Raw genomic sequence first — 116,870 nt, forward strand, 5'->3', positions numbered from 1 at the left:
TGGTATGTACTCACTTAAAGTAGATACTAGATATAAAGCAAAGAACAATCAGACTGCAACCCACAGATCCAGGGAGGCTACCTAGCAGAGAGGACCCTAGGATGACTGTGGCTTATAATAAGTTTTGGTTTTACTCAATCACTGGACAAGCATCAGTGAAACATTTCACTATTAGGATAAGAATTTGTACTGTATCAAGCTGATGATAGAAAAAGAAAAAGATCTGGACCACAGTGTGCCCTCCATTTCTGGATTGTAGTTCATTCCAGATATAGTCAAGTTGACAACCAAAGACAGCCATCACAGGCACTGAACTAAAGTTAAAGACTGAGTGCCAGGAATGCCACACTCTGGGCCATCAGTTTTTGTCTGGGAGCTGCAGCTTGCTGCTGCCCAGCATCATGATACCATTACACCATGCTAACCTGGAAAATATATTAAAATTCAAAAACCAAGAGACAGTTTCTATTGATTGCACATTGCTTTGACCCTATCATAGAGTGAAAAACTCTGAACTCAACTGTGGCAACTTGAAAACTGACTGCATTGGCAAGAATTTGTAGTCAGTGGGGAGGACTCTCCAGGCACAAGACAAAAGGGCCTAGAATGTGTTTAGCATCTTCCATGTCCTTGGAATTCCATCCACACTGACCTCTCAGCAAGCAGTAAGCAGGTGTGCCTCTCACCTCTCACTGCCCTATGCCTTGTCTGTCCCTAGGGAGCAGTAGGTGGAGCCCAATTGCAATTATTCCAGTGTGTTCTGTGCTGGGGTGGGGAACAACACTGTTCTTCCCTGTCCTGATTTCTCCTCTCTCTCCAAGACAGAAGCTCTCAATAGCCCAGGCTGACCTTAGACTGATGGAAATCCTCCTGCTTCAACCTCCCAAGTTCTGGTACTATAGGCAGTGTGTGCCACCACACTCAAGTTTCAGGAGGTCTAGGTGCGGGGTATGGGAATGGAGAGGGAAGAAGAATTGAGCAAGGTGCCATGTAGCTCAGGCTGGCCTCAAACTTGAGGGTAACCTTGAACCTCCTGCACCCACTTCCTGAATGTTGGAATTGCAAGCATGCCCCTGGTTTATGCAGGGCTGAGAATCAAACCCGGGGCTTGGTGCAAGGTAGGCAAGTGCTCTCCCAACTGAATCTCTTCCCACCATGGTGTCTTTCTCAAGCTGGCAGCTCTGAAAAGTCCCAGTCACCACAGTGACAACAGAGCAAAGCTATGACAGGTTTGTGCCATGTCACAGGCCCAGCAGTTTCTACAAGGTACAGCTCAATTATAAAACACTGTCAGGTCTTACTGGGTCTCTCAGATGAGGAAAGAAGAGGCAGCCTGGGTCTCCTAGGACCGCAGCGCAGAGGCAAGATGCATGGGAATGGAAGGGAAAACCCACGAAAGGCTCTCTCTTCATACTCAGGCCTCAGCCAAAATACCACACTGTTCCAGATGACCCCTGACCAGCATGACTGAAGTGCTGCCCCAACCCTGAGTAAATCCTCTTATTGTTTCTTCCTCCTGAGCACTTTTTTTTTTTTAATGTGGGCTTAGTTTTTCTCAAGATAGAGTCTGACTCTGTAGCCCAGGCTGGCCTAGAACTTAACACACAGCTCAAACTTGAGGCAATCCTCCTGCCTCCTGAATGCCAGGATTGCAAGAGTGCACCACCATAGCCAGCTCTCCTTCTGAGCACTCACTGGAAACGAACTCCCTTAGGTACTAGATTCTATCTTTTCATACACTGTAGCCCAACTCCAGATGGAGGCTCCTGGGCAGCGCCTCAAATCCCCAGGTTAGCACCTAAACAGAATAGTTACTAAATGCATTCATTGTTGAATGGGCTAATGAGTGGATGAAAAATAATAATCGGGGTGCAGAGAGATGACTCAGTGATAAAGAGTGCTTACTGCTTCTTGGAGGACTCTTGGTTCCCAGCACCACCATTAAGGGTTTACAACTGCCTGTGATCCCAGCCTCAAGCACCCACTTCTTGCCTCTGTGGGCACACATATAACTGTAGACACACATGCAAATAAATTAAGATAATTATAATAAGTGAATGCAGTGGTTTGAATGAGAATGGCCCCCATAGGCTCATATGCTTGAATACTTGGTCCCCAGTTGGTGGAACTGTTTGGAAAGGAATAGGAGGTGTGGACTGGTTGGAGGAGGTGTGTGGGTGAGGTTTTAAAAGCCCTATCATTCCTGGTTAGGGCTCTCATTGCCTCATGGTTGTGTCTCAGGATGTGAGCTCTCAGCCACTGCTCCATTGCCATGCCTGCCTGCATGCCAAGGGCCTGCCTGCTACCATGCTCCCTGACATGATGGTCATGAACTCTAACTAACCCCCTTAAACAGTAAACCCCAAAATATGTCCTTCTTTATGTTGCCTTGGCCATGATGTCTTATCACAAAGATAGAAAAGTAACTAAGACAATGAATGAATTAATGAACTCTAGCCATCCTTCCCAATCAAGGAGGCAACTTGGTAGAGCTATGAAAACAAAGGCTGCACCGTGGGAAGCCAGAGAGGGTAGCTGTCTTAGACAGCGTTTTTATTGCTGTGAAGAGACACCATGACCATAGCAACTCCTATAAAAGAAAACATTCCATTGGGTGGCTTAGTCCATTATCATCATGGCAGGACATGGCAGCGTGCAGGCAGACACAGCCATGGTGCTGGAGAAGGAGCTGAGAATGCTACACCTTGATCTGCAGGCAGCAGAAACAACTGTGTTTCACACTGAACATAGCTTGACCATGGGAGACCTCAAAGCCTACCCCCATAGTGACACACTTCCTCCAACAAGGCCACACCTATTCCAACAAAGCCACACCTCCTAATAGTGCCACTCCCTATGGGGGCCATTTTTTTTCAAACCACCACAGTGGAGGCAGAGGCAAAAGGATCTTCCCAGCAAGATCAAGGCCAGCCTGGGCTACATAGTATCCTCTAGGCCAGCTAGGACTACATAGAGAGACCCTGTCTCAAAAAAAAAAAAAAAAAAAAATTACAATATGTGTGTGCCCACTAGGGGCTAGGAGCACATGTTTCTCTTTTATGCAGTGACACACTACATTAGATACATTTTATTGTGACTAAACGAGCAACAATATTAACCATTTTAGTCATTTTCAGATATACAGAGGAGCTCTGAAAGCATATCCTCGATGTTGTAAACTGAGCCATCACTATCCATTACTCACCACACCCACCCCCTGGAAAACACTCACACACACACACACACACACACACACACACACACACACACGGAAATTAGTGTGGTGGTACACACTTTTAGTTCCAGTACTCAGGAGGCAGAGGCAGGATTTTGAGTTCCATACCGACCTGGGCTATATACCAAGACTCCATTAAAAAAAAAATGGGGTGAGGGTAGAAGGGCTGGAGGGATGGCTCAGTGGTTAAGAGCACTGGCTGCTCTTCCAGAGGACCTAAGTCCAGCACCCACATGAAGGCTCACAACCACCGATAACTCTAATACTAGGGAATTCAATACCGTCTTCTGGTTTCCATGGTTACCAAGCATACACGTGGCACACAGATGTACATGCAGGCAAATCAATCCAACCAAACATATCATACACATACATCTTTTTAGTTGGACCATGGCTGTAGCTTAGTTAATGGAGAGATCGAGCTTGCTTTGAATGCTGAGGCTGTGTTCCATCCCCAGCACCACATTAAACCAGTGAGGTAGCACATGCCGGTCGCTCCAGCACTCGGGTGGCAGAGGCAGCAGAATTAGACGTTGAAAGGGTTTTGTCCTTGTTGTTTATGTTTGGTTGGTTGGTTTTTGGTTTTTCGAGACAGGGTTTCTCTGTGTTGTTGCCCTGGCTGTCCTGGATCTCGCTCTGTAGACCAGGCTGGCCTCAAACTCACAGAGATCCACCAGCCTCTGCCTCCCGAGTGTTGGGATTAAAGGTGTATGCCACCAACCCTCTAGCTAAATTGAAGGTTTTTATTTTGTTGTTGGTTTGTTTATGGGCTTGACAAAAGTTTGCGTTTGCTGGGAAAAAAATTTCAACCGAGAAAAATCCTTCTATCAGACTGGCCTGTAGGCAAGTCTATGGGGCATTTTCTTGATTAATGATGGCTGTGGGAGGGCCCAGATCACAGCAGGCGGTGCCAACTCTGGACAGATGGCCTTGAGTGGTGTAAGAAAGCAGGCTCAAGAAGCAAGTCACGGGGAACAAGCCTCTAAGCAGAGTTCTTCCCTGACTTCTGCTTCAATTCCTGCCTCCAGGTTCCAGCCTTGACTTCCCTTCATGACTGCCTATGATGTAAGCCGAAATAAACCCTTTCCTCCCCAGGTTGCTTTTGGCCATGGTGTTTATCACCGCAACAGAACCGTAACCAGGAGACCGTCAAAGGCTCCGGGGTAGAGTGCCTGTCTAGCACTCACAATGCATTGCCGTTAGTTTGAGTCACAGTACTGACGAGGAAAAAAGGAGGCCGAGAAAAGAAGTCGTTGCAAATTCAAATTGCAGTTTTGAAGATTTGGACCTATGTTTTTGTCTTCCTTAACAATTTTACAATTTTAGATCTTCCACCGGTTGTCTGCCTTCCCAGCACTGGAATTACAAGCATGCACTAGCACTACCACGCCTGGACCTTTGTTGTTTGCCTGCTTTGTTTTTTGAGTCATGGTCTCACTGTGGTAGCCTCAGCTGGCCTGAACTCGCTATGTAGTCCAGGCTGGCTTTGAATACACAGAGATGCACTGGCCTCTGCCTCTAAAGAGCTGGGATTAACCTTACATGCCGCCGCCACCCCACCCACCCCGCACCCCACCCGGCTGTGCCTGGTTCTTTCTTTGTTTGTGTTTTTTAAACCTGGGTTTTAGGGGTTGAACTCGGGCCCTTCTGTTTCTGAGACCAACACTTTACTGACTGAGCCATCTCCCCTAACCCCTGACCTGCTGTGCAAAGCACAGACCTGGAAAACAGGTATATCTGGACCCCAGACAAGTTCTTCCGGGTTTCTGGGCCTCATTTTCTTCTTCTTGGGGTGGGGTGGGGGAATGGGGAAATGGGGGAGGGGCATGCTAGCTCTGATCGGAACCCAGGCTCTCTTTAAGCTTTGCACTCTCCACGGTCTTCATCGGTATCTCGGCAGTGGTGCCCCCTACCCTACCCTCAGCCAGAGCGGCCCATCTGGACAGACACTGAAATTGGGGAGTCCTCGGTGTCCCCTGGGAAACCTTCTCGGTACCCCACCCCACCCCCGCCCCGAAGACAACCACCGTCCCAGCCCTAGGAAAACTGCAGGACTGTGGAAGTCAATGTGCCAAGGGCTGCCTCCTGCGGCCGACAGCTTTCTTCACAGGTGGCGGAGTGAAACGATTTGAGAATCAGCTTGCAAAGCACCTGCTCCTAAACACCCCTTTCCTACTCCTTCCCGCTTAGCCAGAGAGAAAGCGGCAGCATGGCTCCCTTGGGAGCCCTGAGGTGGGGCCCCACAGTGCGTTCAGACATAGCTGAACGAAGGCTAAACAGATGAGCCATGGGCCCTTTCTTCTGAAGGCCTCCGCTCAGGATGAAGCAAACTTTTCCACCAAGAGCACATTGCAGCTGCTCAGCTCTGCCATGACACTGCCACTGACCACGCAGAAATGACTCTGGGTGGCCGTGTCCCAATAAACTTTACTCGTGCTCATTGAAAAGTTCTTTTTGTATTGTTTTCATGGGCCTTTTTTTTTTTTCTCCAGATTTTTTCTCCAGTCATTTAAAATATAAAACATAGGTTTAGTTCAATTTCATACAAAAACAGATGAGTCCTGGGCCTTTAATTCCAGCACTAGGCAATCTGAAACAAGAGGAACAGGTCAAGGCCAACCTGGACAACATGGTGAGACCCTGTCTAAAATGAATATATCTCTACGCATTTGGCCCATGAGCTGGTTGGACAATCTAGGCTTAGAAGTTTGCTTTTCTGTTTCTGTTTTTAAATTTCAACTATCGTTTTCTTAGTAGAGGAAGGTGTGTGTGTGTGTGTGTGTGTGTGTGTGTGTGTGTGTGTGTGTGACATTATAGAATAATTAGGGATTATTAAAGGGAGGCCTGGTAGCACATCCTCATAATCCCAGCACTGAAGAAGTTGAATCAGAAATACACAAACAGGTGTGGTGGCGCATGCCTTTAATCCCAGGACTGGGGAGGCAGAGGCAGGCAGATCTCTGAGTTCAAGGCCAGCCTGGTTTACAGAGTGAGTTCCAGGACATCAGGGCTATATAGAAAGACCCTGTATCAAAACAACAATAAAGGGATTGTCAGATATTTGAAGTTAAATTGGGCTATATTGTTAACAAACAACAGCAAAATAGCAACTTGAAAAACAAATAAAATTAGAATAATTCATAATTTCAATATGCAGAGACATCTATTTCTGTTAATGAGTATTATTTACCCATTCTGCCTCTCTATTAGTATTCCTTCTGTTCAATGTGATAGCTACTCATTTTGAGTTTGTTGTTTGTTTTTTAAGTGGGCAGCAGGGGGTGAAGGTTGAGACAGTCTCAGGGTCTCACATGATAGCCCATGCTGACCTAGAATTTGATAAATAGCCCAAGCTGGCCTCAGTCTCATGGCAATCCTCCTGCCTCAGGCTCCTGAGTGCTGGGATTATAGGAATTATTCATCTCAGGTATCTCAGGAAGGCCTCAAATTTGCTTTTAGCCAACAAAGGCCTTGGATTCTGATCCTCTGCCTCTGTTTTGTGAATGCTGAGATTATAGGCATGAACTGTAGATTTTATTTATTTTTATTTTTTGATATAGGGCCTCACTATGTAGCCCTGACTGTCCTGGAACTCACTATGAAAACCATTCTGGCCTTGAACTCACAGAGATCCCCCTGCCTCCACCTGGGATTAAATGTGTGTGTCACCACACCCATAAGATTTTTTAAAATAGAAATATCCAATTTCTCTGAAGAATGGCTGAGATGAGGCTGAATCAGTGATCCATGAAACTGTGCAGTTCTTTGAAAGCTCACGGTCAGTAATGAGGGCAGAGCCATCTTGGTGGATGAAAAACATTTCCATCATTTTGCTTTAACCTGCCTTCTTTGGGAAGTACTCGTTGACCATTTGCTTTCTTTGGGTAGCTGTGAGCAATAAAGGGATTATCAGCAGGTTAGTAAGGAAAACTCGATAGATTTACAACACAGCCTCCAGAAAATTCCTCAGGCAAAGTGACAGGATTAACATCCAGCACAATGGGCAGCGCCTTCTGGGTTCCCACAGGACCGAGGATCTGGACTTTCTTTCATATGCTCCTTTCAATTATTCTAGATCCTTTGGGTTCTGTTAGGGATTGCAGTAGATTGCTAATTTGGAGAAATTTTATTTATTGTTTACTTCATATCTGTCTTCATCCCTTTATTTCTAGGTTTATAATCCATGACTAATATGAAGCTGCTTAGGTTCATGGACTCAAGTTAACAGGGACCTCTAGGCTTTGCAAGAGTCGACAAGATCAGGACACAGTTGCCTGAGATAAGCTTAGAGATGGTTAAATGTTTATGTCTTTGATTTACTGCCTGGGTGTACTCTCTGTCCAATTAACTTTAGAAAGTTGTGGGACCATAAGAAATGAGCAAGCAACTGTCCTCCAAACACACATCATCCCATCAAACTCCGAAGGAAAAGAAATTCTCTCGCCCTTAGAAAGGGGGAGGGGCAGGCATGGCGACACACCCTCTTTAATCCTAGCACTCCCTGGAAGTAGAGGCAGGAGAATCTCCGTGAGTTTCTGTTCTACCTAGCAAATTCCAGGGGGAGGGGGGAGAGTAGGAGGGCTAGGTGGAGCCAGCTAGGTATGGTGTCACATGCCTTTAATCTCAGCACTCAGGAGACAGAGGAAGACAGATCTCTGTTAGTTGGAGGCCAGACTGGTCTACATAGTGGGTTCCAGGACAGACAGGGCTATGTAGAGAGACCCTGTCTAATAAATAAATAAATGAAACAAGAAAGAAAGAAAAGAAGGGGGAAAGAGATGGCCCGGCAGTTAAGAGCGCGCGCATACTGCTTCTGCGAGAACCCTGAGTTCCATTCCCAGCGCCCAATTCTGTCAGCTCACAACCACCTGTAACTCCAGCTCCAGGGAATCCCAGGACCTCCAATGGCCTCCTCATACATAGACATACACAGACAGACAGATAGACAAATGATTAAAATAAAACAATCTTATTTTTAATGAGAGAAAAGGTATGGGACTATCATTTACTTCTTCGTTTTAACTAGTTTTTAGACTGAATTTTCAGTTTTCTGAACGCGTACTCATAAAAGAGAAACAACCAATCCTGTCTCCCTTTATCATTAAGGATACTGAGGAAGGGAGCGGGAAGAGACCTGCCCTGGGTCTGACTCCCACTTTAGCGTTCTTCTCATTGCCTGCTGTGCATTACTGATGAACCAGAGGTGGCGTGGAGGGCTGAAGGCACCGCTGACAGGTGCTTCAGCCTTGTTTCGGGGCCCGGAATTCTCAGGTTCCAGAGACCAGCAGCAAGCACCGGGAGGAGCGGGCGGGGCAGCTTCGTTCACCAGCAGCCCCCAGGATCTTAGTGGGCACAATGAAGATTCACGTTAAATTAGTCTGCAAAGCCGCCCCCGCCCGTAAGGAAACGACCCCTAATCTCCATCAGACGTGGCTGGGGACCCTCAGGCTGCCTCTCCTCCAGCCCCTTGCTCCGGCCCTCGCGACCCTCCTCCGAGACCCCCGGGCGCATCCTACCCGCGGAGGTCGGACTGTGCCCCCGCCCCGCCTTCTCCCTCCCCCCGGGGGCGGTGGCCCGTGGCGGCCGCTTTCATTGGTTGTGGCGCAAGCAAGGGCTGGAGACGGCGGTGCTGATTGGCCGGGACGGCTTGGCGAAGCTTGGGAGCCTGGCGAGTCGCTGGGGGAGCCGAGCAGACGCTAGGAGCAGCCTGGAGCATCGGAAGGTGATCGCGCTAGTCCGACCCGCGGATCGCAGCCTGTAGATCGCGGCCGGGGCCTGGAGGTAAGAGTGACGCGTCCGAGCGCGCGTGGCCGATCCTTCCGAGGGAAGCCCTGCACCCGGGAAGCCAGAGCCCAGGATCTTACCCTAGAATCTGGGCCCTCCATCCAATCAGGACGCCTGCTCCTGCCCCGAAGGGAAAGGGTCTCCCACTCCCCAGGCCCCAGGAGCAAGAGAGCTTCGTGTAACCTTCAGAAATGGGGTCGTTCGTCCTGGCCGCTGACTGGAGGAGGAAATCCTTCCCTTGTTTAACCCTTGGAATAGAAGCCGCTCCCCCAAGTGGAGTCCTGCCTCCCCAGATATCTAGACCCTCTACCATCTCCTCCCATTCCTAATAAACTAAGTTAGGGTCTTTTGCTTCTCTCTCATTCCTGTCTCCTTGGCATGTTGAGGTCATAGCTCGTATAGAAGGGTCCTGTCCCTCCCCGACTGTCAAAGTCCTAGAGAATAGGACCCTCCCTTCAACAAGGACATCCCAGGCCAAATCACCTACCTGCATACCTACCCCAGAAACTAGGTTCTGGATTCTGAAGACAAGTGAATTCTCTTCTATCCCTATGAAGACCCTTCCCCAACCATAGGAGAGGCCACACGTCCCCCTTCCCCCAAAAAAGGTTCTTAGGGACCTCTCCTTCCAGTGGAAAGGGGAGGGGCTTTTACACCCAAATCAGGCACTCATTCCTGGCCAAGTGCTCTATCCTCCACGGTCTTTTCACATAAATCCCACCCTATTAACACTACTGCCCTCCCATCCTTTCCCAGCCCACTCCAACTCCACTCCAAACCACCCGAACCCTCCGGATCATCCCTTCAACCTTCCTCAGCCCAATGGCAAAGACTGGAAGAGGCTTCCTAAAACTGAGGCCCTTGAAACCATGCCAGGCCTAGAGCCCCTTTCAGGAGCCTCCAAAGTCTAAGAATACAGATGGCCCCGCACTGCAGGACCAGCAGGCACCCTCTTCCACCCCCACGCAACCCCACCAACACAAATAGAAAGGGCTGCTACTCAGTGTTACCCTCCAGAGGCAGGTCTCTGCACTCCTGGACAAAACGGAGTCAACACAGAGAAGGGCTGTTAGCCCACTTCCAAGGGTTCACTGTGTGCTTCCTGGGCCTCCCCCATCAACTCCTGTGGCTGTTGCCTGATGGAATTCCCTGGGCCTAAGGCCAAGAGAAGGATGCTGCTGGGCTTGTCCGTTGGTCTGAGGACAGTGTTGGCTTAGCCGCATGGCTCCCTCACAATAGCCTAGTTTGGTGGGGGGCAGTTCAGGAGACAGGAAAGCAATGAATCTTGGCTGGTTCTCTGGATCTGGGCATGGTGCTACAGGATAGGCCAGAGGTCAGCTTTGGGTCCAAGAGACCAGAGGTCAGCTCTGGGAGAGACAAATGACCCTGTCTGCAACCCTAAAATATAAAAGAGCATCTAGATTAAGACTGGCCGTTTGTTTGGCAGCTGAACAAACTGAGGCACAAGGAGAGAAAGGGACTTGCTCAAGGTCACCCAGCCGATCATTGACAAATCCTGCAGAGCTCCTACAGGGTCCCTGGGGCTCCCCAACACTAGCTCCAGTCTTCACATGTACAGTGGCACTTCCAGCATCATGTCCCCACTCTTCATAGGAAGCAGGAACACTGAGAAAGTCAGCTGAGAAGGAACAGAGCTTTTAGAATGTCTGTCACCACTCCACGGGCTCCCAGTGGAACCCATTCCTGGGGTCTGATAGGTTTCTGTTTTGAACCTGCTGTCAAGCCAAGCCAAAATCCCAGCAGACCCAGCAGAGCAGATATGATCAGTTACAATATTCTAGAGCCGAGGCCACGGTGGGGACCTCAGCTGCATCGCTGGCTTTGCTCCAGGAAGGATGCCTGAGGAAGTTGCACCCCTTTCCTCTCCATCTCTGCTTGTTCTCTCTGGTTCCTGTTCTCTGCAGTAATGGCTTGTCCCTACTCAGAGTCCTGCACCCTTTCCTGGCACATGGGTGATTCTCCAGGACCTTCAGATAGATAAGCGCTGGTAGATGGGAGACTCTGAGATACCAACTCTCCGGCCTTCTCTCAGCTGGAGGGTAGCTATCAGACTTCAAAGGAGAGAGGGCCAAGAGCTCAAGGTGGAAGCGCAGAGATGGGAGGGGGGTTTACCACCTGCTACTTGGTGTGCAATCTTGGGAAGGTCTTCTTCCTTCCTTCCTTCCTTCCTTCCTTCCTTCCTTCCTTCCTTCCTCCCTCTCTCCCTCCCTCCCTCCCTCCCTCCCTCCCTCCCTCTCTCTCTCTCTCTCTCCCTTTCTTTCTTTCTTTCTTTCTTTCTTTCTTTCTTTCTTTCTTTCTTTCTTTCTTTCTTTCTTTCTTTCTGGCAGTCTCACGTAGGACAGGCTAGCCTTCACCTCCCTGCACAGTAGAAGATGACCTTGAACTTCTGATCCTTCTCCTTCACCTCCTGAATGCTGGGATCACACTCAGTTTCCTTGCCGTGCTGAAACAGGAGTGAGGGGCTTGGTACCTGCTAGGCAAGCACTCTACCAACCACCTGAGCTATGGCCCTTGACCTTTGGAAAAGTCCTTCTTTCTCTGTTACTTATCCTTAGGACGAAATAAGTTAATCCTCAAAGGAAATAGCCCAGCTAGTAAGTAGAAACAGTGCTCACAATTTCTACTGCAAAGTCAGCTCAGACTGGCCGACCGTGGCAGCAAGACTTCTAGATGTGCCTAAGCACCTCTGTTGTAGACAGGCCACCAGGACAGAGGCAACAGATGAATGTGGGCCACTGGAGACAAGTGAGGTTTTAGGGAAACGGAGCAGTGTGTGGAATGGACCACAGACCTTAAAGCCAGTCGGAACTTAGGGTCAGACATCCACCGGCTGCTTCTGGGGGACATGAGCAAGTCATTGATTTCTCTGAGCCTCAGTTCTTTGTCTTTAGCCTGTGGCGGTGGGCATCAGGTAAGAGACAGCCTGGAGAGAGGTTTTCTGTTCTTAGCGCCACTGGCATTTTGAGTTGGGTGATTCTCAGTGGTGAGTTTTATCTTCTTTATTGTGCTTTATACACTAGATGCCAGTAACACTACTTCAGTTGATAGCAAATTTCTTTTGGTAGGATCGGGGGTAGTGGGTATAATGTCTGGTATGCAAGCATGAGTTTGAATCCCCAGAACCACCTAAAAGCCAGGCTAAACAGCTAAGGGATGGAGACCAGTAAATACCTAGTCAGCCAGTCTTGCAAAAAGGATGGGCACCAGGTTCAATGAGAGACCCTGTCACCAGAGAATAAGGTGAGCCGCAGTAAGACATCTGGCCTCCACACATGTGTGCAAGGGTGAGCACAACCACACACACAAGAGCACATATACACACCACACACACATACACACATGCATGCACACAAGCACACATCTCCCGATAATTAAACGTCTGATAGAGGACAAAGTCCTCCTCCTCCATGGAGAACAATTGCCCTAGTGTGGCTTCGGACATGGCTGATGTGTGAGCTAAGCTGCCTCCTGTTGCACCAGCCTCTTGCTGCGGTGTCTTCCTGATGGAAGGGTGAGATTTTAGTTTCTCTCCTTTCAGCAGAACTTTGCCATTCACAGAGCATGGTTAGGGTTCCCATTTTACAGACGATGGAGAGGAAAAGTCTTGTCTGGCAGCATCACCCCTTTCCCCATAAACACCAAAGACATGCTCAAGGAGAAGGCGCTTGAAATTTATTACCTTTATTTCTTTATGTGCGAGGGGGTTTGCGTGTGCCACAGTGTGCATATCTGGGTCAGAGGACAGCTATCTTAGGGTTGTTCTTTCCTCCTAATTGGTGGGATGGAAAGCCGGTCTTCAGTCTTGACAGCAAGTACCTTCACCTGCTTGCTGAGCCCTGACCGAAGTTTTAGGACCCATTTTGTTCTAGAGACTTTCTCAGAAGGACATGAGGCACTCTCTCATACAATTTAAACTCCAGGGAGACCCAACATCCCAGCACTCAGGAATCTGCTCCAGCAATGTCCCCACTTGTGTGCAGGTGACATAGAAACACCCACTTTTTCATGCCCCTGGGAAGGGGCAGCATTCCCGTGTGCTCCAATGGAGAAAGGAACAGCGTTTTTAGAAGAATGAGGTAGATTTAGGCTCCAAGCCTGGAAAGGTCTTGGAGGCATATAATTCAGTGAAACAGAGTCACTGAATCCGCATAGAGAGGATGGTCCTATTTTAAAAAGGCGGTGGTGGCGCACATCTTTAATCCCAACACTGGGGAGGCAGAGGCAGGCGGATCTCTGTGAGTTCGAGGCCAGCCTGGTCTGCAAAGCAAGTTCTAGGAAAGCCAGGGCTACACAGAGAAACCCTGTCTCGGAAGAAAACAAACAAACAAACAAAATTGTAAAAAAAAAAAAAGAATCACCATCTTAGCACATTAGGCAACTCATCGGAATGAGAAAAATGATAGGGAGTGATTCCCAAAAGAGGACACACAGGGTGTGTTCTGGGGGAAGAGGAGAAGGGGCCCCACCCAGCTTCTCTTGCTTGAAAAACAAAGCCCAGAGGCTGAGCCCAATGCATACCTGAAGTTGCCAGTGGCAGAAACTCAGACCTCCTGAGCTTCCGGAGCATTCTGGGGCTCAGAAACAGGACTCAGGGACTTCCTGTGTGCTGACTGTGTGGAGGGATGTCTCCAATGCCTGCTTGTGGAACTGGGCTTCTCTTGGCAGCCACTCTGGTCTCTCAGAGCCTTGTTACCCTATCCTTCCATAGGGTGTTGGTAAAAGGCAAAAGAAAAGAAACAGAGAAAACAACGATAGAATTAAGAACTGGGGCAGCAGTTGAAGCGACCTGACTGGGTTTGTGTGAGGCTTCGCGGGGACCTTGTGTTCCACCCCTCGGTTAACAGTCAGTACTTGGTCTACGTGACCGCTGCCTCTCGTCTCTTCTCCCCTCTGCTTGCCTGTCCCCTGGCTGGGGACAGACGACAAAAGCCTCGTAAGTGACAGCTGGGGAGCCTGGGGGCTGCAAAAATGCTCAGCAGACTGGATTGATAGCCCCTGCACCACCATGCCTGACGGAGTTCTCAGCTGAAAGTCAGGGGAGGCCTCTGAGGGGCTCCGTCCTCCAGTCCCTCCTCCTGGGCCTGACTCACCAGCTTCCTCTGACACTGCATGCTAAGGGTTCAAAGAGTGGCCTCTAATTACATATCCCCTCCGTAATTCCACTTTCCAAGGGCAGATTGTCCTTCAAAAGCTGCTTCAAGATCCATCTTATTTCTTTTCCTTTTTTTCCCTCCCCTCCCCTCCCCTCCCATCCCATCCAATCCCCACCCCTCTCCTTTCTCCTCCCCTGTTCTCTCCTTTCCTCCCCTCACTTTCTTCCCTCAGCCCCTTAACATTTTGAGACAGAGCTTTACTATTAGCTCTGGCTAGACTAGTCCTCTCTATGTAGCCCAGGCTGGCCTTTCATTTGAGATGTAGCTCAGGCTGGTCTCAAACTCAGGACAGTCCTCCGGCCTCCGCTTCCATGTGCTCAGTTAGAGACTCTGGCATCTTTTATGGGACATTTTCCTTTGGCCCTCCTCTACCCTAAGCCAGAAAACCATTTCTCCCTCCACCCACATCCCAGCCTCCTTTGGTATCTTCACTGTGGCTGGGTTTTCTCCTCTGTTAATTCCCTAGCAGGTGGGGCTTGCAGCCGCCTTGCTTGTGCCCCTGTCCCAAATGCACTGCCCAGTTTCTAGCAGCAAGAGACATTTATTGAATGTATCTTTGCATTAGAAAATTTATTTGTATTTTATGTGTTTGAGAGTTTTTGCCCGCATGTATATATGTATACAATATGTGTGCCTGGTGCCTGAGCAGGGCAAAAGAAGGCCCTGGATGCCTTGGATGGACAGTTGTAAGTTGCCACATAGGTGCTGAGACTCAAAAGCAGGTCCTCAGCAAGAGCAGCAAGTGCTGTTAACCACGGAGCCATCTCTCTGGCCACTAGATGCTAGCGTGAATCTGTGCATTTTTGACGTTGAGAAAACAGACATCACATAAAATTGAATGTTTAAACCACTTTAAAGGTACAGTCCTGTGACGTTAAGTACATTAACAGTGCTGTACTTCTACCATCACTACCTAGTTTTAAGATATGTTTATCACCCTATAAGGAAGATTAAGAGATCAGACCTTATGCGTTGGCTCTGCGTCCCTGTGGATTTGTGTCTTGGTGAGGGTTTCTGTTGCTGTGAAGAGACACCATGACCACAGCAACTCTTGTACAGGAAAACATTTCACTGAGGTGGCAGCTTACAGTTTCAGATGTTCAGTCCATTATCATCATGGTGGGGAGCAGGGTGGCATGCAGGCAGACGTGGTGCTGGAGGAATAGCTGAGAGTCCTACATCTTGCAGGCCACAGGAAATCAACTGAGACACTGGGCGGTATCCTGAGCATAGAAAACCCAAAGCCCACCCCTACAGTGACACACTACCTCCACCAAGGCCACACCTCCTAAGAGTGTCACTCCATATGAGATTATGGGGGCCAGTGAAATTCAGACTACCACAACTTGCCTTTCCCAAATACTCCATGACCTGTTGGTTTTAGCTTCTCCTGTATTTTGCATACGACAGACTTCTTCCATTTTTAAGAGTGAAGTATATTCCATTATATAGGTTGATCATGATTCGCTCCTCCATTTACCAGTCAATACATGTGAGTTGTTTTTATCTTGCATACAGTGAACATGCATGTGCATGCATGATGGCTTAAAGACCTGGTTTTGAGCTGTGGATGTCGCTCATTTGGTACAGTGCTTGCCTAGCACGAAGCTCTGGCTTTACAGTCAGCTTCAGCTATAAATGAGTTTGAACCCTACCTGGGATTTGTGGAGACCCTATCTTTAAAAAGGGGTAGGCATTTGCTGGGGAGCAGTTTAGTGGGCAAATGGCTTTTCTGGAAAGCGTGAGGACTGGAATTTGAATCTCCAGAACCTATATAAAAGCCAAGCAGACTTGCTGGCCACTTGCAACTCCAGACTCTGGAGACAGAGATGGGGTTAACAAACTAGTGGGCAAAAAGAACCCATCCTCTTCGAGCTCATATATGCAAACACACACACACACACACACACACACACACACACACACACACACACACACACGCACACACTGACAATGGTGCTGATCCTCATTTAACCTTCTGAGGAACTACCAGCCTGTCTCACAGCAACACTGTTTACATTCCCGCCCGCAGTATGTGAGGGTTCCAGTGTCCACACATCCTGAGAAGTTACTATCTTCTGCGTTGTTTTGTAGCCTTTCTAGGGAGGTGATGTTGCTACATTGTTATTTTGGCCTATATTTCGACAACCACTCACAGCGTGACCATGAGTGTCCATTCAGGTGCTTGCTGCTCATCTGTGTCTCTTCAAGCCCTTTTCCACTAAAAAAAAAAAAAAAAAAAAAAAAAAAAAAAAAAAAATAGAGGCTTGATGTGGTGACACACACCTTTAATCCCAGCATTCGGGAGGAAGAGGCTGGTGGATCTGAGTCCAAGACCAGCCTGGTCCAATAGAGAGCTCCGAGCCAGCCTGGGCTACTTTGTGAGTAGTCTCATTAAACCAAAGTCTCAACAAAACAAAAAGAACAAATTCTATTGCATTTATTTATTAGGGGGGCACACATGTTCTGTGGTGTCGTTGTAGAGGTCAGAGGATAGTTTTCAGTAACCGGTTCGCTCCTTCCTCCATGTGGGTTATGGGGATCAAACTTAGGTTGTGCGCGTGTATCTAAAGCACTTAGGGCTGAGGAAGCCTCGACTCTGCTGGCTTCCTAGGAGCGGGCAGCCAGCCACCCACTTAACGCAGCGGCGTCACTGGCCTCTTGCTGTATGCTTTTGTCAGTAGCAACCTCCACTCAAGCTGTGATGACCAAAAAACGTCTCCATCGCTGAATGTCCTGTGGGGAGCAAAACTGCTCCTGGTTGAGGATCATTAATTTAGCGGGGTCGTGTAACTGTTCCTTGGCTACATGAGGAAACGGTAAACACATGGTGGAACACCCAACAACAGACCAAAGAGAGCATTCCATCCAAGTCAATCTTGGTGAACTAACGCGTTTTCCAGAGTTGTCGACACAGTGGTGAGTGGCTCAAAAGCAGCCTGATCACTGAAAAAGCCCCACCCCAGCGTGGGTGACAACTCACGGAAGCTGCACCCAGGAGCTCCCTGCCCAGCTTGCAGGCAGCTTTACCAGAAACTCTTTTCTCCTCAGCACTGTTTATCTCTTTTATAACCTTGGGAACAGTCCTCAGGAACCTTGAAGTTTTCATGGGCTTGTAAGTTTCCTTGGCTTCTGAGTCACACTTCTCCCTTCCCTTCCTTGCTCCAGGGGAAGAAAAAAACTACAAGGCTGAAACAAGCATAGAGAGCTAAAATTTCTGTATTTGCGGCGTATTTGTTGGATGTTGGACAGGTGGGTGGGTAGATTTGTGGATGGGTGAATGTATGCTTGTGTGCATGGCTATGTGGATCAGTGGATGAATAGGTGGATGGATGGATTCAACCCCTTTCTCTGTTAGACAGACTGATGATAAATGGTTATGTGAATGAATGGATGAATGCACTGTATGATGTACGTACTCCATGAATGAATGGATGAATGTACTGTATGATGTGTACACTCCATGAATGAATGAATGGATAATGCACTGTATGATGTATGCACTCCATGAATGAATGAATGGATGCACTGTATGATGTGTACACTCCATGAATGAATGAATGAATGAATGGATGGATGGATGGATGCACTGTATGATGTAAGAACTCCATGAATGAATGAATGGATGAATGCACTGTATGATGTATGCACTCCATGAATGAATGGGTGAATGCACTGTATGATGTGTACACTCCATGAATGAATGAATGAATGCACTATATGATATATGCACTCCATGAATGAATGAATGGATGAATGCACTGTATGATGTGTACACTCCATGAATGAAGGGGAGAATGCATTGTATGATGTGTGCACTCCATGAATGAATGAATGGATGAATGCACTCTATGATGCATGCATTCCATGAATGAATGGATGTACACACTGTATAATGTATGCACTCAATGAATGAATGAATGGATGAATGCACTGTATAATGTATGCACTCCATAAATGAATGAATGGATGAATGCACTGTATGATGTGTGCACTCCATGAATGAATGAATGGATGAATGCACTGTATGATGTGTGCACTCCATGAATGAATGAATGGATGAATGCACTGTATGATGTGTGCACTCCATGAATGAATGGATGGATGAATGCACTGTATGATGTGTGCACTCCATGAATGAATGAATGGATGAATGCACTGTATGATGTGTGCATTCCATGAATGAATGGATGAATGCACTGTATGATGTGTGCACTCCATGAATGAATGAATGGATGAATGCACTGTATGATGTGTGCATTCCATGAATGAATGGATGAATGCACTGTATGATGTGTGCACTCCATGAATGAATGGATGACTAACTGACTGCACTTTGTAAGATTTGGACATGTTCCTAGGCTATGCTGGAGCTCCACTCTTCCCGCTGGAGTATGCTGCTTTCACTCCTGAGCATGGTAGTCCTCACACTTTTAACATAGGCACCCGGTCGAAAGCTTTGTAAGATAGACAGATGAGCTCACCCATCAGAATTCAAGCTTTAACAGAATCACCAGGTGATAGACCACTCTCAAACCAGTTTCCTTGCCCTCTGCAAACCCTGACCAGTCCCGACCTCATCAGTCGGTCAGTTCCCAGAAGTCCCACCACCTTCTGCCAGCATCTGTTCTTTGGCAAGCTGGGATCCACTGTGCTTTAGAACCTCATTATTTGGACTGAGGAGATGGCTCAGTGGACAAAAGCACAAGCACTTGTCATGCAAGATGAGGACCTGAGTTCAAGTCCCTAGAATGCATGTAAATGTCAGATGCGTGACTCTGGCATTTGCAATCCCAGAGCTTCCCTGAGGAGATGGGAGATGGAGTCAGGGGAATCCCAGAAGCCCACTAGCCGCTAGCCAGCTAGCTGGGTGAGCATGTCAAAAAACAAAAAGAAGCCCTGTCCCAAAAGAAGTTGGAAGGCAAGGACTGACATCTGAGGTTGTCCTCTGACCCCATACCACCACTCAGGTTCATATGAGAGGCCCTGGGTAATTCCAGCACTTTCTTCAGTACAAAAAAGAAAAAAAAAGGAAATGGAGTGAGAGAGGGAGGAGAGGGAGGGGAAGAAGAGAGAGAGAGAGAGAGAGAGAGAGAGAGGGAGAGAGAGAGAGAGAGAGAGAGTCAGTCTTTAAGATCTGGGGAGACCACAGAATAGGTGTTTGCCACAAAGCCATGAAGATCTGAATTTGGTCTCCAGCACCTTTGTAAAAAGCCAGACATGAAGCCAGGCGTTGGTGGCACACGACTTTAATCTCAGCACTCAGAAGGCAGAGGCAGATCTCTGAGTTCGAGGCCAGCCTGGTCTACAGATTGAGTTCCAGAACAGCCAGGGCTACACAGAAAAACAAAACAAAACAAAAGCAAGGCATGGTTGGGGCACTGGCCATCCCTGCACCGGGAAGGTAGAGCCAGATCCCAGCAAGCCCCAAATTCCCGTAAGAGAACGGATCTCAAAAAACAAGGCACGGAGCTCCTAAGTAGTGCTACTCAAAGTTGACCTTTGGCCCACACTCATATGTTACACTCTCACGTGTGTGTGTACACATATCTGCACACAACAGAAAATAAGTCTTAAGTGGGAGAAGGGTGAAAAAGCATGGCTCTTGTGAAATGGAAAAAACAAATACTTGTTACTGGATTTATTAAGCAGATTTTACACGTTCAAAGGAAAAGCCAGATACAGCATGGCCATGGATGCAGAAAAATGATGGCATGAGTCACGAATGGAGGCAGAAGTGGTCTGACAAAGCAGAGTTTGCTTATCTATCAGTTTCCTGCAACTTACAAGGAGTTTAAAAAAAGAAAAAAAAAAAAAAGCTGGCTCGAATGTAATGAACAAGACTGGAATTAGATAACCCAAAGGCTGGTGTTTATGTAGACGGCGTACAGTTTGCCATTGATGAGCAAGTTCTCGATATAAAACCAAGATTTCCCGAATGAGAGGCCCTTGATGGGACAGAGGCAGAGGGTGCAGGAAGGGGCAGATTACTACCAGCCAGGTGACTTTTTGGGCTGGACCCAGAGATCCACCGGGGACCATAGTAGGGGTTCTGAGCAAGGCAATGATGTGATTTCAGTAGCACTTGAAGAAGCTGGGCAGTGAATGGCAACTCGTCCCCCACCTTTGAGCCCCGGTTCCACATGGGAGCCAGCCAATCATGCAGGCGGATTTCTGGCCTTGTACCCAAGGCTTCTAAGACCGGAAAGCTCCTTGGGGGCAAGGTTGGCCGAATGCCAGTCAAAAGAGCCAGGCACCACCTTACAGGCAGGGCTGTTCCCAAGCAGGAACAAAGGCTGCCTTCCCTCTCCTTGTCCACAGCTGTAAATAGCTCTCCGCTGGCTTTGCAGTCTGAGCGCCTTTGTGGGGACAGGCTGGAAATGAGCATACTAAGAAGTGTTTGTGCAAATTACTGCCTGAATGCACAGTGTACACCTGGCATTCTGCCCTGACCCTGAGTGTACCACCCTCCCAGGGGCTGCAAGCCAGGCTCGAAGAACACACACACAAGAGCATAGACAGTGTGACCTAGGGACAGGCTTGCTTGCAGAAGGCTTCCAAGCTGACCCAGTAAAGTCATGTTAAGAAGAGGAATCCTTCAAAGGATCCTGACCCACTACCATTATCATGATGACTCATGAATGACAAAGGGGCAGACATCCTAAGAGTTAGCCAGAACCTATGCATCTCACAAGGCAGGAATGACCAGATTTCAAACGTAAGAAACAGGTTCAGAAAGTAGACCCCACAGAGGGCTGTGCATAAGAGCAGCATCCAGTGTGTCCTGGGCACATGGACACATCTGGGGAATCCTCAGCTCCCTGGTTTCAGTGGATTCATCTCTCTGTGTGAGCAAGAATGTTCCTAGTCACTGAGAACTGGGATGAGGGGGACCAGCTACCACAACAAATAGAAAAGAGGGTCAAAACGTTAAGGAAAACGGGGCTGGTGAGACGGCTAAGCAAGTGAAAGTCTCACGCCTGAGTTGGGTCCCCAGGACCCACAATGGAGGCAGAGAACCAGCTCTGCATGTTGCCCTCCAACTTCCACATGTTTGCCATGATGTCATGTGCATCCCCAAATCAATAGAGTGATTTTAAAATGTAGTTCAAAATTCTGCTGAGTGTGATGATGAATGACTATTCCAGAAGCTGAAGCGGGAGGATTGTTGAGTTTAAAGGCAGCATGGTATATGGTTCCAGCCAGCCTGGGCTGTATCACAAGACAGAGAAAGGGAGCACCGAGGGCGTGTCTAGCATACACACATCTCTGTGTTCCATCATTAACACCACATAAACCAGGCATGGTGATGCACGAGTGTAATCCTAGCACTAAGGAGCAGAGGCAGCGGGATGAGAAGTTCAAGGTCATCCTCAGCTACTTAGCAAGTTTGAGGTTAAGATAGGTGAGACCCTATCCAGAGAGAGAGACATGACTAAGTGCTATGTATGACTGCTCACATCTATAATATTAGTATTCAAGAGACTGAGGCAGGGGGATTACCTTTAGTCCCAGACAAGCCTGGACTACAACTAAGACCCTACCTGAAAAAAAGAACAGCCAGGCTTGGTGGTGTATGCCTTTAATCCCAGCACTCAGGAGGCAGAGGCAGGTGGATCTTGTGAGTTCAAGGCCAGACTGATCTACAGAATGAGCCCCAGGTCAGCCAGAACTATATAATGAGACTATGTCTCAACACACACACACACACACACACACACACACACACACACACACACACACACACACACGCACGCAAACACGCAAACAAAAACTCAGAGGAAGCAGGTGGGCTGTTGAGGCTTGGCTCCTTAGGCTGCTTCCTGGAACCTTTGCACCAATTCGTAGCTGCATTTGTTGGTGGCTGAGAGGAACATCCTCCCCACAGGGACTGGAAACTCTTAGCAGCCACCATGTTCTAACACTACTTCTTGGAATGGAGCAGGTTCCAAAGGTTCCATGGTTGCTGTTTGTCATGATTCAAAAAGGTCACTGCCTTTATCCAGGTCAGCTCCCTGCACATCTGCCCTGAGGGACCAAGCAAGCACATGTATTTTGTATTCCAATTTTCTGGTCGGTGTTTTGCTACCTGCTCTGTGAATGAACGCCTCCAATGCATGGGAAGAGGGAATTGCTCCGCCAAAGGCTGTTTCACCCCAGGCCAAAGACACTTTATCCCAAGTGACTGCAGGTTACAACTGGGGTTACAAGTCTGCTAACCTTTAACTTGGGAAAGCATACGGTTGGGGCACATAGTCCTTTTCCCCTGGACTGACAATCAAGTCCTTGCAGAGACTCAGCTGAGAGCTGAAGCTGCCCCTCTGTCCTCCAGCTTAGGGGAGCAAGGAAGGACAACTGCAGAAGCCAGGAGGCTCCTCACACGGGGGCCTTATCACAAACAGGCTGACCCTGGGAGCTACACCCAGGATCTGTAGGTAGTGCCAGGCTGTGCTTTTAATAGGGAGCAAAAGGGCACTCAAGGCCTCACACCTGTTAATCATTGAACCCCGCAGCAACTCTCTTAGTTCTCATCAGTATTTTACAAGCAAGGAAGGGGAGGCACGTAGAGAAGACAATGGGCCTTGAGATTGTCCACATCTGAAATTCCCGTGCCGTTGATTAGAGCTGTACCAAGGGCAGGGTGGGCCTGCCGCTCAGTCGCAGAGACCTAAACTATCGTGCGTGAGGCTCTGGGCTGATTGATCCTCCAGCACGAGGGGTTGGGAAGAGACTAGGCAGAAATGTTACAGGACATCAATCCAGAGAGCAGCCACCCTGGTGCAGGGCTGGTCCCTGTCATTCACAGAAAAAGCCATTCTGATGCACAGGCTAGGTGCTCTTTGGGAAAGTCATTTCCCCAGTTCCCCTTTCCCACGGGTCCACCACTCTGTTGTAGTTCTTCATTTTTCTGTCCCTAGAACTGGACCACAAGTCTCTTGAATCAAGATTCTAGATGCCTGAGTCCTCTGTGTCTTTAGCATCTGCTTAATCATGGGCTCCAGCTATAGGTGGGGTGGTCACAGGTCTCCTGTGTTTGTTTGCTTGCTTCCTTGTTGTGGGATATTTGATTGCACTGTGAAACTCCAAGACCCTGTTAGTAAAACTAACTTTGGATCAAGGGACAGAGCCAGCGACTAGTTGGCAGGAATTAGCCATAGAGCAGACAGAGGAGCCAGGAAGATGGAGAGATGCTCAGGAAAGAGTGGGGAGGGACTTAGAGATTTGAGGTCTTTTTTTGATTTGGGATGGGTGGAGAGATGCTCTCTTGCTGGGTCTCCAGACAAAAAGGAAGGTCAGTTGGTTGCTTCTCAGCTTCTGTGATCTAGTAGGTTTTCACCCCAACATCTGACTCCCGAGTCTTTATTGGTAAATAGAACAACTTAGTTAAAAACAACCCTTCTTTCCTTCTTTCCTTCCTTCCTTCTTTCCTTCCTCCCTTCCTCCCTTCCTTCCTTCCTTCCTTTCTCTCCTTCTTTGAGACAGGGTCTCATATAGCCTGGGCCTTGAACTCTTAGTCCTCCTGCTTCTACCTCCCAAGTGCTGGGATTATAGGTTTGTGCCATCACCATGCCTAGTTCTCTCTGTCTGTCTGTCATCTGTCTCTCTCTCTCTCTCTGCCTGTGTGTGTGTGTGTGTGTGTGTGTGTGTGTGTGTGTGAATGTGGGAGTCAGAGGTTGATATGGGGTGTCTTCCTCAGTCACTCTCCACCTCATTTTTTGAGACAGGGTCTCTCACTGAGCCTGGAGCTCACTGATTCAGCTAGATTATCTGATCAATGAGCTCCAGGGATCCCCCTGCCTCTGCCTTCCCTACCCTAAGACTACAGGTGCATGCCACTGGGTCTAGCTTTTTAAGTAGATACTAGAGATCCAAACTCAGATCCTCATGTTTACACAGCAGGCACTTTGCCGGCTGAGTCATCTGCACAGCACCTGCCTCTCCTTTTTTGTTAATGCATATTAAACTGAAAATGTCACCATTAAGATAAATGGCATCTGTTGTTGTCATTTGGAGATGGGAAAATGCATTTCAAGACTCTGGGGTCCTGAGAAGTCTGCTGGATGCTTTCTAGCATGTGTGGGTCCAGTCATGTGACACTGAGCTTCAGTTTCTTCATGTAGAAAGTGTGATCTGCCTTGCAGAATGAATCAGGAGATTTTAGTTGATTGGCACCTCATAGGCTCTCCAAAAATGTCCCTACTTCCTGGCACATGTATCCTGAGACATCCCATTGTCTTCTTTGGACCTCAGAAACTGAAACATTAGACAAGATCTCATTAAAGTTTTCTGTAGATGAACGATCTTATTAAGTAAGAAACACAGAGCCAAATGCAGAGTTAATAGCCCAAGAAGTCAGAGCAATAGCTAAAAGCTAAAAACCTTACCCTTCACTGCCACTGCTGTTCTTCCTCTCCACAAGAGACCTACTTCCTGTGTGTTTGTCCTTTTTATTGACTTTCCGTTCTGCCTTCTCATTGGTTGTAAACCCAACCACATGACCTCCTCGTCACTGCCTGTCTATACAGACCTCCAGGTCTTCTAAGGTTGGTATTGAGATTAAAGGTGTGTGTCTCCATGCTGGCTGTATCCTTGAACACACAGAGATCTGCCTAGCTCTGCCTCCCAAGTGCTGAGATTAAAGGTGTGCACCACCCCCACCTGGCTTCTGCTATAGCTTGCTAATAGCTCTGACCCCCAGGCAACTTTATTTAGTAACATACAAATAAAATCACATTTCAGGACAAATAAAATATCACCATAGTTTTCCATTTATATTATTTAATGCATACTACTACTATTCCTTCTTCTTCCTCTCTCTCTCTCTCTCTCTCTCTCTCTCTGTGTGTGTGTGTGTGTGTGTGTGTGTGTGTGTGTGTGTGTGTGTGTATGTTCATTCCATGACACATATGTGGAGGTCAGAGATGGGAATCATTTTTCTCCTTCCATGATGTGGGCCCTATGGTTCAAACAGGTTGTCAGTCTTGTTGGCCAATGCCTTTGCCTGCTAAGCCCTCTTGCCAGCCCCACATTGAGGTTTTTGTTTTGTTTGTTTTGTTTTGTTTTGTTTTGAGACAGGGTTTCTCTGTGTAGCTTTGGAGCCTTTCCTGGAACTCACTCTGTAGCCCAGGCTGGCCTTGAACTCACAGAGATCCGCCTGCCTCTGCCTCCCTAGTGCTGGGATTAAAGATGTGTGCCACCACCACCCGGCTCATTGAGGATTTTATCCAGTACCAAAAGTGTTTGATTCTAAGTTATCAATTGTTACAACCACTAGGGCAGGAGTGGGGAGGCTTGCATTTGGTGCAGTCATGGTGTGACTGTGAGAGGCACATTTGCAAAGCTGAGACACCCTTCAATAAGTTCCAGTTAGCGTCCTAAGCTAGGTTGGGCCAGGAGTTGATGAACAAAGAAAGAAATGCAGAAAAAGGAAAATCCAACAGGCTGCCACATCCCATTAACTTCATTCCAATATGGAGCCCTGGGTCTTGGCGCTTGGGGACATGGAGTCTATCCTTGTCTGACCAGTGCCCATGTCTGTGTAAGTCTTTGCTGGGTCTCCTTGAGTCTGAAATGGCAAGTCCCAGTCTTGGGACTTGTCTTGGGATGTCCTCTGGGAATAAGAGTGTCTCGCTGACACCACATGGCTTTTGGGGAAAGTTGCCGAGTTGACAGGACATAGTTGAGCTGGCGTTGTGACAGAGAAGAGCTCTCCTCCAAGGCTTCTGTTCAAAGACTGGAGTGAGAAGCAGATGGCTCCCAGGGCTCCAGATAAGAGGCTGGAACTCACTGTGGTTTTAATTTCCTGCAGGAGCCAAATGATTGTGAAGATTGCCTTTCCTGGCCTCTGCAGAGCACCCCTAAGCTCTGGCTTATGACGCTGCAGAAAGCAAGAACAGACACAGGGTCTCTGGACTCAGTTTCTCCCCTTACAAAATGGCACTATCCTGTGTCACAGATGCTTAAGATTGTCACTAGTGGTCAGTGGGTAAAGGGCTTGCTGTGAAAGCATGACCTGAATTCAGATCCACAGCAACCATGTAAATGCCAGGTAAGGCAGCATGCACCTGTAACCCTGGTGCTGAGGACAGACAGACAGATCCCAGGAGCTTGCTAGTCAGCTAGTCTAGTCAAAACAGCAAACTACTGGTTCAGTAAGAGACTGTCTCTTAATTAGAATAAGATGGAGAAGTGATTGAGGAAGGCAGTTCAGTGTCAACCTCTGGGCTGCATATGTTGCCTACGCAGACAAGCATACCTGAGTGTGAGTGCGCGTGTGCGCGCAAGCGTGTGCGTGCAAGCACACACACAGACACACACAGGCGTGCACACACACACACACACACACACACACACACACACACGGGTGCACGGGCGCGCACACACACAACATATAAATAAAAGAGTTAGCCATATCTGAGCTTTAGTTGCCACAGGGTGAGTGCAGGAGAAGCTTGTCCCACAGAAGCATTTGCAGCTCCCTCATTTCTTCTCATCTGCCAAAGGAGGAGAGTGTCCCTGTGGTGGGAGATGCTGAGTCAAGTCTCAACACAAACAGTACTGAAGGTTCAGAGACAGACAAGGAAGCTTCCAGTGGAAACTGGAGTGCTCTGCTCCTGGGGCTCCAGGGCAAGTACCTGCCATTGGACCAGAGAGTTTGCCTGAGGGAGTGAATTACCAACAGGGAATGGAAGTAGGTGTGGTGATGTAGGCCTGCCACCCCAGCTACTGTGGAGGCCAAAGGAGAATCACAAGTTCAAGGCCAGCATGGACAAGTTAGCAAAACCTTGTTGTGTGTGTAGTGTGTGTGTGTGTATGTATGTATGTATGTAGTGTGTGTGTAGTGTGTGTGTGTGTGTGTGTGTGTGTGTGTGTGGTGCGGGGGTGTGGAGTGTGTGTTGGGGGTGCTTGTGCCAATGTGTGCACATGTAAAGGAAAGAGATCAATGTCAGGTATCTTTCTGCTGTTTATCCACCTTAGTATTTTGAGACTGAACACAGAGCTCACCAGTTGGCCAGCTAGCTGGTTATCAAGCTACAGGGACCTCCTGTCTCCACCTCCCATCCCGCTAGAGGATTACAAGTACCACTGACGTGCCGGGCTTCTTACATCACTGTGAGGATCAGTGCAAGTGTCCTCATGGTTGTGTGGCAAGCCTTTACCCACTGTGCCATCTCCACAGCCTCTGCACTTGGTTTTTGGAGACAGGTTCTCTCTGTGTATGCCTGGCTGGCCTAGAACTCACCCTTTAGAACCGAGTGACCTTGAACTGGCAGTGACAGCCTGCTGTGAGTGATTTCAGTGTGTGTCACCATATCCGATTTTTAAAATAATTTTCCAAGTCTCAGGAAATATAATAAAATAAATGAAAAGGGCTGGGATGTAGCAAGACCCTGGGTTCCATCTCCAATAGCAAAAGAGGGAGAGATGAAGAGTAAACAGAGTCTCGGAACCCTCTGAACTGACTGAGTAAACTAATGTTTGAAGCTTTTCTCCAGCAGTCCAGACCAGAAGGTGCTCACCCCCAGGACCCAATCCCATGCCATGCAGGGAGCTTGCTTTCTTGCTGAGGTGAATCTACCTTCTGGTTGTTTCTTTCCCATTTTGAAACTTACAAAACCTTGCAGCCATGGTATCAGGCACATCTAGGACTTGAACCCGGGTCAGAGTACACAAGTCACACCTGTAACCCCTGCACCCTGTGTCCTCTGTAACCCTGCTTTCTCCTGCTGCGTTGCTTTCTACCCAGGACTTCGCACAGAACGCACAGCAGGACTGAGGGGCCTGGCTGTGCGGGAAGACTCGTAGTGAAAGGCAGGCCCTGGACCCGGGAGTTCTCTGCAAGTTTGGAGGTCAGCAGTCCATCCACGGTGCTAGAGCACTAGTCAGTTCTTGTCCGTCCGTCCGTGGGTGCTTATGGGATTATGGGAACATTACAGGAGGAATCAGGGAGTGTTTCTGGCAGCCAGGTGCTTAAGGGACAGAGTGAAGAAGGCTGATCTTGTACAAACCTGTCTCAGCTGACCAAAAGCAATCTGTGTTCCTTGTGGAGGAAGCATCTCGAGTTGAGTTACTGTCTTAGTTAGGGTTTTTATTGCTGTAACAAGACACCATGACCATGGCATGTTTCTTATAAAGAAAACATTTAATTGGAGGGAGGTTCACTTACAGTTTCAGAGGTTCAGTCCATTATCATCTGATGGGGAGCACAGCTGTGTGCAGGCAGACGTGGTGCTGGAGCTGAGAGTGCTACATCTTGCAGGCAACAGGAAGTCGACTGAGACACTGGGTGGTATCCTGAGCATAGAAAACCCAAAGCCCGCCCCCACAGCGACACACTTCTTCCAACACTGCCACACCTCCTAATAGTGCCACTTCCTTTGGGGGCCATTTTCTTTCAAACTACCACAGTTATCATCTGTTGACTTTAATTTTTCCTGTTGGCAAGTCGGCCTGCTTTTCCCATCTGCAGGAGTTCCTGCATGGCAGTGGCAGAGGTGAAGGGAGATGAGGAGCTTGCATGCCTCTGGAGAAGATCAATGCGTTAGTCACAGATAAACGAAGATGAATGTGGTGCCCCAGAGAGGTGGGGCTGCTTTGATCAAGTTATGGGTCAAGCGAGGCCTCTCTGAAGGGCGACGTTAGCATCGGGTGGGGGACCAGCAGGTGTGCGGCAGGGCCCACTCGGGGGGAGCACATCAACCTCCAGTTTAGACAGCTGTCCTTGACTCTGCAGGCAGAGCCCTGTGGCAGACTCATCGCTTCCTCTCGAATCGCCACAACAAAATACCCGACACAAACCAGGAAGCAAGGTCTTATTTGGCTCATGGCTTCTGAAGGCTCCGTCTGTGGTTGCTTGGCTGTATGTGGAGGGAAATATCACAACAATAGAACATGTAGGAACAAAAGCTGTCCACCTCCTAGTGGGCAGGAAGCAGAGAAAGGAAGAGATGGGAAGTTTGTTTGTTTGGTTGGTTGGTTGGTTTTTGGTTTTTCGAGACAGGGTTTCTCTGTGTAGTTTCGGAGCCTGTCCTGGATCTCACTCTGTAGACCAGGCTGGTCTCAAACTCACAGAGATCTGCCTGGCTCTGCCTCCCGAGTGCTGGGATTAAAGGCGTGCGCCGCCACCGCCCGGCTGAGATGGGAACTTTTAAAGGCACACTCTCAGTGGTCTACTCACAAACCAGGTCCCATCATCTAAAGGTTTCACAGCCTCTCTCAGTAGCAACACCTGGAGAGCCGCCTTCAACACATGAGCCAGTGGGGGTGGGGGGCGTATCTGGCTCAATCCATAACAGTTTTATAGGAAGCACCAGACATGATATCCTTCACTAAAGTCCCTCTGGCTTTTCTATGAAAGTGGATTGAGTGGAGAGACCTCAAAGGAGGCTGCTGTGGCTACCTGAGTACAGGAGGAGGCGGCAGTTAGGATTCAAATGGAGACAAGAGGAGTGAGTGACCTGAGGACGTCCATAGTGAAGTCTGAGCACAATGTGCAGGTGACTCCTGGGTACAGGTGCCCCTGGCATACTGGATACACAAGCTTGTGGACCTCCTGCATCCAGCCTGGTCTACAGAGCGAGATCCAGGACAGGCACCAAAACTACACAGAGAAACCCTGTCTGGGGAGTCGGGGGGAGTTAAGGTGTAGGGCTGGAGAGATGGCTCAGGGGTTAAGAGCACTGGCTGCCCTTCCAGAGGACTGCCTTCAGGTCCCAGCACCCACATGGCAGTTCACAACATCAGTAACTCCAGTTCTCGGGGGTAGGGGTGACTGATGCCCTCCGCTGTCTTCCACAGGCATCTGACATGCGTGAGATTCATAGAGACAAAGCACTCACATATGTCAAATAAAAACAAAGTTTTAAAGTTATTTTACTCTGCGAAGAAACTTAGGATGATTTCAAGGAGGCACCTTTGGTTCCCTCCCCTTTCATTTTTAGAATTGTGTGTTTTGTTTTGTGTGTATGTGGTGTGGTAGTGTCACAGTGTCCATGGGAAAGTCAGAGGACTACGTATTGGAGTCACTTTTCTCCTTCCATTTTGTGAGTTCCAGGGATCGAACTCAGGTCCTCAGGCTTGGCGGAAGAGCTATCTCTCCAGCCTTCCGTTCTCCACCCCCAATCTTTCTCTGACCTACATTCTCAGTCCAAGGAGAAATGTTACAAACAATGTAAGTACACTAATGTGGACTTGGAAAGAGATGTGCTTTGTGTCCCGCTGCTACATCAGCAAAAAAAAAAGGGGGGGGGCGGGGGAGAATGACTTCTGATGCCAAAGGGACCCTATCAAACCAGAGTCTGGGAGTGTTCCCTAAACTTGAGCTCCTGGTAACCCAGTGCAGAGGGCCACCACTTCTTACAGGGAGCAGACAGACCGTTTGTGACTATACAGCTAAGCCTGGACTACCTAGGCCAGTGGCCATTTTCCCAGCTGCTAAACTCTGCTCTATAGTGCAAAGGCAACCATAGATAAGTGGGTAGAGCTGTGTTGCAATGAAAGTCCATTTTTAAAGGCCATGGCCCTGTGTTTCAGGTTCCTAGTCCAGAATTGAATAAGCCAGAGTAAGCTGGGCCCGAGAACACCTTCATTCCTCCAGGAATTCAGCGCATCTTTCTCCAAGCTTCCCTGCTCTCCATTGAAGTGAGATGATAAAGTTTCACTTTATGCTGTGAACGTGCTAAACTCCCTGATTGTGCTGACCTACTTTCAACTTTTAAGCATTTCCCCCTGGGGATTGGAAGCCATTTTGACCTGGTTCAATGCCAGAACACTAATGTCCTTTTATATCTGTTTGGAAGCTCATCTCTTTTCACGCTTCTCAAAACCAAACTGAATTCAGATCAATGTCCAAGTGCCTCTGGGCTTCCTGCTAATATCGTGTCATGTAACTCGATCGTGTTTTCCATAATTAAATGTCTAGACCCCTTCGGCTGCCATCTATTCGTGTCCCCTCCTTCCCGTGACAGTTTTCCGGTTTACGGAGGAAGCTGGAAGTGCTCTTTTCCCCTCTTGGTAAAATTAACTGTATAGACCATTAACAAGCAATCAGAATGTAGACTGGGGTGGAGCTATCAGTAAGTACCGCGCTTGCCTGGCATGCCCGAGTTGTTGGGTTCCATCCTCAGTACCACATAAAGCGGGTATAGGGGCACATGCCTGTAACCGCAGCACTTAAGACACAAAGATCCGAAGTTCAACGTCACCTTTAGCTATATAGTCCAGTCTGGGATACAGAAGACCCGGTCTCAAAAACAAAACTGAGCAAACATGGAAAAGAAGAGGGGGAGTGAGGAAGGAGGAGAAGGGAGAAAAAAGTAGCTTGCTACCCAGAACCTTCTATCCGAGATCAAGCTGTTAGACGGGCACCCCTCTTTAGGCCAGCCTTCCTTCGTCATAGTCTTGATTCATGCCTCCACAAATTATACTCAGACTTATGTGAGATTCCATGGGTTTCCAGGCTTGGTGTGGTGGCATATGCCTTGAATTTGAGCACGCAGGAGGCAGGCGCAAGTGGATTTCTGAGTTCGAGGCCAGCCTGGTTTACATAGCAAGTTCCAGGCCAGCCAGGGCTACGCAGTGAGACACTGTCTCAAAAACAATTTATTTTCCCCCACGGGTTTCTTATTTCTCTCATTGCATGGCTTCAAAAATCGTATTCCTATCTTTTTGCATAGTTTCTGGAAACTGTCCAGAGTACCAAGCCTTCACGCTGCTGTCTGCACTGAGCAAGCCCCTGCTCGGGCTGCTGCCAGTGTTCTCTCGGCTGTCCGCTCTTCATCAGATATGTTCTAGAACTCTTGCCCCACTGACAGCTACCTGGATTAGCTAAATGTCTGAAGCTGAGATTATTTAAGGTAAAAATATTTAAGATCTTGGAGTGGGGAGATGGCTCAGTGGCTAAGAGTGTTTGCTTTGCAAGCCCGAGGATCTGAGTTCTGATCCCAGCACCCACAGAAAAACAAACAGCAAAAACAGGCGAGCAACAGAGTCCTTGGGGCTCACTGGCCAGTCTAATTGAAAAAAGTCAAATCTCATGTTCAGCAAGAAATCGAGTCTCAAGGGGATAAGCTGGAAATTGATAAAGGACACCTGACGTCTCCAGCCTCTGCATGCACTTACATGTATGTGCATTCACAATTAAAAAAACAAAAACGACCTCTCTTTAGTCCTTGTGGCTATATTCTTCTCCAAAGGGGTTAGACCCAGGCGGTCCTAGGAGTGTCCTGACTCTCAGTCATGAGATGAGCAGAGAGCATTAATGCCTGGGAGGTTCCTTCACTGACTCCACACACTGAATGCACACAGTTTTTTGTTTGTTCATTTTTGCTTTCTAAGCAGTTGAGAGAGGACAGATTTCACAGTCCCTGAAGCCAATGATGCCATCACTGAGTTTAGGCACTAGCCATTTCCCCACGACCCTCAGTAGAGCCTCTGTGTTCTCAGGATAGGACCTGTACACAGGAAACTTCTAGAACAGTTCCTCCATTTGCAGAAGCTGCATTTCCTCCGAGTCCTCGTCTTCATCTGTAACACCGAATAGCTACTCATGCAACAGAGGCCGGTGTGATGCCTCAGTAGGTCAAGGCACTTGTTGTCAAGCCCACGTTCAGTCTCTGGGGGTCCACATAGTAGAAGGAGAAAACCAACTTCCCACAAGTTGACCTCTGACCTCCATGAGAGCACCACAGCCCATGTGTATGAGTAAGCACACACGATAAACTAATATGTTAATTAAAATTTAATAAAAGTTTAAAAATTTTTTCAATGAATACTGAATGTTATCATGTGAACTGGGTATATGTAGCAGGAAAGACGTCTGTGCACCTAACTAACCATGGTGCCTGAAAAATAATTATATGGGGAGCTGGAAGAATGTAGTTTCAGAACTAGGAAAATCGTTTCCACGAGAAACTTAAACATGCTTCTTTGAGGAAATATTTTGGGATATGTGAAATTTGGGAGATGAACAGAAGTTAACCAAGGAGGAGTGAGGAAAGAAATGCAGAGAGCAAGAATGACATGTGCAAAAGCCCCGACCGAGGCTGTCGCTCCGTGCACCTCCCAGGGGCTGTGTGACCTGGCGGAGTTAGAAGACATGGGTAGGGATGGCTGAAGAGCAGCAGGCTAAGGCTGAAAGGCAGGAAGATGACTATCTCTACATTTGTTCCTGGTTGTCTGGGGCGTGGAAATGAAGTAAGTGAATTTAAGACACTCTGGAGTCAGGGCAGAGTCTCCTCCCTCTTCCCTGGGTTTCTTCCTCAAGCTCATGACCAGGTCAGTCTAATCCTGTTGGAAACATCAGAGCAAAGCTGTCTGCAAGAAGCAAGAGAGTTGCTGACATTTCTAAGGCAATAGCCACACTGTAGAACCAATAAATAGATAGATAGACAGACAGACAGATAGACAGACAGACAGATAGACCACCTAACTGGACTTCACCCCTGATTATGCCAGCCAGGATTAAGGATGGTGGCTGCCCAGGTCACATTTGGTACAAGATCATGCCAAGCCCCGGACATAAAGTCATTCTCAGGAGCACACAGTCAGTATATGGATAGCATCATTAAAATGAGGGTCTAGACCAGACCAAGTAAGGGAGAGCTAGAGCCTCAACCTTCCTGGGATGGGAGCCCATAAAGGGCTCTGAGCAAGTGGAAGCCTGACCTTCCACCCAATTCACAGCCCACTGAGACAAAGGCACACTAGTGGGGGGAGCCTATTAAATCTTAATTAATCTTTAAATTAATCAGGTTTATTCTTAAGATTTCTCAGTGGTAAGAAGTTCAGAGTTCACTGCATATTCTTGTTTATTGCCTGATTGACTTTTGAGGTCTTGGGTAGCCAGGCTGGCCTAGAATTCACTATGTAACCAAGGATGACTTTGAACTTCTGATCCTCCTGGCTCCATGTCTTGGGTAGTGGGATTACAGGTATGTGCCACTACACATATTTTATGTGGTGCTGGAGATGAACCACCAGGACTTGGTGCATGCCAGGCTAGCACTCTCCCAACACCCCTGCACACTTTAACAAAGATTTGTTTATGTGTATGTGTCTGTGTGTGTATATGTGCGCGTGAGTGTGCGTGTGAGCGTGCGTGTGCGTGCGTGCGTGTGTGTGTGTGTGTGTGTGTGTGTGCGCGCAGGTGCCCATGGAGGCCAGAAAGGATGTCAGGTCCCCTGGAGCTGGATTTGCTGGGGGTTGTGAGCTGCCTAATGTAGATGCTGGGAACCAAATTCCGGTCCTCTGCAGGAGCAGCAAGAGCTCCTTTTCTTTTCTTTTCTTTTCTTTTTTTTTTAATTCAAACCAATATATTTTGATTATATTCTTCCCTTCCCATCTTCTTCCAGATCCTCTTCCCCTCCATACCCACCCAACTTTAAGTTCTTTCTCAAAAAACAAACAAAAATCTAACACAACAAAACCCCTCAAAAACAAGATAAAACCACATCCAAAAGGAAAAGAACAAAACACCAACAAAACCCCACCAAACTGTAACCGAATAAAAGCACCCAAATAAACCTGTGGAGTCCGTCTTATACTAGTCTGCTACTCCTGACCATGAGGCCTGTCCTGGAGTGGTTGAGACCCAGTGTGACTCTGCTGTCAGGAGCTGACTTTCTCTCTCATGGCGGGCATGAGTGGCAGTTCAGTTGTTAACCAGGGTGGCTAGGTTTCCATCCATTCATTCACGTTTAAAAAATATAACAAAATAAGATGCAACAAGATAAAACAAAAAAGATCACCTCAAAGCTGAACAAGACAAACCAGCAGAAGGAAGAGAGCCCAAGAGAAGGCAAAAGAATCAGAGACATCCATTTGCACACTCAGGAATCCCGTCAAAACACGAAACTGGGAGCCGCAGTACATGCAGAGGAGTGGGTGCATGCCGGGGCAGGCCCTGGGCATGCTGCTTCGGTCTATGAGGTCATATGAGCACTCAGGGCTCTTAACCACTGAGCCGTCTCTCCAGCCCCATTTCATACTTTTTAAATGAATGCTTAAGCAATCAGTTTCCTGTATACATGTGTGATTGATAGTAATAAAGTATTTGTCATCAACTGATAACAGCATGAGAGGTCAAGTTTTTGGCGAACTCTGCTTTAAGCAGCAGGTCCTATGATTACTGCTAATATGCTGGGCAGATTCCTAAATTAGCTGAGATTCTCTCCCTATCGCTCACAAGAGCACCTATTCCACAGGCTCATGAGAATAAACAGTAGGTACTCTGTGGACACTAGTGAGCATCCTCACTTAAAGGTGGGGATAGTCTAGCCCCAGCTAAACTACATTCTCCAAGGAGATGCCTAGCTCCGAGCACCTGGACTGTGTCTGGTCTGAATTGAGACTCTGTAAGCATGAATACATCCCTAATTCTGAAGGTGGTTTGCCAAGAGGAATATGAATTACATTAATTAGCTTTTGCGCCGATTACATGTTGATATGATGAGGTTTTGGACACAGGTTAAATAGAATTTACACCTCACATTAACTTACCAATTTCTTGTCTTTTTATTGTGAACTATTAGAAGATTTGAAGTCACACAATTTACTTTGTGTGTGTGTTGCTAGGAACTGAAGTCAGCGCCTTCCGCCTGCCAGGCCAACATTCTACCACTGAGCTACATCTCCATTTCTATATTTGTCTTCAACAGCACTTTTCCAAACATACCATCTAAGAAGTAGAGATGATTACTCAATGGAAAAAGCATAAACTTTGTAATCTGAAAGATTTAGGGGCTGAAATAGGATGGCCAAGAAATAGAGGGATGTAAGAGCAGATGGATGGGGGAAAACAGAAAATCCTAACAGGCTTCATTCTGTTTATGTTGAACCACAAGTAATTGTTTTTTTTAATGATCAAACACTTCATTTTATTCAGGCCAAAGTATTTTAGGGAAGTGCACAATATCTTCAATTTAGTTTAAAATGTCATTTTAGTTTAAAATGCATTTAAAAATGAATCAGGCCAAGAAAGCACTCATGGTAACATTGTTAATGCCTGGAATTGTGTGGTGGGCACACATGCGTTCATTGTAGACTTTGTTTGAACTTTGCTGTGCATTGGAAATTCCCATGATGAATTCACAGGAAACATTTCAGGGACAGTTATTGGCAATCTCATGTAGCTTCACCTAATGTTTATTTGTCCCCTGGCTAAGCAATCCTTTTAAGTTTGACATCTGTAACATCAGTACTTCTACCACGTGGGGTCTCTTTAACCTGTTCTCTCCAGATTTGGGGGCCAGAGGTTGGCGTTTCTTCTTCCTGGGGTTCAGATTGAATTGTCCTGACATGCTGATTACTGTGCTGAACACACCAGTATCTGGCTTGTAATAATTATAGATTTCCTCTGCGATTTGATCCCATTGGTTGTCCCGGCAACGGCGTAATAGCTCAACTGAAGTGCTGTCACCGTGATTTAGAACCAACGAATCTCTCAGCCTCCCGTCTGGGGTGCCTCCGCCCTCTTGCTGTCGTTGTCATGGCAACTGATGAGCAGCACATGACCAAGTGCTCTGTATCACACCCCTCACTGCTCGCCCATCCTGTGATCAGCCCCTCTTCCTCTTCCCGACCCCACGGGCAATGACCCCGGTTTGGGCTACAGGAGGAAGTGCTTGATTCCCAAGGTCACCTCTCACCCTGAGAAGGGAGAGCAGGTGGACCACAAAGCCAGAGAAGCTCCTGCACTCTGGAGGTCTTTGTGTGACTACACATACTCCTGAGTGGCAGGGGCTGCATCTGCTGAGCATCAGCCACAGCCACCTGAGTCCAGGGGAGCCATTTAGGGATCTGAGGCTCTGCCTGTCGGCACATTCCTCAGGGATGCCTGAGCCTTCCAAGGAAACATCTGAGGAGAGGCCCCTGGAATGAGGAAGGGGAAGAATCCCATTCCGGGAAGTCCCAGGTGCTGTTTTCCTCTTTCTGGATTGAAGCAACTTGGCTTCACACATCTTTTTTCAACAGCTGTGTTCTAGCCCCCTTCCCTGCTCATCTTTCCCTCTGTCTGTTTTTCTTTGTTTCCTTCTGATTACTTCACCTTCTCTCCATCCTTTTACTTCATGCATGGGCTGGGTACCAACTCAGTACATCCTTCCTCAGGACTGCTTTGCTTCCAGAGGGCTCCTTGTGCCCTGAGTCTGTGTTTTGGGGCCTCCCTGGACATTCAGAGGATGAGCCGGCTGGCTGTCTCTGGGTCCTACAGAATGGCATAGAGGAAATGTTTTAAAGCAGGAAAGCTGAGCTGGTTCTGGGACGCTGACCACCAAGCAACGTGAGTGCAAGTTTGGGTGTGCGTGTGTCTCACATTCATATCTTTCTCCTGGTGCATGGAGGTGTGTCTCAGTGAAATGTCAAGAGCATGTAATTGTGTGCATGCAGCCTTATATTTGTGAATGCGCACTTGTGTGTGGCTTTGTGTGTAAAGAGCACAGAGATCTACATAAATTTTTTGACAGGTGCTTTATAGGGGACAACACAGCAGGCTGAGCCCCATTAAAGTGGGAACAAAATAAAGATGGTCATAATAACGATAAGGAATGTCCTTTCACGGAGATGGAGAAATGCTATAGGTGTTTGTTCTCTGGAAGTCAAGTACGGGTCACCTTGAAAAGGCATCTTACTCAAGCCCCAAAATAAATCATTCCCTCCCCTACTGGGGACTGGCACTGCACCTGCACCCCTTTGTTTTGAAGCCACACTGAATGAGGGGCCCAGGGACACAACCTGCAGCACGTTGCTTGCTTCCACAGGACAGAAAATTTGCATTGAGAGCTGCCATGCAGTCTGGAAAGCTGGGGCCGAGAGCAGGCACGGGGCAGCTTCGGAGCCCGGCTCCTTGCATGTTTCATACTCAATTAGAAGTTCATTTTTAATTTTTCTCAGAAGCGGCCCATGCCCCAAGAGGCAGCCAGAGGAAGTGATTTCAGAAAATGATATTTCATTTGCAGGGTGAGATGTGGGAATCCTGGCAGCTTGTAGGTTAAGATCCCGCGGCCAGTGTGTGGGAGCTGGCAGCCAAGTCACCCCGGCAGGGAAGCCTTTGTGCTTAACCTGGCCCTGAATACTTGGGAGACTTGGCAAGCAGTGGGCAGACAGCAGCCTGGGTGAATGCTGACTGACGTGGAAAGTGTCCCAGGTACCCTGGGAGAGAGGGGAGCCAGACCTTAACCTCTGGAAGTTTGTACTCCAAATGGATCAGAGGCCTGCATGGAGGGCGCCCCCCTCCTCCCCGCTCAGAGCTCTGCAGCCATTTTCCTCCTCCCTCGACCTCTCTCCCTGCACTCCCCTCGACCTCTCCCTGCACTTCCCCTTTGCCTCTTAGTCTCTCCAGCCTGGGCCATGGCTGCCTCTGTCATCTTGTGGAGATATAGCCATCTGTAAACTTCCCTGTTCACTGCTGGCAGGAAAGTGTTTGTCTGTTTGTGACAGGGCTTCATGTAGCCCAGGCTATCCTTGAGCTGTTGCAGAGTCTAGCCCTGAATTCTTTTTTTCCCAGTTTAAAAGAGGATTTGATTTCTCCAGTGATCTCATCTATTAGTTGCTGATTGACTTTAAAATATATTTGACAATTTTGTACACACATCTAATGTATCTTATCATATTTACCCCCACCGTTCCCTCCCTTCATATCTCTCGTGGCTCACTGGGTTAGTGTAGTGTTACTTGCACGATAATGGATGAGGAGTTATTTAGAGGAACACGAACAACTTACTAATGGCTACACCTCTGAAGAAAATGGTTCCCTCTCCTCTTTTTTTTTTTTTTTTTTTTTTTTTTGTTTGTTTGTTTTGTTTTTTGAGACATATATTCCACATATATTCCAGTAAGGCCACACCTCCCAATAGTGCCACTCCTTAAAGGGCTATGGGGGCCATTTTCATTCAGACTGCCACAAAACCCCTTTTCCAGTAGAGGAAGGAGAGGCAGATGTGATGCCTGCTGATTACTGTGGAATTACTGAGATCAGCCCAGCGGGATTTTAACTATAAGAAGTTAAAGAGTCTGAGTGGCTGTTACTCCTTCCTGTGCTGCCAGGTGAAGGATACTGCAGCCAATGTGCCGTGATGGTTCATACCTGTGATCCCAGCCCTGGGAAGCAGGGCAGGAAGATCAAGAGTTCAAAGTCAGCCATACCTACACAGCAAGTTCTAGGCCATCTTGGGCTACCAGGGCCCCTGTCTCAAAACAAAGAACACAGCCGGGCGGTGGTGGCGCACGCCTTTAATCCCAGCACTCGGGAGGCAGAGCCAGGCGGATCTCTGTGAGTTCGAGGCTAGCCTGGGCTACCAAGTGAGTTCCAGGAAAGGCACAAAGCTACACAGAGAAACCAAAAAAAAAAAAAAACAAAAACAAAGAACACTGGACAGAGAGCCAGCCTGGGCTCATGTCCTGGTTAGCAACCTACTGCCGTGTGAGCTATCCACTGATCCTCTCTCCCATCCTTCTTTTCCTTTTGTGAGTAGGTAAGAGTAGTATCTACTTTTGGAACTGTTATGAACTTTAGAGATTGTTTTTATATGTCCAAAACTTAGGACAAGGCTTGGTCCAGGGGCAGTGATTAGGAAGCGTACACTGTCACCGACTCTGCCTTTACTGTTGTGTTGCGATCACAGTACCCCGGAGTTGGCCAGAGGACCCTCTCCTGGTACATATAGGGCCTGCTTGTGGGTTTTTGACCATCATAGCTCTGGACACAGTGTGCAATTTCAACACAAATGGTTGGTTTCTGATTCTGCTGTCAGTACCTTGAAACCCTTGGTATTTTTTTTAGCGGAGAATCTGACTATTGTCTTTGCACATGTCTGACATGTCATACGCTCCACCTGGCCCGTCACATTTCCTCTTCAGTCAGGAAGCAGAGAGAGATGAATGCAGGTGCCTCCTCCTCCTTTCTCCTTTTTATTCAGCCTTGGATGCCAGTTCAGGGCACGGTGCTATTCACGCTGAGGCTGAATCATCATCCCCCTTTAGTTAGCTAAACCTCTCTGAAAATGTCCTTACAGACTCCAGAGGTGTGCCTTTTAGGTGATCTAAATACAAATTGACAGTCAAGATTATGTATCATAGAGGGCAAGTCCCAAATGATGCCTCTTGGGTCTCATTCACAGCACCGTGTTAGGAGTTTTCCACACGTTTACACTGAAGAGCAAGACCAGTATCTAGGACTTACCTGCAAACTAGAAAGATGTTCAGCCTCTGGATAGGACTCTCTGGAGTTCTATAAAGAACTGCAGAGTATACACATCTGTTCAGTAGGAATTTATAGACAGGCAACACCTACCAGAGCCTCTAAAGTTGTGCCCTGGAGAGATGAAATGAGGCTCTTTCATTTTGTTTGTTTTGTGTTATTTCCCTTTTTAAATATGATGGTTCCTCAGAGGAATCAGAAATTTGAGTGTTTGTAAATGTACTCCTTCCTGGCTCTTTTAGTTCTTTCAAGAATCCACCCTGAAACTGGCATGAAGGAGGAGCAGCCATTTTGAGCAGGCTCGGGTAGAGTCCTGTCAGTTATCTGGGCCCCTCCAAGGAGCTGGAGAGCAAAGAATGTCCCTCTGTGAAGTCAGATGATGTGTTTACTTGTTTATGGCCTGCCTTTTCTGATGGAATGCAGAGATTTTCCTGTTTCCACACCCTACACTCGGGTCCTTAAACTTAGTGTTGTGTATCCTGACAGTAGATAGTCAGGAAATACCAGAATCTAACAATGGATGGATGGATGAATGAGTGAATTAATGAATGAATGAAGAGGCTAACAGGAAAGGCAGATACAAAAATATTGCAGGTAATCAGGGAAATAACCCATATTACACTGAGCTGAGGCTGTACCTCGGTGGGTAAGTGCTTGCCTGGCATGCACAAAGCCCTGGGTTTGGTGCCCAGGACCACATAAACTGGGTGTAGTGATGCACATCTGTAATCTGAGCACTCAGGACATAGAGGCCAGAGGATCAGAAGTTCAAGGTCATACTCAGTGACATAACAACCTCAAGGCCAAGTTAGCTACATGAGACAGTGTCTCAAAAAATAAAGAACATGTCATTTAAGTTTGTATGTAACTTGAGCATGGTAGATATTAGCAACTGTTAAAACTGGATAGTGGAGGTTGAGCACACCAAGTCTATTCAGACACCCTGTGGACTTGAAATTGTTTGTAACAAAGTCAGGCATGCTGGCCTGTGCCTATAGTTATAGCACCTGGGAGGCTGAGGCAGAGAGGGTCACCATGAACTTAAAGGTTAGCCTGGTGAATTTTAGGCCAGCTTGGGATACATATACATAGTGAGACTGTCTTTAAAAAAACAAACAAACAAAAAAAAAAACACACAATAGAGAGACAGTAGGTGAGGAGGGAGGGAGAGAGAGAAAGAGGGAGAAGGAAGGCAGGAAATGTAGATAAATGGCGTCTAACTCGGTACAGGTCAAAAGCTTCCTAGAGGAGGTGACCTGAGGTACACCACAAAAAGATGCACAAGGAATCTGGGAAGATGGCTCAGCCAGTAAAACTGAAGGTATGAGTTCAGACACCTGGCAACCAAGAAAAAACTGCTGTGTGTAACCCCGGGGCTTGGGAGCAGAGGCCAGAGGACCCCTGGAGCTCTATGGACAGCCAACCCAGCTGATCAGTGAGCTCCAGGTTCTGTGATCGACCAACTGTCTCAAAACAGTAAGGTTGAGTGATGGAGGAAGATACTCTCCATCAGTTTCTGGCTCCACATGCACACAAATGCACGGGACACTTACATGCACACACCCACACAAACATATTCCACACACACATACACACAAAAGAAAAGAGAAAAAAATGCCGGGCAGTGGTGGTGCACACCTTTACTCCCAGCACTCAGGAGACAGACCCAGGTGGATCTCTGTGAGTTCGAGGCCAGCCTGGTCTACAGAGCAAGATCCAGGACAGGCACCAAAAATACACAGAGAAACTCTGTCTCAAAAAACCAAGAGAGAGAGAGAGAGAGAGAGAGAGAGAGAGAGAGAGAGAGAGAGAGAGAATGCCCAAGACTGAGGAATGTCGGCAGGGGGTGGGGTAGGAAAGACACCACAGCTAATGATACTGATTGACCAACAGAAGAGCAGTGTACACTCAGCTCCAATGAGACAGATAGCTAGGGGAGATGGGGAGTACACTGTGCCCCCTCCCCCAAGACTGTAGCTTTATCCTGTACCTGGGAGCCAGGTCATGTCCAGGAAAGAAAGTGACTGTGTTAGTTTTGCTATGCAAGAAAACGAAGAGGTTAATGGAAGCCCCGAGGTGGCCCTGCAGCCCTTCCCCCTCCACCTGGAGGACTGGTACGGATTTCCAACGTTTCCCATACCTGGTTAAAGGGCTGCTTTACTTTAATTGCAAGTTGCTTTTCCCATATAAGGGTCAATCAGAAACAAGGAAGGGGCACTTCTCTCAAAGTTGGGAACTAGGCACCTCAGGAACTCTGGGAGCTGTGGGCACATTGATGGCCTCCCCGATCCTGGAAAGAATGCCACAAAGCATAAATTCCCAGTTCTACTTGTCTAGATACTTAGCTCAGTATGGATAAAGTGTTATAGCAAAGTTGATTCCTTTTAAGAGAGACAAAAGTAACAGTTGCTGGCCTTGAGCCTTGATAACCAGGAGCGGCCCATGGCCGCCTCCTCCTCCCCCTCATCCCCTCACCACCCCCCACGCCCCCACCTCCCTCACCCCCCCGCAGAAACCTCTTCATGGCTCAGCCCTCAATTCTCCCCTTCATCAATTCCCATTCTCTTGTCTAAGCAAACCTGAGCTAAACAACTCAAAAGACATCGTGGGTGGCACCGTTAATCCTTTAACGGCTCTGGCCATCTGCTCCCTGATAGCTCCAAGCACCCCCTAAACGGATGGATTGAATTTCTCATGCAGACAAGCCACCAGGGAGGTGGATGCAGGCAGAGGACTTTCTAAAGAAAGACTGGAGCACCATTCAGGAGACCGGTGTTCGGCCAGTGTCGGTGGCTGTGACGGCCACACTGAAGAGAAAGGCAGGCACAGCAACAAGGCCACAGATTCACACCCTTGAGCTGTCATTCTGGGGCCAGTTGATGGAGAGCTTGCCTAGATCCCCAGCAACACATCAAACCAGGAGTGGTGGCTCACACCTGTACCTCCCAGGCTAGGGAGGTGAAGACAGGAAGGTCAGAGAAGTTAAAGGTCACCCTAGATACATAGTGAGTTCATAGTGCACTAGCCTGAGATAATTGAGACCTTGTCCAAAAATAAAAATTTTGAAAAAGATTGGGGAACCTCTGAACAGTTATTCATACACGGAACTACTTTCTCAAGAACTAAGGAAATCATTGTAGTAAGAAAAGCTATGCCAGCTAGGTGGTAGTGGCGAATGCCTTTAATCCCAGCACTTGGGAGGCAGAGGCAGGCCAGCCTGGTCTACATAGTTCCAGGACAGCCAGGGCTACACAGAGAAACCCTGTCTTAAAGAAGAAAGAGAGAGAGTGTGTGTGAGGGAGAGAGAGAAGGAGAGAAAGGGGGAGAGAGGGAGAGAGAGGAGAGAGAGGGGGGAGAGAGAGGAGACGAAAAGACATGCCTGGGAAATTGGTACTTACTGTGTAAGCATGAGGACCCAGGTTTGACTCCCCAAAACTCGGGGTAAAGGACTAGACATAGTGCCTTCGACTTGTAGTCCCAACACTTGGAAGGACCTCTGGGGTTCACTGGTCGGCCAGTCTAGCTGAATTGATTAGTTCCAGGCTCAAGGAGAAACCATTTCAAGACAAGTGGAGAGTGATTGAAAACCTGACATGAACCTCTGGCATGCAATATGGACTCATGTGCACCCTCCTACACACATACACACACACACACACGTGCGCGTTCACACACTGAAGAAGACAGAAAGGAAAGAGGTGGTCCCATCACTCTTTCCCAGCTCTGAGGTGCGCAGCACGGAAGTCCACACTCTCACTTTCAAGAGAAGGAATTAAATCTAGGTCTTAGATTCAGACCATTACCAGGCCAAGGATGGTGAGTCTCAGTGTTGAGTAGAACCCCGAAGTCCCTTCTGCCAAAGACTGAGCCTGTGTCAGCCAGACAGATAAGGGACTGTGGGTACCATCTCCAGCCTCCAGTAGCACAGTTTGGAGAAAGACTGCATCCCCTGATGTAGGGCAGGACAGTAAGCATAGGACTTTATACTGGAACTTAGGCTTGTCAATCAGAAATCAAACCCAGCACTGAGCAGAACCCAACAGACCCATGTGTAGCAGGAATCTTAAAAGTTCTTATTAATAAAATCAAACCTGAGGCAAGTTATTGGGGTCCATGCTGGTAGATCAGAGAGACAGAACAAACCACAGCTATCTCACCTCGCCGCATCCTCAGCTGGTCTTGTCTCCTCAGACTGGAGGCCTCTAAGTCCTCATCCCAATGGCTCTCAGCTGAACTGCTGCTCGAAAGCCTGAAGCTTAACCAGCCAAATTCTTAACCAGCCAAATGCCTAGCCAGCCAAATGCCCTAGTTTCTGGTCCTCAACCGCCTTATATATCTTTCTACTTTCTACCACCACTCCCTGGGATTAAAGGCTGGCTTTCTGGGATTAAAGGCGTGTCACCATGCTTGGCTGTTTCCAATGTGGCCTTGAACTCACAGAGATCCAGAGGGATTTCTATCTCTGGAATGCTAGGATTAAAGGTGTGAGTGCCACCATTTTCTAGCCTTTGTATCTAGTGGCTGTCTGTTCTCTGACCCCAGGTAAATTTATTAAGGTACACAATATTTTGGAGAACACAATACCACCACATCTCCTCTCTTTTTGTCTAAAATTAAAAAAGCTTATAACTAATACAAGAAAAACTATCCAATAAGTATATACAATATATACAGCCAAAAATTACATTAATGATATCTAGTCCATTAACATTTGACAGATTCAGATAAAAAACTCCATTATATATATTAACAATGTCCAGTCCAGTAACATCTGATAAACTCAGACCAAAAAATTTTCATTACTTATCTTATTTAAAACAAGTAGTTCCTTTCTAAAAGTAAATTCCATAATCTCCCTTTTTATCTTATCATATCCATAGTCTCTTTTTTCTTTTCATAATAGATTCAGTAGTCTACCTTTTGTCATTTTTATATCTTCCCCTTTTTCTTCACTGTAGATTCAATGATCTACCTATTTATCCTATTATTTCTTTATCTTTTTTCTCAGAGTAGATTCGATGATCTATCTCATATCTATATTCTCTTTTTCTTTTTCCTTTCTAGGGGTGAAGATATCTTTAGGGAATCTTGAAAAGAAAATTTTTGGGTTAATCATCAAGTCCTGTATCATTTGTCCAGTCTCTGCATAATAGGAAAGTTCAGGGCTTGTTTCAAGTCCTTGTTCAAGTAGTCTGTCAGGCTGGATCATCTCAAAATTGGCCTAAGCAGTTTGTAGTCCAAAGCAGATCTTTCCGTGGTGTTAATCAGCTTAATGGCTTTACCATAGTCCTTTTGAAGATTTCAAAGTTGCTGTTAGGTGTGGTCATAGTTCCATGCAGACTTTTTTTTTTTTTTTTTTTTTTTTTTTTGCCTCCTCTGTGGTTTGGAGCAATCACAGTCTGATAAATGTCTGTCTCTCGGAACCATGAACATTCTTCCCTAGAACAGAAAAACTTCACAGCAATTTTTTCCCATTTGTCTTGCCAAACTTTTCCAAACTGACCTTTGCCGATGCTTTCTTGTAACACGATGGTCCTGGCAATTCTTCTCTGAACCAGCAGCAGTAAACCCTTTGTTCCAGGTAGCAGCATCACCGCAGTCACCAACATGATGAGAAGGAGCTGAAAAAGTGGAGCAGTAGCCACTGCTTCCATGGTCCCACCACTGTTTGTGGCTCTGTCTGGGCCGAAACTTCTCCCAAGCCTCCTAGGCCGGCCTCAAACTCAGGATCCTCCTGCCTCTGTCTCCTTCAGCAAATCCTACCGGTGTGCGCCACCACAACCGGCTGAGTGTAGCTTGGGCCTGAGCTGGGGCTCACAAGGCCACAGGCAAACAGCTTTTTCATGAATTCGTAACACGAACGTTGGGCGCCAGATGTAGCAGGAATCTTAAAAGCTCTTATTAATAAAATCAAACCCGAGCCGAGTTATTGGGGTCCATGCTGGTAGATCAGAGAGACAGGACAAGCCACAGCTATCTCACCTCACCGGATCCTCAGCTGGTCTTGTCTCCTCAGACTGGAGGCTTCTGAGTCCTCATCCCAATGGCTTTCAGCTAAATTGCTGCTCCAAAGCTTGAATGCTTAACCAGCCAAAATCTTAACCAGCCAAATGCCGCTAGTTTCTGGTCCTCACGCCTTATATATCTTCCTGTTTTCTACCACCACTCCCTGGGATTAAAGGCTGGCTTTCTGGGATTAAAGGCGTGTCACCATGCTTGGCTGTTTCCAATGTGGCCTTGAACTCACAGAGATCCAGAGGGATTTCTATCTCTGGAATGCTAGGATTAAAGGTGTGAGTGCCACCATTTTCTAGCCTTTGTATCTAGTGGCTGTCTGTTCTCTGACCCCAGGTAAATTTATTAAGGTACACAATATTTTGGAGAACACAATACCACCACACCCATGACTATTGACAGAGCATCCAGACTCTCCCTAGGTCTACTGAGATGGAGTTGAACTTCAATGAGCATTCCCTTCAGCCAGCTGAGGTGGCCTCAGGCCATGAAAACACAATGGCAGGCAGGCTGCCTTCATCCTGTCCCTCCCGGGCACTGGTTTTGTCAGGCTGTCCACTCTGGGTACAGTGAAGCGTTGTTGTATTGCTGGCCACAGGACTGCCCACCCGTCTCTCTCCAGACTCCAGCATCACACGGAGAGCACAGTATCTGCCTGGGCAAAGAAGAGGGAGGTGGACACCAAGCCTTTGTACCAGCTGAGCCAGCTCCTCTGTGGTGATGCTCGGAGCCTAAGCACTGGCCGATGACGGCTAAGGCACGGAGCCCACCCTGGCCTCAAATGGATGTCTGAAGTTAGAAAACCATTTTTAGAAACACCCCAGTCTGTCTTTAATAACACTCCAACTATGATTTGGGGTACACTTGGACTTGGAGCCTCTTAACGCTGAAACAGTAACATCACAGCAACTCCACTACACACTGGACTTGGGAGTACCATCTAACCCGGGTGTGTGTGTGTGTGTGTGTGTGTGTGTGTGTGTGTGTGTGTGTATGCACATACACATGCATGCACATGCACACAAAAATAAAAATAAATTTTAAGAAATCATTAAGTTTAAAAAGAAATTGAGCAAAATTTAAAGAAACATGACAGAATGTATCAATAGCAGAAAAGATCAAACAGGGAAACCGGTGAGCTCCGTGACAGACGATTTGAAAATACACGATTTGAGGGGAGAAGAGTAAATATGAATAAAGAAGGCATCCAGGGCTTTGGTACAGCATTAAAAGTGCATATATTCAGCCGGGCGGTGGTGGCACTCGCCTTTAATCCCAGCACTCAGGAGGCAGAGCCAGGTGGATCTCTGTGAGTTCGAGGCCAGCCTGGTCTACAGAGCGAGATCCACGACAGGTACCAAAGCTACACAGAGAAACCCTGTCAAAACAAAACAAAACAAACAAAACTAAGTACATATATTCAATGTTGAGGTTCAAAGGGGACCGGGAATGCCAAAAGATAGCTATTTAAAGTGATAATAACAACAACAACAAAACTCCCCAAATTTAGAGAGAGTGTAGATACCTAGGCATAGGACAGTCAACAGTGACATGCACATAATTAAGTCTGCTGCTCTATTTCATTCTGTTGCTGTGGCAAAACACTGTGAGCAGAAACGACTTAGATGAGGCAAGGGTTTACTGGACTCATGCTTCAGGTCACAGTTTATCTCTGAGAGAAGTCAGGGCAGGAACTGAAGCAGAAACCACGGGAGAATGCTGCCAGGCTCACTCAGGCTTATGCTTAGCTAGCTTCCTGTACAGCCAGGAGAACCTGACCAGGTGTGGTGCCACCCAGAGGTGGCTGAGCCCTCCTACAACAGTTACCAACCCCAACAGTCCTCCAGAGGCATGCTCACACACCAGTCCTTTCTCTCAGATGATTCTAAGCCATGCTGACAATGGACGCTAACCAGGACATCCACCTCAAGACATAATTGAGCTCTCAAAGGCTAAAGCTAAAGACAGGACCATCAAAGCAAGAGGAGGAAAGAAACAGTACACAAGGATGTTTCATTTAACCCAGCTGCAGAGGTCTCAACAGAAACTTTGCAGGCTGGAGAAAAGATGAGATGTTTACAATGTTGACAGAAAACAAACAAACAAAAAGAAACCTGCCAACTGAGATCACAATATTCTGCAGAGCTATCCTTTAGAAATGAAGGAGGAAGGGCTGGAGAGATGGCTCAGTGGTTAAGAAATGAAGGAGGAATTACAAAAACACGCTGCCAGGCCTTTAATCCCAGCATTGGGGGAGGGGGACTCGGAGGGGAGCAAAGACAGGCAGCCTGGTCTACAGAATGAGTTCCAGGACAACCAGAGCTGTTACACGGAGAAACCCTGTCTCGAAAAACCATTAAAATAAAATAAATAAATAAATAAACTGGCATGGCCACCTGACCTGTCATATAGGAAATGCTAGAGAGATGTCGCAGTGGTTTAGAACACTTGCTGCTGCTCTTGCAGAGGACTTGGGTTTGGTTTCCAGCCCCCACACAGTGTCCCACACCATACTGCAACTCCATGTCCAGGGATCCAGTGCTTTTCCTCCCTTAGTTGCTTTTTGTTGGGTACTTGGTCACAGCAATAAGAAAAGCAACCAATATAACAAACTAGTAGTAAAGGGCCAACTTGTGCATATACACTTTCCCAGAACTGATTCGCAAAGAAACAGAAAACTCGAAGATAAAAATAACAAATAATATTAAACCTGCAATGAAATGTCACCTTTCAGAGAAAAGCCTGGGACCAGATGGCTTCCCTCTTGAATTCTACAAAACATTTAAAGAACAACTACTAATTATTCTTCAACAGCACAAAAAACTGAAGAAGAAACAGTTCTCCCAAACCTGTTCTATAAGGTCAGCATTAGTTACTCTGGTACCCAGATTAAACAAGGACACAAGGAAACTAAAAAAGCCACGGGCCACTCTTCCAAAAACTTTCAACGAAATACTGCCAGACTGAGTCCGATAAATAGTACACTGCAGACTTGATAAGTAGATAGGAATCATGCCTGGAATGCAAGCGTGGTTCAACATACACAAACCAAAAAATACGGTATACCAGACCGAAAAAGACAAACTGTATGTTTGTCTCGGGAGACCCAGGGGAAAACTAATTATGAAATTCTGAGTTAATTAGGAATACAAGGAACATATCACGATATGACACAGGCTATGTGTAGCAAACCGGAAGCCAACGTGCAGAATCAGGGAAGGATGGAAGCTTTTCTGTAAGACCGGAACAAGTTCAACCCTTTCCTTCAACAGACTTCTGAAAATTCTAGGACACAACAAGACACACTAAGTAGGAACTGTGTAGGGATGGAAACCTATACTGAAAAGGGCAAAAGGTCATGTGAGCTAGGTATCATTGCACCTCGAGGAGCTAGGAAAAAGCAATTGGGCAGAAAAAAAATTAAGGCTATCCAAATTTAAAAGTTACAAGTCACATGCCGGGCGGTGGTGGCACACGCCTTTAATCCCAGCACTTGGGAGGCAGAGCCAGGTGGATCTCTGTGAGTTTGAGGCCAGCCTGGACTACCAAGTGAGTTTCAGGAGAGGCGCGAAGCTACACAGAGAAACCCTGTCTCGAAAAACCAAAAAAAAAAAAAATGAAAATAAAAAGTTACAAGTCACATGGTCACTGCTTGTAGACAGCAGGATCTTACATACAGAAAACACTAAAGATTACCAAAAATTATTGCAACCAATGTATCAAAGTTGTTTCTTTCATCCCGTACCTTAGCATTTCCTTCATCTTTGCCCTTTAAAATATCTGTGTTGTTTTCTAAGTTACATGTTTATTTATTCTGTGCGCCTGCATGTATGTGGGTTTGCATGTGGAGGTCAAAGGACAACTTTCAGGAGCTGGCTCTCTCCTTCTGCCGTATCGACGCAGGTCACCAGGCTGGGTGGCCAGTGCCTTCGCTGAGCCACCTCGGCGGCCCCATTCTTACATAAGCCTTTTTATTAGTGTGTATTAAGTGCAAATAGGGATGAGCTTATGAAGACAATCTTTTAAACATATGTACATCAGCCATTTCAGATGGAGATTACATTGAATGCACACCCGTGTTTATACACATACATATACATGTATTTATATTTATGTATGTATCTATATTGAAGGAGACACCACCTCGCCTACACAGCATGGACCCTGGATTAGGCACAAACCATATCCAAGCACCTGTTTTTACAGAGATCCTTTATTAAGCAGGGAAGAAAATTTAAAGTGGTTGGTTTCTTTTTCTATAGCAGAAAAACAGCAGCAAATGACCTTGCAGGTGTAATTTTTTTCAGAATTTCAAGAAAGGGGGGAGGCCTGTGTTAGGATGGGCTAGGATGCAGTGGTATATTTTGATTGGGCATGTTAATTAGGGCAGCCAAAGGGGTCTTTAGATTGCTGGACTTCAATACTTTGATAGCTGGACCTTGGTGGTCAGCCACAGGAGGAGGAAGTGGCCAAGTGAGGGAACAGACCTTGGTGGCTAGCTTTAGGGATGTCTTCTAACGGGTTTAGCTCAGCTCGGCAGAGGGAATGGGGAGAAGAAGGGCAAGGGCCACCAGAGCATGCTCGCCACACTCGAGCTGGTCAGAGCCCTTTGTGTATAAAATCTGGAATTCACAAATGAGAGCAAACACGTCATATTTCTGTGTCTGACTTACTTTGCTTAACATGATGATCTCTAGCTCCATTCATTTTCCTGAAAAGGGTACCATTTCATTCTGGTGCGTGTGTACCACGTTTTCTTTACCCGTTCCTCTCTTGACAGGCTGATAACCTGGCTATTGTGAAGAGTGCTGCAGTCAACATGGATGTCTAAGCGTTTGTGTGATATGTTGACTTAGCCTCCATCGGGGAAACACCCAGAAGTGCTGTGCTGAGCCTAGTGGTGGCTCTGTTCCTAGTTCTTTGAGGAACCGGTTTCTATTCCGACCAGCAGGGTGAGCAGGCTCCCTCTCCCCCGCGCTTGCCCTGTTTGCTGTTGTTTTCTCAGTGGTAGCCATTCTGATCAGAGTGAGGGGAAATTCGCATTTCTGGGGGCTAAAGGATGCTGACAGTTTATTCCACCGTAGTACTCTCCTTTAGATATTAACCCTCCGCCAGATGCATAACTGGCCCGTTTCTCCCGTGTGAGCTCCCTTCACTCGGAGGATTGTTTCCTTTGATGCGGAGAAGCTTTTCAATTTCCTGCTCTCTTACTTGTCAGTTCTTGGTTTTGTTTCTTGAGCTCTGGGCGGCCTTTGGAAAGTCCTTTTATGGGCCAGCATCTGGAAGTTTCTCAGCACTTTCCTTTCCCAGCTTCAAAGTTTGATGTTTACCAAGAAAGAAGATCTGTTTTTAATTCCTTTTCACCCAGGGCAGGAGGGAGGGATAGAGCTTCATTCTCTGTGCGGATCTTCACTACGCCTGGCACTGTGTGTGGAACAGGATTTTCTCCAGTAGATTCTTTTGGCACTTTTGAAAATTCAGGCAACAGTGTGGGTTCAGTTCTAGGTCCTGTGTTCTATTCCAACACCCAGGTTCCTGTTTCTGTGCTAATAACTGCATTTGTTACTGTGTCTCTGCCGATTAACTGAAGTCTGGAAGTAGAATGCCTCCAGCGTTTTTCTTTGTGCTCAGGATCAATTTGCTATCTGGGGTCTTTTGTGCTTTTGTGTAAAACTTAGGATTGTTTTTTTCTAGTTCTGTGAGAATGTCATTGGAATAGATATGGGGATTGTATTGACTCCTTTGTACACCCTTTTTGTTGGTATAGCCATTTTCTCTGTATCAATTTCAGATAATTCCAAATTATCTAAAAAACAAATCAAGGAAGCAGTCCCTGTCATGGGAGCTACAAAAACAGAATGCCTGTGAGTAAATTTAATCAAAAGTCAGATGATCTCAACGGAGTGGCGCACGCCTTTAACCCCAGCACTAAGAGGGCAAAGGCAGGCAGATCTCTGTGAGTTTAAGGCCAGTCTGGGCTACAAAGCGAGTTTCAGGATAGCCAGGGATGTTACACAGAGAAACCCTGTCTTGAAAAACCAAGAAGAAAAGAAAGAAAGAAAGAAAAAGAAAAGTCAGATGATCTCTAATGCAGACTTGAAACATTGATGAAAGAGACTGAAGAGGACACAAAATAGGAAGAGTCCATGTTCATGAGTTAGAAAAAAAACCAATATTGTAGAAATAGCCTTTCTTCCTGAAGAAGTCTACAGATGAAATGCAATCCCTATCAAGATTTGAATGGTGTTTCCATCAAATTAGAAACAAATACAAGCCTGAAATTTACATGCATACAGAGAGAGAGAGAGAGAGAGAGAGAGAGAGCGCAACCCTGAAATAAAGAACAAAGTAGGAGTTAATACACTACCTGACTTCCAAATACACTGCAGGGCAGGGTGTGGTTCAGGGATAGACCTTGCACTTGGTATTCACAAAGCCTTGAGTTCAGGGGCTGGAGAGACAGCACAGAGGTCGAGAGCACATACTGCTCTTGCAGAGAACCCATGTTTGGTTCCCAGCACCCATGCCAAGCAGCTCACAACTGCCTGTGACTCCTGCTCCAGGGGAATCCAGTGACACTCCTGGGTGCACTGTACTCGTACACATACCCACATACAGATGCACATATATACACATAGTTAAAAATAATAATGATAATAATAATAGACCTATTTCTCCTGCAGTTGTACATAAAATGTTTTTACATTAAAAAAGGACAAATACTATAGAATTTTATTACTTGAAATATATAGAATATACAAATTCATAGAGACAGAAAGATTAGACGTTATCTCAAGATGGAGAAGAAAGGAATATAGAGCAATGATTTCCTAAGTACAGAATCTCTGTTTTGTGTGATGGAAAAGTCTCACACATGGACAGTAGTATCAGGACATAATATCATTAATGTAATAAATCAATAAATTAAGGTAATTAATGACTATCATAAATATAATTATTGAGTGAATACTGCAAATGTAATCAATGAACACCACACATGTAATTAATATCATGAGTGTAATTAATATCATTAATATAATTAAATAAATAATTATAATAATAGACCTTTTTCAAAACCCTATGTTCAAAACCCAGCACCCCCCCCCCAGACACACACACACAAAACAAATTATATACAAATAATAAAGGAGCATGAGTCTGCTTGCTTAGTGTTCTGTTATGGAAGGCAGGATGGCAAGACTTGGGATGGTTTTCATTACTCCACCCTTGGGTCTCCCCTTTATTACCTCTCTGTACTTAGATACCTAGATGTTTAAAGGATTGATGAGAAAGAAAATGGAGAAAAGGTAAGAAATCACATTCTTTTATTTTGTTTTGAGACAAGTTCTCACCATGCTACTATGGGCTGGCCTAGAACTAACTATGTAGACGAAAGCTGACCTTGAACTCACAGAAATCTGCCTGCCTCTGCCTCACAAGCGCTAGGATTAAAGGTGTGCGCCACCACACCTGGCTCATTTTTTAAAAAAAAACACTTCATTTACTTTTATTTTATGTGCGTTGGTATGAAAGTGTCAGATCAGCTGCCATGTGAGTGCTGGGAATTGAACCTGGGTCCTCTGGAAGAGCAGCCAGTGCTCTTAACCGCTGAGCCATCTCTTCAGCCCCAACCTGGCTCATTTTTTAAAATGAGCCATGAGAACATTTGTTGCCTGGAACTGCTCTAGTACCACAGAGCTGTAAATGTCATTCCAGTTAGACTGGCTAATGATCAGGTGTGCTACCACACCCCTGAAATCCCAGCTCTGGGAGCAGAAGCAAGAAGATTACTGTGAACTTAAGGCCAGCTCGGTATACCTACTGTGCTTCATGCCAGCTAGAGCTACATAGCAAGAAACAGTCTCAGAAAACAAAAACAAATGGACTGTCTTCGTACCTTCAAGTTGCTATAACAAAATGCCATTGACTTGAATGCTTTATAGACAACTGAAAGTTATTCCTCATAGTTTTGGAGGCTAGAGTTCCAAGATTTAGACTGGGGTACCAATAGGTCTGGTGTCTCTAGAGGGCCCAATTTCTGACTCATGGATGACCAACTTTCCTCAGTGTCCTCACAAGAAGGGAAGGTTGAAGGATCTCTCTGAGGCATCTTGATCTCATTTATGTGGCAGATTCACCCTCCTGACCTAATACACTCCCAAAGCCTCCATCTCCAAATAAGATCACCCCAGGTGTGGTGATATTTTGTTTGTGATCTAACAAATAAGGCTTGCCTGAAGATCAGGGTATGGATCTAAGCCACTAGTTAGCCATAGAGGCCCGGAAGTGGTGGCACACACATTTAATCCCAGCACTCGGGAGGCAGAGGCAGGTGGATCTCTGTGGCTTCAAGGCCACCCTGAGCAACACAAGATTGATCCAGTCTAAAACAGAAAGAGAGCCAGGCAGTGATGGTACACATCTTTGATCCAAGCACTTGGGATCTCATGCCTCTAATCCCAGCACTAGGGAGGTGGAGAAAGGAAGTGATGTGGCCGGGCGGAGAGAGGAATGTAAGGCAAGAGGAGACAGGAGGTCAGTCTCTTTCAGGCTGAGGAGTTCGTGAGGTAAGAATTGGTAGCTGTGACTTGCTCTTTTGTCTCTCTGATCTTTCAGCATTTACCCCTATATCTGACTCCAGGTTTTTCTTATGAAGACCAGTTAGAATTCAGGCTACGCTCCAGGCATAGCCTGCAACATGTGGATTTCAAGGGTGGAGGTGGGCGTGCCGAGGTGGGTAGGGGGGCACCCAATCAGACCTTGGATGGGAGAGAGGCCTTCATGGAATTTGGAACTTTGCCCTCAGAAGGGACAGAGGGGCAAGAAATTGCAGTGTAGGGAAAGAGCCAAACGTGGGTTGAGGTTTCGTTGCTCAGTTGGGATTGAGCCAGGAAGGATAAGTGTGTGACCAGAACACGGGTCTCTAGGAAGCTGTAACATTGCTAATAGTGAGGGTCCTTTTTCTGTGAGAATGGATACATGTTGGTCCAAGTTGTCTGGTGACATTTTTGGGCTAGGTATTGACGCCACCAAGCTGGTGATGTGATAAGGGTCATTATAGTTACATCTAACTCGAGTCCCTTCTACCATAACCCGCTGTCTGTCGCTGGGCGGTCTTGTGTGAGAAGCAAAACCATTTTCCCTCCTGGTAAACAGACAGTGTGAGTGCAGCCTAGATGCATCGGTGTTGCTCTGGATTCACTTCTGTTGCTGCAATGAAACTCTTGTCTGGAGTCGCCATGCTCTTTCACCTGCCCGACTGTGATGTGTTGCTCACCCGGCTCCGATTACCCTCCTTCTGCACCCCTCTGTTTTCCTTCGGTGCCAGCCCTTGCTCATTTCTAGAACACTGTGGTGATATATTATTTTAAATCTAAGAAATAAAGCTTGCCTGAGGATCAGAGGATAGCGCCGGCCACAGAGTTAGCCATAGAGGTCAGGCAGTGGTGGCACACACCTTTAATCCTAGCACTCAGGAGACAGAGGCAGAGATCCGCTGGATTTCTGTGAGTTCAAGGCCACTCTGGGCTACATGAGATTAATCCAGTCTAAAAGAGAAAGAGAGCCAGGCAGTGGTGACACATACCTTTAATTCTAGCACTGGGAACATTGAGACAGGAAGTGATATGGCTGGGCAGAGAAATATAAGGTAGAAGGAGACAGAAACTCACCCTCTTGCAGGCTGAGGAGCTGGTGAGGTAAGAGGTGGTGGCTGTGGCTTGCTCTGCTTCTCTGATCTTTCAGCTTTCACCCTGATATCTGGCTCTGGGTTTTTATTATAAGACCACCATTTAGAATTTGTGCAACAGAACACTCTTCCTCCTTCTTTACACAAGTCACCAATGAGATTATAGAACCCCATAGGGCAGGCTGAGGAAAGGCACTCATATGGAGGAGTAGTGTCCCTGCTCTAGCAAACTTAAGGGGCCGCTTCCAGACCTAGCCTGGAGAACTGAAACCCGTGTTGCAAGCCACCCATCACTACTCTGTGAATGAGGCCCTGCTGACCATCTGCAAAGATCCAGGGCTCTGGCTTTATTGGTTGCTGTGGCAACCCCTGGCCTTTGGGACACTTGGCCATTGTGTGCCATTGTGTCCCATTAAGTCTGTGAAAGCTGCCAGCTGCAAGTGAAGAAAAGAATGTCCTGAGACCCTGCCAGTACTTTGTCTTAAGCTGAGTGAGATAGGGGAATGAAAAAGCATTCTGAAGCCCCCGAGAGGCTGCGGGGGAGGTGTGTTGCTTTCTAACCATACAAACGGTCCATGCAAAGTTTTCCTGTGTAAAGGGCCTGAGCAGTGCAGTGAAGACATGCCAGATGCCATCGTCAAGGTTTTTGTCAAGCATTTAGTGTTTAGTCAATGACTGCAAGTAGGCATTGCTCCTGAGGCAGACAAATAGCAGTGACGTGTGTGTGTGTGTGTGTGTGTGTGTGTGTGTGTGTGTGTGTGTGTGTGCTCATGGGCATGTGACAGGGGTTAGCATCTGTCACTCTCCACCTTATTTTATTTTTTTGAGACAAGGTTTCTTTGTGTAGCCCTGGCTGTGGTGATATGTTGTGTACCCTAATAAATTTGCCTGAGGATCAGAAGGCAGAGCCAGCCACTGGATTAGACACAGAGCACAGGCAGAGGTAGCACACACCTTTAATCCCAGCACTTGAGATCTCATGCCTTTGCTTGGGAAGCACACACGCCTTTAATCCCAGGAAGTAATATGGCAGGGTAGAGAAAGGTATGCAAGGCGTGAGGAAACAGGAACTCATTCTCTTTAGGCTGAGGATTTTGTAGAGGTAAGAGCTAGGGGCTGGTTGTTCAGCTTCTTTGATCTTTCAGCTTTCACCTTGATATCTGGCTCTGGGTTTTTTACTAAAAGACCATCTAAGATTCAAACAACACCCGGCTGTCCTAGAACTCACTGGGTAGACCAGGCTGGCCTTGAACTCAAAGAAACCCACCTGCCTCTGCCTCCTGAATACTAGGATCAAAGGTGTGCTCACCAGCCTGGCCTCATATCTTTTTTGAGATGGACTCTCACAGAATCTGCAGTTCTCAGATTGAGCTAGACTAGCTAGCCAGTGAGTCCCAGGGATCCTTCTGTCTCTACTTCCCAGTGCTGGGATTACAGGCGTGCTCATAAGTGTGTGCCTTGTAATGTGTGTGCTGTGGCTTAGAGTCAGGTCCTCAGGCTTATGTGCAAGCACTTTACAGACTGACCCATCTCCCCAGCCTCAGAGGTGGCATCCCTCTGAGGGTTGCAAACAGTTGGGAGACATGGGTAATCAATGGGAAAGAATCTGTTTATATATAAATAAAATTTATTTTTATTTTATATTCATTGGTGTTTTGCCCATGTGTGTGTTATGTGAAACTTTGAAACTGTGGTTCAGACAGATATGAGTTGCCATGTGGGTGCTGGGAATTGAACCTGCGTCCTTTGGAAGGGTGGCCAGTGCTCTTAACGGCTGAGCCATCTCTCCAGCCCCAAGAATCTGGTTTTCTGCACCATACCACACACCTCCTCTGCAGGTGACCACTGCAGTGTTTGCTCTCTTGCATCCCTGTGTTTGAGCTTCAGGGTCAGCGACCCTGTGTCCAGGACCTGTGGTCATGGCTACCCTCCGGTAGTTAGCAGAAGCTGTGCACGCGTGTCCAGAGCTCTTTCCTGCCCAGGTGGCACAAGTGAGACACAAGTGTATCGGTGTGAGCGGGACCTTGACACAACCTGGTACAACCAGGGCCACCAGTCTCTGGCCTGGCATCTCTGGGAACTACAAGCCCATTCAACTTCTGAGTCTGTCAGCCAAATTAAGTTAGATATAATATACACCAAAGGCTGAGGATATGGTTTGCCTAGTGTCCCTGGAGCCTTGGGCTGGAGATCCAGCACAAAACCAGGCATGGTGGTGGTGCCTGCAAGCCCAGCACTCAGGGGTGTGGGGGAGGGTGGCTTCAGGAGGATCAGAAGTTCAAGGTTGACTTTGGCTACATAGTACCCTGTTTTTAAAGGAGGGGGGAGGCTTTGAATGTCGTCTGTAAGCAATAAATGTGAGTGAATGCCCTTGTCCCTGCCGCTCTCCCTGCTGAGTAAATGCCCTCCCTGGGAGGGTTTTTGTTTGGGTTCCTGTAATGTGCTTACCAGGCCAGCAGTTAGCGGGCAAACCCCGAAGCGGTGGTTCAGGTCCTCTTCCTGCCGGTTTACCTGAATTTTTCTCACCTTGTGGATCACAACATTGAACTCTCCTCTTCAGCCATCCTGCTCCAGCCCACTGTCCCATTGCACCGGGCAGATAAGAGGAAGCACAGGAGCTAATTAGCATTTTAATTAAAGCTAGTGGGATGGGAGAGGTGGGCAGGACTGAGGCATTAGCTATCTGGATAGAGCAGAATTTTCAACTTGGCTTGGTGGAGGTAGACCAGAATTACTGCGGGGCCACCACTCGGCTGAAGCAAAAGTTCTCTTTGCTTGCCTTGCGGTCTGACAACCACCGTGCTGTTTAATTGATTTAAAATTTCTCTTTGGTTTCTGATCACACCGAAGGAAAAGGCACACCACTCAGTATTAGCCTACTTTTTTTTCCCTCCGGGAGACAGGCTTTCTCTGTGTAGCCCTGGCTGTCCTGGAACTCACTCTGTAGCCCAGGCTGGCCTTGAACTCACAGAGATCCACCTGCCTTTGCCTCCTGAGTTCTGGGACTAAAGGTGTGTGCCACCACTGCCTAGCAACTCACCATTAAAACTGTCTATTCTCAGCTAGTTTCCCAGTCTATTTCTTTTTGCTTAGTTGATTGGTTGGAGAAGGTGTGTGTGTGTGTGTGTTTTGTTTTGTGACAAGGTCTCATATAAAGCAGGCTGTCCTAGAACTCAACATATATCTAAGAATGACCTTGAACTTCTTCCCCCTACATCCACCTCAGAGTGCTAGGATAGCCGACCACCATGCCTGTGCTGGGCATAGAACCCAGGGCTTCGTGCATGCTGAGCAAGCTCTCTACTCACTGAGCCACCTCGACAGCCCTGCATTTCCTGTTCTGGAAGTTTCACATCAATGGAGTCATCTAACATGCGGCTTTTTCTGTGACATAGCCCGTGTCAGCCCTTTGTTCATCTCTGTGATTATCTATTCATCCGTTGATGGACGCATGGATTATGCCAGCCCCCAGGCTATTGTGAACAGTGGTGCAGTAAGCGAATGTTTACTTAAGTTAGATATAAAATACACCAAAGGCTGAGGTGTGTTTAAGTCCCAGGCTATTGTGAACAATGGTGCAGTGAGCATATGGAATGGTGTGTTTAAGTCCCAGGCTATTGTGAACAATGGTGCAGTGAGCATATGGAATGGTGTGTTTAAGTCCCAGGCTATTGTGAACAATGGTGCAGTGAGCATATGGAATGGTCCATTTTCATGTTACATTAGCATCTGAGTGGAATCTGCCGTATGGCAATTCTGTTTAACTTTTTTGGTTTTTTGAGACGGGGCTTCTCTGTGTAGCCCTGGCTGTCCTGGAACTCATTCTGTAGACCAGGCTGGCCTCAAACTAAGAGATCCTCCTGCCTCTGCCTCCAGAGTGCTCCACCTCCCAGCTCCCCTTAACTTCTTGAGGAACTCACAGATTCTGTTATTTTTAATTAGCCTCCCTCTATAGCTCAAGCTGAACTTGGTCTTAGTGCTAGGATTACAGGACTGTACCACTACACTCTGTTTAGGAACCTGTAAATCTCGGCTATAAAATGGCTTAGCCAGTAAAGGCACTAGCAACAAAAGCTGAGAATCTGAACTCAGTTGCTGAGACCCATATGGTGGAAGGAGAGAACTGACTTCTAGAATTTGTCCCCTAACTCTGCATTTCTACATATACATCACATACACACACACACACACACACACACACACACACACAGGTAACTGTTAAAAAGAAGCCATAGTTCTTTTATTCACTTATTTATTGAGATGGGGTCTTGCTATATAGTAGCCCTCACTGGCCCCAAACTCCATAATCCTGCCACAGTGTATTATTTAGTTTTCTATTGCTGTGATAAAACACCATGACCAAGGCATCTCACAGAAGGAAGGGTTTGTTGGAGCCTACGATTCCAGAGGGGTAAGAGTCCATCACCGTCAAGGTGGGGAGGCATGGGAGCAGCAGGCATGATGGCTGGCAAGCTGAGAGCTCGTATCTTGAACCACAAGCATGAAACAGAGCGACTGGAAATGGTGTGTGTTGTTTTTAGTCTAAATCTCAGTCTTACAATTCACCGATAAAGACTAGGGAGTCAAATACTGGGGTGAAAACCTGCTAGCTCAGAGAGGCCAAGGAGCAACCAGCTGACCTTCCTTCCTAGCTGGTGTCTCAAAAGAAGAGCTTCTCTTCCATGGTTCTAAACCGAAAACGCCGCCAGACTTGAAGTCCCTCTCTACTACTTCCTGTGCATTTCTCTATCCATCTTCCTGACTCTCTCTTGCTCTCAATGGCTGCTTCCAGTCAACTAGTTGCTGGCTCTGCCTCTTGCACCAAGGTTGATTTTATTTAATTAACACAATCTCAGGATTCACAGTGTGATCAAATATCCCACAACAAGTCTGGGCCTTAAATTCTCAAAGCCCGCCACCAGTGACATACTTCTCCCAATAAGCCCAAACTTCCCTAAACTGTGCCACCAACTGGGAACTAAGTATTCAAATACATGAACCTGTTGGGGACATTCTCATTTAAAGCATCACACATGGGCTTTCTCCAGTTCTGGAATTACATATGTTTGCCATCACATAAAAGCAGAACCCAAATATCCGAACATCCACACCAACTTCAAGACTAAGGATTGTGGAGTTACTCCACAGCCTCCTCTGTCCTCTCTCCCATATCGGTATCATGGCGACCCTGGTGTCCAATAGATTGGCTGAATGCATGTCCTCTGCTCCTCTCAGGAAACCTGACAGCATGACTAGGTCACCTCTTCTGGAGATGTCTCTCCACAGAAGTCAGAATAGACACTGTGCTTGGAGTGAGCTCCAGCAAATCCCACCCCTCCGCTCTGATCATGTCCGGCTCTGCCGTTATCAGGATCCTCCCTTCACTGTCCCCACATCTGACACCACTGAGCACTGCTCATCTCAGCTCTCCTTCTTTGGCTTTGGAATCTACTTAACTTTGCAGACACACACACACACACACACACACACACACACACACACGCACGCACGCACGCACGCACGCACGCACCTGCCTAGTCCAGAAGGAAGCTCCTCATCTTCCCATAGCACCTTGCACATACCAGCCAGTCAGTCACAATTCTATCCTGGAGTTGTTTGGTTGCTTGGTTTTGTTCTTGAGGCAAGTGCAGTCTTACAGAGCATCACTGGCTGACCTTGACCTCGCTCTGTAGCCTAGACTGGCCTTGAACTCACAGTCCTCCTGCATCAACCTCCCAAATGCTGGGACTACAGGTGCACCACCATGCCTAGCTTTTCGTTTTGTGCTCTGTGAAGTTCACTGTTGACAGTGAACTGGGAATTCTTTTTATATGCATACCTTGCCAGGTTATTTTAGGAAGTTAATGACAGGTTGAATAAAGCAGCCTAGTACATTGAATTCTCCCACCCTTCTGATCATAGCCCTCTGCCAGAGAATTAGGAACGTGTTTTATCTGATTTCTTCCTCCTATGCCTAAGTGACTCAGTGCCTTGCCTGTAACAGCTACTTAATTAACTCTTGTTGATTGAATTAGTGGGCAAGAAAGTGAATGAACAACATGAATTCTTCTGAGAATGTCTGACAGAGATTGTGTTTTGTGATAAGCTTAGTTTCAGTTGCAGGGCACTGAAATGTCACACGTCACTAGGATACATTTTCCAAAATGACTTGTCATTGAAAGTGCATGAGTGTGGCTCATTTTGATGGGCTATTCAAACTTTCATGCTCAAGTCCTTTAAGATTCTTTAAGATTCTCAAAAACATAGTTATTAAAATAAAATGTATTCATTTTATTTTGTGTGTGAGTGTGTTTGCCTGCATCTGTGTATGTGTGCCACATATGTGCTTGGTGCCTGAGGAGGTCAGAAGAGGCCAGCGGATCTCCTGGAACTGGAGTGAACAATGGTTGTGAACCATCATGTTGGTGCTGGGAATTGAACCCAGGTCCTCTGCAGGAGGGTCTTGTTGAGTCATCTCTCCAGCCCTTCAAAGACATATTTAATGGAAGAAGCTTGAATTCTGTGAAGTTTCAGTGCTGTTTGAGACAAATGGCCTTAAGTGAGAGGTGGTGACTGCTTTTTCTATATAGTTACTCTGCTGCTGAATTAGTAGGCTTTCTAGAGTTGGACATATTAGAATCAACTTTTTAAAAACTCATTAAATTGTCAAAAGAAGAATATGGTTTCTAAGTTAATTTATGGTCACAGTTTTTGTGTTTGAATTTTCGAGACAGGGTTTCTCCATATAGTTTTGGTCCCTGTCCTGGATCTCACTATGTAGACCAGGCTGGTCTTGAACTCACAGAGATCTGCCTGGCTTTGCCTCCTGAGTGCTGGGATTAAAGGCATGTGCCACCACCACCTGGCTTATGGTCACAGTTTTAAAGCCTGCTGTTTTCTCCCTAATTTCTCTCTTATGAAAAGAAATGAAATGGATTCTCTGAATGACTTCCTTTTGAGACAGGATCTCACCATGCAGCTTCTGGCTGGAACTCACTGTGGAGAGCAGGTTCCGTCTCACAAAGGTCTGCTTGCCCCTTCTTCCTAAGCACTGGGATTAAAGTCATGAGGTGCCATGCCCAGCCTTGAACTACATCTGCCCCCTCCTCCACCCCCGCCACCTTTGAACCTTCTATCTACTGTGGCTAGGGTAACTTAATTAATTAGTTTATTACAAGTACAGCAGTGTTTGGGGTCAGGCAGTCCAATAACCAATGTGGTCACCCCTGAGAGTACCCTCCCTCAGATCTGAAATGGGGGGAGCCTTGTTTGCTAGACAACTGGCCAGATATCTGGAGCCAGACAGTGTGCCCTTTGGAGCATTTCAATCCATACTCACGTGACAGCCTTTCCACCCAGGAAGAGTTAAGATCTCCAGAACACAGCACAGCTGGCTGAGGTGGATCCTCCCAGAGACAAAAAAGTTGAACAGAATCTACTACTGTCCAGGGTCCATCATTCTGTCCATGAAAACAGAAACTGCTCCAGCTAGTACTGGCAGGTTAAAACAGGCTGTGAAGGGATTTCTACACTTATTTACAAAGGCATTGTTCAGGTAGGAACTCCTAACTCTTATTCCTCATGTTTCCTTTTGATTCAGGGGACATCCATGAGGGGAACACCACTGGCCCTCTTCATTTATGGGAGGAAGGAACTTGGATTTGCCCTAACAGTGGTAGATGTAGACGAATTTCTAAATGGTCTTATTAAATAAAAAACACGGAGCCAAATATAGGGGTAAAAACCTTAGATCAGGGAAATAGTGAGAGCCACCAGCCAACCTTACCTCACCAACTCTGCAGCTTCCAAATGCCATGACTTCCTGTCTGCCCAGGCTTTTGTTGCCTTGCTGTTCTGCCCTCTCATTGGCTCTCTCTGCCCAGCTACCTCACTTCCTCTTCCTAGCAGCTCTTTCACTTTCTGATTGTCTGTACAGACCTCCAGGCCTCTATGATTAGTACTGGGATTAAAGGTGTGTGTCACCCGGCTTGGCTCTGTTCCCTAGTGTGGCCTTGAACACACAGAGACCCTGCCTGCTAAGGGATAGGATTAAGGGAGTGTGCTACCACTGCCTGACTTTTGTGTTTTCTTAAAATGGCTTGCTATTTCCTCTGATCTCTAGGCAAACTTCATTTATTAACATACAAATAAAATATCACCACATTTCAGCACAAATGAAATATCACCATAGTTAGCAGGTGGTGCTCTAACTATTCACAGCCCAGATGAGCCTCAGGCACGAGACCCTAGACAGGGTGACAGTGCAGGAACCCAGGACTGCCTTGGTTTCAAAATGGAAAGTTTCATGTGCTAGGAATCTCTCCATTCCAAGCACATTGGGACAGTTTGTCACTCTAAGACAGTGTGTCCTATGAAATGGACACCAGTTGTCCCCACACACACACTGGATACCCAGGCTCCCTGGACAGCCCATACAGGAACAGGTTTGAGAGCCGAGCACCCAGCACTGAGTCATCAGAGATGTTTACTCTGAAGATTCCTGTCTGAATTTCCTTCCCCGGAGCACACACTTGTCCTCACTTAAGGGGGTTCTTAATCCAACTCTGAGTTGTTAGGGGTGTGTGTGTGTGTGTGTGTGTGTGTGTGTGTGTGTGCAGGTATACACATGGCAGGGGTGTGTGGAAACCAGAGGTCAGCCTTGGATGTCTTCTTCAGTCACTTTCCACATTGTGTTTTGAGACGGGGTCCCTCCTTCTCCTGGAGCTCACTGATTTGGTTAGACTGGCTAACCAGCAAGCCCTAGGGACTCCACCTGTCTCCACCTCCCCTGGCACTGGGGTTGTAAGCACATACCACCACACTCAGCTCTTTCTCAGGGTTCTAGGGATCAAACTCAGACCCTTGTGCCTGCAGAGCAAGCACTTTACTAGGACCATTTCTCTAGGCCTCTATTTTTCCATCTAGAGAGTGGGCATGCTCATCCTGTCTGCAGTGTGAAAGATGAAAGGAAAAGGTATGTAAACTAAAGTGTACATTCAGCACAAAATGTGCTTGATTGAAGAGTATTTGGCATACAGCAAAGGAATTTGTATCCTAAGAGCCTTCGCTACAAAGTGGGCAACCGTGAGTTTAGATGCCTGTTACGGTGCTGGGTCCCCGTGGGCCTAAGTCTGTTTATGGTCTCTTTCAGGACAGCCAAGAGTGAAAGGATCCTCTTCCTGAAGGAGGGGGTCATGGCCTTCTTGTTGATCGCCCGGCGGGTGGCCTGCAGCTCCCAGAAAAACCTCTGCCTCTTCACACGTGGTAAGCCCCCAAGGCCTTGGCATGACCTACTCCCCAAGAGACACAGTGATGACTAGGGGTCTCTGGTCAGAGTCCTCGAGGACAGAAGGATCCGGCTGCTTCTGGAGCTTTCCCAGTGTTCTTCAGTGAGACTATCACCATTACTGCCATTGTGGACAACACACCTGTCCACAGGTGGACAGTTCTCGAGTAGGAGTTGATGTGGCTGAGTGCCACTCTGCTCAGGGGTGGTGGCCTCTAAGGCAGAAGGACCCAGAAAGGAAGACACAGGGCTGGGGTTGATGCCAAGGAGTAAAGAAAGCCACAAAAATGAGGCGGGGGGGGGGGGGCATGTCACTCAGTGGCAGAGTGCTTTCCTAGCACACAAAGCTGAGGGTTTACTCCCCAGCTCTGTATAAACCGGCATTTGGGCTGAGGAGATGGCTCATTAGAAAACAGATTTACTGTGAGTGAGAACTGGAATTCAGATCTTCTCACAAAAGCTGATGGGGGTGGCAGCCTGCTTATAATTCCAGCCTTTAGGAATTGGAGACAGGAAGTCCCAGGGTAGGACGTCGAGTTAGACCAGTCTGATCAGGCCAGGGTTCATCAGGATGCCTCAGGAGAACAACTGAAGAAGACATCTGACATCAGCTTCTAGTGTCCCAGCACACAACATTCACACGCACAAATACACCAAAGGGTGATGTGGGAACCACTCATAATACCAGAACTCAGAGTTCAGGTCAGGAGGATCAGGAATTCCGGGTCATCCTCAGCTATATAGAAAGTCCAAGGCTAGCCTGGGTACATGAGACATGTTAAAAAAAAAAAAAAAAAAAAAAAAAAAAGCTGAAGTCACAGGTACGCTGCCAATGGCCATATAATTCCAGCGTCCAGGAGGTTGAGTTGGGGAGGGTCAGGAGTTCCTCAAGTACAGGCTTGGCTAGGAAGGAAAGAAGGAAGAGGGTGGGGAGGAAAGAAGGGAAGGGAAAAGGGAAAGTGATGGAGGGAAGAGCCCCCGGCTGATGACTGTCTGGCTTGAGTGTCTGGGCACTGAATCCCGCTGTGAACTCCGACCCACTCCGTCTAATCATGCGCAGCATGGGGCTGTCTCCAAGTGCTGACCTGCAGCGAGTCGGGATCTGTCACCAAGTCACTAATTATACTTATTTATTTTTGAAACAAGGTCTCTTTAGCCTCTTAGCTCCATAATCCCAGCACCCAGGATGCTGGGGCAGAAGGATCATGAGTTTAAGGCCAGTCTGGGAGTTCTAGGCCAACAAACAGAAAAGGGCTGAGGCAATGGTTCAGTCTTTTTAACCTGGGTTGCAGGAATCGAACTCACGTAGTCAGACTTGAGTGGCAAGTGCTTTTACCAGCTGAGCCTACTCTCCGGTCTTAATAAAAAGGGCTTGCCACACAAGCGTGAGAATCAGCAGCCACATAAAATCTGGGTGTGTGCAGTGGTACACACCTGTAATTCCAGCATGGTAAAAAGAGGCAAGAGGGGCCCTAGGGTTTCTGACTAGCTAGTCTAGCCAGCTCATTGAGTTCCATGGTAACGGAGAGACCCTGCTGCAAAAAGTGAGGTTGGAGAGAGAGAAGAGTCACCACCTTACTTCAACACATGCACCTTACACACACACACACACACACACACACACACACACACACACACACGTCCCATACACAAGTGCACACACACACATCTCATACACATGCGCACACACAAACACATACACACATCCCATACACACACACACACACAAACACATACACACATCCCATACACACACACACACACACACACACACACACACACACACCAAATGAATGAATGAATGAATGAGAGGAAGGACAGTGCAGGGCTCTAGCTGGATTTTACCTTGACATTGTTTAGGTTCACATACAGAACAATTGTTTTCTGGGAACGATATTTTCATTTATTAAGACCAGAGAGTTGGCTCAGCTCGTAAAAGCATTTGCTACTTGTGCTGGCTAGTTTTATATCAACTTGACACAAGCTAGGGTTGTCTGAGAGGAGAGACCTCAATTGAGAAAATGTCTCCGTAAGATCTGAATGTAAGATCTTAATTAGTGATTGATGGGGGAGGGCCCAGCGCATTGTGGTTGGCTCCATCCCTGAGATGGTGGTCCTGGCTTCTATAAGAAAGCAGGCTGAGCAAGCCATGAGGAGCAAGCCAGTCTGCAGCACCCCTCCATGGCCTCTGCATAAGCTTCTGTTTCTTCCCTTCTTGGGTTCCTGACTTCCTTCAGTGATGAACTATGATATGGAAGTGTGACTCAAGTAAGCCCTTTCCTCCCCAACTTGTTTTTGGTCATAGTGTTTACCACAGCAATAGAAACCCTAATTAGGACACCGCTCAAGCCTGACAACCTGAGTTCAAAACCCAGGTTGAAAGCCGGATTTGGGGAGAGGAGCTTTTAGCTATAATGCCAGCACTCCTGTGACAGAAGCAAGAGAGCTGGCTAGAAACGTGAGGGCCAGCTAGCCTGGGGTCTGCAGCACAGCAGCAGATGTGAGGGCCAGCTAGCCTGGGGTCTGCAGTGCAGTGGCAGAAATAACAAGAGACCCTGCCTCAACAGGGGGTGGGAGGAGTGGGGGGGGGGACAAGAAAGGAAAGGACTCCTAAAAGTTGCCCTCTGACTTCCACACAGTCCCTGAGGCACATGGTGCATGAGTGTGCATGCATACACACTCTAAACTAACTAATAGTTATTTTTAAAGATCAAGAGAACATAAAGGGTGGGGTGGTGGGTGATGCACGCCTATAATCCCAGCACTTGGGAGGCAGAGGCAGGTGAATCTCTGAGCTCGAGGCCAGCCTGGTCTATAGAGCTATTTTCAGGACAGCCAGGGCTACTCAGAGAAACCCTGTCTCAAAAAGAAAAAAAAGGGAGGCCGTTAAGGACTTTTGGCGACTGTTCCCTGTGGTGTAAAGAACTGACCTTGAACCGTGACCTAATGCCATGAACACCATCGTCACCACAGAGGGCGGGATCCATGAACCTCTGTAACCCCAGTCTTGTGTGCCCACGACATACTCCTACTTTCTACAGACCTTTTTCTTCTCTGTGATTCTGATAAGAATTCGAATCTGGGAGAAGTGTTGTTTTTGCTGAGGCACCAGATGAGGCGGCAGGGTATGCTCAGGGTCTGAGGAGTCGGAAGCATGCCCTAGCTTCCTTCCCTCCCTGGCCGGCTCTGGAATTAGTCACCATGCCCATTTGTTTTTATTGTTTTTAATGTGGATACTGGGGATGGAGCTCAGGTCCTCACGCTTGTGTGTCAAGCACATAACCATCTGAGCTATCTCCCCCCACCCCCTGCCCCATTATGGTTAATATTGATTGCCAACTTGACAGGGCCTAGAATCACGCAGACCAGTGGCTCTCAACCTTCCTAACGCTGCCACCCTTTAATACCGTTCCTCATGTTGTAGTGACCTCCAGCCATAAGATTATTTCATTGCTATTTCATAACTGTAATTTTGCTACTGTTATGAATCGAAATGTAAATATCTAATATGTAGGATATCTGATATATGACCCCCAAAGGGGTTATACCCACCGGTTGATAACAACTGATGCCAGGCGGTCGTGGTGCACGCCTTTAATCCCAGCACTGGGGAGGCAGAGGCAGGAGGATCTCTGTGAGTTTGAGGCCAGCATGGACTACAGAGCAAGTTCCAGGACAGGCACCAAAGCTACAGAGAAAAATCCTGTCTCGAAAACTAAAAAAAAAAAACAAACCCAAAACCCAAAAAGAGAACAACTGACCTAACAAACCCCAGACATGTCTGTGAGGGAGTTCTAGATTAGGCTGAGGTAGGTCTTCCACAGGACCCACTTCGACTGTGGGCAGGACCATTCTAAGCACTGAGATTCCAAACTGAATTAAAGAGACCTCAAATCCGGGCATGGTGGTGCACCCCTTTAGTCCCAGCACTTGGGAGGCAGAGGCAGGCAGATCTCTGAGTTCAAAGCCAGCCTTGTCTACAGAGTGAATTCTAGGACAGCCAGGACTACACAGAGAGAAACGCCATCTTGAAAAACCAAAACCAAAACCAACCAAACAAACAAACAAAAAACCCAGGAGAAACCAAGCTGAGCACCAGTGTCCAGCTCTTACTGGCTATGGACACTGTGACCTCACAGTCCTGGCATACGCCTTCCCTGCCACAAAGACTGCAGCCCTCACACTGTGAGCCAAAGGAAACCCACCTTCCTTGAGTTCCTTTTCCAGGAACTTCATCACAGCCGTGAAAAAAGTGACTGATGTGGACAGGGCCTCATGATGTTCCCCAAACTGGCCTGGAATTTCTGGGCTCAAGGGATGTCCTGCCTCAACTTCCCTAGTATCTGCAATCAGACACATGCCCTTGCACCCAGCTCCCCTCTTAGAGCTTAACCGGGATGGGTGTACATTGTATCTCCCTGTCAGGTGGCAAGGATGCCTCTGAGCAGCAAAGGATGACCAGCCAACATGTCACCAGTGCCGAGGCTGAGAGACTCCGCTCTGCAGATACACAACTGCATTTAATTTGGACTGGGTTTCTTTCTTTTTTTTAATTTATTTATGTATTTTATGTATTTGGGTGATTTGTCTGCATGTATGTCTACACACCAGAAGAGGACATCAGATCCTATTGTAGACGTTCTGAGCCAACACGTGGGTGCTGGAAACTGAACTCAAGACTTCTGGAAGATCAGCCAGTGGCCTCAGCCACTGAACCATCTCTCCAGCCTCTGAATTTCTTTTTAAAGGTGTGTGTGTGTGTGTGTGTGTGTGTGTGTGTGTTGTGGTCTGCCTAATGTGGGTGCTAGAAGCTGAACTCAGTCCTTTACAAGAGCAGGAAGTGAGCCATTTCTTCCATCCTTAGAAGGTTTTGGACAGGCAGGATAGCTCAGCGGGAGAAAGCACTTGCCATTCAAGAGTAACGACCTAGATTCAATCCCTGAACACACGGGGAAAGGAAAGAACTAACTCCCAAAAGTTGTCCTCTGACCTCCACATATGTACTGTGTTACTCTTATAACACACACACACACACACACACACACACACACACACACACACACGCTGAGCATAGAACCTAGGGCTTCCCACATGTTAGGAGCTCAGTACACTGGGTTCATCCTTTTCTTGCTGTGTGTCTTCAAAAAGTGAAATGGGGGCTGGGGAGATGACTCGTCAGATAAGAGCACTTGCTGCTCTGGCAGAGGACCTGGGTTTGGTTCCCAGCACCCATGCCTCTCAGCTCACAGCCACCTTGGAGTTCCCACCTCTCCAGTTCCCAGGAATCTAACACCTTCTGGCCTCCAGGCACTGCCCACTCATGGTGCACATAGGGCAAACCAGCAAACACATGGAACAGGAAGCTGGGTCCGCTCGTCATGCTCCCTTAGGATGGAGCATTTCCTGCCACTTCGCTGGCTGTGGCTTCTCCCAGTCTTAGAATCTTCTTTGTTCTCACAGGTCTAATTGGGTCAGATGCAGTGTTCCTGGATGGCCTTGTCGGAACAGAGCTGAGGTCCTGAGGCCCCTGTTAAGAACTGAGGGCATCTGATGGGCGAATCCTCCTTGTGTCTTGTCACCGGGGCCTCTCATTGGTCTTCTGTGTTGCAGGATCCAGATACATCAGTCAAGCTGCTGCCAAAGTTGACATAGAATTTGACTATGATGGGCCACTGATGAAGACAGAAGTCCCAGGGCCTAGATCTCAGGTGAGTCAGCCACATCTGGGACAAAGACCCAGGAGACAGGTGCACAGACGGCTTAGGCATCCTTTCAGAGTGTCTGCTGGAGATGTGTGAAAAATGACCCAGGCCACTGTGAAGGAAGGTTTCAAGAGTGTCTCATACCTGCTGTCGGGAGGATGCTGCCTAAGTCACAGACTGGGGACATATGGCATCCAGATTGCTCATGCATTTAGAGCCAACCAGCAGTTAGGTAGGTGGCCTTGTTGGAGCCGTCTGTGGCCTAAGGGGTGGCTGGCTGTCAGCTGGTGCCTCTGCTCCATGGTCACTGTTCCTCCCGCTTGTCACACTGGACTTTATTCTGATCTTGCTGTAAGTCTATTGAGACTGAAGCTCCACACTGGCTTTCAGACCCCCCCCCCCACCTTATTCTATTGGCCAAAGCAAGTCACATGGGTCACTGTCAGTCCAGAATTAAGGGCTGGGGCTGAACTCACAAGTGACACTGAAGTCGAAATGTAGGGCCTCGCTGTCAGAGACCTGGGATTGTGATCTTGAAGGACAAAGATGAATCGAACATGAAGAAGGCGGTCTGCACAAGTGACAACAGAGCAGAATGGGGGTCTACCGGGAAAGGAGAGAAAGGAGCCAGAGACCGGAAGAGGAAGGGGTGTGGACTGGCTGGGGGGACAATGGAAACAAAGGTGCCGCGGTGAAATCCGTTACTTTGTATTCTAACCCAATAAAAAACAATGAGAAGATGGGCTGTTCAAGCTGGGCTTGGTGGCTCCACCTGTAATCCCAGCACTCGGGAGGTGGAAGCAGACGGACCAGGGCCATCCTCTGCTATGCAGAGAGTTCAAGGCCAGCCTGAGATACCTGGGAGGTTGTTTCCATAAGACAAATAGAAGTTGTCTTCTAGGCAAGAGATATGGTACAAACCTTTCAATGCTTTGGGATTTTTCTCTCTGATTTAGCGTGTTTCCTCCCCCCACAGTGGGATGCTGTCTTGTTTACTGCAAAAAGATCATTCCTTTTGCCATAGTATCTATTTTCTGAGTTCAGAAATATTTGTCTTAATGTAAGTGTTTCTATTTCTTTTGGATGGTTTTTGTCAAACAGAAGGCGAGAGCTTCTCATGCATATTCCTCTTGGGGTGGATTCTAATTCTATAGAGAAAGGCCTAGAATAACTTTTCATATTTTTGTTGTTAATGTTATTTTATATTTTTGTGTGGAAATATGTAATGTCTAACGGCTGAAGTCTCTTACACTAAATTATTTTGGGGGCTGAAATCTTGCTAATATCAAAGCAACTGACTCTCAGTTCCTAGTTTCTGTTTGGAATAGAGGAAAGTGAATTGTAATCAGAAGTGGTTCTTTGTTGAGCAAATTAATGTTGTCAGTTAAGGTTCCTGATGAGGGAATTATATCTTTTCTTTCTTTTCTCCCCTAGTGCTGGAGATCACACTAATAATGCAGAGCCTTATGCTTTACTACTGAGAATTTAATTAATAATTTTATGTGCGTGGGTGTTTTGTCTGCATGTAAGTCTGTGTACCATGTACATGCAGTGCCCGTGGAGACTGGAAGAGGTGTTTGGATTTCTTGGAACTGGAGTTACAGACAGTTATGAGCCGCCATGTGGATGCTGGGAACTGACCCTGGTTCAGTGGTCCTAACTTCTGAGCCATCTCTCCGGCCTGACTGAGCTTTTAGAAATGAGGACAAGGGCCGGCACATTTGGCTGATACAGGTGCCAGCCACTAGGCCTGTCACTGGGGTTGATTCCCAGTAACCCATATGGTGGAAAGAAAGAGCTGACTCCTGCAAGTTGTCCTCTGACTTTCACATGTGCAGTATATCCCACCCACAAACAAAAGAAAAGAAATAAAAACTGTGAAATAAAACAAGGGCTAGTGATATAGCTCAGTTGTAGAGCACTTACCCTGCATGGGCAAGGCCCTAGATTCTATGCCCAGCACCACAGAAAAAGAAGAGAGGGTCCTTTGTTTTTGGACATTAAATGCCTTCAGTGTAAATTTTTTGTTGCATTTGTACTTCCAGACTGGTGTGGTGGCACAAAGCCCTTCACCCCAGAACTCTGAAGTCAAAGTGGCATATCTTTATAAGTGTGAGGCTGACCTAGTGTACTTACTGGGTTCTAGGCCAGCCTTGTCTCCAAAATAAATAAAAGAATAAAATAACTTTTTGCTTCCTTTTCTTTCCTGGGTATTTAAATCTGAATCTCTGATCTGTCTGTTGTAATTGCCACTTACTGCGATGTGGAGTAGACTTTTACCAATTATCTATATTAAGTAATTTTTTAAATATTTATTTATAATATTGACTAATTGCCTATCAAGTTCTTGGCATTGGAGCCAAAAACAAAGCCTCAATAATTGGAAAAACATGGGAGATATTTAAGCCACTTTGGCAGGAGTGTGCCATCCATGACTGATGCTTCTGTTCTTGCCTGCAGGAGTTAATGAAACAGCTGAACACAATCCAAGTAAGTGGGCACAAGGAGATTCCTTCTACTGTTTCTTTTTTTTTTTAATGATTTTATTTATGTGTGCATGTCTGTATGTATGTGTGCATGTCTGTATGTATATGTGCATGTGTGTAGTTGCCCGTGGTGGCCAGAAGAGGGAGTCAGATCCCCCTGAGGCTGGAGTTACAGGCAGATGTGGGCCATCTCACATGGGTGCTTAGAACCAAACTTGGGTCGTCTGTTTAGCAATACAAGTTCTTAACCACTTAGTCATCTCTCCAGCCCATGTTTTTATTTCTTAATTTCTATTCATTTCTAGTTTTCTTAGTGGCTTCTCTGAGGCTTACCACACATTCTTTAACTTGTCAGAACTTGCTTCTGAGTTACTTCTCAGCCTTTTTTTGTTGTGATAAACAAACAGACATAAAATTTTGCAAACCAATTTAAAGCAAGCCACTTGGGTCATCTTTCCCAGAGAAAGACACAGAAGCTTGCCAGCACCCACAGATTCCCATGTGGTGTAGAACGAACAGGATGCAGTCTGTTTCCACAGTCCAAGCCTAGTCCTAAAAGACTTAAAAATCTGGGGAGGAGTAGCCAGCCTAAACCAGTTTCCTCTTTCCCAAGAATGCAGAGGCTGTGCACTTTTTCTGCAACTATGAAGAAAGCCGAGGCAACTACCTAGTAGATGTGGATGGCAACCGCATGTTGGACCTGTATTCTCAGATCTCCTCTGTCCCCATAGGTAAGAGATGGACAGTCACCTCTCGCTCCCTTTTTGTTACGTTATCAGGCTTTGGATATTTGTCCTCCGTGTTTTACCACCCTTTCTCACCAAGAGTAAGTGAATGAACAAGTAACAGTGGAGAGACCATGATCAGACATTGTTTTGTTGTTGCTAGGGATTTTTCTTTTACTTTTAAGTATGGGGATGTTTTGCTTGCATGTGTGTATGTGTACCACCTGTGTGCAGTACCTACAGAGGCCTGAAGAGGGCATTGCATCCCCTGGGACCCAAATTACAGATGGTTGTGAGCCTCCATGTGGATATTGGAAATAAAACCAGGGTCCTCTAGAATAGTAGCCAGTGCTCTTAACTGTTGAGCCATCTTTCCAGTCCCTAAACATTGTTTGTTCATGTTATTTTTAAGACTTATTTAATTATGTATATGTATGTGAGTACAGGTATTCATGGAATCCCTGAAGCTGGAGTCACAGATGGTTGGGAACTGCCTAATATGGGTGTTGAGAACTGAACTTGGATTTTCTGCAAGAGCAGGAAGTGCTCTTAACCACTGAGCCACAGCTCCAGCCCATTAGACATTGTTGTAAATAATAAAGATTCTTTACAGGTTTGGTGGGCAGTTGTGATGAGATCAATTTGCCTTTAATGACTCTGACACTTGAAGTAAGAGAGGTTGGGATAGGAGATCCTACAGCAACACACAGAGCGAAGAACAGAGATTCTTACGTTTATAGACTTTAGAGGGTAGGAGTCGCTGAGCTTAAGAAGGGAATGGTCTCTGAGCTTATCAGGTTAGTGAAGGTGCTAGATAGCATATAAAGCAGTAATTTAGGAAGCGGGTCCTCTTGCCCCACCCCACCTTGGATGCTTTGCAGTTTGGGGAAGGTACTCAACAGGTGCAGCCTCTGTGATCTAACACATACTAGGGCCTTCTCTCCTCCTCCTCCAGACGGCACCGGATCAGTGTGTATTCATTTCTTTACCCACTTTGCAACTAGGTGAAAAAAGCTAGAAGAGGTAAACTCACAGAGCAATCACAGCTCAATGGAGCTGTCCAGGTTGGGTTTCCTATCAGAGCTTCTTCAAGTTCCCTCTACAGAGGGAACACCCAGCTGAAAGGGAAGGCAGGAAGATAGCATCCAGCAAGAGAAGATCACAAGGGTGAGGTCTCTGCTCTCACAGGAGACTCTCTGCATGCCAGACTGAGGCAGACCACTGGCCCTTTTGCACCCCTGAGCTGGCCATTCATTGCCTATCCACTGCCAAGCGGAGGTCCAGCAAAGCGGCCTCCAGGCATGGAAGGCAGTTTCTGGAGGAGGAAGAGGCAGCTGGAGCCATTATCAGCCAACACAGACAGCAGCTGGAATATGGGGATGATCTGCCCGGGGAAACGTAACCTCAGTGGATGCTAGCAGCAGCTGCCTCATCTGGGCTCCTCTCCCAGCCACATATAGCTGATACAGACAGTGGGACAGGCAGGGTTAATTTGGAAATGAGGTAGCTGCTGTTTGCAGCTTGGATGGTTATTGTCCCTTTGGTTGATAGATGCCCAGCTGTGTTCAGTGGCCTGTGGGCTGTGTCTGTCCCTCCACAGATGATACTGCTTGTCTGCTGTAGAGGAGACAGGCATGGGGAGTTGGTTCTGATGCTCTGTGTTAACAGCTCCCCACCCCCACCTCCTGGCACCCCAGGATCTCCCTGAACCCCCAGCCTTGGGTGTCCATTCCTCCTCTACCTCCCCAGCACTTGTCCTCAGACCCACTAACTTCCTGTTGAGATGTGACCAGACAGCAACAGTGACTCATCCTTCAGGGATGCCTCAGCCTCCGAAGGCGCCAAGGATTTCAAGACTTACAAACCCCTTCTCCCCTTGGTTTTCATCTGTTGTTGTTTGGATTTATATTTACTTATTTGTTGTGTGCACATGTGTGAGTGTGCATGTGCATGCCATGGTGCAAGTGTGGAGGTCAGAGGACAGTCGGCAGGAGTCAGTTCTCTCCTTCCACCAAGTAGGTTTGAGGGCTTGAACTCAGGTCATCAGCCTTGGCAGCAAGCACCTTTACCCACTCAGCCATCTCAATGCCCCCCAGGCTGGATTCGAACTCACCCCCAAGGGCTAGCTAGCATAGGCATGCACTACCAACCCAGCTTCCAGATAGTTTTTAAGCTAATACTCACTGAGAATTTACCAGAAGCCTGGCATATTGCCAAGCGCTTCACATGTTAGTATATGGCCATGACTGCTCTGTTACAGGGTCTTCTGACATTACCCTCCACTGACCTCACTTTAGATTCCCAGAGGTCACAGAACATGCTTGGTGGTACAGGGAGCCTGAGGTTCCGCCAGGACACAGATAATGAGTTCACCTCTTACGTTCCTACAGAGCAGCCTTGTAGACACCTGCCCTGCTGTGGGGGTCCCACAACTCAGAGTCAGGTGGAGGGTCCCCTAATCAGAGCTCTGTTTTCATCTCTCTCCTTGGGGAGCCAGTGACTCTGCAATTTAATGAGGTTTCCCAGGACCAGGCTTATCTACTGAGGCAGAAAAGTCATAGACACCCAGGCGGCATGATAAGCCAGAACTCTGGCCAGAAAACGGTTGGAAAAACCCAGAGAGTGTTCTCTCCTTGAGTGATGAGCAGTATCTAGTCCTGGGCCCTGCAAGCCTGTGTGGGCTAGGGAAGAGACCCAATTACATTAACTCCCTCTCCGGTCTTTCTGCTCCAGCGCCCTTCCCCACCCCCGTCTGTTCTCCACAGCCAGCACAGTGAAGCCAGAGTCTTGCCTGGTGGTGCTGGATGTTTACTACTTGTCCGAACAGTCTTTTAGGGAGGAAGACTGGCCCAGGTCCAGAGCCTCAGGCAGACACATGAGGATTGTTTTCACTTCATCCAGCCTCTAGCCTCAGTGATACAAAGTCTCCTTTCAAAGTAAATGCATTTCAATTAAAAAGTACCTTCCTCCAGTGAAGGTACTAAGACAAAATACTGGAGACTGAGTAGCTTATAGACAACAATGCTTTCTCCCAGTTTCAAAGCCGGGAGTCTTTGATCCAGTCTAAGATCCAGGCATCACAGATTCAACGTCTTTCTGGGACAAGGTCCTCACAAGATGGGAGATGAAAGTTCCCTTGGATTTTTATAAAGGCACTAACTCCCTTTACGAGGGCTCCATCCACATGACCTAATCACCTTCCAAAGACCCGGAGTGGCTGCAAACAAGCTCTGAATACGTCACCTCAGGGGCCAAGATCTCCGCAGATGAGTGGAAGAAACATTGCAATTATGTGTGGTAAAAACCCACTTCCGCTCTAAGCTCCCACTAGGGCTCTTTCCTCATATGTCTTATAAGCTTCTGAGTTCTTGCCCACACCACTGGTTTACTGTGCTATTAATTCATTCAACTAAAATGCATTGAGCTGAGTGAGTCCTCAGTGGGGATGGAGTGGGTAGAGACATCTCACAGTCCATCTCCTGACATCAGTACACTCTTCCTTTGGCCTTCCTGCTGGGATTATTGCCAGGTGTGTTCATTACTTTTCTGGTGCTCTCATAAAATACCCTGACCAAAGCAACTTAAGAGAGAAGGGTTTATTCTGGCTCAGTTTAAAGGTGCAGTCCATCAAGTCAGGGGAAGCGTGGTGGCAGGACAGTGAAATGGCTGGTCACACCAGGCATAGTCGGGAAGCATAAGGTGATGGAGGCTGGCACTCAGCTCACTCAGTCTGTCTGTCTGTCTGTCTGTCTGTCTGTCTATCTACCTTCCTACCTATCTACCTATCATCTATCATCTATCTATCATCTTATCTATCTACCTATCATATATCTATATCCTATCTATCATCTATCCATATCTATCATCTATCTGTCTATCTATCTATCTATCTATCTATCTATCTATCTATCTATCTATCTTTTATCTTAGAGACAAGGTCTCATTGTATAGCCCTGGCTAGCCTGGAACTCAATATGGTACCACCCATTTTCAAAGTGAGCCTTCCTACCTCAATTTACCTAATCAATTAAATCCTGCAAGGCACACCTAAAGGCTGGTTCCCAGATGATTCTAAGTACTGTCAAGTTGACAGTCAATAGAAACCTTGACCATAGGACTAGCAGTAATGAATAGAAAGCTCCCTGCACACAGTAGATGCTCAATAAATGTGAATTGCCATAAAAGAGAGGAGGGTGATTCTAAGATGAATTGCGGGGTCCAAGGCCTGCCTTGACATAGAGGACATTGTTGTGCCCAGATCGTAACCCCCAGAGAGACCACCAAGGACGAGCATACCAGAATGCAAAAGCAAGGTTTACTTCTGCTGCAAGTCATGACAGGGAACTCATCTCAAGCCCTCACTGGCAGTGAGGCAGGGAAGAGTTCCTCTTTCTTGGGGAAGTCAGTTTTTATAGGCAAAACCCATAAAATTTCTTAGAGGGAGGGGGTTAGTACGGGTCCATCCTTGATTGCTCCAGTTTTTCCCGGGCCTGGACTTATCTTATTCTAGCTTATCTGTTTGCCCTGTCAGGAGTTTTACAACTCATCTCCAGGGTCTGGTCATGTTATCTCTGGAGAGGGGCATCTCGTGGTTAATCGGTTACCATCAGACATCCTGACTCTGTTCTTTTGTTCCTGGGGCTGACGCCATCATTTCTGGGGACTTGAAACTGGCCTGGGTCTATCTATATTGAGATATCTTTGTCTAAGGCCCCCTTTTTGAGGCAATAGAGTGAGGGTCTTGTTGTGCCCAGATCGCGTCCCCAAAGCCTCCACTGAAGACTTTAGATACAGAATGCAAAAGTAAGGTGTATTCTAAGTTTACAAGCCTCCAGGGAGGCTCTTCCAAATCTCTCACTCACAGCAGGGAGGTTGGAAGGAGCACTCCCCTTTCTTTGTGAGGCTAGTTCTTAAAGGCACAGACCATATAATTCATTTCAACCCGCCTCCCTTTTTTTAGTCTTTTGGTCGAATATCCTGACTGTGTTTTCCAAAGTCCCTGTAGCAGATACAGCCACCTGGGAAAAAGGGGTCTACGTTCTTATCTACACTTAGGAATCCTGATTTAAGCTTCTCTTTGTCTGTAGGGGATAGAGTGGGGGGTTTTACTGAGGTATCACAGACATGAGGATGTTCCCTAATTTCTCAGAGTCATACTATTTGGGGGGGAGGAGAGTGGGGCGGATCTTATATAGCCCCAGCTGGCCCCAAACTCACTCAGTTCTCTCCTTTCACCATGTGGGTCCCAGGGATTGAACTCAGGGATGTAGGCCAAACTGGTCTTGAATTCCTGATTCTCCTGCCTCCACCCCACAAGAGCTGGGATTACATGCATACACCACCACACCCAGCTGCATCTCCTGTTTTTCATCTGCACCAACAGCCTTGCCATGCCTGACCCCATAGGGCTTCTGGCAGAATAAGGGAGGATTATCAGAGTCAAGCATTAGCTCAGAGCCAGGCACGTAGTTGATGCTCAGGAAATGGGAATCAGAATAAATTATGATATATCATTAGTTTTATTTTGTTTGCTACAGAGTCTTGCTATGTACCTCAAGCTAACCTAGAACTCACTGTGTAGTCTAGGCTAGCCTCAAAAATCACAGTTCTCCTGCCTCAACCTCTTATTACCACACCTGCCAGGCTTTTTAAAAATCATCACCATCATCATCATTATATTTACTTATTTATTTAATGTATGTGTTATGTGCATGTTCCCATGTACACACACACACATACACACACACACACACACACACACACACATCATGGTGTTCATATAGAGATCAAAGGACAACTGTGGAAGTCAGTTCTCTCCTTTCACCACGGGGGTCCCAGGGATTGAACTCAGGTCATCAGGTTTGTGGCAAATACCTTTTCCTGATGATCCATCTAGCTGGGGTGTGTGTGTGTGTGTGTGTGTGTGTGTGTGTGTGTGTGTGTGTGTGTGTGTGTGTGTTATGTATGTGTTTCAGAAATGTATAGGTAAAACCTAAAGTTTCTGTGAACATTTTCTAAGGTTACTGAGTCAGATCAAGCTATATTTACATGCTTTCTCTGGTTCAACAGCACAATGGGCATCTAGTTTTCAGGAGCAGCTTGTTGGGGAAGAAGCATTAACAATGATGCCATTCAATACATTTTTCTTAGATTCAGTTTGGGGCCATTCATTACAAGTGGATAGAAATACAATTTGATCTTTGTTGTTTTAGTTTTTTGAAACAGGGTTTCTCTGTGTAGCCCTGGCTGGCCTGGACCTCACAGAGATCCTCCTGCCTCTGCCTCCTGAATACTGGGATTAAAGGCGTGCGCCACCACTGCCTGACTGCATTTCCTTTTCTTATCTGGTCACACTGACTGGAATCTACTGCTGCAGTGAGCAGCAGTGGTGACAGAGGATGTCTTCGTCTTGCTCTTGACTTTGCAGAGAAACATAGAGTCTTTTCACTGTTGATGAGGACATTAGCAGTGAGGTTTTCATCTCCCTCCCTCCCCCGTTCCCTCCCTCCCTCCCTCCCTCCCTTTCTTCCTCCCTACCTCCCTCCCCTTTCTGTTCTGAAACAGGGTCTCATGTAGCTAGACTGAAACTCTCTGTGTAGTTGAAGATGACCTTGAACTTCTAACCCTTCCGCCTCTACTCTGGACCTCTGGGATTGCAGTTGTGTACCACCAAGCCTGGTTTACATGGTGCTGGGGGTGGAACCCAGGGCTTCCTGCCTGCTAGGCAAGCACTCTGCCAACTTCAACTACATCCCTAGAACAGGAAGGTTTTGCACAAACTTCCTTTATCAAATTGAGGTGCCTTTTAATTCTTAGCTTTTTGGTTAATTATCGAAAGCTGTTGGGGTCCAGGCCCTCGATAGCCTTCACTCAGAGTTCCAGAAGAGATGTCGCTGGCAGCGGATTAATCTGAGGGATTCACTAACACATCTATGCACACGAAACTCTGTAGTCCGTACACTTTATTCTCTGAGTCAGTTCTCTCGCTACACAGCTTCTTTTCTGTTCCCACGCTTAGCTCCTTCCTTGCCCGATTCCCTCCACATCTTTCTGCTGTCCCCTCTAAGTTCTGTCTTGATTCCTTCATCTTAGTTCTGCCCCATCTTGGTCTTTCTTATCTTGTTCTTACCCGCCTAGTTCTTCCCCGTCAGGCTCTTCCTCATCTCCCATCTTGTCCTTCTAGTTCTCCATCCAGTTCTCCAATCTGGTCCCCCAAGTCTCTGAGGTTTACAGTTATATACCCCTGCATTAGCAATGCTCTGGCCAAGGCAAGGTCACCAGGCTTGAATTCTTACAGGGTCATAAAGGCAGACAAGAGTTTTCCTCAGGCAGTGACCGGCAGTCAGGCTTTCTTTTACAACCCAAAGGGGGAGTGGTTAAGGGAGGAGGTCAACTAAGAGCTAAAATCGGTTAATATTTCAGAAAAAGGGGATTTATGTGTCAAACTACATTCCTAGAGGTGGTTAGGTAAAATGTTAGGAGTCTATAATGTTAGTATTAATACCACCCAGGCTGTATAAGAAAGGAGGGTCTGAGCTTAATTCTGCACGAGGAACAAAGCTGTGTACCTAAGGTCCGACTGAATCTAGGCAGTGTCTCCTTGTGGAATTTACCTTAACTCAGGAGACACGCAGGTGGTGGTCTGGAATGTTATTTCTGTTTGCCTGGAGAAAGGAAGTCTTTCCTGAGGCTGTTCTCCAAATACCTTAAATATACATGTCCAAAGATTGATCAGTCCACACTGTTTAATAGTTCTTAGGATAAAGAATCAACTGGGAAAAACTATGAAAGTGCACATGAAATTCAAAGCAGAAGATAGCTGATATATTAGAAGCCAAATAACACCAAATAGGCCTTGAGATTTGACTTTTTCCTCTGGAAGAATTCCTTGATTCTTCCAGGTGTAGCTTTAGCATATACAGCCGAATTCTTATGACATTCCTGCGGCTTGCAGCATTACTTTTGTTTTTGGGTTTTGCTTTGGGGATACTTTTGTTTGTTTTCTATTATTGTTGTGTGTATGTGCACACATGCAGATGTACACCATGGTATCTGTGTGGAGGTCACAGGACAGCTCTGACGTCAACTCCTGCTGTGCACATTTCTGTAGATTCTAGGGATTTAACTCTCATCATCGGTTTTGGGGGGTACGCGCTTTACCTGCCGAGTCATCTCACCAGCCCTTCTTTTTATTGTTTGTTTGTTTGTTTAAAGACAGATCTCATGTATCCCAGGCTCACCTCAAATTTACTATGCAGCCAAGGATGACCTTGAACTACTAGATTACAGGCATGGGCCCCCACCTCCAACCTCAGCACCTTGCTTGTTGAGTGTTTTTATCACAAAGCAACACTGCATTTTGCCAATTTTTTTTTTGCATCTATTGAGATAATCCTGAAAAAGCCATTATAATTGGTTTCTTCTAACAAACTATTCAGTGCATACATGTGCACACCTTTCCTTTTTTTTTTTTTTCAATTTATTTATTGTTCTTGTGATACCTCAGTAAACCCCCCCCCCCACTCTATCCCCTACAGACAAAGAGAAGCTTAGAGCCGGGGGCGGTGGTGGCACACACCTTTAATCCCAGCACTCGGGAGGCAGAGGCAGGCGGATCTCTGTGAGTTCGAGACCAGCCTGGGCTACCAAGTGAGTCCCAGGAAAGGTGCAAAGCTACACAGAGAAACCCTGTCTCAAAAAATAAAAAAAAAATAAAATAAAATAAAAAGAGAAGCTTAAACCAGGATTCGTAAGTGTAGATAAGAACTTAGACCTCTTTTCCCCAGGTGGCTGTATCTGCTACAGGGACTTTGGAAAACACAGAGTCAGGATATTCGACCAAAAGACTAAAAAGGGAGGTGGGTCAAAATAAATCATATGGTCTGTGCCTTTAAGAACTAGCCTCACAAAGAAAGGGGAGTGCTCCTTCCAACCTTCCTGCTGTGAGTGAGAGATTTGGAAGAGCCTCCTTGGAGGCTTGTAAACTTAGAATACACCTTACTTTTGCATTCTGTACCTAAAGTCTCCAGTGGTGGCTTTGGGGACGCGATCTGGGCACAAGACCCTCACTCTATTGCCTCAAAAAGGGGGTCTTAGACAAAGATATCTCAATATAGATAGACCCAGGCCAGTTTCAAGTCCCCAGAAATGATGGCGCCAGCCCCAGGAACAAAAGAAAAGAGTCAGGATGTCTGATGGTAACCAATTAACCACAAGATGCCCCTCTCCTGAGATAACATGACCTGACCCCGGAGAGGAGTTGTAAAACTCCTGACAAGGCAATCAGACAAGCTAGAATAAGATAAAGTCCAGGCCCGGAAAAAACTGGAGCAATCAAGGATGGACCCGTACTAACCCCCTCCCCTCTAAGAAATTTTATGGGTTTTGCCTATAAAAACTAACTTCCCCAAGAAAGAGGAACTCCTCCCTGCCTCACTGTGTTGGGTGTAGGAATGAGTCCCCTGTCTAGCTAGACTTGTATCTGCAGAATAAACCTTGCTGTTGCATTCTGGACATCCAGTGTCTTCGGTGATCTCTTTGGGGGGGTCACAATCTGGGCATAACAGTTCTTTTATATACATTGGTGTTTTGCCTGCATGTCTGTGTGAGGGTGTCAGATCTTGGAGTTACAGACAGCTATTAGCTGCCATGTGGGTGCTGGGAATTGAACTCAGGACCTCTGGAAGAACAACCAGTGCTCTTAACCACTGAGCCATCTCTCCAGCCCCACACCTACTTTCTATCTGCCCCCTTTTCACTTGACGGCAGATCACACCACTGACTCCAGAAGCACCAACGAACGCCTCTCATCCCTTCCTCCGGCTGCGTGGTGGTACAGCAGGGAGTTCATGCGCTTAAATCGCACTTTATTTACCTGATATGCTGTTGATGGCCATAAGATGCTTTTCAAATTGTGTGGCATCAGCCCCTCTGGAAAGTAAAAGCAGTGGGACCCTGGGAACGTGCATGTGTATATGAAGGCGGGACCTGCCATGTGACATGGTGGTCACATTGCAGGTGGTGTCCCTTGGTCCTTGAAGAAACATTTACTGGGCTCCACCCCAGCCCGTGGACACTGGGAATGAGGCAGGACCACATGCAGTCCATCACACTGGCCTGTCAATACTGGCGTTGACCTTGCCTTTACCTCCTCGTGTTTCACTGGTCCAGCAGGTCTCAAACCTGAACAAACATCCCTGTGTCCTCAGGGAGCTTGGAGCTCTCCAGGCTGCACTGACAGAGATTTCAAGTCAGGGGTCAGAGCCTTTGACATATACAGAGTGTTTTGGAGATGAAAACATGGGGACAGGGAAAGAACTGGGGCGGGGAAAGTCACAGCTGTGGCGTCACTCTCTAACCTTACTGCACCCTCCTCTCCCCAGGTTACAACCATCCAGCTCTGGCGAAACTCATCCAGCAGCCTCAGAATGCGGTATGTCGTGTGTGTGTGTGTGTGTGTGTGTGTGTGTGTGTGTGTGTGTGTGTCCCGCGCCATGTGCAGCCTAAGGACAGACGGCTCATGACCAGACTCACTAGGTGTCTTTAGATGTGGTTCCTTCACAGCACTCGAGATGCTTGCCGAGCCTGTGCCAGGCGCTCAGATGCCTTAGTGAGGTGCTGCCTAGGTCTCCTCAACTTGAAGTAAACTAGAGTCACTTGGGAAGAGGGAATGCCTCCATCCCATTGTTCTGTGGGCGTATCTGTGGGGCATTTCCTTGATTAGCGATAGATGGGGGAGGGTCCAGCTCACTGTGGGCAGTGCCACCCCTGGGCAGTGTTCCTGGGTTGTATAAGGGAGCAAGCTGAGGGGCTGGAGAGATGGCTTAATAGTTAAGAGCACTTGTTGCTCTTGCAGAGGAGCTGTGTTGGGCTCCTAGCAACCATATGTTGGTTCACAACTGTCTGTAACTCCAGTTCCAGGGGATCCAACACCTCTTCTGGCCTCCAGGCTCCTGTATGCATGTGGTACACACACATACACTCGGGCATGCACATAAAATAAAATAAATTTTATTTTTAAGAAAAGCTGAGCAAGCTGTGGGCAACATGCTAGTGAGCAGCACTCCTTCATGAACTCTGCTTCAGTTCCTGCCTCCAGGTCCCTGCCTGGAGCTCCTGCCCTGACTCCCTCAGTGATGGATTGTAACCTGTAAGACAAACCTTTTCCTCCCCAGAGCTGTTTTAGATATGGTCCTTATCACAGTGACAGAATGTAACTAGGACAGGAGAAAAACTCAGTATCCCCACTGCCATGGAGACAGTCTCTTAACCCCATACACCAGTTGAGAACTGTAACCACAATTAGACTACAAAATAAAGGACACAGTGCTGTACAGGCATAAGACAATGATAACGCTTAACATATATGAACATGTAGCCTGTGCCAAGTATAGTGTTGTGCTTTTTAAGATTTTTTTTATTTTTATTTGAGTGTGTGTGTCTGTGTCTGTGTGTCTGTGTGTGTCTGTGTATGGGAACTGTGTGTATACAGTACTCTCAGGGGCCAAAAGAGGGCATCAGATCCCTGGGAACAGGAATTTTAGGCTGCTGATTACAGTTTGATGTGGATACTGGGAACCAAACCCAGGTCTTCTGCAAGAGGAGCAAGTAATTTTTTTTTTTTTTTTTTTTTTTTTGACCAGCAGACACCCAGGTAGATACCAGGTCTCTTTCTTTTTTTAAAGATTTATTTATTTATTGTGTATACAGCATGTATGACTACAGGCCAGAAGAGGGCACCAGATCTCATTACAGATGGTTGTGAGCCACCATGTGGTTGCTGGGAATTGAACTCAGGACCTCTGGAAGAGCAGCCAGTGCTCTTAACCTCTGAGCCATCTCTCCAGCCCTGCAAGTAATCTTAACCGAGCCATCTCTCCAGCTCCTCTTTTTAAATGTACTTCTTTTGGTTTGGTTTGGTTTGGTTGGTTTTGGTTTTTTGGTTTTTCAAAACAGGGATTCTCTGTGTAACAGCCCTGGCTGTCCTGGAACTCGCTCTATAGACCAGGCTGGCTTCGAACTCACAGATCTGCCTGCCTTTGACAGCAGAGTGCTGGGATTAAAGGTGTGCGCCACCACGCCTGGATCTTAAATGTACTTCTATGAAACCTTGGTGCATGTGTATATATTGTATGTTGAGCACACCCCCTGTAACCCACCTATAACCATCTATATGGTCTGTGCTTTACGACAGTAACATTCTGTGTTTCGGGAGGGTTTAATAGATGGAGAAACTGAAAAACAAAAGGATTATATATCTGCCTGTACTAGCTTCTCATTTGCTATGACTAAGCAACTTAAGGGGGAAATGCTTATTTGGGCTTATAATTTGAGGGCACACCATCATGGTGGGGAGGACATGGTGGCAGGGACGAGGCAGCTGGTCCCAGTGCACCTGACATAGGAGGCCTGGAGAGAGGAAAGCTTGCCAGCTCACTTGATTTAGTCCAGCACTCCGGCCATGTGATGGCACCACAAACACTTAGGGCGGGTCCTCCCACCGCAATGCAATCTAGAAAGTCCCTTGCTGACATTCTCAGAGGTGCTTCTAGATCTGGTCAAGTTGACAGTCAGTATTAATCATCATGCTGCCCAAGGTCACATGGGCCAGTGGAGGTGCTGGAGGTGAATCCAGGGAACTGAGTTCATCTGTGATGGCGTACTCAGAGGTCAGGAAAGACTTCTCAGGGATCTGCGGGAGGAGAGGCTGTGAGGTGGCAAGCCAGTGAAGGAGAGGCACTTGGGGAATAAAAGACAGAATGGCCTGAGCAGAGACAGCAGGAGGCAGGTAGACCAGAGCAGCAAGAGTTCACACCACCTTTGTCCTGGTTCGGTTTCTGTTGCTGTGAGAAAACACTGACCAAAACAACTTGGGAGGAAAGGGCTCATTGGCTTAAAGTCAGACTTCCTCCCTGACAGAAGTCAGGGCAGGAACCTGGCGGCAGCAGGAGCTGACTCGAGGCAGTGAAGGCTGCTGCTGACCAGCCTGCTCCCCGGGGCTTGCTCAATCTCTTCTCTTTTATAACCAAGGACCACCAGCCCAGGGATGGCACCACCCCCTCTCACACCAATCATTAATCAAGAAAATGTCCTACAGACATACCCACAGGCCAGTCTGTCAGAGGGAGGCCTCTTCCCAGACAAGTATAGCTAACAACAACAAAAAACAAACACAAAACCAGTTCAGCCTTCAGTAGGTTTTCTCAGCTTGGCACTGATGGTGTTTGGATCCAGGCCACTCCATGTTGTGGGGGCCTCTTGTTGTGGACGCATGCGTTCCCGTGAGGACCTTCTTTAGATGTCAATTTCCTGGGGTGCGTCAGTTGTCAGAATGGCCAGTACGAAGGAAGGCCTGAGTTCTAGCCACACCACTTACTGAACCAGGCATGGCGGTGAGCATCAATGATGTCCTCACTGGAGAGATGCAGGAGGACCACAAGTTCAGGGGCACCCCAGCTGCAGGAATTAGAGACCAGAATGGGTTACGTGAGAGCCTGTCTAAAACATTAAGTAGTAACAAGAGAAATTTTACTTTCCTCTTTGTTCCATCCATATAATGTTGGTACTGTTGCATATATATTCATTTTCAATTATTATATTAACAGTCAGCCACAATTTTAATTTGAAACAATACCTGAAAGCTACGCATAGTGGCATGTGCCTATAATCCAAGCACTCTGAAAGCTGAGGCAGGAGAGTATCAGGAGTTCAAGTTCATCCTCAGCTAGATAGCAAGTTTGAAGCCAGCCTGGGCTACATGAGACCCTGTCTCAAAATGACAAACTCAGAGTGATACCTGTGTATGGCCTCTGCTTCGGGCCGGGGTCTGTTGAGCTTAGCTGTGGACTCTGCTCCTGGGGCAGCCCCCAGGCTCCCAGCTGGAGGCTCATCCAGCCTATGGGCAGATTTCCTGGTCTCCCTGAAACCTACATCACCACCTACTGTAAAGTCATGTCGTCTTCTACTCCCGCACATGTGATCGCCCCGGGCCAGAGGGAGACGCAGAACTGTCTCCCTAGCTGGGCCCATTAGGAGTCTTCATGACAACTTCCGGGTGACGCAGGCATGGTCCTGGGGGTGGCAGGAGGAGCGGGGTTTCTAGCACCCTGTGGCTGCTCCTTCAGTGCCGATGTGCTGAACATGCGCCACAATGAGCCTGCGCTATATAACAGGATATGATATGCTTCACCTCTCACTGAGAATGGGTGAGAGTAACAGGGATCAAAACAAGTCACCCAGCTATGATTTCCCCCATCCACATTAGATAGACCCTGCCCCTCTCTCCTGAAAGACCTGTGTCTCTCCTCTTTGCTGCCCCACAAATGGAATCATTCCTCATATACTCTTTATCATGTTTGATTGTTTTTTTCAAAAAATCATGTGGACATTCATCCTCACCCTTGTGTGGGCAGGTGACTGTCCATTCAATAATTTTATGGCATTTCCATTGCCCTGTGTGAATATACTGCAACCAGCTTACCTACCCTCCTGAAGATAGTTCCACGTTGGGACTCTCAGGAAGATAACTGCTGTAGACGATGGTGCCCATAGCATTTGTGGAATCCACTTGTGTGGATACAGAGCTAGCAGCAGAATTGTGGTCACGGTGGGTGTTCGTATTCTGTTTCTACAGATCCTGCCAGTTTGCACACTTATTGACCTGATTTCCCTTCCCACTAGCATAGGAGTGGGGGCGGGGTCTCCATCACTTCATATCCCGTAGTGTATGTGAGTTTCTGTGTGACTCGGGAGGACATCCTTGTCCACTCATGCCAAAAAAAATTGATCCCTAAAGGAAAGCAGGGACAAAAAAAAAAAAAAAAAGCCCAGTCCTAGTCAAGAAGAGAACCCCACTCTTACCTGTGCTGGGGGTGTAACTCTTGGTAGAGTGCTTGCCCAGCCTGCACAAAGCCCTGGGTTTCATCCCAGGCACTGTACAAACCGGGTGTGATTATGTATGACTCCAATTCCAGCCCTCAGGAGGTAGATGCAAATGATATCAGAAGCTCCAGGCCATCCGTAATTATGTGACAAATTCAGGGCTAGCCTGGGGGACAAAAGACCCTGTTCCAAAAAGTCCTTTTTAACCTCAGAATTGGAGGTCTCCTGAGAGAGCCATGATTAGTTGCCATGCCCTGCCTTGGAGGTCCTAGAGGACAGTCTAGGCTCCAGTTAATTGAGCGGGTGCACAGGGACTCCTGAGAAGGTGGCCAATGGAGCCAGAGGCTCAGAGGATGTGTTTACGATCAAAGCTGCTTTGTTTCAAAACTTGTTGCAGATCCCAGATGCCTTGGCAGCTGGTGCTGAAAGAATGTGTCAACAAACATGTCACACATCTTTGCCATGTCAGCTGCCTGCGGAGGCAGTCTTCCCAACAACAAGGATTCTGATTTTTGCAATGACATCTCCCTGTTCTTACAGGATGCTTCCCTGCCTGCCCCACATACCTGTCACATCTTACCCAGGCAGGCACTGGTCCTCACCCTCACCTCCCCAGCTTGCTATGGGACCCCTGTCTTCCACCTAAGCCATTCAAGGCTGGAATTACAGGTGTGCCACCAAGACCGCCAAGCATGTACTCAGGTTCTGGTCCTCGTGCTTACCCAACAAAGCTTTACCACTTTCTCATCACCCCCACCCACATCTAGCTTCCTATCAACCCTCTCAGGCCACAGTAGCACCACTATGAAACTGGTGATTTCATGTCACTTCAGAAATGGATACCGCCCCTTGATTCCATCTGGGTTCCAATTCGAACGTCTCTAGGACCATCTCAATACATTTCCCCCACACTGTGCACTGTGTATTGGACCGGCCCGAGCATGGTCACACTGCCGTGAATAACAGCTAGTCAGGCTTCTCTGCACCTGGGATGGATGCCAAGATGACCAAGACACGCACCAGGCTGTGACTCCTAGGCCATTCTACCGTTCTTCTGTATTCTCTCTATGCCTTCTCTCCTCAAGGCTCTCTATCAACATCTGGCAAGAGGTGCCCACATTGGCAGATGAAGACCCTGAAGTTCAGAGAGGTTAGGTGACTTGCCCAAGGCTTCACAGCCCTAGCCAGTTCTCCTGTGCTGTGCTTTAAGATGGCCAAGCTGGTGGCAAGCCTTCTGGAAACCTGTCCTCATTTGATTCTGCAGTCACATGTCCCAGATATCTTCTGTTCTTAATGTCACGCTTTGTCGAGCAAGAACACCACCCCCACATCTTTTCTGGGCCCAGATAGGCAATCAAGCTGCTGGCCCGCCTGTCTCTCTCCGGGGCCTTTTCCCTGCAGTCCATGGCAGCACTTTGCGCCCACCCTGGTCTCATCATGTTCCTGATCTCCCCCAGGCCCCATGAGCAGACCAGAGTCAGAAGGAAATGCTATTTAAGGCCCCTGCCAACACACCAAGGTCTCCAGTTGTGTCAAGCAAATTCGTGGCCAGCATTAGCATTTCTGAAGTGAGATGCCTGGAGTACCTGGCCCTGAATGCCATTAGAAGCCAGCAAGCCCTCTCTGGAGTCCTGTCTGTGTGTCTTGGGGCAAACTGCCTGACCTCTGTGGTTCTCAGCAGTGGTCATGAGGAGAGTTCATGATTACACTTCTCATCCTTACTGCCCCCTCTGCATCTCCTAGTCCCACCAAGGAGGGCTCACAAAGCAGGAAAAGCAACAAAGGTATGGATGTGCCCCCACTTTCTACTGGCCTAGCCACACCCCAAAGCCACCAGGAGCCTCCCCCAATGCAGCAAGGGCACTGTTCCAATTTGCACTGAGCTTATTATCTGATCGTGTCCATGAGAGGGAAGTGTCCAAGAAGTCCCCACATCCCAGTGCAGCCTCTATGTGTCTGTTCTGGTTTGTTTGTGTTTCTGAGAGAATCTCCTGGAATCTAGACTGGCCACAACCTCCCTGTGTATCTGAGGACAGCCTTGAATTTCTGAGCTTCCTGCCTCCATTTCCCAAGTGCTTGCGATTGCTGGCATGAGCCGCCATATAGATTTCTGCAGTGGTGGGCATGGAACCCAGGGCTTTGTGCATGATAGGTCAGCACTCTACCAACGGAGCAGTGTCCTCAGCCTAGACCTCTCTGTGTATACCAGGTGGGCCTTGAACTTGACAGGAATCTACACCACACCCTGCCCAATCCCTACATTTTACCTACTTTTTATAATAAATGTTCTTTTTTTTTTCTTTTGGATTTTATTTTGGTTTTTCAAGACACGGTTTCTCTGTGTAGCCTTGGTTATCATAGGACTCACTCTGTAGACCAGGCTGGCCTCAAACTCAGAGATCCACTGCCTCTGCCTCCCAAGTGCTAGGGTTAAAGGCATGTGCCACCACCACACAGCTTATAATAAATATTCTTATTCATAGCAAGAGAATACTTTTTGAATTATAGACAAACTGCAAAGGCAGTTCTTGTCTCCTTTCTCCAGCTGGCCCTTGTAGTTAAGGTCATTTACCAAATGATGCACACAAGTTAATGCTGCTCAGGGCCAAGCCAAAGACTTCACTTGGGACTCACCAGTCTACACAGCACTTTGGTGATATGCCCGAGAATCCAAGCCAAGGTGCCAAGTTGCATTTAATGTGATCCTTTTTATAATGCAGGCCCACTTCCATGTGACCTCACTCCTTACCCCTTGAGCAACCTCTCTCTGTTTCCAGCTCCTGCTAGTATGTGTCAGGGGGTGAATCCCCAGGACTGCTCTGTTCTTAGTCCACTGCAGGTGTGTTTGTTTGGTCCTTAGCATGAGGGCTGAGGGCCGGCTCCAGCACCCAGACAAGGAAGGGACTTGGGCCCCAGTCAGCCTCCGACTACCCTGGAGCCCAGAAGGCTCCCTTCATCACTCTGTTGAAACCCTGAACTACCCTGAACTCACTGGCGTTGTAAAGTATGCCGCTCTGCCCCGATGCTCTAGCTGCTCATCTGACCAGTTACAAGTTATCCTAAGGATGCAGGAAGGCCCTGCTCAGTGACGACCAGGGAGTAGGTGACCAGATGCACCGTGCTTCCTCTGTGGCCTCACTGTTGTACACTGGCTGGGATCATTCCCTCCTGGTGGAGTCAGGCAAGGAGGAAGGCCACAGGTAGGCAGTTGTGACCTCCTAGAGTGTTCCTGGAACCCCTGTAAGCAAAGATGGGCACAACGTGCTCTCCCTGTTTTAAAGATAAAGTCCTTGGGCTGGAGAGATGGCTCAGAGGTTAAGAGCACTGGTTGCTCTTCCAGAGGTCCTGAGTTTAATTCCCAGCAACCACATAGTGGCTCACAACCATCTGTAATGAGATCTGGCGCCCTCTTCTGGTTTACAGGAATACATGCAAGCAGAACACTGTAAACATAATAAATAAATATTTTTTTAAAAAAAGATAATCTTCGTTTTAAGTGACTTACCGTTAATAACTTGACTTTGTTTTGTTGGGGGACTTTTGAGGCAGGGTCTTGTGTAGCCAGGCTTCAAACTCACTTTGTAGGTGAGGATGACCTTGAACTTCTGATTCTTCTGCCTCTACCTCCCCAGTTCTGGGGTTACAGAGGTGTGCCGGCACACCTGCTCTATGGGGTGTTGAGGATGGAACCCAAAGCTTCCTACGTCCTAGGCAAGCGCTCTACCACCTGAGCTTTGGCTCCAGCCCCTGAAGGTGTGTTAATATGGGATTTTAGCCCTAAAGGCACCTGCCTCACGTAGGCCCTTGCAATCCTATCCCTCAGCCAGAGGCCATTTGAAGACACATTTTTGTCAGAATTTGAGAGTCGGTGCACATTTCCCCTTTCTTTGAAATGTGTTCCTACTGTCTTCCTCAGCCTGTGGACCTCCCAGCAGCCACAGGGCAGGGCACACTCATCTTTTGACAAACAGGTTGGTCTCTGTCCTTACACTTCTCAGGTGTGAGGAGCAAACATCAGTTCAACATTGACTCACACTGCTGATTTCCTTGCAGAGGGAATTCATTCTCTGGACCCGTATCTATCAAAATGGGGGGGGGGGATGATTGACATAAAGACGCTTCTAATGTTCTGGCTTTTTTCTCTATTATTTAACCAGTTCCACCAACATATCTCAGTTCTATTTAGAAGTCCCACAACTGTAGTGTGTGTGTGTGTGTGTGATCACACAAGCATGCACTTGCATGTGTGTGAGTGTACAGGGGTGCATACACCACAGCACATGTGTGGAGGTCATAGGGCAGTCTCAGGGGTTAGTTTCTGTCTTCTATCTTGTTTATGACAATCTCTTGTTCCCCACTGTGCACTCCAGGCGGCTGCGTGAGCTGCCAAGAATTCTGTCTCTGCCTCCCATCTTGACACAGGGACACTGGGGTTATAGACACTCACTACCACATCTGACTTTACAAGAGTTCTGGGGATCTGAACTCGAGTCCTCACATTCACATGGTACTTTACCCACCAAGCCAGCTCTCTGGCCCCTGCTAGGGCCTTAGAGTGCCCCTCCCACCTTTTAAAATTAAGGTATAATATTGAATTCAAGGCTAGCCTGTGATATGTGAGACTTTGTCTCCCCGAAAAAACCCCAAACACTGAAATAGCACCCATGAGCCGACAGAGCCAGGCAGAGCCTGTTTGCCCCCTCGACTCCACAAAGGCACCATGTGGAAGAGGACCTGGGTCGGAGGCCAAGGACTGACGTACTTTCCTGCTGTTCTTTTACAGAGCACTTTCATCAACAGACCTGCCTTGGGCATCCTGCCTCCAGAGAACTTTGTAGACAAGCTCCGGGAGTCCTTGATGTCGGTGAGTTTGGGGTAACCTCCCCATGTTTGTAGTCCAGCTTCCAGCCCATCCGTCCTCAGGGATGGGTCAGGGAAGGGTGAGAGCCACAACTAGGGAGAATGGGTGTGCAGAGGGCAGCTGCTGCTGTAACTGTCTGGCTACATGAAACCCTGTCTCAAAAGGAAGAAAAAAGGGAGGGAAGGGAGGAAGGAAGGAAATGCATTGAAAGGAGACAAGAGACAGCTTTGCTGAAATGACCAACTTTTTACTTGATTCTTTCATAAGCAGTTTTGTGTGTGTGTGTGTGTGTGTGTGTGTGTGTGTGTGTGTGAGAGAGAGAGAGAGAGAGAGAGAGAGAGAGAGAGAGAGAGAGAGAGAGAGAGAGAGAGAGAGAACAGGTCTCATATAGCCTAGAATGGCCTCAAATGCATGATCTATGTAGCCCAGGCTAGCCTCAAACTCACTATGGGGTAGCCTTGAACTTTTGATCCTCCTGGATCTACTTAGTACAGGAGTGTGCCAACACACCCATTTTATGCTGGGCCTGGAATCTGAACCCAGGGCTTTGTGCATGCTAGGCAAGTGCTCTACCAACTGAGCCACATTTCCAGCCCTCAAGAAGAATGTTTTTAATTTTTCATTTTGAAGAAAGGAAAAGGTTTTGTGTGGGGGACAAAGGGCATCCTGGGGAAATGTGTTCATGTCCTGTGATGAGAACTTGGTCACCTCTTCAGTTCTCTTTGCCAAGAGATTAAAGTCACTGAGAACCTCAGCTTAACATCTCTGTGCAGGTGCCTCAGGAGACACAGACGGAACTGATATTTCCACACACACTGCTTATTTTTAAACTTGAGACAGAGTGTCCCCGGACAGGTGTCCACAAACATGCTGGGCTGGGTTCCGCCAGTTTCTCTTGCTCTCTTTCCTCTCTGATGAACTCAGAGATCTCCCTGAGCTTCTCCTCCACCCTGGGAAAAACTGAGCCCACCCTTCCAACCTGCTGTTTCTGGTGCATCCCCGGTTCCCTCCCTGCCTCCCCAACCTCCCACCAATGCTGGAGGATTCAGCTCTAGGGATAGAAATGGGGTCCAAATGATTCAGAGTGGGCTCCCTCTGCAGGTGGCGCCCAAAGGCATGTCCCAGCTCATCACCATGGCCTGTGGCTCCTGCTCCAATGAGAACGCATTCAAGACCATCTTCATGTGGTACCGGGTAAGCTTTGGGCAGGAGCACCCACGCCGACTCAGCCACGCTCTCACCCTCCCTCCCCAGTGTTTGACTCGGATATAATCTAGAGCAATGGTTCTCAACCTTCCTAAGGCTGCGACCCTTTAATACAGTTCTTCATGTTGTGGTGACGCCCACCATAAAATTATTTCCATTGCTACTTCACAACTGTAATTTTACTATTGTTATGAATCATAATGTAAATATCTATGTTTTCTGATGGATTTAGATGACCTCTGTGAAGGGGTTGCAACCCACAAGTTGAGAACTGCTGGTCTAGAGAGCTTGGCTGGAGCTCTCCAACGTCCCAGTGTGGCGTAGCACAAAAGGCTTAGTTAGCTTCTGCTGTGGAGTTATGTTCCTCACAAGGCAGGCTTAGCCACCTGTTCCCAAGAAGCCAATTAAAAAGACAAATTAAACGCAAAAAGTGGGGATTTATTCAATGTGGCCACATCGGGAAGAGGGATAAATAAAAGAGGTCTGGTCACCCCAATCTGTCTTCCAGGTCAGGATATGAGACGCAGGTCTAAGTAGACAAGATCTCTGTAACCCAGCAGTCTGCCCAGGGTGTGGTCCCACCCCACCCCCCATTGGCTCAGCTGCAGTGTCTCCTGTAAGGTGCTGATATTTGTAAATCCTCCTCCAGGAGAGGGGTCCCCTCCTCCAGGAGAGGGGTCCCCCTAACTGTCCCTTGGGCTTTAGCCCTTTTTTCTCACAACATGAGACCCTAGGGGAATTTCAGCTTCTTGGGGGTTCCTTGTTTCAATAGCCTGACAGACAAATGTCTTCACTCCTGCCAGGAGGGTTACAGTCACGATTTTCCCTGCCATGATTGTCCCATTTCAACAGCCCCTGGTTGCCGCTGACAAATATTTAGTTGCTTATTTCATTGCAAGCTCAACTAGTGTCATGTGTCTGTCTAGATATATCACGATAGAGCATCAAGTAAGCTCTTAAGAACATAGAGTGGTGGGGAGGGGACACCCCTTTTTCCCCAGCACGTCTCTGATTCTGTTCTGTTCTGCTTTGGAAGAGTAAGGAACGAGGGCAAAGAGGTTTCTCGAAAGAGGAGCTGGAGTCCTGCATGGTTAACCAGGTAGGTGCAGACCTGAAGAGGTGGCTCAGTAAAGGTGTTTCATTCCAAGCCCGACAGCCCAAGTTCAGTCCTGTAACTCCACCACCCCCACCCCATACCCTGCAACCACACCCCACACCCACCCCACACCCATCCCTCACCCCCACACCCCACACCCACCCCACACCCATCCCTCACCCCACACCCACCCTACACCCATCCCTCACCCCACATCCCACACCCACCCCACACCCATCCCCCACCCCACACCCACCCTACACCCATCCCTCACCCCACATCCCACACCCACCCCACACCATCACCCACCCCACACCATCACCCACCCCACATCCCACACGATGTAATTAGCTCATAGGTGTGTCTGGGCCTACTTCTTCACCCATCTGAGGACTTGCCCTGGTCACTAGTTGAATCACTCCCGTCCATCTGAATGAGGAGTCCCCATGCTTTGCACCCAGAGTTCATTTCCTAGTATGAGGCTGAGTAGCACTCTTCCTAATTGGTCATTAATTATCCAGAACAACTTCCTGAATTTGACAGTCTACAGAAACCATGAATGTCTGCTCAAGTATACCGATTTCTTTTAACCATTTATTATAAAATAAAACTCAGGGGTAAATATTAAGAATAAAAACGCGAGGTAACCGCAAGTGACCACGCACCACACACCACTAAGTGCCCCACAACCCCTTGGCCCTGCCTCTTCCTCTTCCAAGGGCCTTTCTTTCCCTTTTCCCGGGGCCGCCAGGCAACTCCATGATCCATTCCGGCCGGCTGAACATGGACCCCGCGTCTCGAACCCATGCTCTACTCCTTTGGACATCGGACCACAACACGGACAAAATTCCCATAACATTCAAATCTAGAACAACCCAAACCATCAGCACAAATGTCTACAATAGTGTTCACTCCACTGGTATTTATAGTAATTTCAACCAGAAAAGGATGGACATCACCTATTCTGTACAAGCATGCAGAAAAATCAATTAAATGTCCGGCTTCCAAATTCAGAAAGCATGCTACAGATGGGGTTCATCCTCACTTCATGTCCGAGGACAGCCTGGTCTACTAATGTTTTTATACCTCATTCCTCACTTTTAGTAGCTACATCCAAGTGTACCTAATGATGTGTCTGTTGCCATTTTGTTGTGTTGTTTTATAGTGTCCATGAACCCCGGGTTGACCTGAAGCCTGTAGTCTCAAACGTGCAGAGATCCCCCTGCATCTGCCTTTTTAGTACTGTGGCATTACAACCCTGTGTCACCAACCTAGCTCGATCATCTGTTACCTTTACAATCAGGAGACATACAGGAAATAGTGATGAGAGTATTCTGGGATGTGTGGAAGGAGATCGTAGTTGGTCTCAGGAAGAATGCTCCAGGGAGCGCCAGCCTCCCAGAGCTCAGGGCTAAGGCATCTAAAGTGGTGGAGGCAATTCTCCACAAGGGAGCCAGAATCCTGTTAGGAGTCTCTTGCTGGATAGAGGGTAAAGAACACAAACTCTGGGGTTGGAGTGATGGCTCAGAGATTAAGAGCACTCACATGGAATCCAGGTTCAATTCCCAACACCTACATGGCAGCTCACAACCATCTGTGACTACAGTCCCAGGGGACTCAATGCCTTCTTCTGACCTCTTTGACACCAAGTATTCATGTGGTGCACAGACACACAGACAAAATACCCAACACATTAAATAAATAAATATGTTTTTAAAGGAAAATGAATAGGGACCACCTCCTCGTCTGCTTGGAGCTGGGAAGGGGCTAAAACTTACACACCAGATTCTTGAGCCTCTGGAACCCAAGGGGGCAACTGCCTGCCGTGAGGAGAGAGAAGATGGGGTCCTCCTCTCACTATTTGCCCTGGCCAACCTCTTCAGACACCTTGGCCATTTCTGATGACCATGCATTTCCAGTGAGAGCCACAGCTCAGTTCCTGTCGCAGGTGGAAGTCAGGGCAGCCTGGAGCATGCGCAGACTGGAGTTGCAGAGAAACTAGAACCAGTCCCTCTGCTGGCAGCACTCAGCCACTGGCTACCGCCAAGTAGAAAAAAGTCACCTGGGGCAGACTGTGGAAAGCCAGAAGCCCGGTGATGTGGAAGGTCTCTGTTTTAAAATTATAACTTTTAAGTCTGCTGAAGAAGAGTGCGAGTTAGACAGAGCGCCTGCAGGCTGCTAACATCTAGATGACATTCCTGCCCCCACAAGCCCCACACGCACCCCGGGAAGGACCATAGTTCTAATGGACACCTACCTTTGTTTGGGTCTACTGAGTAGTATACGGTCCCCAGTGCTCACAGTGGTGACTGGTGCCTGCATTTTTTCATTCTAGAGTCCTGGATGTCCCGACTACAGCATCCTCTCCTTCATGGGTGCTTTCCACGGGAGAACTATGGGTAAGGAGGGACCAGTACGGTTCCAGACTTCATGCTTCCTGTCACCACAGATGCTAATGAGCAGAGACAAAAGCTCGATCTTTAAGCTTCCTTGTATCTAGGAAGCCATCAGTCTGAAAAGACAGAGGGTTTAAAGTGTGTGTGGTGTGCGTGCGCGCGTGCGTGCGTGCGTGAGAGAGAGAGAGAGAGAGAGAGAGAGGGAGGGAGAGAGAGCACATGCTCATGCACGAGCGCTGATGCCTTCCCCCTGCTATCTCCAGCACGTTTTGCAGGGAGTAAGAACAAAGGCATCAGTCATTCTGAAGTTCGGTATTGTCCTCTGACCAGGGGTCAGCCTCCTCTTTGAGATGTTTGTGTGTCTCTCCATATCACCTCCTGAACTTTTTCCTCATTATTATCTCTCCCTGTGCAGCAGCGTTCATAATTTCTCAAGCCTGCAGAGTCTCCCAAGCCTTCCTAAGCACCACCTAGGCCGAAGGTTAACTCAGAACAAATGGCTAGCAGTGTACACAATGGGCTGTTGCAGTGTGAGCATGTAGGCAGCTGAAACGGCTCAGTGGGCAAACTTGTTGGCATGAATTTGATCCCCAGAACCTACCTGGTGGATGGGACCCCACTAGCTGTCACCCTGCTCTCACATGCACATGCTGGCACACTCACCCACCCCAATAAATAAATAAACAGTTTTTTTAATTTTGAGAAAAGTAGGGCTGAAAAGATAATAGCTCAGTGGTTAAGAGCACTTGTTGCTCTTGCAGAGGACCTGGGTTCAGTTCCCAGCCACCACATGGCAGCTCACAACCATCTGTGACTCCAGGTCCAGGGGGTCTGATAACCTCCTCCAGCACACAGTCCACATACAAAACACTAATGCAAAACACTCATACATGTAAAATAAAATATTTTAATGTAGTTTTGAAAAAAACACTGTATACCTGTAGATTCATTTCTACAATATAAAATGCAAATATACTTTTTTTGCGGGGGGGGGGGGGGATTTTCAAGACGGGGTTTCTCTGTTGTAGCTTTGCACCTTTCCTGGAACTCACTCTGTAGCCCAGGCTGGCCTCGAACTCACAGAGATCCACCTGCCTCTGCCTCCCGAGTGCTGGGATTAAAGGCGTGCCCCACCACCACCCAGCACACAAATATACTATTATAATCTATAACCTAATATAAAGGGCTAGAAAGATAGCCCAGAGGTTGTGAGTGCTTGCTACTCTTGAGAGGACCTAAGTTTTGATTCCCAGCATCCATGCCAGGTGGCTCCCAACCGTATGTGAGTTCAGCTCTAGGAGGTATTGTGCCCTTTCCTGGCATTTCACTCACATGACCTACATTCACACAAACATATGCATACATTAATAAAATACCAGCAATAACACAGAATATAAAAAATGTCCCATCCATCCCTCCTGTAACCAATCAATTCCATTCGGTTTCCTGCAGAGAGGGGATGATTGTACCCATTTGCAAATATGGATTATGGGTCAGCAAAGGGAGGAACTCCCAAGGCCATTTAATGACAGAGCAAGGACTTTGAACTCTTGTCTCTCCTCGTCAGCAATTGGGTTTAATCTGAGACAAATCATGAAGCAAATGCACACACACCCCCATCCAAGATTCTCATACATGAGGCTGAACAGCTCATCATGCCCTCTTTAAAGACAGACACCATGCTACTGCCCCAAGCCAACTGTCTGTTCTTCTGTTTTGCTGAACTCAGGATGCTTAGCAACCACACACTCCAAAGCAATTCACAAGATTGACATCCCTTCCTTTGACTGGCCCATTGCTCCCTTCCCACGGCTGAAGTACCCCCTGGAGGAGTTTGTGAAGGACAACCAGCAAGAGGAGGCCCGCTGCCTAGAAGAGGTAACCTGGTCCCCACAGCCTCCTTCCGTCTCTGTTTCTCTCTGCATCCTGAGTCTGAGCCCAGAAGAGGACAAATGCAGGACGTGGTAGTGCTCCTCAGGGAGGAAGTAAGGACACGGAGACCTCATGCGTCAAGTGTTCTGTACCGGAAGAGACTAGAGGCATTGTTTTGGTACCTAGCATTTATCCATACTTCTGGTACCAATTTCTCCACCATTTCTTTGGGGACAAATTTAAGTGACTTAATATGGATGTCTGGTAGGAAAAGGGCTCCATGGGTCCAGTCCCCTGGTTGGCATTCTTTCCCTGAGTTCTAGAGCTCCTGTTAGTTTCACTGGAGGTCACACTAGAAAAAAATGAGGACTTGCGGTCCTTTGCCTGCACGTCTACATTTCCCCAGAAACAGCCGCCTTTGATCTGCCCCAGGTAGGAAATGGAAAAGTATAGGAAGAGGTCTCCTGCTGGAGCAACAGAGACTGCATTCTCTGCATTGCAGAGATGCTCAAATAACTCTGCTGACTTCCTCTTGAGCATGTCACCATTTCCAGCAGTATTTATTAAACACCTACCAGGTGCCGAGTGGAGTGCTGAGTGGTTGGTATTGGCAGTAAATGAAAGAGACGAGACCATAGGTCAGGCTTGTAACCTAGACAACTACACATTTCTTAGTTACCAGGCTTTAAAAGTAAGAAAAGGGCTGGGGGTGGAGCGAGGTGAAGAGTGTTCTCCTGGCATTCACAAAGGCCTGGGCACCAAATAATATCAGGTGTGGTGCTGCATGCCCATAATCCCAGCATTTAGGAGGTGATCAGGAGGATCAGAAATTCAAGATCAGTATCAGCTACATAGTGAATTCAAGGCCATCCTGGAATAGATGAGACCCTGTCTTAATGAATAAGGAGAAACAGATGAAATTTATTTTAGTAGCATCATTTATTTGTTCCTTGAGATACAGTCTCAGATTCTAGCCAAGCTGTCCTGGAGCTTACTGTTTAGCACAGGCTGGCTTCAGACTTAGAGAAATCGTACTGCCTCAGCCTCGCCAGTGCTGGTGTTCCAGGAATGAGACACAGCATTTTACTGAACCTGATATATCAAAATATGGTCTCAACATATAATTAGTATTTTTAAAAGTATCAGTGAGACTGTTTTTCATATTAAGCCCCTAGAACACTATGTGTGTTCTGCATAAAAACTGTTTAAGTCGTGGGTTTTGTTTTGTTTTGTTTTTTAAATTTTGAATACTTATTAAGCAAATAGTAAACTATCATAGTGCTATTTGTCCACCATTTATAATACCTGCTTCAGAACAAGAGTTCAAAAATAGAACCACTTGGGGACAGTTGGGGACCTTTCTTATGTATAATCATTGTTGATTTTTTTTTTTTTTACATCCAGTGTAGCAGTGTGAGAGTTATAGATCATGCAATGTAGCCGGTCCAGCATTTAGTTCAATCCATTTTATGACTCAGTACACTCTCACCCCAACCAGGGGTGTCTTAGCCCCCTGGGTCGTCTTCTCAAGTCTCTCTAAATGTTCTGCCCACACAGTCCCCAACTCTACAACACACAGCCACATGCTGCAGTCTGCCTTCGCTACAGATGGGCTTTGCAGCAGTTCTGAAGTGAGGCCCTGTCTACCTTAGTCTGCCCACAAGCCGCGCACACAGGCAGAAAGAGCAATAGCAGCACAGCAGAGGCAGCAACAGTGACATGCTTAGATCGTGGCCATGCCCACCTTTTCGGTAGGTTATTCTAATATGCCCACTTACAGAGCCTGGCGTGGTGGCACATGCCTGGAATACCAGAATTTGGAGGGAGAGGTAGGAGAGTCTAGAGTACATGTCCATGCTTGACTACATAACAAAAACAAAAACAAACAAAAATTTAAGACAGGGTTTCACTGTGTCACCCTGGCTCGTCTAGAAGTCACTTTGCAAACCAGGCAGTCCTTGAACTCACAGAGTTTCACCTGCCACTGCCTCCTGAGTGCTGGGATTAATGGTGGGTGCCACCAGGCCAGGCACTACATAACAAATGTGAGGCCAGTCTGGGCAATATGTGTGCCCACTTACAGATCAAGAAAGGGAGGGTTCAGAAGGTTGAATTACTTGTCCCATAGGTGCTAGCCCCAATAACAGCAGAGCACGGACCTGTACAGAGTGGGGCTCCTAACAGCTCCCACACTTGTCCTGGGAAATGCCACAGACACACTTTCAGTATGATTTCAAGGGGTTCACAGAGCATCTCCCCCCCCCCCCCCGCGCCCATCTTTGGAATCTACTGTTCCTTCCGGGGGTCTGTGAGCAGTTCCCTTCTCCCCTTCTGGGTTTAGGTAGAAGATCTGATTGTGAAATATCGGAAAAAGAAGAGAACAGTGGCTGGAATCATCGTCGAGCCCATCCAGTCTGAGGGCGGAGACAACCACGCATCAGATGACTTCTTCCGGAAGCTGAGAGACATCGCTCGGAAGGTTAGAGTGCATGGAATGAGGCTGGACAGGACCACAAGGGTTTCTGAGTTCGGTTCCCAGAGCAAAAAGTTGGCTCCTCTTCTGCCTTGGGTCCATGAAAACTTGTATGTGTGCAGAAACTGACTGTCCTTATTGAGGACAGAGAACTTGGGATTGGTTCTAGGGGTATAGCTCAATGGAACAGATTTACCTAGCTTGTGTTCCTGTGTTCCATTTGAGGTGGGGGCAGGCTTGAGCTGGGAGGCATGGGTGATTCTTATTTAAAGGAAGTTTGCTGAGTCAGCTCCTGGGGCTGGAGTTTAGTTCAGTGGGAAAGCACTTGGGTAGTATGCACAAGTTGCTGGATTCAGTCCTCAACACAGAAGAAAAATAAAAGTTTTACAAGACATGATGGCTCAAGCCTTCAATCCTAGCACTTAGGAGGCTGAGGCAGGAGGATTATCACAAGTTCAGTGCCCTGGCCAGCGGGGTCTTCAACGGGGACCTAAAGGGAGGGCCGGTGAATAAGAGGGACAAGAGACACAAAGAATGAGAGCAAGACAGGACGTCTGATCAAGCTCCAAAATTTTATTTTACTCTCAAGGCTTATGTAGGTAGGCAAGGGGGCGTTGAGAGCAGGAAGGGACTTAATTATGGGGTTTGCAAGCAGGAAGGGACTTAGTAATGGGGGTTGCAAGCAGGAAGGGACTTAATTATGGGCTGTTCGGCCAGCAGGAAATGTTGCTCTGAAGGTTATCTATCTACCCTTGTCTAACTGCCTAATTGCTTAACTGCAGCTCATTCACCTGATGTCTGAGGAGAGGTTCTGGTATCTGTGGGAAGAGGTTCTGGTGCTATGGAGACTTAAGCAAGGCCTAGATCTAAGAGGAGAGGAGAGAAACCCAAATATGGCAGCATGTGTGTCAAGGGTCGCTTAGGCTTATGGCTCCCGTCAGTTCAGGACTATCTTGGGTTATAAAGAGTTCAAGACCAGACTATGTTATAGAGTAAGAACCTGACTTTAAAAAAAAAAAAAAAAAAAGCCTCCAAACTACTAGGGGTTGTTTGTTTGTTTGTTTGTTTTTTGGGGGGGTGTTTTTGTTTGTTTTTTCTTTTCATTTTTTTATTTTATTTTATGTGTATGGGCGTTTTGTCTGCATGTATATCTGTGCAGCATGTGCACACACTGCCTGCAGAGTCCAGAAGAGTGCATCAGATCCCCTGGAACTGGAGTTACAGACAGTTGTAAGCTGACATGTGGGTGCTGGAAATCAAACTAGGGTCCTGTGGAAGAGCAGCCAATGCTATCAACCATGGAGCTATCACTCCAGCCCCAAACTACTGTTTTCCTCTGGTGTCTTAGTTAGGGTTTCTATTGCTTCGACAAAACACCATGACCAAGAGCAAGTTGGGGAGGAAAGTTGGGTTGATTTGGCTTAAGCTTCCATATCACTGTTCATCACTGAAGGAAGTCAGAGCAGGAACTCACACAGGCCAGGAACCTGAAGACAGGAGTTGATGTAGAAGCCATGGAGGGCTGCTGCTTACTGGCTTGCTCAGCCTGCTTTCTTACAGAACCCAGAACCACCTGCCCAAGGATGGCACCACCCACAATGGGCTTGGCCCTCCCCTATCAATCACCAATTAAGAAATGCCCTATAGTCAGATCTTAAGTCTTTTTTTTTTTTTTTTTTTTTTTGTTTTGTTTTGTTTTGTTTTGTTTTTCGAGACAGGGTTTCTCTGTGTAGCTTTGCACCTTTCCTGGAACTCTCTCTGTAGACCAGGCTGGCCTCGAACTCTCAAAGATCCACCTGCCTCTGCCTCCCAAGTGCTGGGATTAAAGGCGTGAGCCACCACCGCCCGGCCTATAGTCAGATCTTATGGAGACATTTTCTCAATTAAGTCTCCCTCCTTTGAGATAACTCTAGTTTGTGTGTCAAGATGACATAAGACCAGCCAGCGCAGCAGGACTTGTTCAGTGAGGAGATCCTTGAAACGACCGCAGCCTCCTGCTTTCTCTTTCTGGAACCTGCCTTGTTCTCCAGTCCACTCTGGCCAGTCAGCAGGTGTAGAAGGAGCAGCGTCAACACCACCTCTTTGGTCTAATGGAGTGGCCATTGCATGCATTAGCTCTTTGTCACTGCAACCAAATTACTTGATTTAAACAGAGTACGCCCCAGAGGAAAGACTGACTTTGCTCCAGTTCAGAGGGTTCAGGCCATGGTCATCTAGCCCCACATGCGTGGGCAGATCACTATGGCAGCAGAAACATGTGACAGAGGAGAACTGTTGACATTAGAGCTGACAGGAAACATAGAATGAGACAAGAAATGACCAAGAGATACTCTAACCCCCCCCCAAAGACCCAGTGACCTATTTCCTCCAGCTAGACCCCCACTTCTAAAGTTCCCACAGCATCCCAGTTGCACCCTGTCAGGAGAGCAAATGCTCACCATAGGAGCCTGTGGGGGGAAGTTTATATGCACATGGTAACAGGTATATGTACTACAGACACATCAAACCAGCCAGTTCATAGATAAGACACATGGGACATGAGCCAGTTTACACACATATGGAGTTAGTGAATCTGGGTAATGCAGAGACATTGGCCGCTGATGTGGAGGGATTGACTTCTCAGCTTCAAGCTTGCACACATTGCCTTCTGATGCAGTCAAGCCCAGGACAGCAGCCACATGCCGCAGAGCTCTGAGACGGTGTGGGGAGTGTTCGCTGGACTGGTTTTGTTCCATCTGGGTAGTTCTAGGGTATGTTCAGATGCAGCTCTGATCCAAACTGTTCTGTTTTGATCTGCATAACTGGGAATGGGGCTTGGCCTCTCAGTTTAGAGTACAAGGCTGAGGCACACACCTGGACTCCAGCTTGGGTGGGGTCCCTGGAGGCTTACACATGTTTGTTTCTTCCTGCCCTGTTCTTGGAGCAGCATGGCTGTGCCTTCTTGGTGGATGAAGTTCAGACTGGAGGAGGCTGTACGGGCAAGTTCTGGGCCCACGAGCACTGGGGCTTGGACGACCCAGCCGATGTCATGTCCTTCAGCAAGAAGATGATGACCGGGGGCTTCTTCCACAAGGAGGAGTTCCGGCCAAGTGCTGTGAGTATCCTGGCTTTCTCTGCTTGTTCAGAGCACATGGTTGTTCCCTTCTATACCTAAGGAACCAAGGGGCCTCCTGCAGAGGTTTCCTTCAGTGGCGCGTGCAATAATAACGTCAGTAGCTGCTGCTGTGGAATGGGCACTTTGTGCCTGTCCATTTCTGGTGGTCCCTTAATTCACACAACAATCTAACCAAGGAGTCTTGCATTCTCTTTGCAAGGCTTTACTAATGGCAGGCCAGGTATAGAAGTCAAGCAAGCCTCTGCGTAGCTACTTTTCTCATTGCTGTGACCCAGTGCCTGACAGGAACGTCTTAAAGAAGAGTTTGGGCTTACAGTTTGAAGGGATGTAATCCATCATGACGGAGGAATGGTGACAAGAACAGGAGATGACCGGTCACACTGCATCTGTCAGGAGACAGAGAGAGGGAAAGTGGCCTGGACAATAAAACCTTACGGTGGGTCCCCAGTGCCCACTTCCTCCAGCAAGGATCCGTTCCTTAAAGGTCCTACAGGCTTCCAAAACACCAGCAGCTGCTGGGCACTAAATTTTCAAACACGTGAGCCTATAGGGGACATTTTTACATTTAACCCACAGCACCCTCCGAGATCTGAGCCTGTTAGTGACAGGAGTCTCACAGAGCCCATCTGTTAGCCATGCACATATACTACAGATTTTCATGTGTACATATGACACACACACACACACACACACACACACACACACATAGCCTTCAAGGGTCCAAAATCCTAGCATTATTCCTATGTATAGTTTCTACCCTCAAGATTGCTTCATCATCCAAAATGTCTACTGGAATTCTGGCTTTCATACTTCAGTTCTAATCTGTGGTAAGGAAAAAGAAGAGAAGAAAAAATGGCCTCCTTTTATCTTTAACAGCCTTCACAGAAATCCCATGTTGTTCTCTCTGTCTCTGTGTCTCTCTGTCTCTGTGTCTCTCTGTCTCTGTCTCTCTGTCTCTCTCTCTCTGTCTCTGTCTCTCTCACACACAGATTTATTATTTAACTGTTGTGTCTGTGCGTGCTAATGCCAGCAGAGGTCAGCAGAGAGCTTCAGAACCCTGGAGCTGGAGTTACAGGTGCTTGCGAGCCACTCAGTGGCTAAGTAGGGAACTCTGGTCCTCTGCAGGAGCAAGACCGCTCTTCACTGCTGAGCCAGCTCTTCAGCAGTTCTTTGATTTCTAACATGTGACTTAAACCTGGGCACATGGACAGTCCACACTGTAAGAGAGGCTGGGAAGTGTTTCAGTTGGCAACATTGCCACTGTAAGGATTCATGGATGGGAAAAAGTAGATCATGTTTGAGAGTCAGCAGACCACCATGCAATCCCAAAGCCACCACCGATGAACCAAATTTGCTAGGATCTTCTAACCTTTCTGTACCTCGACTTCCTGTTGTATAAAATGAATAATGTATAAAGTGGTAGGGCAGTTGTGCACCACACAGCAAGGTTTCAGCCAACAGTGGGGTGCACATATCACAGTGCTCCCTCGAGATTGAATTGTCTGTGACATTATGATGACATTTTAGTTTGTCTAAGAATATTTGCACAATGATGAAATCACTTAACATTGCATCTCTTAGAGCATCTCCTTTGTTAAGTGGTGCAACCACTGCAGTTAAGGAACAATCCCCTTGATTTTTCTGGGCCTGAGAGACTTCCCAGGTGACAACCGGGTCTCTCAATAGTACTGGATAACTTCAGTGAGATGATCAATGTTTCCCTCCCAGCCCTGAGATGTTTGGTGGTCTGGCGTCTCTCTTCCTTGGGAGATGAAAAGGTTTAGGTTCTGGGGAGATGGAGTGAACTGATTGCAAGCAGGAGAACATGAGCTTGAGCCTAACACTGTGTGAAAGGCCAGGCATGGCAGTGCATGCTTGTTATCATAGTGTCGCTGGGGAGGCAAAAGCAGGAAGCTTCCTGGGGCTTGCTGGCTAGTCAGCCCGCAAATCAATAAGCTTCGGCTTTAGGGAAAGACCCTGTCTCAAAAAACCAAGAAAAAATAAAAATAGAAAAATAAAATAAGGTGGACAGCTCCTGAGGAACAGCATTATTCCTCAGCTAGGCTGACCCCAGGGGGGTGACAGCTGACCTGGTCTGAGCCCCCTCACACCAAACCCCGCCCTCTTTTGTGTCTGTGTGTGGATGGGCACATGTGTGTTCATGTGAGTACCCATGCACATTTGTGCACATGTGTGTGGAGGTACATACAGTTTTTTGCAGGAGGGGCAAAGGGAGGGTTAGACACTTCAAGTGGAATCATTCATTGAATTCCTCAAATGGCCAACAGCCACCCCTCAGCTAAAGGCTGCCAACTGGGTTTCTCTCCTGGGCGTTGTCCACGGAGAGACCTGCACAGAGTAAAGGGGTGGAATCAAAGCCTCGGGGCAGGGGACCCTTTGAAGTGTTCTGCTGTGAGAGCCCTTCTGATCAACCCCCTGTCCCACTCTAGCCTTACCGCATCTTCAACACCTGGCTGGGAGACCCATCCAAGAACTTGCTGCTGGCTGAGGTCATCAATATCATCAAGCGGGAGGACCTGCTCAACAACGTGGCCCATGCCGGGAAGACCCTGCTCACGGGGCTGCTGGACCTCCAGGTACCTGTCTCAGCCCAGGCACTGCTCACTGGCCAGCAGTCCTCAGCTAGCCATGCCGCTCTCAGTTCCCAGGTTACCCCGTTCTCCATCCCAACCTCATTCCTAGTCCCCTCGTTATCTCTTGACATCAAACTCAAACATCCCACTGAGAAGATCCCTCCTATAATGCTCTTGTAGCCATAGTTCCCTCCTCTGTTCTGTCCAGTGGGCTTTGTTCCAAGACACATGTGTAATTGTTTTATTTTTTATTCTATTGAAACTAGGTATCATGTAGCCCAGGCTGGCCTTGAATGTGATATGTATCAAGGATGACTTCGAATTTCCCATCTTCTTGCCTCTACCTCCAAGTCCTGGATTACAGATTTGTGTTACCATGCCTGACTCACAGGTGTAATTTTAAATATCTTAGAAGCCAGATGAAAAGCAAATTGGAATAGGTAAAGTTACTTTTAATGATATGTTTTACTTAACCTATCCAATGTCCAAAATACTATTATTTCAACAAACCATCAATATAGAAAATAAGTAATGGCCAGGCAGTGGTGGTGCACTCCTTTAATCCCAGCACTTGGGAGGCAGAGGCAAGCAGATCTCAGTGAGTTGGAGTCCAGCCTGGTCTACAGAGTGGGTACCAAGACAGCCAGGGCTACACAGAGAAACCATGTCTCAAAAAAACGAACGAACAAAAGAAAGAAGAGAGAGAGAGAGAAAATGAGTGATGTGCCAGGCCTGTATGACACTCCAATGATTTCAGTACTAAAGAGACAGAGAGGAAGGAAGGTCATTTCAAGTTGGAGATCAGCCTGATCCACATAGCAAGTTCTGGGCCAGCAAGGGCTGTAGACCGAGCCTTTCTCACAAACAACAGGGCTAGGGAGACGGTTCAGATTCCCAGCACTCACATAAAAGCTGTGTGGGCATGGCAGCACCAGTGGGTACCCAGGTTTGATCCCAGTTTGTCTTCCTGCTGCAGGCCCGGTACCCCCAGTTCATCAGCAGAGTGAGAGGACGAGGCACCTTTTGTTCCTTTGACACGCCAGATGAATCCATAAGGAATAAACTCATTCTAATCGCCAGAAACAAAGGTAAGGGGGATGGGAGTGGACACTGAACTTGGTCATCTCATGTCGCGAACTCTACTGGTGTGGGTGCCAGCTTGGCTAGGTATGGGGTCGGGGAAGCGGGAGTGCATGGGATAAACAGACTCAATGCCCTTTCTCCAACGAAGAAAAGTTGGCGGTGGGATTCATTCTCTTTCTTCTCATCTGACTTTCTTTCTTTTTCCTGTATTTTGAGGCAGCATGTCCTGCAGCCCAGGTTCACTTCAAACTTGCTATGTAGCTAATTGAGGATGACTTTAAACACCTGATCCTGCTGCCTCCGCTCCCCCAGGCTGGGATTACAGGGGGATTACAGGCGTATACTATCACACCTAGCTTAGTCAGTGCAGAGGCTCAAACCCAGGGCCTCATATAGGCCATCCAATCCCTACCACTGAGCTATGCCCCTGCCAGAGATTTCTTTATCCACTCATGTGCTGCAGACATCCACTGAGAAGCCAAGCTGTGCTAAAGGTGGAAACAGGCACAGCAAAGGAGGAATCCTTCCTCCAGGAAGCCATGGTTGGTCTGGAAAGCAGATCGTAAATACAGCACTTGGCAGTCACTGCCTCAGGCCTGGGAACAAGGAAAGAAAGTGGGGGTCTGGGGGAGGGAAGAGGCCCTGAGTGTCAGGGAAGGCCTCCTAGAGGAGTTGGGGCTTATCTGAGGGCTTGAGGGATGAGCAAGGACTGGCTGGGTCAGGAAAGAAAGGGTGTCCTGGGCAAAGGGAGGGTGTGCATGATTGTCTGAGGCAGGATGGTACTAGGAGAGGTGGAGAAATAGAAGACTGAGCCGGGGACAGACAGACAGACAGGAGCGATGCTGGAGAACGGATGCCAGACCTCCTCACACTGGCCTGAGGGAAAATGCAGTGCTTTGCAGTTTTCTAAAGAGCTGAGGGAAACCATTGGGGAGGGATTGGTTTGTTATTTTTGGGTTTTGTTGTTGTTTTGGTTTGGCTTTTGTTTTTCTAGACAGGGTTTCTTTTCGTAGCCTTGGCTGTCCTGAAACGGGCTATATAGACCAGGCTGGCCTCGAACTCACTGCCTCTACCTCCCAAGTGCTGGGATTAAAGGTGTAAATTGTCACTGCCTGGTGAAACCATTGAGAGTCTTAAGTGGGAGGATATTGTAGGGAGCTCTGAGCACCCACTCTGGGTCATGCACACAATCAGACCTTTCTCTTGTATCTTCTTTTGTTTCTATTTTTATTTGTTTTCTACTTTAGTGGGGGGGGGGGACAGAACCGAGGGCCTGTGTACACTAAGCAAGCCCTCCCACTGAGCTACACCCCCAAGTCTTTCTTGTGCCTTCTTATGGAGTCTGAAGAAGCCCCAAAGGACTGGGGCTTGTTGCTGTTGTTTATTTTCTCTTTTTATTTATTTGTTGTAGTACTAGAGAGTAACCTAGAACTTTACACATGCTATAATAGACAAGTATTGTACCACTTGACTAGCTACCCCTACAGGCTGCCCACCACCCCTATTTTTCCTTTAAAAACATTTTTTTTGTTGTTGTTGCTGGGCTGTGGTGGTGCACACCTTTAATCCCAGCACTCGGGAGGCAGAGACAGCAGATCTCTGTGAGTTTGAGGCCAGCTTGGTCTACAAAGCGAATTCCAGGACAGGCACCAAAACTACACAGAGAAACCCTGTCTTGAACTACCACCACCACCACCCCAAAAAAAGTTAGGAGGGCTGGGCCTGGTAGCACATGCCTTTAACATCAGGCAGGCAGATCTCTGTGAATTCAAGGCCAGCCTGGTCTACATAGCAAGTTCTAGGCCTGCCAGGGCTACACAGTGAGACCTTGTTTCAAAAAAAAAAAAAGAAAGAAAGAAAGAAAGAAAGAAAGAAAGAAAGAAAGAAAGAAAGAAAGAGAGAGAGAGAGAGAGAGAGAGAGAGAGAGAAAGAAAGAAAGAAAGAAAGAAAGAAAGAAAGAAAGAAAGAAAGAAAGAAAGAAAGAAAGAAAGAAGGAAAGAAAGAAAGAAAACAAAAATCAAAATTAGGAGAGAAGGATAGAAGAGGGTGGGCGAGGGAAGAGAGGGAGAAAGGAAGAATGAATAGCAGAAGGAAGGTCGGGGGGCCTGAATGAGAGAGCAGTGTAGGGCGATGTCAGGGGCCGCTTACGTGCCAGTCTCCCAAATGCGGCCTAGGAACTCCCACTCCTAACTGATCCTGCTCTTCTTCCAGGTGTGGTACTGGGGGGCTGCGGTGACAAATCTATCCGTTTCCGTCCCACGCTGGTCTTCAGGGATCACCATGCTCACCTATTCCTCAATATTTTCAGTGACATCTTAGCAGACTTCAAGTAAAGAAGCCATTCCCGTGACATTCAGAGAAAGCCTGGTCTCAACGGTGTCAACTTGATTAGTTTGCCTAATTCATATTTTCACTTAAAAGTTTATCAGAGGTGAATGTGTAAACTGAAGGGTCATTTGTGGGGCAGGCTCCTTGTTCAGTGGGTAGTGGAGGGGCAGAGCGGGAGGAGCTGGGTTTGAGTTTCCTCCCTTTAGAACTCACGGTGCCAATTGATTAAAGCGCTTAAGATCTGTGTAAGCCTTGGACACTGTCTTAGGAAAGGCCACCAGGCCATATTTCTGCCAACGCTGGACCAACCAGTTTCTTAGAAGCCACTCAAGGCCATTACACCTGCACTGAGGCGGACGGGCAGGATCCTTGGGTCTCTGTCCATCTCAAGTACCCTGTCTTGGGATCAGAGATACCGGTGTTCTCTTGGCCTTCACAAATGAACGTTCCTTGCTTCTCACCAAATCCCTAGCTCCATGCCCCACTCGTGACTTAGTGAGGGTCTGGATGGCTCTCAGGAAGATGGCAAGGTAGGGGATAAGAAGTGTGTTTGGGGGAGAGGAAGGGCTTCTGGTATCCTAAACACCAAGATCCACGCAGCCCTGTGCCCGGTGATGTCCATGGCCTGCGATTGTCTTTGACTGGCCTGGGGTCCTAGAGGATCTCTGAGTGGCATCAGTGGTGGTTCTTAGGCAACATTCTCCATCCTGTATCAGTCTGGACCCAAGGGAAGGACACCACATCATGAGCACCCAGGGGCCACAGGGGAGCTGCCTCTGGAGCCTAAGCTGAGGAGCACAGGCAGCAGAGTCCCTTCATCTCATCTCCAGGGCCTCTGGCCTGTGACCCCTCATCCTGGGAACTTCGTACTTCCGGCTTTCGCTCACCCACCTTCCCCCCTCTCCTGAGCAGGGCTGTTCCATGCAGGGGGCCACTGCCAGACTTCTTATTAAAGGCAATGTGTTCATTATAAAGGCGTAAGAATACCACACGTGGAAAGCAGCTTGCTGGTTCATGATGGTGTGCTTGGACTTGCCCCCACCCCACCAGAGTCTAGGCCTTTTCTGAGTGTGGCTTACCCTCAGCCAGCAGCCAGTGCTTATGCAGGCTCCAGCACCCCAGCTGGAGGCATCATGTTCTTAGAACTGACTTGACCTGAGAGGCTCCTGAGCAGGGCCCTCATCCTTCAGAGAGGCCGTGTTTAATGGGGTAGACTGCAGCAGGCTGCTTTGTCTTCTTCCAAGATCTACTTTGCATCCTGGTGCCCCCGTTGACTGTCTGGAAAGATAGGTATACCAGGGTTCCCAGGTCAGCCCTTTGCTCCTGAGTCATCCAAAAATCCAGCTTCCACTCTTCCTTAGGCATGGTCATCAATTTACTTGCCTTGAACATGAAAGGCACTGACATGCTTAATAAAAAGAGCAGATCCCTGAATCCCATTCACCTCCCAGCCCTGCGGTCTGAGACTCAGCCACCTCTTTTCATAGCCATGTGTAAGATCATTTCTACAACCATTTAAGTGACGCGGTCTGCCTCCCTGTAAGGTTTCATTCACCAGTATGTTTATTTCCACATCAATAATTTATTCACTCACCCACCTTTCATGAAATATTAGTGCTGTTCCAGTCCCTGTGCTAAGCACCAGGAACACAAACACAAAATGAGATAAAGTCCCTGCTCCCAGGGGCTCCCAGGGGCTCCCACTCCCTCGGGAAGCACGGACCCTTAATGTCGAAGTCGGAGTAGCAAGTGCTCTAGCAAGGGTTTCTAGATGTTGGTAAGTCAAGGACCCTTTAAGGGGAAAGCGGTGTTTGAGCAGAATTCTCCAGAATGAGGAGAAATTAGTTAAGCACAGACAAAGCAAGGAAGAGCAAAGAAAGGAAAAGGAAAGTATGTGCAGAGGGGCATTTGTTCACAGCCTCAGCCCCTGCCCAGGAACCAGACCCCGCCCAGAATATCCCAAGGGTCAAGGTTTGATTTAACAAACAAGTGCAGGCCAAACCCCAGTTCATCGATTGGTTTAGGCAGCTTCCTCCTGAGAACCATAGCAACACATGCAGATTCAGTCGGGTCCTTGGTGGTCCAAGGGTTCTAAGCCAGGACCCAAGCAGGAATTGCTCTTCAGTGGAGGGAGCGGCTGCTGCTTCACTTTCTTACCACAGGGTGTGTTGACAGAAGAATGAAATTGTTTCTAGAAAGTCATCTCCAGATGTATCGTTCACCCCTTGCCTGGGAACTGTTCTTCTCATTTTAAGCAAACAAAATTTAAGCCATTTACCCACAAGTTCTGGACTCAGGCACAAAGTTCCTGAGAGCCATCTTTGGAGGTTAGCTCGAAGAATTCCAAGGAAAAGGATTTTCCTCAAAACTCAAGATGGTAGAAACTTAGAAAAGGTTGGTGAAAACCCAGGAAGCCTGGTGGGCAGGCTTCTGCCTAGGGCAGAACCCACAAAGAGGCGCTTCTGTGCAGGTCTGGATGTATACCCATCATGCATTAGTATAGTCAAGTTTAGCAAACGTCTCTAGCCAGTGCTGTCAATTTTGCAGAAAACAAGGCCCAGTACTAGCAAGTCTTAGCACATCCTCCCTTTTTATTATAATTTTTTTATAATTTTTACTGATGCTCAGTAACCATGCAAAATTGTGCACATTAATGTACTAGTTACTAGATCTGTACCTATCTATCTATTCACATATATATATCAGCTCACTGTAGAAAACCACAGCTAGCGAGCATCGCAGACTCACGAAGACCAAGTGATCTTGTTTACAGTAATTGTTCGACAGTGCCAATAAGTGATGAGGAAACTCACATGTCATGGTGTAACTGGTGACCATGTGCACAATTCCATGAATTAAACCTGTTTCCTGTGTTAATCGGTATTCTTGAATTAAAAGAAAATGTTTATAATGGAAACATCAGAGTGAATGTCGGCTTTTTCCGGGGGTTGCATTAATTCTCAGATGTGCCCGTTTGCTCCATATGGGGCATTGGCAGATTAAGAAACAATTCCATCCAAGTCCAGCCTGGTGAACCAGTCAACCTCCCGGTCACTTACTGGTTACCGATTACTCGTAGAAGCATGGGGACTCACACAGCCCGTAGGTGACAGCTCAGAAAAGCTGTGTCATCGAAGCGCCCCTGAAGAGTCCCTCTCCCTGAGGTTTATGGAATCTCGGGAGGGGGCTGTGAGTCCTGTGGGTTTCTGTGTTCCCTCCTTTCCTCCTCTGACCCACTATCTGACAAGGAACTTAAGGGAAACGGTTCTATTTCAGTTTGAAGTTTAAGAAACTATACAGTCCATCAGGTTTTAGACGGCGTGGTCACAAGAGCTCGAGGCAGCAGCTGGTCACGTTGCTTCCTCGGAAGCAAAGAGCAGACAGAAGTGGAACTAGGCCAACTAGGAGCAAAGCTCAGGCTACCCCAAAACCCACTTCCTCCTAAAGGTTCCACCAGCTGGGAACCAAGGGTTCAAACGCCGAGTGGGGCAGGGCAGGGCAGGGAGGTAGGAGAGCTCACGTTCATAAACCTCTGACATAGTAAGGCTCGGTGTGAGTTTCCTGGGTCCCCAAGCCTCCCTTCCGTCTGCAAGGGGCTGCTTCAGTCCAGCGGAAACAGACACATGATACCTGGGATCAGGCAGGTGGGAAGTCAGGCCCCGAGTTTGATCTTCAGACTCCGCAGGGGCTGCTGCAGTGACTGAGCAGAAGACAGAAGAGAGCAGGACGATGTCTCTGAGGTCACAGGGAGGTGAGATGAGGTGACATGGGAAATCAGTCAAAGAGGCAGCCCAGCTTGCATCCTTGACGGCCCCTCTGTACCGTGCTGAGGGGCAGGCTTCCTGTGAGGGAGCTGCTGCAGCACACTGGAGGGGCGAGCTTCCTGTGAGGGCAAGGGAGCTGCTGAAGGTTTGGGACAGTGGAATCATCCAAGATGCATTTAGAAAAACTCCTTGGTGACTGGGGACTGGAGAAGTGGCCCAGCAGTTACGGGTGCTGCTTTCGCAGAGGACCCAAGTTCAGTTCCCAGCACCCATGTAGGGCAGCTAATAACCACCTGTAAGTCCAGGGACAAGGGATCTGATGCCCTTTAGTGGTCTCCATGGGTACCTACACTCACATATACATACCCACATCTAGATGCACATGTATACACATATTTAGAATAAAATAACTCTTTAGAAAGAACTCCTGAGACTTGAGCAATGGTTCAGAAGTTAAGAGCACCCGATGCTCTTGCAGAGGACTCAGTTCAGTTCCCAGCACACACATGGCAGCTTACAAACACTTGTAAGTCCTCAACTGGCAAGACACACATATAGAAAATATAAATCCCTTTCTTTTTTTAAATTCCCGAGGGCGTGAAGAACAGAGTACTGAGAGAGTCGTTTAGTGACCAGTGATGTCACAATAGCCTGTGGCCTACACTTGGCATCCAGCACATCAGAGAAGCAATAGGGTCAGAAGGCAGCAATTTGTTTGTTTATTTACTCACTTATTTCTTTTTGAGACAGCATCTCACTATGTAGTCCTGGCTGGCCTATCAATGATTAGGTAGACCAGGCTGCCTTCAAACTCCCAAACATCCACCTGCCTCTGCCTCTCAAATGCTAGGACTAAAGGCATATGCCAGCATGCCTGGCCCAGAAGGCAATTTTTACCTTAATATTTAACCTT

General features: G+C 47.4%; 1 protein-coding gene across 1 annotated transcript; it reads left to right on the plus strand.

Annotated features, from left to right (window-relative positions):
• The first annotated feature begins 8,918 nt into the window (after positions 1 to 8,918).
• Abat (4-aminobutyrate aminotransferase) lies at positions 8,919 to 115,110 on the plus strand. The gene is made up of 16 exons (XM_028872865.2): positions 8,919 to 9,016; positions 65,242 to 65,354; positions 70,987 to 71,084; positions 73,539 to 73,568; positions 74,178 to 74,295; positions 84,672 to 84,721; positions 93,953 to 94,033; positions 95,132 to 95,224; positions 96,273 to 96,335; positions 98,668 to 98,731; positions 100,458 to 100,606; positions 102,942 to 103,079; positions 106,000 to 106,167; positions 108,639 to 108,785; positions 109,759 to 109,870; positions 112,077 to 115,110. Exons 2-16 carry the CDS (start codon positions 65,285 to 65,287, stop codon positions 112,196 to 112,198), a joined length of 1,503 nt encoding a protein of 500 aa, XP_028728698.1. The 5' UTR covers positions 8,919 to 9,016; positions 65,242 to 65,284; the 3' UTR covers positions 112,199 to 115,110.
• Positions 115,111 to 116,870: the final 1,760 nt, after the last annotated feature.

The sequence above is a fragment of the Peromyscus leucopus genome, chromosome 8b (genome assembly GCF_004664715.2).
Source record: "Peromyscus leucopus breed LL Stock chromosome 8b, UCI_PerLeu_2.1, whole genome shotgun sequence".
In the NCBI taxonomy this organism is placed as follows: Eukaryota; Metazoa; Chordata; class Mammalia; order Rodentia; family Cricetidae; genus Peromyscus; species Peromyscus leucopus.

Coding starts and splice junctions, on each gene's coding strand:
- Abat (XM_028872865.2), top strand. CDS start 65,285: ATGGCCTTCTTGTTGATCGCCCGGCGGGTGGCCTGCAGCTCCCAGAAA. Junction 106,168..108,638: donor AGGAGTTCCGGCCAAGTGCT/GTGAGTATCCTG, acceptor GTCCCACTCTAG/CCTTACCGCATCTTCAACAC. Junction 109,871..112,076: donor TCTAATCGCCAGAAACAAAG/GTAAGGGGGATG, acceptor CTCTTCTTCCAG/GTGTGGTACTGGGGGGCTGC.